The sequence below is a fragment of the Acanthopagrus latus genome, chromosome 14 (assembly GCF_904848185.1).
Source record: "Acanthopagrus latus isolate v.2019 chromosome 14, fAcaLat1.1, whole genome shotgun sequence".
In the NCBI taxonomy this organism is placed as follows: Eukaryota; Metazoa; Chordata; class Actinopteri; order Spariformes; family Sparidae; genus Acanthopagrus; species Acanthopagrus latus.
In genome coordinates, this window is record NC_051052.1 from 2,756,807 (window position 1) to 2,900,985 (window position 144,179).

Here is a 144,179-nt window from a genome sequence, read left to right on the forward strand (position 1 = left end):
CAGGTGCTGGCTGTACAGGGTGGTACTGACACATACCATCCTGGCTTATAAGGTCATGGTTTGTTTGTTGTTGTCTTATTTTCTTTTTCATCACTTAAGTCGCGTTTCAGATCTACTTTCTGTCAAGTCATTGCCTGCCCCATTCTAATGTGTGGCATTTGTTTTCTCATTGTCCTCTCCCAGTGTATTTATGTTGTGTATAGTCTGTGTCTTCCCTTTCTTCTGAGCCCAATCTTCTTTGCCTTTGTGTGAGAGCACCATCATTCATTCTTTAGTGTTCTTAGTGTGTTTTTACCTTTTGCTCTTCAGCCTTCTCACTTCCAATTTGGCTGATTTTGCTTATCTTGACTGATTTTCGGTGTACTGACCTAAGTCCGATTAAAACCCCTGAACCCCTGAACCAGTGGACTTGGCGTGGGACTCGGCCGGGCCTCCGACCGAGGTGCAGGCACTGGGCTTGGCGTGGGACTCGGCCGGGCCTCCGACCGAGGTGCAGGCACAGGGCTTGGCGTGGGACTTGGCGTGGGACTCGGCCGGGCCTCCAACCGAGGTGCAGGAACTAGACTTGGGGTGGGCCTCGGCTGGGCCTCCGACCGGGGAGCAGGTACAGGCCTCGGGCCGGGCCTCCGACCGAGGTGCAGGAACAAGACTTGGCGTGGGCCTTGGCCGGTCCTCCGACCGAGGTGCAGGAACTAGACTTGGCGTGAGCCTCGGCCGAACCTCCGACTGAGGAGAAGAATCAGGCCTCGGCCAGACCACTGACCGAGGTGCAGGAACTGGCGCCATCTGGACCGCCGACTGAAGACCACTGGCAGATGTCGACCGGACCGCCAACTGAGGGCCACAGGCAGGTTTCAACAGGGTTGACACTGAGGCCTGGGCTGGGAGCTCGGCTGTGGCTGAAGCCTGGGCTGGGAGCTCAGCTGTGGCTGAGGCCTGGGCTGGGAGCTCGGCTGTGGCTGCGGCCTGGGCTGGGAGCTCGGCTATGGCTGCGGCCTGGGCTGGGAGCTCGGCTGAGGCTGGAGCTGAGGCACGGGCTGAGGCAAGGGCTGGGTCATGAGCTTGAAAGAAAAGTTAGCTTGCAGCGATTTGACGAGCCCTACTGGTGGGGTTTGTGACAAAGTCCTGGTACCACCAGATTATCTCCAAGCCATTAACTGCAGGGTCCATTTTATATGGTCTGGTCATTCTGTCAGGTTGGGGTTTTAAAGGGGAAAGACTATGGAAAGGGGAGGTGGACCCAAACGCAGTTACACACGGGAGGCAAGGATAAAGGGAACAAACAAAAGGCGAGCTTTTATTAAAAAGCTGATTACAAAAACAAAAGCAGACAAAACAGGGCAAAAGGGCAAAGTAGCAAAACAAAACCAGTAAGACAAAGTAGCAACAAAAGAAAACAGGTAGACAAAGTACAAATCAAAATTCAAAGTTCAACTCAAACAAGGAAAACTCAAAACCAAATCATACCAGACAGGAGCATAGACAGGAACATGGACAGACAGAAAACAATGACCGGACAAGGAGTGAGGGGAACACAGAGACTAAATACACAGACACTAATGACATGACGAGGAACAGGTGAGGAGAGAGAGGAGGACGGAAGCCAGGTGTGATAATGAGGGGGAGGAGCACAGAGGAACAGACCAGGAGGGAACAAGACAACAGACAGAGGGAGCCAGAGGGGAGAACATAGGAGAAACTTAAAGGACACATGAGGGCATGGAAAATCAAAACATGAGACACAAGACATGGAAAAACAAAACATAGGACACAACAAGACATAGAAAAAAAGACATGAATCAAAACCCAAAACCAAAAACAAGATACAATGACAAACACAAACAGGAGTCATGACACTAGGTAGCTGTGAGTGTTATTCAGGTCCAAGGATGTACGCACACCAACTTTTTTCAGGCCTTCATAACACAATATGTAGAGTGCTTCAAGATGGCGTCGCGGACGGCTGCCTCGGTGTGTTGGTGCGCATTGTTTTGTTTTGTTTTGTGCATAAACTCTGTTTTTTGCGATAGTACCCGGAGCTCTTTCACCAGAGAAGATCTCATGAACATCAGGGCAACAACTCCAGAGGATCTTTTTCCCAGTTTTCTCCTCCCAACTTTGGAAATTTTGGACATTCTGGTCAAAGGTGCGCTCACCTTTGCTCACGCAGCGAAACGCCGGAGGAGAGGGAAACGGGCCGGTGCACTCGTGTGTCTTCGCCAGCGCGGACTACGCACAGCGTTACCGGAAATATTTCTCTCTAACGTGCGCTCACTGTCCAACAAAACAGAGGAACTGCAACTGCTGTTGGGCAAAAACAGGGATTTTCATTCATCTGCGGTTTTGTGCTTCACGGAGACGTGGCTGTGCGGACTAATTCCGGACTCTGCGCTGCAGCTGGCAGGCTTCAATCTCTACCGCGCGGACAGAGACACGGAACTTTCCGGCAAAACTAAAGGCGGAGGAATCTGTTTTTACATCAACGGTGGCTGGTGCAACAACATAACAGTGATCCAGCAGCACTGTTCTCCTGACCTTGAATCTTTTATCATTAACTGCAAGCCATTTTATTCACCCCGTGAGTTCGCTTCATTCATTCTGGTCGGTGTTTACATCCCGCTGCAGGCCAACGTGCAGGACGCACAGCGCATGCTCGCCGACCAGATACTGTGTGTGGAGCAGACCAAGCCAGACTCTTTGGTTATTGTCTCTGGAGACTTTAACAAAGGTAACCTCACTCACGATCTCCCTAAATACAGACAGTTTGTTAAATGCCCGACCAGAGAGGGGAAAATTCTGGATCACTGTTACACCACAGTCAGGGATGCTTATCACGCCGTCCCCCGTGCTCCACCTGGTTCCTGCCTACAGGCAGAAACTAAAGCTCTTCAAACCTGTAGTGAGGACTTCAAAGATGTGGACCAGTGAAGCTGTGGAGGATCTCCAGGCGTGTTTGGACTCTACTGACTGGGATGTGTTCAGGACTGCTACCAACAGTCTGGATGAGTACACAGAGGCTGTGACGTCATACATCAGCTTCTGTGAAGACTGCTGTGTTCCAACACGCACCAGGGTGAGTTACAACAATGACAAACCCTGGTTCACAGCCAAACTCAGACATCTAAGGCTTGCAAAGGAAGAGGCCTTCAGGAGTGGGGACAAAGACACATTCAAAGAGGCGAAGTACAAGTTTAGCAAGGCGGTGAAAGAGGCTAAATGACAGTACTCTGAGAAGCTCCAACATCAGTTCTCAGCTAACGACTCTGCATCTGTCTGGAAAGGGCTCAGGCAGATCACCAACTACAAGCCTAAAGCCCCCCACTCCATTAACGACCGACGCCTAGCCAACGACCTGAACGAGTTCTACTGCCGCTTTGAAAGACAAAGGGACAGTCCTGAAACCATCCCCCATGACACCTCCCAACAGCTCCAGCTCCAACTCCAGTCACCTCCACCAATGCCCACCTAAATGGGCCCCCCCTCCCCACCCTCCTCAGTGACGACTCTTTCCATCCATGAGAGGGACGTCAACAAACTCTTCAAGAGACAGAACCCCCGGAAAGCTGCTGGACCGGATTCAGTCTCCCCATCCTCCCTGAAGCACTGTGCTGATCAGCTGTCCCCAGTGTTCACAGACATTTTTAACACCTCACTGGAGACCTGTCACGTGCCAGCCTGCTTCAAGACCTCAACCATCATCCCTGTCCCCAAGAAGCCAAGGACTTAACGACTTCAGACCTGTCACCCTGACCTCTGAGGTCATGAAGTCCTTCAAGCGCCTTGTGCTCTCACACCTAAAGAACATCACCGACCCTCTCCTGGACCCCCTGCAGTTTGCCTACAGAGCCAACAGGTCTGTAGACGATGCTGTCAACCTGGCCCTCCACTATATCCTCCAGCACCTGGACTCTACAGGAACCTACGCCAGGATCCTGTTTGTGGATTTCAGCTCTGCTTTCAACACCATCATCCCAGCTCTGCTACAGGAGAAGCTCTCCCAGCTGAACGTGCCTGACTCCACCTGCAGGTGGATTACTGACTTCCTGTCTGACAGGAAACAGTGTGTAAAGCTGGGAAAACACATCTCCAATGCACAGACTATCAGTACCGGATCCCCCCAGGGCTGTGTTCTTTCTCCTCTGCTCTTCTCAACTGCCTCAACTGCCCCCATCACCCTCTGTGACTCCACTATTGACACTGTGGAGTCTTTCCACTTCCTGGGAACAATCATCTCCCAGGACCTCAGGTGGGAGCTGAACATTAGCTCCCTCATCAAGAAAGCACAGCAGAGGATGTACTTCCTGCGGCAGCTGCAGAAATTCAGTCTGCCAAAGACAATGATGGTGCACTTCTACACAGCCATCATTGAGTCCATCCTCACCTCCTCCATCACCATCTGGTACGCTGCTGCCACCGCCAAGGACAAGGGCAGGCTGCAGCGTGTCATCCGGTCAGCAGAGAAGGTGATTGGCTGCAACGTCCCGTCTCTTCAGGACCTGTACACCTCCAGGACCCTGAGGCGTGCAGGAAAGATTGCTGCTGATCCCTCCCATCCTGGTCACAAACTCTATGAGACACTCCCCTCTGGCAGGAGGCTGCGGTCCATCAGGACCAAAACCTCATGCCACAAGAACAGTTTCTTCCCGTCTGCTGTCAGCCTTATCAACAAGGCCTGAATCCCCCCTGACACTCCTCACACTCCACCTCTACCACTGACTCTACTGTCACACTGACAGCACCATAACTCTATGCGTTACATTAACGCTCAGCTTGAACTTCCTATTCATTTGCACATTTCCATTTGCACATCATTTCTTGTAATTGTTCACTGCCAGCTGGTCTGCTCCTTTTATCTTTTTACCCAAAAAACAGATTGTGTATATATATTTATATTGTATAGTTATATTTTCTACTTTTTAAAATAGTTTATATTGTTAATTTGTTATATTTTCTATTCTTTAAATAGTTTATATTGTTAATTTGTTATATTTTCACTTAATAGTTATGTGATGCATGCACCAACATCACCACAACAAATTCCTCGTATGTGTAAAATCGTACTTGGCAATAAAGCTTTTCTGATTCTGATTCTGATTCATTAATGTGTATCCTGTGTGGCTGTGAGTGATATGCAACTGCCATTTCTTTTGTGTCAACAAATTATTGTTAACATGAGTTTATTCACATTATCATAATACTGAGGTTTGGAAGACATGCAATTCAGCTGCAGTTCTTAAATTGCAATGAAACACTGGTTTATTATTAGGCTATTTATTGGAGGGCAAGTGCAAACTAGAAATACACGCTACACATCTAAAAATGTGACAAAATCAAGTAATGACCACTGTGACTGCTAGTGTGAACAACAATTTTTACAACAGCAAAGCCACAGTAAACTCAATATCTGGAAGAAGTTTAAGTTTTGTGGCAAGACAAAGAGCCAACACAGACAGCTGACAGATTATTCTTAACTCCCATTAATAAGCAATTAGTTTAACAACCACAAATGGGCGCTTTTCTGAAATATGACTCATATTTAAGCACATTGAACAAGTGGAAAGTGACTATAACTCACAAAGGTTCAAGTCGCTCCACTGTCATGTCTCATCTATGTGTGTGGTGGAGTTCTTGAAAAGGCTGTGCCTTCTCTCTGTCTCTATATTGAGTACATTTTTATGAGACCGATTTAGTAAAATTGTTACCTTTTCCCTTCTTCAGGGGTGATGCCCCGGGGTGATCTAATGCAAATTGGATCATATTATTTATCATAATTAATAATTATCCCAAATAATCATTGATTATTATTGACAGCCAAATTTAACCTAAATCTCCCTTTTATTATTGCATAAACATTACTTAATTGTGCCTTGTGTAATGTAAGGCCCAACATATGGTTATGGCCAACATATGGTTATGGCCAATGTTCCTACTTGTGACATGTAAATGAAGATAGTCTTCATCGTACTTGGTCTCACAGACATGTACTTCTGGACTGACTACAAAGTTTTGTTTAGGGTACATCAGCAATGAGACATGTTGTTTAAAGATGTTTTTGATGGATATACAAGATTTTGGTGCACAGGGTAAGTCAACAGTGGCTAAAATGAGCCCCTCCCTAGATAACCATAAACAAAAGTAATCGTGTGATGTATACGTCACATTTCTGAATTTATGTTGGACTGAAGAACAGTGAGAGAGCAAACAAGAGCAAAAAAGAAAGAAAGATTATTGTCATGCAACTTAAATTCATCATGTCTCTAAAGTCATCAATCCTCTATCTTTAATAAAGTAGATATGAATTGGACATTATTATATGGTAATTTAAGTCAGTGTGAAGACATAAAATTGGAATAGTTGTGGATCTGAGCAGTTGCATGAAACAGTTTTTTCAAAGTGGAGGTTGTGGGGGGAAATGTGCCAGGAATATTGGGGGCAAGATGAGCCAATTGGTCTCTGTCAGTCATGTGATGTTGTTTTCTGTGATGTCATCGCAGTGCCATTGTAGAGCTATTGTTATGGCGGTCAGTGAGAGTTAACAATGTGGCTCAGTAAAAAGATGCAAAGCCAGAATATACCATACCAGGACAAGCTCAGCAAGGATGCTGGGGACCGATATTTACAGAAGTTGGCATCAATTAACCAGAGTGATCCTTAGGACCTCACTGCAAGTAGGTGGAATACTGACCCCTTTTTGCTGCCTCAACCCTTGTACCTGGACATTACAAACTATTTAGCTCATGGTGTAAGTGCGTGTACCTGTAAACAATGAAAAAATACCAATCCCTCGAGGCCCATCTACATTTTAAAAAAGGCTGGGTGCAAGATATGTTCATTTTTCAACTGGAAGACTGCGACAACATAGTCTTCACAACAAAGGTAAGCTCCTTATAAACAAAGGAACAGGTGCTCAGCTTATTAGCCTTTGAATGGCCTCAACAGAGCAAGTTTGGGCTGGCCTCAACCTCGCCTAGTTCACTTTTTTCTTGCCTTTCACCGCAGGTAACACAGCCCTAATAAACAGGTGTTCTAAATGCTTATGCTGACTGTTCTGCATGTGTGGAGATAGGGTGTCTCCATTAGAGAGAAGCATCTGTGAGTTATAGCAGCTTTGCTTCTTTAGAAATAAGGCCACTGCACTGCCGTGGAGTTTTCCCCGCTCAGCCATGGTGAGAGAGAGGGTGCAGGGAGCAGGAAAACAGGTTTGTGGATTACTGGCCCTCTTTCCAGAGTCGCCCCACTGCTAAGAGCAGGCGTCCTTCATCTTACTGGAGTTGGCACTGCTGTTTTGTTTTGCAATATAGGCAGGTGTTTGAAGCAGGTTTGACACTAGGGTTGTAAGCAGTTGGCAGGTCGCAGGTGACTAGAGATTGAAGCAGTTAGTGCTGTTATGGAGTCTACTAGCCTAGTTAATATGGCTAGTCATGGATATTGTACAGAATACCAGACTTACAGCATCGTTTATAACATTGAGACTGTCACCTTCCCTTGCCACACTCTCACTGAATCATCCACTAAATGTGTATATCACAATAATCTCGTCTCACTCTCTACCTCTGACTGCGTGTCTCAGCAAGCACCTTACACAGTCTTATGTTGAAGAAATCATTCAAGTCCCATAGAGCAATTTGCTGTGGTGATGTGTTTATTCAAAGAATACCGGTAAACTGTTGAACCAGGAATAAAAAAAAAAAAAAAAAAAAAAAAAAAAACAGTATCAGGAATACACAGACATAATTTGAAAAACAGTTGTTTTTATTATAGCCTGATCAAGCTATATACACACACGTGAATAATGGCCAGCAAAATGGGTTAGGGTTAGGGTTAACCCTGGCACTGAAAAAGAACCCTAACAGTATCCCTCAGTCAAAAAGTTCAGTCTGCTGTTCATGCTCAGTCACATTTTAACTCTGTGGCAGTTAGAGACACACCAGTCAATCAGACAGCATACATTGGATGTTGTTTTACAATCAGCGGTACATATCCAATAGTAGAGGTGGGTAAAAATATCGATCAGTGCATTGCAACATATTTTTTCCCAATTCAATATTGATTCAGAAAATCCTATGAATCTATTCAAGCAGGCAGCGGCCCCGACCACCCGCTATGCCTCGCCGGATGTCCCCGCCTCCAGCTTCTGGAAGCGCCTCGCCCACGACCTCACTCGAGGGTCGAAGGATGACGCGCCGCAGAAACACCGGCGGAGCTGCGGAGGCAGGTAGCCGATGTCTGACGCACCACTCTTTCAGAGGCTGTAAACTCCCGGAGCAGCCAGCTAACCCTGGCCGCTGCACCGTGCACCCGCGGGTAGCTCTCATCCGGGGAGAGAGGGGGGTTCTGACAGGATGTGCACGCATCTAAAGTGTCCGGTAGTGCTGTCGCAGTGCAGGAAAGTCTCTGCAGGCCAGAAAGTAGTGACAGCTGTGATGCGGTGGTTGCATGGGTGGTTGGGGTCAGGCCAGGGTGGCCAATAGGGTGGCCAGGATTCATCATGAGGTGGCCACGGCCACCCCCTGCCACCCCACCCTTCCGCCATTGCCCAGACCACATACTACAGACCATCCTTTTGGTATGTATTCGCAAGCCTTAGTACAATTTCCATCAACACATCATTCCAGTGTCTTTGGAACTGGAAAGGTCCAGTTTGTGGTGTCTCTTGCTTTCTGCGCTCTGTGGATGTGCTGGTGGGTCTTCCACAGCTTCTTCTGGGCCTCCAGTGTCAGTGTTGCTTCTCTACTTCTCTGGAAGCCAGCATACATCTTATTCTGGGTCTCTGGTGTTGTTCTTTGGGGGGGAGATCCTTCCCAGGGGCCAACATTTTATGGCTCTGTAGGTGATAAGGAAGATGGTTCACTGGATGTAGAGGGACCCTGCTGATTTCTTATGCATGGACGGAGTGTCTTCTTACAGTGTGATGCTTGGATCCAAGAGGAACGACCCTCACATTTGATTGCTATGTTGGTGGTCAGCAGGACATGTTGTGTTTTTGACCAGCGGGGCGTTTTTTCTCCGGAACTCTCTGATGCAGACCCAATCTCCTGCTGGCTGCCAGGAGGTGACTGGACAGTTTTTACTTGTCTGTGGAGTAGCTGAATAGCAGAGGTTAAGGCAGAGCGCAGTGTTCACATAGACTCATCCATAGCATGGAGGTTCATCTTCTTCATCCTTGTTGCTTGGCAAGCATTTCGCTTAAAGAAACAAAATCAGCCTTCTTACAGGCCCAGGCTTCAGCCCGGTTGGACAACGTGTCTATACAAGCAACAATATTATCATATCCATTACATTTCTATGTACAAGGAAGCTGGTGCCACAACGTGGCCGTCATTGAGGACCCACATATTATTTACATTTTTACAAACATGGGAAAGCCACAATTTATGCTCCTTCACATGACAGGATCACATCATTTTGAGAAGCAAGATTGTTAGCGGGTAGGGAAGGACAGGGATGTCAAGTTTTGCATCTACTTCGGCTGCATGATCAGCAAGAGCATTGCCTCTTGAACTAGCGTTCTTGGATTTGGCTTAAGCTTCCCAATTAACAACAGCAAATAGATGAAAGAAATCATGTAAACATCCAAAAGCATGCCTGGAGTCTGTGTTAATGGCAACCATTTTACCTTTTGCTAGATGACAGGCTCTCTCTATCAGCGGAAAAACTCAGCTACTCGGGCGGAACTTGAGGGTGGCAGGGCGGCACTATCAATTATTGAAAAATTATCACAAATTGCATACACTGTGCATGGCACTCCATATTCTCTATAAGCAAAACCATCAGTGTAGAAAACTAGATCAGAGTTGGAAAAAAAAATGTTTCTGAAAGGTCGGGACGAGGTTTAGAAGAAGATAAATTTGATGTGGTGCAGCAAGTTAGGCATAGTCAATTATCCATTGTCTACAATAACCTGTCTTTCCTAAAGATGTCTTCATCTGTGACACATCTGTGGGTTTTGGCATTTCCACTATAGCTTTTATCCTGGACTGAGGAAGGACTCTTGTAGAACCGAATCATGTGTCTCCCAAGTATTTCTGACACAACTGAGCCTTCTTTAGTGAGGCTTATGTGGCCCTTCACCACTAAAGCTTTGAGAAAGACAACTGTGTCAGTCTCACATGCAGCAGCAGAGGGAGAGGTTGAATGTAAACAGACTCTGGATATCTTTATGTAGAGGAACAGAGGAAAATGCACTGCAAAGGTTGAGATTGTATAATGAGTCAAATTGGCTGATATTGAAGATAATACAGTTGTAGGATTTGGAACTAAAGGAAAACAGGGGAGTACCACTTCATTAATAGCTCACATATCTTGTACAAATCTATATTTTTATCTTCTTCTCTTTTTCTTTTTCTTTCTTTTTTTTATTTTTACAGGAAGTATAGGAGTATTACATGGACTGTTCCATGACACTATTATCCCTTGGTTTAACAGAGATAGAATTATGGGATGAATGCCTTCACTCTTTTCTTGAGAGAGGGGATACTGCGAGATCATTAACGGGGCATTCCGTTTTTGCAAAACGTATGCTGGCTCAGTGGTTTTAATCAAACCAATGTCATTAGAGGAAGAGGCCCATACTGACTGGGGCACAGTAGACACAACTCTATTATTGACTTTCCCTTTCTTTTTCACCTATTGGTTGATTTTGATTCATCAGATCAGCTAAAACAGTTGTTTTGTTATGTTCATTAGTCTCTAAAAAAGATGCGGTTTGCAGTAGATGGTGCCATTTATTCATGGATGTTGGATCTGATAGAGGAAAGGAGTGGAAAGTAGTGAAACTGGACATGCTTTCGGTGAAAGGATCTATGGATACTAGAGTAGTCTTAAATACAGGTAGACAAAAAGGAATACTTCCAACCCCCACAGCTCTAACTGTTTTCTTTAGAAACTTTAAAACGTGAAGATTTTGTTGGTTTTACTGGAGAAAAAGAGAATCTCCTGTGTCTATCAAGAATTATGTTAATTCACATTTATTGTTTAATTAGGTTATTTTTTGTTTTTGCTAATTTAATTAGTGGAGCTTGAGTTACAATTTCTCCTGTTTCAATGTTGTCACTGTCCTGACAGCGCTACTGATTAAACTGTTGCTTTGGTGGGTCTTCTATTTTGGTTACTTGATGGAGGTGCCTTGGCAGGGTATGTAGAGCTACGTTGTTTGGGCAGTTTCTTACCCAATGACCTGACTCACCACATAAGAAGCAATTCTCATGGTTAGAGAAAGGTGGCCTGTGGCTTTGCTCATGGTGCGAGGGCCAGCATCTTTGGCACCCTCTCTCTTTTTGGAAGCTTCCTTTGCCACTGCATTCTCCTCTGTTTGTTCCGCCTGTGTTGTGAGACACTTGAGAAACCACTTGACCACCCAACTGTCAATTGTACCTTTGTACCCTGATTTTTGTTTGAAGACTATTCACAAACAAATGTTGCATGTAATTAGAAGGAATTCCAACAATTTGACTTGGTGACAGGCCACAATTTTCCTTTTCAGTTGTCATCATGCACACCAAACATTTCTCGTGCACACCAGAAAGTATCTCGTGCACACAAGATATTTTCTCATGCTCACGAGATACTTTCTCATGCTCACGAGAAAAGTTTCTCGTGCGCACAAGATATTTTCTCATGCACAACAGAAAATATCCAGAAAATACTGCATGCGGGCATGATGTCTGAGAGACCATCCACTGCATTTCGGTTTGTGTTTCTGTATGAAAATGACAGTCCAGGAGTAAGTTCGGCTACATTTTAACCTTGGACTTCATTATAAGGACATTGCTGCTCTACTTGCTAGTTATCATGTTGTGTCTGAAAGACATTTAAAACAAATTTTGAAGTCTTGTAGTCTGTTTCAGCGCAAGGGATACATCACTTTGGATCGTGTAGTTAATTTCATTCATGAACAGTTACAAACATCTGGCCAACTCTGTGGGTATAGGTGGATGTACACAAAATGCAAGGAGAACAGATTACATGTCAAGAAAGAAGAGGTACACTGTACACTTAATTCTAAAAGAATTTGACCCGAGGGAAGAAGATGGCACCATCGCGGAAGCTATTTTGCGAATGGGCCCAATTATATTTGGAACCTAGACGCTTATGACAAACTGAAGCCATTTGGTATCTGTATCAGTGGCTGCATTGACGGGTTTTCCTGGAAAATTATCTGGATGAATGCATTTACAACCAGCAGTGACCCAAAAATCATCGGAGGCTATAACATGGAGGCAGTCCAGAGATTAGGTTGTTGTCCAAGGATTGTCAGAGGCGCCCGGGGCACAGAGAATGTTAAAGTTAGAGACTTTCAGCGTTTTCTCCGTCGCAACATTCATGACGGCTCGGCATTGCCAGCTACATCGAAGGGGCAAGCACAGCAAATCAGTGAATAGGGGGTTGGTGGGGCTTCCTCAGAAGGGAATCAATAGAATTCTACATCTTGCTGTTTAATGATCTGAAGGACCGTGGTTTGTTTGATGGTGCATATTTGGACAGAAGTCTAATTCAGTTCTGCTTCATGGGAATCATTCAGGTAAGCTACAAATGTATCATATTGTTATATAAAACCTGCTTTCATCTTAAATTCTGGCCCACAAATGTTTTTGTTGTTGTTGTTGTTACATTCTCCAATGAGCAGCTGTCCACCTGTCTTAATCACTGTCATCCGTATGGTGTCCTACAATACTAATTTATAATGAAATACGAAAATGGCTTTAATAGGGTTTTTTGAGCATGGAGGCGCCAAGTACCAGTCCGCCAGACCATCACATCATTTCAATGTTTGTGTTCACAAGCACAACAATAGGCCTACCGTGTTTTTTAGATGAAGTTACAAGAAATGCACGTAAATAAATATTGCATAACAGAGAGCAGGATCAACAACCTTCTCAGTGTTAAATGTGATGTTTTTCGTGCTCTGAATGAGCACAGACATGCCATGGCTTCTTCATTATGAATTGTTGTTGTTTACTCTAAACTCTCTGCTCTTCGATATTTTGCTCATTTCCTATCATTTCTCCTAACTTCACCAGAAAATTCAGCATTTAACACGAATTATTTCAAAACTTATCTAAGGCCCACATGAGAATAACAAATTGCATATCAATTAACTTGTTTTCTTACTTTCTAATTTAACGTTTTTCCAGGACGAATTAGATGAGACCATCCAAGTGTGGGATTCACATGTCATCAGACCATCAAAGAATGACAGGGTACCCCGTGGTCGACCTTGAATCATTTACATGTTCCCAGAACTCTACACAAGTGATGACTGCATTTCCCCAGTGGACAGAGCTGATGTACAGTTGTGCCAGAGTAACTGCACATTTTGACCAGCAGTGTCAAGTGGCATAGACATCTACAACATCTGCAACATTCTGATAGTGGAGTCACAGCTGCATCTTCCAGCTGATGCTTATCAAGCATTGGATTTGTACCAGCATTTGAGGAATGAGATAAGATCCGCTCTCTAATTTGAGACGGAACAACATTTGTATCTTTTGTATCTAAAATGAACATGCGATCAGACAATTCTTCTGCAGTCCACCAAGCTTTATTCACCAAACATTCTCAGTTGTAAATGTTTCCCAGGAACTCTATAGAAGCTATATTTGGAATTTTGGATTCTTACTCCTTGGAAAAAGGATTGATCTGTCACTATGTGCACACTGACTGTTCCAGACATTAAGAACTTTTGCAGCAATATTGTGCGCAGTTTTTCAAAGTACTTGGCAGGTTTTGCCTGTCGTGTATAACATTTAGCAGTTCTTGTGTGGATTTAAGCTGTGTCCGTTGCTTCTGTCTCTTTGGGTAATCCCAGACTTATTCAATGAAGAACAGAACTGTACATTTTTCAAATAACAGAGTATTAGCTCTTCTCATTGATTTGTGCTGGAAATAGATACTTAAATTTGTTGTACAGCTTATAGGAGTATTGTCGTAGATGTTTTACTTTGCCTTTACATCAGCCATGAATGGGAAACTGACAAAATCACAACAAAGGCAGGACAACAAGGCAGGACATGAAAGAGGAATTACATTTTTATTCCACAATACAATACAATGTCGGACACTGTCTGTATGTTTACCATGTCAGGCTCCAACAGAAACAACCATGGGTAGCCATTTGAAATGGTACTGTATGCGTATCAAACAGGTATTATTAAGAAAGAACTTCTTTCTTGATAACAATTTCATAAAACATGCACATGATAATGTGAAAATGATACATGCCTGAAAAAAGGGATGTTCACCTATGAGAGCAGACCTTGATGACTTATCAAAATGATCAAACTTAAACTGTCGTCTGGACTTAAGCAAAATGTAAATCTGACAAATATTACAGCAAAATCATTAACAATAAGAAAATAAAAAAAACAAAGCAAAAAATGTCTAAACTCTTTGTTTCAGTTTTAAGTGTAATAAAGGAATGTCATCACATTACGCATCTCATTTCATCTCCTCTCCTTGTAGTATACTTTTTCTTAGTTGTAACACATGAATGAACAAATAATGATTTTTAAATATAACTAAATGTAAATCTGTAGGAACAGTTTGTTTCAGTTTCACCATAATGGTGTCAGTAGAACAGGAACATGTGTAAGATCCCTTACATTCACTACACACTATCCATTGTAAAGCAATCGCCACACAGGACATGAGCAAACAAACATGACAAACTCAGGGTATGAGCTGTAGGTGCATGGTAACTCAAGAACTGCTCCGCATGTGTGTGCTACAGGCCTGCGACTTAAACCAAACAGTCTATTAAAAGTTACTTCAATTGTGTCTGTGCACAGCACAGTGGACACTGTGCAGAAGCGTAAGAAGATCTCTAGTTTTCTTTGGTCGATGCTTCTCACATACCATAGCAGGTGGTTAAGAGCTGTCTGCTCTTGTGGGTTTAGGCTTTCAGTTGATGGCTTTATCATCTGGGCCACTTTCTTGTTAGTTAGCCGCTTAGATTAGTAAAGCTTCATTATGCTTTCTTTAGTTATGAGTGTTGGCACAGCACTGTGAATACTGGAGTGGAAGCAGTCAATTATGAACTTTGGCTCTTGAAGAAGAGCTTTGTGTGCCATTGTTAAAATGGCAGCGCGTATTTTGTCTTTAGAAGGCAGGCAGTGTGAGCCCATTCTTGAGAAGACGTCGAGTAAGTCCTCTTCAACAGTTTCATCAATGTTGCCCTGTAGTGCTTTTTCAAGTGATGCACACTCATTCTCTGAAAGAAATCTGGCAAATGACATCATCAAGAGTTCTTAATCCACTGAACAACAGGCATCCCTGACAACAGGCAAGAACAAAAGCTGGTGATAGTCTGATTGGTTGATTTTGTGGTCCAGGTATCCTTTCAACCACACTCTTCCAAGAGCTTGCCATGCCTTCTCAGAATAGTCTGGTCGTAGTCTGGGTACCCACTCATCTTCCCCCTCAAACTGTTGCAAGAAATCTTCCCAGAACGCAGAGTATACCTCTCTTGACACACCATCACTGTCCAAAGCTTTCTCAGTTGTAAACTCTATTTTTAGATCAGCATTCAGTAGTTTTGGTTCCATGAAGATAAAAGGACATCATCAACTGTTTACTTGTCTTACTTTCACAAGAAGGAGGTCTTTTTCAAATGGGTCTGGTGATGCTGGAAGACTGCTTGATGATACAGGTCCGTCATTCGGTGTGGAGTGCTGCAAGATTTTTTAAAAAGCTAATTAAGTGTGATTATTGATCGATTAAACAATTGGTGAACAGAAAATGAATCAACAACTTTGACAATAAATATATCAATTAGCATGCAGAAATTAGTTATGCTGTGGTTCTAGATTTGCTGCTTTTATGTTTTATGTCACCATACATGGAATATCTTTTGGTTTTGTAATGTTTGGATGTTTTATAGACAACATAATGAATAGGGAAAACTCTTTAAAAGAATCAATATTGGCAGTAATATTTTTTTGCAGCACTGTTAGAAAAAACTAGGTTCTACACTATACCTGCATACTGTTGAAGTCATATGGATTCCAGGGAAGGGTGGAGTCTTGATTATCAACATCATCACCACAAACGGGTCCAAAGTTTACTTCAGAGTCCTCAAGAGATGCTTGGATGGCACGGGCAAGAGGGGAATCTGACTCTTCACTTCACAACAGGTCTGCATCTTGATTTGACACAGGCATTAAACAGTCATCTTCAGATCTATGCCTGCTTGTCGATTGCAGACTATGACTGCCAACATCATCGGAAGATGGTGGATGCAGGACCTCTGTGTTGCTCATCTCAGGAGTTGTTGGTCCTGATTGACTGATTGGTTCTCCCCTCTGTTGATAATTAAATGAAAAACAAACAAACAAACAAAAAAACCCATAATTATTATCTTATCTTTATTTTCTTATATGATCAAAGCCGTCAGGTGTACTATCACATTCATGTGATTGACACACCTTGCACCTGAGCAGATTTTTTTGGTATATGCATATTGAGTTAATGTTGCATTTGCATATTGAGTTAATGTGGCACTGAACTCAAAACCCTTTGCCTTCTTCCATCATCTTAGCTGCAATTAGAATTTGAGATGGATTTACATTTGTTGTTTACAACACAATCATGGTCTCTTAAACCCCATCTCTGTGGCCTCATAGACTTCACGAGTTTGTAAGATTTATATTTTATCTTTGACTTTTTTTGTTTCAATTTTTTATTTGATATTTTGATTGATCATTTTTTGTTTCAATTTGAAAAAGTATTGTTTTAACATTTTGGCACAAATTAATCTCCATACAACACAAGTTCCATACTGTATATCACAGACTGGGTCTATAAAAGTGCAATACTGGGGCTTACGATTTCATGGTTTTCCTGCATTGAGCCACTGGGTTCTGGATCTAAATCAGTAGAGCTCTCTGGATGACCCACTCGATGATCAGTTCCAGTCCTCCAGTGATGACGTCTCCTGATTTTGTTCCTCAAGGATCGTCTCTGCATTGTCCTAGTTTATAAAGAAATCAGAATATCAGCAAATAATAGGCTTATACAGCCAGGATTGTCCAACTGTTCAAAACAAGTCTTTCTGAATGTCACATCGCAGTGAGGGACGTCCTGTCTTGGGTTTTTGTCTTGTGAATTTCATGTTTTATTTTGGAAAGTAACTCTCCTCTCGTTTCAGGTCACTTGCCCTTCCTCTTATGACCTCATCCCTAATCCTTGATTGTTTTCACCTGTGTTCCAATCCCCCATGTGTATAAAGTCTTTGTCTTCCCCTGTCTGCATCGCCAAAGTATTTCGTCCTCTGTCCTGTACTGAAGCCCTGTATCACAGTTTTGCCTTTGCCTCAAAGTTAAGTATTATTAAGTTTTATTTTCTGTATTGTTCCTCTTTTGCAGAGTGATTTTGATTTTGTAATTTTCTGGTTAGAGTTTTGATTTCATAGTATTAATGTTTGACTTTTGTTTTCCTCCTTGTGGAGCGCTTTTTATTGTACCTTTTGCAGTGTTTAGAGTAGTAAGTTTCATAGCCTGTGTGCTGACCTCTTCAGAGCGATTTTGTTTTCTGATTAAGTTTCATAGCTAAAAGATTTCAGCTCGGAGTAGGATTCCTCTTTCGGGAGTGCTTTTCGTTATTTGTGTTTTATGTTGTGTGTTCCGTTTGTCTCATAGCAGTTCATAGCCTTTTGCTTTGTCATTCTTGCTGAAGAGTTGCAATCAGTCAACAAAACCTGACATTACTTTTGCCATTCTGCATCTGAGTCCTCTCTCCTTGTCCGAGCCTGACACTGAACTTATTGTGATTGAACATGCACATAAGTGGAAATAGAAGTGGAGCAATTGTGTTTAGAAAATGGTATTTACATCTCTTACAACTCAACTATTACCCCTGATTCAGCAGATAGTGCTAATAGTTTTTTTTTTTTTGAAGGCGTTGTGTTCATGTGTCAATACATTCAACACTGAGTTAAGTCAATAGATTTATCCTCAAAAATCACTGAGGATGGCAGTGAATATACAGTACACATACTGAATAAGACCACAGGTAAGAAAGCTATGTGGACCTTATTAAACGGACTACTTTTTTGAAAACAATAAAAATGTGTCAAATGCATGCCTTTTTACAGCCTATGTCATCCACTCATTGCATATGAGACAGGTGTGATATACAATGTTAATCACATCAACCATAAAGGAAGTGATTCATTCTAGATAAACAACATGGCTGTAAAATTAATTGGCCAGATCCACAAAGAATGAATTGTGCCTGCTAACTGCACCAGAATTGTGCAGCATTTGCACCCACAGTCTGCCCTGTGTAATGTTGTCTAAGTGAATAAGCCATATTTAAGAACATTGCAAAGAGTACACATGCCCTACACTGCATATCTTTAATTAGCAGAAGTGTGCACAAACAAAGCTCTCCACAATCTTTGTTTGTTGCCCACAACTGGCTGCAACATCACACGACAGCTGAAACTATACGTGCGTCTCCAAACTGCGAAAGAGGCTGATGTGGGCATTTACGCACCATGGTGAGGTAGCTTTATTAACGTGATCGGCCAGGAGTTGATGATAGTTAATGTTCTGTGTTCCTCTATACATCTATACAGTGCAGCTGTTACACACTGTTTCCAGGTTTATACAGTCTTTATACAGACCCCCCTTCCCCAGATTTCACCCTTAATATCAATCAATATAAATTCAGTATCTACAGTAGTTGATAACAGAAATGTGGCAGAAGATAAATTATCTTCATTGGCCTCTCATCTGAGGGCTTGAAGTCCGATGATTGACTGATGATTGGAGGTTGTGTAGATGCGCATTCGTAGCTCAGTCTGCTCGTACAGCTGGGTCACTGTGACTTCAGGGGATACTTTATTGTGACTGTAATCACGAATATCAAACTCGAAGTCTTCCACTAGTCCTTTGGATGAATATCCATTTGGAAAAACACAAGCCCTTGCCCGTCTCCAGCAGTTCACCCATACAGTAGTTACTGATTTCTGGATTGACAGGTGCCGTGTTCCACCTCCATTTCTTGTTTTGATCTGGTGATAGGTGCCCCTATCAAAGTGGAGCCATCCCATTTCAAACTGCCGGGTGGTTTTGACTGCATGTTTATTGCCAAAAATACCGAAGCCTTCTGTGTCTGTGTTGGCAGGAGTTCTCCGTTGTTGTCTCTTACTCGCTGCATGAGAGCAGACTTCACTGTCTCCGCTCCTTCGTTTGCCACAGTTCTTTGACGACAAAATGCTCTGAGTGCAAGTCGGTCCCCATATCGTACAACATACTGTCCTAACTCCTCATCTGTCATAACACTTATGATGTTGATGTCGATCTGTAATAAGCAAGGCAAACGTCAAACACGTTTGAAACATTACATTAACATAGCAGGTACAGAAAGCTAGCAACATGAGGCTATACATGTATTGCTTACATTATGTGACTAAAGTTAACATTTACCTTATCATCTTTTAGTTGGTTGATGACACTTTTTTGGTACATTTCGCGTTTTCACGAACGAGAATAAGTCCACTTCTGCGGCCATTCTTTGAGGTTATGTGAGCACAAGAAAAGTTTATTTTTTATTTCTTCCCCATGTCCCTTTTAGGGGCTCCGTACAGCAGCTACTTTCATCCGTCCAAAGTTTGAAGGAAGAGAAATGCTTATTTTTATCTAATCTGGGAGAGTACTCAACTCCTCTCTCATATTTTCCAATCTTAGAATTTTACTTAACCCAATTTAAACAAATGTTGCAACAAATGACAAACAACAAACAAAAGCTAGCATCACCATGATTATCAGGCATGTACTTCACAGGACCAGTTAATCTCTCTCAAACCTTCTACTGAAACAACTTCCCATTTTCCTCTTGAAAGATCTCTCTATAAAACAAAAACAAAAAGTTTCTTCATACTCTCTTAGTTTAACCAACAATTCCCATACAAATCTTTTCAATTAATGTTCTACTCAGAAGATACAAATCATCCTTTTTTTTTGTGTAACGAGAATAAATCAGATCGTTACAGAATGAAAAATATACATCCAAGTTTTGGGATCTCTTATCCGTGGAATAACAAATTATTCCTACTGCTTCCTACTGGCCCTACATAGGCCTATCTTCTCAGTGGGCAAACCTCTTGTTCCCCAAATCAGAGCTCTATATCACCAAGTTGATGTTAAATAGGATGTTAACCCCTATATGCTTGGCCTTTATGAGAGCGAATCGTCATAAGACTAGGAAAACACAAGCAATTCCATAACCAAATCAAAATCTATGAAAACAATCATTCCTATACATCTAAAAACTAACTTCCCAATAACATTGGTTTCGAAACCATACAACCTCAAAAAGAATTTCCACAAAACACACAGCAAACTACTTAAAACTTAAAATGTCGGATGGCATCACCCTTCTTTAGGACTCCCTCCTCGACAGACCTCCAACAATGCACAGCAACAGTAATTTGGTTTTCAAAAGGACCTTTTACCTCTGCAATTTGGTTCTCAGGTCACTGGCATGTCATTGGTCTGGAAAAGAGGAGTCTCCATAGAAGGTTTGCTGCCATCTGTGTCACGGCACAAAATTGTTGAAGAAATCATTCCAGTCCTTTGGAGCAGTTTGCTGTGGTGATGTGTTTATTCAAAGAATACCTGTAAACTGGTGAACCGACGGGCACAGAGTGGGTCTGAGCTGGTGAGCTGACCCAGAGCAAATGAAGCAACAGCATTTTATACAGTAAGAACAAAGGAGACAAAATGTCAGGTTCAGTCAGTGGGAATACAAAAGAGAGGGGGGGCACTGTGGAAAGTGTGATTAGCTCATCACAGCTGATCACATTAGTTTGATCACATTTAACATAGTGATGAAATCGGCCGTAGATGTCTTTTGATTAAGGGACAGGAGACAGACAGGAGTCACCATTTAAGGTCTGGAGGTCAAAGGGCTTCACCACTCCAAATGTGTATTTTCTTCCTCACTTACATAAGAAAATACCAATGCTAATCAGTACTGCACCCTGTCATCACTGCCTGCATAGGCAGAGAAAACATTATATTACTAAAAGGTACCATGTTCCATTTCCTAAAATATCTACCATGAGCTCCACAGAACAGCCTTTCACTGGAAACTGCTGCTCTAATGAGTTCAAAAATCCTCAAATGTGGCGTCCTTAATAAAAGATCTCTGTCCACCAAAGCCTTACTGTTTAATGATTTGATTACTGAGCATATGCTGGACATGACTGTCATGTGAAACACGGCTGAAACCTAATACTTTTCTGCCATTAAATGAAGCCTCCCCTCTTGACTATAACTATGCCCATGTTGCTCGGCATCTTAAAAGGGGGAGGTGTTGTTCTAATCTACAAAGACATTTTCAGTTTAACCTCCAACCAGGATATTGCATTTACTTCATTTGGCTCTAGTTGCAAAACCATCTTCATCAAGTAGAAACGGCCTTGTCAAGGGACCAGGACTTCACCTGGTGGTAACCTACATACCTCCAAGGTCCTCCTCCAAATTTCTAGAAGAATTTGGTGAATTTTTTGCAGATCTTGTGATTTGTTCAGATAAAATCCTACTTACTGGGGATTTGTCTATTCAAATTTTCTTAAACATGTACTGAAAAAAAATAGTTGAAGAATTTCAGTCCTCACTAATCCAGGCTAATATTGGATATGTGAAACTAATCCCATATCAAACCTGAAAATCTCATCCTATTGACTTTTGTTTTACCATTTCTTTTAACCCGAACTCGCCAAAAAAATCTATTTTGCAATACATTTTCGCAAAGTTATTGAAATGTTTCATAATCAAAAAATTAGTTCTATTTCTCTCAATGTGTGAATCACCCCTTGAATACAGGTTTCTCTTGGTTGTGCCATATCACTAAAATATTTCATTTTATGCACTTTGTTGCCAGCTTAACTTATTACACAGCATTTAAAGGAATCAAGACGTCTGATTATGACACAGATGACATTCACAAACAAAGCCTAGATTGCATTTTGGCGAGAGTTTCACTTAAAGGAAAAATGGAGACAAAAAAACAAACAACTAAATCAAACAACTAAATCATTGCCTTGTATGGGACCTATCTATCTTTCAGCCTCAGCAAGTGCCATCTCTAGCTTATCTATTGTCAGCCACTTTGCAAAACTACCTCCAACTCCTTCTATGTTGCCATGTGGGTATTGTGCAAGCGGCTATCCTTATGAACCTTCAGCAAGTGGCTTGCATTTTTCCAGTCTTTTAGTCCTTCCTTATTAAGTCTGTATTCTTTTGGAGAAAACATTTAACAGCAGAAACAGTGCAAGCTATTATGTTATGTGTAAACCATACATACGTCTTGTAAACGTATGTGTTTTTTAAGCTTTTCTTTTGGTTTTAGCTCAGCGGCTTAGCTAACTAACTTCCACTTTTCTCATCAAACAGAATATCAATTCTACAGTTTTTCTCTAAAAAAGAAGCTGAAAGTTTGAGATCCAAATTCTTTAAGTTTCCCATTGCTCCAAAAGCAAAGGAGGTGCACTTTAAAATTCTTAATAGAGTATACCCTCCTCTGAATTTGTAAGGAATCGTTTTCATTTTGACCACAATAACTGCTCATTTTGTGATGAAGACATTGAAACAACTGAACATTTGTTTTATGACTGTAAATTTGTTAATACCTTCTGGGAAGGTTTGTATGACTGGTTATTCCCTAAAATGCCCAATTTCACTATTCTAACAAAAGAAAATGTTTTATATGGTGTATCTATGAGAGAGGCATCCCATGACCTGGCTATTAACACTTTCATCATTCTTGGTAAATTATTCATTTGTAAAAATAGATGCATGAAATCCAAACCTAATTTCTATGTTTTTCATAAAGAACTATGTCATTATTTTTCATCCTTGAAATGTATGGAGAAGAAAAATGCATTGAAACTTTGTAGGTTAGTAGAGGAGTTTAATCTTACTGAAAACCCCTAGCTCTCCCCTCTTCATTTATTTTACTTTTACTTTGACTTCTCCCAAATATTATTTATTCAGTTATTTATTTTTCTGAGATTTCTTAATTTCTTTCATCTTACACTGTCGATGATATTCTGAGGCTTGTCCATGTGCCTTGTTTATTCTGTATTGCAATGTACTATGCCAATATGTTATGTAAATATGTTATCATTCAATAAAATAATAAAAAAGAAAAAAACAAACCTAACTTCCGGTTGACACTTCCGGTATGGATTGGATATATGGCGGCGCCCTTGTCGGCCGTCTGGACTGCGGATGGGCACTGATGTGGCTCAACAAGGGATCAGCCAGCCCTGTACATAACTGATCAGCAGCGATCGTCGCACGCTACACCGGAAATAAACCACTCGCGCTCGCTCCCAAGGACCGCCCTAGGGACGTCATAGGCTCCCGCCTCCCTTACGTACAGTCGTGGCAATAAACCACTTGTAGTCAGGCCACAACAGTGAAGGGGAGATATGGCGGCGGGCACTGAAGCGGAGCTTCAAGTTAGCAAACTGACAGATCATTTTTCACACTCCGTCTACACAACCAGCCTAGATAGCGAGTCTTTCTCAACAGATGCGGAGGGCCTACACGACTATGTAGTGAAATTCCTTGAGAAAAAGGTAGGCAGTGACCTGAAATCCTTGAAGAATGTTGGCGAACTCCTGGAAAAACTGAGAGAGGAAAACAACGTACTGGAAAGACAGGTGAATCAGCAGCTTTGTTTTTTCGTATACAGCTAAAAAACAAAACAAAAGACTCCACAACTCATCATTTTTGAAAGAGCCTGTTCATCGCCTGATGTAATATACTATGTTGCACATGTCAGTGGGTTTTTACGCGAGAGCGATATGCGAATACATTAACGTTATAGATTAAACCCACCATGTTGACAAAAGAGCACAGCCAGTTTATGCGGCCATAGAGAAAAAAAGGTCGTAGTTAGCAGCTCTTGGGTCACGTTAGGGACCTAACCCTACACTATCAAAAGGTTGTCATCTGTGTGCTGTGAGGGACACAACAGCTCTCTCAGCCTAGGTAACAGCGGCATATCTTAGAAATGAACAGTAGCGTTCAAACTGTATTTCACATTCTGATTGCCTTTACCAATTGGTTGGGACCATGTCACTCATCTTGGTAACCCAGAAGATGCAGGAAAGGCTACTGCAGTCAAGCCACCCTCCACTCCGAAATCCCCGGTCAACCTAGCCGCCACTTAATTTGCAGTGCCTGTATATAGACGATATTACGGTAATGCAGTGCCAGAACAGAATTCAAAATAAAAGCAGACACTTATGAAGGCAGTCTGCAATTTCACACAAATACAATCAGCCAGTCTGTTAATTGATTGATGAATTATTTAAACAATTAATTACTTAATTGAGCATTTAAGGAATTAATTCATTGATTATTTATTTATTTATTTATTTATTTATTTATTTATTTATTTATTATTTAATTCATATTACCATCCTTATTCTGATCACACTGAAGTCTTAGAAGATGGGGGCCATGACATTTCATCTGTTTGTACAATTAGTCCAACATAAAAATAAACACAATAGCTGGCGTTTCTGATGAGGAATTTCAAAATAAAAGCCCACTAATTGATAGTCAATTATTTTCAATATTTCCCTCAAATTCAGATCCACATTAAGAGGAAAGTACCAGTTTCCACATTTATTTCACTTGAGACTGATAGAACTCAACTTCAGAGACTCACTCAGATAATTCCAGGAAGATCTGATTTGGATTTTCAAAATAGAAGCCCTCTAAAATGTGACATCGTTGCTGATATATTCCTTTTGATTTCAGATTTACTTTAAAAGAAAACTACCTGCTTCCACAGACAAATTTCACATCGGACTGATAGTACTCCAACTCAGAGTGTCACTCATGTATTTCCAGGATGTTCTGATGTGGATTTTCAAAATCAAAGCCCTCCAAAATGTGACATTTTTGCTAATATTTCCCTTTGATTTCAGATTTACTTTAAAAGAAAACTACCTGTTTCCACAGACTCATTTGTGTTCAGATTGATAGTACTTCAAGTCAGAGTGTCACTCATGTAGTTCCAGGACGCTCTGATGTGGATTTTCAAAATTAAAGCCCTCTAAAATGTGACATTTTTGCTAATATTTCCCTTTGATTTCAGATTTACTATAAAAGAAAAGGACCTGTTTCCACAGACTCATTTCACTTCAGATTGATAGTGCTCAATGTCAGAGTTGCACTCAGATAATACCAGGAAGTTCTGATGTGGATTTTCAAAATTAAAGCCCTCTGAAAATTGAGATTGTTGATAATATTTCCTTTAGATTTCAGATTTAGTTTAAAGGAAAACTACCTGAAACTACCTGAAAACTACCAGGAAGATCTGGTGTGGATTTTCAAAATTAAAGCACATTGAAAATTGAGATTGTTGATATTTCCTTTTGATTTCAGATTTACTTTAAAAGAAAACTACCTGTTTCCACAGACTCATTTCACTTCAGACTGATAGAACCCAACCTCGGAGTTGCACTGGATAATTCCAGGAAGATCTGATGTGGATTATCAAAATTTAAGCCCTGTGAAATGCAAAATATGTAATATTTCCCTCAAATACAGATTGATATTGGAGGGAATCTGCCTTTGTCCACAGACTAATTTCACTTCAGACTGAGGGTACTCAACTTCAGAGTTGACCGCAAATTATTCAAGCATTATTTTCCCTCCAAATTCAGAGTGACATGAACACCTCTTTCAGCAGGGCCAATTTCACCAACCCAAACACCCCGCAAGACTACCATGTCCTGTTGTTTCAGTTGCAAAGTGTTTCTTCCTTGTCCTTCTGCCACATATGCTCCCTCACTTGGCCCATGTTGGCCAGATTTTTATCTTCTTCGTGTGCTTATAGTTTTACAGTGCTAGTCCCTCTCCCTTTAAAGAGTTTGCTTCGTAGCCTAAGTTCTTTAGTTTGCCTAATATATATGTGGATTTGCTCATTTGAATTAAAATGATAGTGTCTGTATACAGTTCCTTCTAAAAGTATTCATCCCCCTTGACCTTTTCCACACCTTGTCACATTTTCACCACAAATGTAAATGTATTTTATTGGGATTTTGAAAATTTTGAAAATCCACATCAGATCTTCCTAGAATTATCTGCTTGCAACTCTGACGTTGAGTACTATCAATCTGAAGTGAAATAAGTCAGTGGAAACAGGTACTTTTCTTTTTAAAGTAAATCTGAAATCAAAGGGAAATGTTAGCAAAAATGTCACATTTTAGAGGGCTTTCATTTTGAAAATCCACATCAGAACGTCCTGGAACTACATGAGTGACACTCTGACTTGAAGTACTATCAATCTGAACACAAATGAGTTTGTGGAAACAGGTAGTTTTCTTTTAAAGTAAATCTGAAATCAAAAGGAAATATTATCAACAATCTCATTTTTCAAAGTGCTTTAATTTTGAAAATCCACATCAGATCTTCCTGGAATTAATTGAGTACAACTTTGACATTGAGTACTATCAATCTGAACAGAAATGAGTCTGTGGAAACAGGTGGTTTTCTTTTTAAAGTAAATCTGAAATCAAAGGAAAATATCATCAAAAATCACATTTTAGAGGGCTTTAATTTTGAAAATCCACATCAGATCCTCCTGGAATTATCTGGGTGCAACTCTGACACTTAGTACTATCAGTCTGACGTGAAATGAGTCTGTGGAAACAGGTAGTGTTCTTTTAAAGTAAATCTGAAATTAAAAGGAAATATTATCAAAAATCTGAGTTTCCAAAGGGCTATGATTTTGAAAATCCACATCAGACCATTCTGGAATTACATTAATGACTCTCTAAGGTGGAGAACTATCAATCTAAACAGAAATGAGTCTGTGGAAACGGGTAGTTTTCTTTTAATGTAAATCTGAAATCAAAGGGAAATATTAGCAAAAGTGACAGATTTGACAGGGCTTTTATTTCGAAAATCCACATCAGATCCTCCTGGAAATATCTGAGTGCAACTTTGACATTGACTACTATCAGTCTGAAGTGAAATGAGTCTGTGGAAACGGGTAGTTTTCTTTTAATGTAAATCTGAAATCAAAGGGAAATATTAGCAAAAGTGACAGATTTGACAGGGCTTTTATTTCGAAAATCCACATCAGATCCTCCTGGAATTATCTGAGTGCAACTTTGACATTGACTACTATCAGTCTGAAGTGAAATGAGTTTGTGGAAACGGGTAGTTTTCTTTTAATGTAAATCTGAAGTCAAAGGGAAATATTAGCAAAAGTGACAGATTTGACAGGGCTTTTATTTTGAAAACCCACGTCAGAACTTCCTGGAATTATCTGAGTGAGTCTCTGAGGTTGAGTTCTATCAGTCTGAAGTGAAATGAATCTATGAAAATTGGTAGTTTCCTCTTAATGTGGATCTGAATTTGAGAGAAATATTGAAAATATTTGACTATTAAGTGGGCTTTTATTTTGAAATTCTCATCAGAAATTCCAGCTATTGTGTTTATTTTTATGTTGGACTAATTGTACAAACAGATGAAATGTCATGGCCTACATCTTCTAAGGCTTCAGTGTGCTCAGAATAAGGATGGTAATATGAATTAACAAATAATCAATGAATTAATTCCTTAAATGCTCAATTAAGTAATTAATTAATCGTTTAATTTATCAATCAATTAACAGACTGGCTGATTGATTGTTTTGGGTGAAATTGCAGGCTGCCTTCATAAATGTCTGCTTTTATTTTGAATTCTGTTCTGGCACTGCATTACTGTAATATCGATATACAGGCACTGCAAATTAAGTGGCGGCTAGGTTTACTGGGGATTTCGGAGTGGAGGGTGGCTTGACTGCTGTGAAAGGCTGCCCTGGCTGTTACTTTCTATTATGAGTGTCATCAGATGGTATATAACAGAGAGAAAATTCAATCTGTGGTAGCAGATTGTCTGTATGCTGACTGTTGCTGGTGAGTTTTGTGCTATTATCAACCTTACGTGTTGTAAGCTTGTCATAAACTCTGTACTCAGCCCCCTGTCACCAAGTTTCTTCTTTGGAAGAAAATCCACTTAAAACGGTTCAATAGCTTCAGCTGCAGACGGAGGAGATAGAGCAGCCTGTGAGAGGAACAGGGAGCAGGAAGGTGGGGGCTAGAGGAGGACGGAGGGCGTCTGTCCTCTGTGGGAGGGATCTCCTTCCATTCACTCAATGCTTTTAGGGTTTTTTCATGCTGATCTATGATTGGCTAAGACACGTGAAATTATGTGCTAAGGGAGGACATCCTCTTGTACCAATCAGCAACCAGAATACAAGATTGACAGCAGGTTGGTCCAGTAACAGTTCCCTAATTTCATTCTCACATTTATACAACATAAACAAAAAATATGTCTATGTATTTTACAGCTTTCACTGCCAGCGATGCTCAGACAAGAAATATGGAGTTTTCAGCGATATTGGAATCGATTTCAAAGGAAATACAAGCAAATTTCTGAAAGAAAAAAAAAACTGTTCGGAGAAATCAGAGAGAAGCAGTCAGAAAGATAATTCATAGTTTTTGTTTTGTTCGTCCAGCTGGAGGGCATAACGTTAGCGGCACGACCAGGACACAATACAGAGCAGCAGCACAGTTGTTTTGGGAGATTGTGATGACTGTGATGTCCTGTGCTGTCGTCAAGTATGTACTTTGACTGCTTCAGTAGCACAGTGGGTAGCGCAGTTGCATGCCACACAGGTTACTGGGGACCGAATCCCGGTAGGGTTACACATTTTTTTTGTTTTTTTTTGTTTTGTATATTAGCCCACTGTACATCTCATGGTTCTGATGTCCTGATGTCAACAGCCTCTCTGCTCTCTGCTCCTCTCTCATGGTCCTAATGTCAACAGCCGTTTGCCATTTAATATAATGTTTTTTTTAAAGAGGTCTTGTAAGTCATTGTTTATTGCTTAATTTTCATTGAGTATAAGAAAGTAGGGATAAGTAGTTGACTTGAATAAAATAACATGAAACCGTGGACTGGTTTTCCTCCTGTCCTCCCCAATTTTTTCAGTCACCAGCCACCGCTGGTGCATGAGCACTTCATGCCAGTGCTCCTGAGAGCCCTAGTCTAAGTTGTTGCACATTGTAAAGATCTGAAACATACTACTTCTGTAAACTGTAAAACTGTTCACTGTAAATTTACAGTAATTTATTAGCAGCAGCTTCACCAGCAAAGTACAGCATTTCTTTTCACAGTAATATACTGTAATTTAGTTAATTACAGTATATTACCTGAAATAAATGTACAGTTCATTGCTGTATTCTTGTAAATATACAGCACAATACTGTTTCCAGCCTTGTCAGTAAATGCTGTCTATTTACAGTACTTAAGCTGTATTTGAATCTACAGTACATATCCTGTATTTAGAATGTTACTAAGACTCTTACTACTGCTGACAATAGTAGCAGTAATGATAATGACAAAGCCCAGCAGCACAACAACAACTATTATTATTATTATTATTATATTAAACAGTAATAATATAAATGATTATAATAATAATATTGATTATGTAGTTAATTTTCAGGTATTTATTATCAAAAGTAATGATAATAAAATAAAAACATGTCACAGCATAAAAAAAGCAAAAACGTAGACCATAACTCTCTGCCTGTTTTTGTTTCTTTGTGTTATTCTTTCAAAATACTGACAAAAAATGTGTATAGTTTTTGTTAACTCACTGAGTCAATTTGGCTTTGTAAGAAAGGAACATCAGGCCTATTGTTTTTAATTAGTATGATGCAGAACAGCAGCAGTATAGTTTGCATGAACACAAAACAATAATGCAATTGTTTTTCTGAGCAATGTAAAAATTTTAACAGTTTTAACAGTTTGAATAAGAAAAGTCGCTGGGGGAATAAGATGGTAAACAAGTGAATGCATGAGAGTTTGTGTATGGGTGTGTGTGTGTGTGTGTGCATGCATGTTTGTGTGTGTGATGTCAGCTGTGTTCAGCTGTCATGTCCAGCTGCTCAACCTAATGGCGGCGCCTGGATGAACAACGAAGGAGACTGCTCCTCTTGCTAGCAAACAAATGATGCACCCTTGCGTGTCGCCATTGTTGTTTGTGTTTTGGTATTTGCCACGCTTCCCCTTTCCGGTTTAAACTATTTTGATTGGTTAAAACAGCCTTCCCGTTTTACCTTACATCCCCACCTCTTGCTGTGGCATATGTATTACATGTATATTGCATCACTGGGTGGCGAATTTTAGGTTTTTGGTTGCATGTGTACTGAGTTATTCTCGATTATTTTTATTACACCACTCATGTGGAAGTGGAATTTTGTTTAACAAAACCTTGGTTGCAAAATAACCTGGTCTGGTGTGGACAGGGCCAAAGTCACACCTGAAGACATGCAGATGAATTGATGGTGCCCTCTTTTTAACCACCTTCCTGCTCTACTTGCTGTGCACCCTCTCATGGCCTGCTTTTGTGCCCCTCTCAGGATTAATGTCAATGCAGGCTCTGAAAAACAATGCAGAATTACATAAATATTTTTCCTTTTAAGTGACCTTATCATATGAAAGAGACTTATCAACAGCCTCTTCAGCATAATTCACACCAATAATCAAGTTTAAAAGAAGAACATGATGGAAAGGAAATACTATCAGCCTAAACAATATTAGTAGAGGCAGCAGTGATGGTGGTAGTTGCTCAACTTGTGTCAGAGGCACCAATAAAGTACATATCTATAATCTATCTGTTCCCTTCTCTGGACCCTGTTCACTGCAGTCTGGGATGGAGCGGCTCTCTACTTTGCCAAACTGAGGCTGTGCTGATCTGTGATTATGGTAGGGAACAGACCGTCTATAGATATATATTTAATATGACCCCACTTCAAAGAACACAAACTATCCCTTTTAACAGTGTACTGACCTGAAAATACACTTTTATTTGAGGCCCTTCTTTCTTTAGCTGGATGATCTCTGTACACATGTTTTGAAAACATTTATTTTCAAAATATGCGGTTGCAATCAGGTCGAGCGCATGTGAAGGTCAAGTTTCGGACATTATGTATTTTCATATGCCTCGCTAATGCAGATATTTTTTCACAGTTAAGACCACATAGTTCACAATGTAACATTTCGAAAGATTAATTGAAATTCAAGCATTTAGGTGAGAGACAGCTTGTCAAAAATAAAAAATGCAAAATAAATTGTAATTTGTTATTCTTTGTTTGCAGGTAAGATATTGTTTGTTTAAGAAACCTGACTTAGTGACAACTGTAACTTGATTAATTGCAAAATTTACATTAGCTAACTTTACAACAGTTTGGCACAATCAACAGAAAAAACTGAATTCAGAACAACATTCTAGAAGTTTCAAGTGTCAGGGGGAAAAAAACGTATGTGCCTCTGTTTTCCAGTGTGGAAAACACAAAGCACTAGTTTTTTTGTACTACCTCACTATATTTGTCAGTAAACCTTGTCAGTATGAGACAATGATTTTATATGACAAAGTGCAATCGAACACTGTTTTAAATGGCAGAAGATTCAACTGGAGTAATTTAATTTAATTATTATGTAATTTTTAATTTAATTGACATGGATCATGTTTTCTGTTTCTGTTTTGTTTTACAGTAAGGCAGAATAAAAATGGTGACTTACTTGAAGGAGGTGCCTTATGAATGCAGGTTGAAGTGTGGCTGTGTCTTTGTGGTGACAGAGACCTGCAAGCAGATGCCCTTCAAAATTGAAAAATGAAATGCAAGCTGCAAAATTTTTTGCCAGAAAATGAAATGCTCCTTTCATGTCAGTTAATTTTTAAATGAGTTGCTGCAGTATTTTCACCAGCATGTTGAGCTGCTCTCAGCAAATTTACTGTAAATTACTGTAAATAATGGTAATCTCTTAAAGTAGAGATCGAGTGGGAGGTTGAGTGGGACCGGCTAGAGATAGTCGGGCTCGCCCCCACACACAGTCTGGGCTCTGGAACCCAACTCCTTGAGAGAGGCTGGACACTCTTCTACTCTGGAGTTGCCCACGGTGAAAGGCGGCGACCTGGTGTGGGCTTGCTTATAGCTCCTCAGCTCAGCCACCATGACCATGTGTTAGAGTTTATCACAGTGAACGAGAGGGTGGTTTCCCTTCGCCCCCGGGTCGTGGATAGGTCTCTCACTGTTGTCTTGGCTTATGGGCCGAACAGCAGTGCAGAGTACCCGGCCTTCTTGGAGTCCCTGGGAGGGGTACTGGAGAGTGCTATCTTGGTGTCTTGTTCACGAGTGAAGGAAGGATGAGGCGTGAGGTTGACAGGCGGATCGGTGCAGTGGCCGCAGTAATGCGGTCGTTGTATTAGTCTGTTGTGGTGAAGAGAGAGCTGAGTTGAAAGGCGAAGCTTTACCGGTCAATCTACGTTCCTACCCTCACCTATGGCCATGAACTAAGGGGCATGACTGAAAGAATAAGATCCCGGATACAAGCGGTTGAAATGAGTTTCCTCCGCAGGGTGGCGGGGTGCTCGCTTAGAGATAGGGTGAGGAGCTCTGTCACCCGGGAGGAGCTCGGAGTAGAGCTGCTGCTCCTCCACATTGAGAGGAGCCAGCTGAGGTGGCTCGGGCATCTGTTTTGGATGCCCCCGGGACGCCTCCCTTGGGAGGTGTTCCTGGCCTCTCGCGCCGGGAGGAGGAGGAAGACCCAGGACACGCTGTAGTGACTGTGTCGCCCAGCTGGCCTGGGAACACCTTGGGATCCTCTCGGAAGAGCTGGAGGAAGTGTCCGGGGAGAGGGAAGTCTGGATGTCCCTGCTCAGGCAGCTGCCCCCGCAACCCGGCCCCGGATGGATGGAATTCATGTGCCTTGATCATCAGCCGCTTTCAGTTGTAGAAGACATTGGGTTCAAATGCCTTGTTAACTGCTTGGGTCCACTTTACATGCTGCCTAGTCGTAAATATTTCACTGATGAATGCCTGCCGGAGCTACACCAAACTATATACAGTCACATCCAAAGCCTTATGAAGGACGACAAGATCGTGTTAGTCGGCTTCACGAGTGACATTTGGAGTTCTAGCATGAGTCCCATGTCGATGCTGAGTCTAACTGCACAGTTTATTGATGAAAAGTTCGAGCTGAAGAGAGTTGTGCTTCACTCACAGCACAGTTTCCAGGGTCACACATGGCGGATTGTCTGTTATCTCCTACATGCAGAAAAATTGTCTTGACACTATATTATTTTATTATATTATTTTGGCTATTGCCTGTTTATGTTGCAGTTTGAGTTTTTTTTCCAGGAAAGCTACAGTATATGTTCCAAGTTGTATATCCAAGACAGTGCATCTAGAAATAATGTTGCAGTTGCACATATGTCAGTGTACATAGTTCTTATTCCCATTTGTATGACATTTATTTTATTTTTCCACAAAAAGCTTGTAGCTAAACTCCAAATTGTGTCTTTAAGAAAGAGCCTCTAGAGAGAGTGAAATGTTTATTGTTGGTGCACATGTTGTGTGTTGTGCACATAATCCATTTTTTTTTAAATATTTAATTCCTTTTTCCACCAGAAAACTAAGGTTTATAGTTTACAACTTATATTGACTCTAAGAGAGTGAAATGTTTACTGTTGTCTGTGTTGGTGCACTGCACATGTTGTGTATTGTTTTTGTACACATATTGCCACAAGAAAGCTTAAACTAGTAAGCTACAGTTTCTCTATGTAAGCTGAGTCCAAGTTGTCTCTAAGAGAGTCTCCAGACTGTGAAATGTTGCACATTCTCATCTCATCCTCAGCCTGCAATAAAATGGTGGTCAATTCATGATACTTTCTCATCTCCTAATTTTTATACTTAATAATACAATGTCAATGTTGTGTAAGAAGAACCATTAATTAAATATATGAAAGTTACACAAGACAACAATATAGAAGAATTAATGGATTTGATCCTGCTTTCGGTGATCGGTGGAGGACTAGGAGTGGAGGACTAGGAGTGGAGGACGCCATCATCTTCCTGCTCCACCGCGCCAGCACCCATCTGGACAGATCAGGAAGCACTGTGAGAATCATGTTTTTTGACTTCTCCAGTGCGTTCAACACCATCCGGCCTGCCCTGCTCGGGAGCAAACTGACGGCGATGTGGGTGGACCCTCACCTGGTTTCTTGGATCACGGACTATTTGACAGGTCGACCACAGTATGTCAGACTGCAGGACAGTGTGTCTGACACTGTGGTCGGCAGCACCGGGGCACCACAGGGAACTGTTCTCTCACCATTTCTGTTCACCCTGTACACCTCAGACTTTCAGTTCCGCTCTGAGACATGCCACCTGCAGAAGTTCTCGGACGACTCTGCAATTGTTGGCTGTATCAGTGAGGAGAAGGAGGAGGAGTACAGGGGCGTTGTGGACTCCTTCGTCGATTGGTGTGAGAATAACCATCTGCATCTTAACACCACTAAGACAAAGGAGCTGGTGGTGGACTTCCGCAGGAGGAAAGCCGCACACACACCTGTCTCCATCAAAGGTGTGACGGTTGAGGTGGTCCAGGATTACAAATACCTTGGAGTCCACCTGGATAACAAACTGGACTGGGCCAAGAACACAGAGGCTGTGTACAAGAAGGGCCAGAGCCGACTCTATTTCCTGAGGAGACTCAGGTCCTTCAATGTCTGCAACATCATGCTGAGGATGTTCTACCAGTCGGTGGTAGCCAGTGCCATCTTTTTTGGGGTTGTGTGCTGGGGCAGCAGGCTGAGGGCAGCAGACGGCAACAAGATCAGTAGGATCATCAGGAAGGCTGGCTCCGTCCTGGGGGTCCAACTGGACTCTTTGGTGGTGGTGTCTGAGAGGAGGATGCTGTGCAAACTGCATAGTATCCTGGACAACAACATTCACCCTCTCCACCAGGTGCTAAACTCACACAGCAGCACCTTCAGCAGCAGACTCATCCCACCCCGATGTAACACGGAGCGCCTGAGGAAGTCTTTTCTCCCTCAGGCCATCAGACTGTTTAATGCATCCACCTCTTGTCGCGGGAGGGACAGTGGAGACACTGTCACCTGAGCCAAATCAAATCAATATCATTCCCTGTCACTTCCATCACTTATTGAGTGTGCACTGGACCTTGTAAATCTCCTGCACTGGACTTAGTAAATTGCTGCTATTTCATGCTGCTGCTAAATTTACTATTTTTTTCACTTTATACCACTTGTCACTTTATTCAATCTTATTGTGTACTTTTTATTTCAGTTTTATGCTGCTCACTGTTGGATTGCATTCTGTGTACTTAGTAACTTGTTTATTTATTACTTTACCATTATCTATTACTTTTGTATTCCTTTCTCACTTTGTTTTACTACTGTTGCACGACAATTTCCCTCGGGATAAATAAAGTTTTCTTGAATCTTGAATCTTGAATCTTGATCGGTGTTCGGCCCCATAAAAATCCTGATTGGTACATCTCTTTCTTAAAATGCTGTAATCGGTTTTTTTTTTTTTCCCAGATTGCTATTTAGTTTACATTATGATATTGTAAGGCATTAATAAAGTATAATGCTGTTGAAATTTTACTGTAAATTTACATCAAATTCTTACGGCCATATCAAGTATGAACTCCCTTAGATGTTTTCCCCTTCTATTGCTTTCATAAATGGAATCATGGTCAATATGATTAGGTATTTTTGACAAAATTGATAAAGAAAAACTTTTAATTTGAAAGTGAAAACATTTTTCTACAAAGTAATGTCAATTAATTAAAAATCTGTAATGTAGAATAAGTGCTTGCATAAATAGTCACCCCTTTTTAACTCCTCCAGAGTAACCGCCTGCTCTAGGTAGATTTACACGTGCCATATGCCTATAATTTCTTAATTAACTGAACTCTGGATGGAAACTGTTGTATCCATCACATAACTTATACTTTTCCAGAACCTTTTGTCTTCATGGTGTAACTGTAGACAAGAATGCTGATTAGCCAGTAGCCCCTTTCAGATAGAAATGGTGGCACATTTGCAGCAAGGTAAAGGCTGCAGTGTGCCGCCTTGTCTGTCTAAAAGGGAGGTGTAATATTCCCTCTTTTCCAAAAAGCCGCCAATTGGCCACCACAGTGAAGCAGGTCGCATTGTCTTCAAAATAAGAGCTTTACATTGCATCCTATTGGAGTTTAGAACTGGGTTCTTAGCGGGGGGCTTTTAATTTGAAAGTAGCAATACAAAAATGGCTATTGACTAGACCTTCCAGACACAGGAGTATTTATACACCAGTCAGTTTGGTGGACCTCTGTTGAATTGCCCGTACTTAACCGCACTAAGATATGATTAGTAGGAATTTTCATTTCGTTTTGCCCACGGGACCCAGCTGGGTACAGCCCGAAAGAGCAACGTGGGCCCGCCCTCCAGTAGGTTCACCACCCAAGGGAGGGTTCAGAAAGGGCCGGTGCTATGTGATTTGTGTGGCAGTTGTGGGCCGGGGCCCCGACGACCCAATCCCAGGACAGTGACTCTGGCCATGGGGACATGGAATGTCACCTCAGTGGGGGGAAACAGCCTGAGCTTGTGCAGAAGGTTTAGCGGTACCAGCTAGAGATAGTTGGGCTCACCTCCACACACGCTCTGGGCTCTGGAACCCAACTTCTTGAGAGAGGCTGGGTTCTCTTCCACTCTGGAGTTGCCTGTGGTGAGAGGCGGCAAGCTGGTGTGGGCTTGCTTATAGCTCCCCAGCTCAGCCACCATGTATTGGAGTTTTTTGCGGTGAATGAGAGGGTCGTCTCTCTGTGCCTTTGGGTCTGGGATAGGTCTCTCACTGTTGTTTCAGCTTATGGGTCGAACAGCAGTGTAGAGTACCCGGCCTCCTTGGAGACCCTGGGCGGGGTACTGGAGAGTGCTCTGACCGGGGACTCTGTTGTTCTACTGGGGGACTTGAACGCTCATGCGGGCAGCGACAGTGTTACTTGGAGGGGTGTGACTGGAAGGAACGGCCTCCTTGATCTGAACCCGAGTGGTGTTCTGTTGCTAATCACAGTTTGTCCATAACAAACACCATGTTCAAGCATAAGGATGTCCATCAGTGCACGTGGCACCAGGACACCCTAGGCCGGAGGTCATTGATCGACTTTGTGGTCGTGTCATCTGACCTCCGGCCATATGTCTTGGACATTCGTGATTAGAGGGGCTGAGCTGTCAACTGGTGAGTTGGATCTACTGGCAGGGGAGGAAGCTGAATAGACTTGGCAGACCCAAATGTATTATGAGGGTCTGCTGGGGACATCTGTTGGAATCCTCTGTCAGGGAGGTCTTCAACTCCCACCTCCAGGAGAGCTTTGACCAGATCCCGAGGAAGGCTGGGGACATTGGCAACCCGGATGCGAGAGGACACTGGCGTGAATATCGCCGCTTCTGATTCAAACTGTTTTTTTTCCTTTTTAAAGAAGAAAGCCAAGTTGTCTTTACAAGCTCTGAGGCTGTGCTACTACATTTGAAGCCTGCACACCTGAAGAATTGGCTCCATGGACTCACCTTTCTCCACTTTGTCCGATGGAGCTGTTAGCCTCACGCTAACTTATAAGCAGACGTGCTTGATGTTCTGTGGGCTGTCCATCGCTGCTCCGCTGGTCCTCCGTCCACCTCTGTTGTTCACCGTCTGGCAAGTTGCTCTCCTCTGCTGCTGTGGTCTCCCCCGGCTCGTGGCGATGTTGGATGGTTGCTGCTCCACCGTTGCTGCTGGGGTCTTCGGGTGTTCAGTGCGGGAGCTCCTGGAATTCTGTCGCTTCGCTCCGGGCTCCGTCGCTGGAGCTGGATCTCTGGGTCTCATGCGTTGCCCCTGCTATGTCCATGGGCATCCAGATGCAAGTTTTGCTTCTGGATGGAGGGTGCTGTTCCCTGCGGTGCCGGCGGCGGTGTGGCTATTCCCTCTATGCTGTCTGACAGGCGCTCCACCTATTTATTCTTTGTTTTGTTTGTTTTCATGCATGTTTGTTCCACTTTGTTAAGTGTCCTTGGGTACCCTGAAAGGCACGATATAAATTGAATCTATTATTATTATCATTATTATTATTATTATTATTATTATTGAGTCCGAATGGACCATCTTCTCCACTTCCATTGTTGACACGGCTGTTTGAAGCTGTGGCCGTCAGGACTCCAGTGCCTGTCGTGGCGGCAATCCCTGAAGATGGTGGTGGAAGTAAGGGATGCTGTCAAGCTGAAGAAGGAGTCCTATCGAGCCTGGTTGGCTTGGGGTACTTCTGAGGCAGCTCACGGATACTGGCAGGCCAAGTGTATGGCAGCACGGGCGGTCGTGGAAGCAAAGGCTCGGGTCACGGAAAAGTTCAGGGAGGCCATGGAGGAGGACTACCAGTCGGCCTCAAGGAAATTCTGGCAAACCAATCCGGTGCCTCAGGAAGGGGAAGCAGCCCTCCGCTAGAGCTGGGCGATATATTGATATAAAACATATATTGATATATTTGTTAATGTGATATGGAATTAGACCCCATTGTATATATCGATATAGTTCAAATTTGCGCTGTGATCCTTGCTCCAGGCAAGCTGCTGACCCAGAGCTCTCTGCACTGCTCCCCGCGCCCCTCCTCTGTCATGCACAGAGAGTGACAGTAGTCACTCACAGTAACTTCAGTGAGTCCACGGTTCACGCAAGTGGAGCCTCATCATCACGATGAACTCGCGTGAAAGCCTCTCAAACAGCAGCAGCATCTCAAAACAGAAGAACGAAACTTACAGCACAGGTGCGCAAGCAAGCTCAGCCGGTTTTGACATGATACATAACTGACTTATGTGGTAGGATTTAGTCCGGAAAAGTTGGAAATATATTCACAGATTCAAATTTCCTGGATCAATAACTCATAAGTGAAACCTTGTTAAAACACAGACGACGGCTCTTTCTTATCGTAGTAAGGAAGGGATGTCTACAAAATGCAACACCGTAAAGAGATACTAAATTATTCAATAACTTCACTATTATTCAGGATGTAGTATCACCAGAATTATTCCACACATCAGTGGTCTCCTGCTGGTTATTCTACAATGTTTTTGTTTGGGAAATAATGTGCTTTGCCATAATTTGGGGGAATTTCTATTGGGAGAATTATTCAGTAACACTAATATTCAGTGTAGTGTCACAAAACTCACCTCACCCTAAACCTACATTAAAAAAAACTGTTTTCTAATGTAACATTAACTTGATATTGGTATTTAAAAAATGTTTTAATATATAATCCATGTCTTATTATAAATTAGGATGTTATGGTATCAGTCTGAAAGGTAAATCAACAAATTTTACTTAGTGGTCTTTGTGCCCTGTCATGTGGCCTTGGTGCCCCTGAAAAAAAAAAAGTGAAGGCCAAATGGCCTTCCACTAAAATGACAAAATTCCCACCCACATGTCATATTTGGCTTTGACTTTGACTGAATATTTGTTCTCACTTTGCAATACACATATCTGGATATTTATCGTATATCGATATTCAGCCTAAATATATCGGTATCCCCTTAACGCCTATTGTCGTGAATTCACCTCAAACCGCTTCTAGTCAGAATGCAGCTGAGATAGTGCATGTGTTCCCCCAAGGTCGGCTCATTCCTCTTTGATACTGACCTAGAAACGTTTTGCAATCACTGGTTTCTCATAGGACCAGTCAAAGTGGGAGCCACATCCAGTTGACGATCGTGGTCCCTTCCGATTTTTGGCGCTAGCAAGTTGAAGCTGCAAACGCGGATGGATTGTTTTATTTGGGGTAAGGTATAGTAAAATAAAAATACATGTCTGCTTATTGTTTGTCTATGGAGCTAGCAAAAGCAAAATGGAGTACTTTTGACTGATATTTTTGAAGATATTTGAAGTTTTCCGTTCGTCGAGAATTCGCGACATTCGGCCATATTTGCTAAATTAACCATAGCGGCTACATGTAAACAATACTATATTTAGATGGCTTTCAGCAGTCACACACAATTTCTATAGCAAATACAATTCTTGTAACTCTTTGTAATTATTATAGAGCATTAGCATGATGTTATATGAATGCAATTTTTGCCATTTATTTTTAGAGAGAGTATGCATGAATCCATGTTCTATGAAAAGTGAACTCCTGGAGTACAAACCAGGGTTCCACCAGCAGATAGTGATGACAGCTGTCTTAGTGAGAGTGGAGACAGTGATGACTAATACATACCTGCACAAGGTGATGAGAATAGCAGTAATAATGCTATAATATTGTACAGACTTTCAACTTTTGTGTTGTTAGCTACATATTTGTGGATGTCACCGTGAGGGCATGTTATGTATATGTAAATAAAATGTCTGCACTTTTCAATAGTGTTTTTTTTAAAAAACACCAGGTGACCACAGCAGCAGCAGCAGCAGCAGCAGTGATGACAGCAGAAGTGATGACAGCAGCACCAAAGAAGAGGATGATGCACTTCCTAGTGCAGCTACTACTGCAAGAGCAGCTGCTATCAGAGTGAAAAGACAGAGGGTATTGTGGAAGTCAGTGAAACCAAACTCTGCAAAAGAAGTCTCAGTGTGGAAAGCTGCTCTTCCTGAGGCAGATGCAATAAAACTGCCCATACAGTACTTAAGAGATTTCTTCGACATCGAGCTTCTAAACAGTATTGTGGAACAGAGCAATCTATACTGCACACAAAAAAAAATCCAAACTGTGTGCTAAAATTGGATCGTAATGAACTGGAACAGGTCCAAAAAGTACTACTACAAGTTCTTTTTTCACTTTGTGGATATGGTCATTGCAAACTGCTGGCTGTTGTATCGCCTTGATTGTCACTGTCACTGAATATCCTGAAGAAGAAGCAGAGGGATTTGCTATCCTTCAGAACATCTGTTGCACAAGCCCTCTGCATGCAGGGCAAGGACTTGTCCAAGAAGAAGAGGGGACGTCATTCAGCAGATATGGAAAGAGTACCAGAAGAAAAAGCACAGAGGCCCAGCCAAGGCCATACCACCACAGGAAGTCTGTGGAGATGCTGTGGGTCACTGGCCAGTGGTTGAAGGTACGCGGCAGCTCCCAAACTGTAGGGGACAGACTGTGTTCAAGTGTTCAAAGTGCACTGTTCACTTGTGCCTGAACAAAAATAACAACTGCTTCAGGGAGTTCCATGAGTAAGACACCCCATGAGTGAGACAGCTCAGCTTTTTTGTTGTTGTTATTGTTGTAATGATGTCATTGAGTTTTGAATGTCTGTTTGACATGTCATGCCATCTCCATGAGGACAACAGATCAGCACATCCTCTGTTCTATCAGTGTTTCTCATGCTGTCTCACTCACACTCTCATACACAGACCCACACTCACTCACTCTATTAGACACAGTCCTACACACTTTCCTCAGACAAGGTTCATGTGGTTTTGAGGTGATTTCGTAGTTGCTGTTTTGTTGATGGTTTCCGTCAAACATGAAATGTTTCTTTTTGCATCTAGCCACACACATGTACTGTATGCTGCATCTGGACTGTCATTGAGGACATACACAGACTGTCAGAAACAAGTGGTTGACATTCTTGATTTCATTGTCTGAACACAAGAAAAAAAAAACTAACATATGCTAGAAGACAAAATGAACATCTGGTTTCACACACATATTTTTTTTCATTGTTGTGTTGTTATCAGTCATGATGAATTTTTGAATGTCTGTAATGAAACCAGATTACAATTTCAATTTAAATAGTATGTTGGCATTAATAAAATCAGTTTCATGCCTCAGATGGGAAATGTGTTTTAATTACTACTTTTATCCATTAACACCTGTTGTTATTGTTGCATCATACCCAAATTTATAACTATTCTATGTGCTACAGTCAAATTAATTATCTCCACTTAATTTAGTCTCTGCTTGAAAACAAAAACACAAATAATTAATTTTTCAACATAATTGCATATCAATTCAGGGGTCAAGGAGATATGACTATTGGTCCATATCGCCCAGCCCTACCCTCCACCAACACTGTTTACAGTAGAGGTGGGGAGCTGTTGGTCTCAACTGGGGATATCGTCGGGCAGTGGTAGGAATACTTCGAGGGTCTCCTCAATCCCACTGACAAGCCTTCTATAGAGGAAGCAGAGGCTGGGGACTCAGAGGTTGATTCATTCATCACCCAAGCCGAATTCACTGAGGTAGTTCGGAAGCTCCTCAGTGGCAAAGTACCTGGGTGGATGAGATCCGGCCTGAGTACCTCAAGTCTCTGGATGTTGTGGGGCTGTCTTGGCTGACACGTCTCTGCAGCATCGTGTGGCAGTCGGGGATAGTGACTCTGGACTGGTAGAGTGCGATGGTGGTGCCTCTATTCAGAAAGGGGGACTGGAGGGTGTATTCCAACTATCGGGGGATCACACTCCTCAGTCTCCCTGGGAAAGGGAGGAGCTAGGGGAAGTGTCCAGGGGGAAGGAAGTCTGGGTGTCCCCGCTCAGACAAGCTGCCCCTGTGACCCGATAAGCAGAAGAAAATGGATGGATGGGTGAAAATTTAAATATTACAGACATGATTTATTCATTATTTCACGTGGAGGATGTCATTACTCCTAATACATGACATTGTCATCTGCCCTCTTTCAGGAAGAAAGGCAGGATCATGCGTACCTAACTAATGATTTTACATTAATACAAAGTGGAATCATAGACATCATAGAATCATAAAAACGTGTACATCAGACAGCCACAAGGTTTTCACAGGGCACACGCTTTGCAAAGTACAAAAAGTGAGATTTTAGCCACTTTGGACTAACCTGTCACTGTTACTTGGTCCAGTACTTGATACAAGGGGATCTTCCAGCTATGCAGGCCTGGTTGTTTATTCATGGGGGTAGAAGCTGAAGCTGCTCCTTGTTCATTCCTTCTGTAAGAATTCATGATTTAATAACTGTTACAATATGAAAAATTGAGCGATAATGTTGTGTAAAATCACAATATATAGTCATCTGATTTACATAAAGGCAACTAATAATTGACAGTAGAGCAAGAGAATGCAAAACTGGACCAAGCTGCAGAACCTCTGATAGTGGATAACGATTAAGAATTCCCAGTAGTGCTACAATAATACATGAATAGTTTACAAGGAGGAAGATTAAGGCAAACAGTGCAGCACATTCCATTAAAATGAAGAGACCATTTTAATTAATTGGCTCTCTAATTGCAGGAAAGCTAAGAATACACATGTGTAGTGATTATATTGAATATTTGTGTTATCTAGGTTCTGAATGTATCCAGTTCTGTGCCTCCTAAAGTTTCTGCAGCTCTGTCTACTGCAGCAGATGCTAGATGTTCCATGGAGGATTTGCTGCAGAGAGAGCGATTTATCTCCAACATGTTGAACCAGGTAGGTTTGTTAGGTTACTCGCTGCTAATGAGTAGTATAGTCAAGTTCCAATCAGGTTTCAGATCCTATTTTTATTTTCTATCTATGTGCTTCCCTTTGGCAATATCGTCCAACAACACAATATATCTTTTCATTGCTATGCAGTGGACACACAGATACACATTATGTTGAGACCTGGTGACCCAAAAAGCCTAGCTGCTATTTTTAACCCTCTCAGTGATGTTAGAACTTGGATGGCACAACATTTTCCTCAACTCACCTCAAAATCAGAAATCATGCTTTAGCTCTCCAAACCCAAATATTGGTCTCATTGACAATGCCCTTGTTCCCCTATCTGCTAACAGTAAATGCTGTTGCTGGAAATGCAGGAGTTATATTGGATTCACTTAACCTTAACTTCAAGACAAAGAAATCCTGTTTCATCTAGTTAAGAACCATATTAAAAAATCAAAAGAATACTATAACACCCTGACATGGAAAAGTTATTCATGCACTGATCTTTTCTTGGCTAAACTATTGCAACACCGTCCTTCCTGGTATCACCAATAATTCTCCCTCCCACCTCCAACTTGTCCAGATTACAGCAGCTAGGCTTCTCACTCCTCTCCTGTCTTCCCTTCCCTGTCCATTTAAGAACTGATTTTAAGATCTTGCAAATTACCTTTAAAGCTTGTTGGGTCTTGCCCCAAATTACATAGCAGAAATGTTGATCCCATCTCAGCCTAGTTGCCATCTTCAGTCCTAAGTTGTTTACTGGGGCTCAAATCTATTCGATTTTGATTAAATTTTAGTTCTACTACAAAAGTAGAGCTTCTTATGGGATTTATTTCAGCTGTGTGGGTAAGAAACCAGACCATAAAAACAAAGGTTTTATCAGCTATACCTGATCGCCCATTCCCTGTGTATGTTTTAAAATCTGACTAAGACAGCAGACAGGGGAGCGGCATTCCTGTAAATCAAAAGTGACTGAGCCTGTCAGCATAGTTTTTTACAACATCACAATTTTGGTGCAAACATTGACCTGTGTGTCTTGCAGAATGGCTTCAATGGTTGGTTAAATCTGTTTCTCTCTCTTTTTTTTTTTTTTTTTAAATCTGGTAACATAATCCTAACTGCCGCTGTATTGTCACTGCCTGAGGAGAAAATATTGTACTTATACTTTGGATAATTATTCTGTCCTTAAATACCTACAGGGGGCCCAGCCTTGGATGGATAATCTTGGCCAGATGCTTAACGAAGTCGACACTATAGGAAGACATATGAAATACCTACGGTGCCTTCAGCGTATAGAGGAACTGAGGTAATAAAATGAGGGCAAGGAGATGCAGACATGAATGAATTATGACATGCACATGGAGAGTGACATTACAGTGATGTATGACAGAAGAGAAAATAGAATTAAATAGACAATATAATTATTTATTATTTAGAAGCTGTTGTTACACATGACTGCCAGATAGACAACAAGTAGGGCCGACAGATGTCTAACCGCTTTTTCCTATGCTCTGCTTGCATTAACTGTCCTTTTTCATTTACGTATTATACACCTAGATATGACAGCTCCTCTGAACCTTGCTTCCAGTTTGCTTCCAGTGAAAAAATCCTAAAATTCATTTTTCCCATTGATCACTATGTTAGTAACTTCTTTTAAATAACTTCTTAAAAAAACTCGGCCTCAAGTAGCGATGGAAGCTACAGTCATCCAGATGGTGAAATTCACCTAGCTGGGTGCTGCATGAGTAATGCAGTCAAAATGTAAAATCCAGTAACACGCAGTGAATATTTTTTTCCAACATAGATTAGTTATTTTTAATCTGTTTGTTGCCCTTTATTTTTTTACTGCCCATAGTCTTTTGTATCTGTTATGATCTGTATATGATGTGGTGTCCTCTTCTTAATGTACTTGATTGTTTTTATTATTTTATGTACTCATATTTTTGCCTAACTTTTTGGGTTATCTTTCATCTCTCTAGCTTTTGCTGTGATTTTAGCTGTTTTCTTACATTTATTTCTTGTAGTAAGTCATTTTGACTTTTTGTGCTCTTACAATTTCTGTTCTGCCTTCTTGTTTTAACTTGCCTAAAAACTTCCTTGTGTTGGGCTTGATTGTTGAGTGTTTATTCTTTAATATTGTCTTTCTGAGATTCCTGCTTTTGCATGTTTGTCAAAGCTCTCTCTGAACTTGGGCTCTGGAACTGAACTCCTTGAGAGAGGCTGGACTCTCTTCTATTCTGGAGTTGCCCGCGGTGAGAGGCGGCGAGCTGGTGTGGGCTTGCTTATAGCTCCTCGGCTCAGCTGCCATGTGTTGGGGTTTATCCCAGTGAACAAGAGGGTCGTTTCCCTGCGCCTTCGGGTCGGGGATAGGTCTCTCACTGTTGTTTCGGCTTATGGGCCGAACAGCAGTGCAGAGTACCCGGCCTTCTTGGAGTCCCTGGGAGGGGTACTGGAGAGTGCTCCAACCGGGGACTCCGTCGTTCTTCTGGGGGACTTCAACGCTCACGTGGGCAACGACAGTGTTACCTTGAGGGGTGTGATTGGAAGGAACGGCCTCCCCGATCTGAACCAGAGTGGTGTTTTGTTACTGGACTTCTGTGCCAGTCACGGTTTTTCCATAACGAACACCATGGTCAAGCATAAGGGTGTCCATATGTGCACATGGCACCAGGACACCGTAGGCCGGAGGTCAATGATCGACTTTGTGGTCGTGTCATCTGGCCTCCGGCCGTATGTCTTGGACACTCGGGTGAAGAGAGGGGCTGAGATGTCAACTGATCACCACCTGGTGGTGAGTTGGATCCGTTGGCGGGGAGGAAGCTGGACAGACCTGGCAGGCCCAAACGTATTGTGAGGGTCTGCTGGGAACGTCTGGCAGAACCCTCTGTCAAAGGGGTCTTTAACTCCCACCTCCGGGAGAGCTTGGACCTGATCCCGAGGGAGGCTGGGGACATTGAGTCCGAATGGACCATGTTCTCCACCTCTATTGTTGACGCGGCTGTTCGGAGCTGTGGCCATAGGGTCTCCGGTGCCTGTCGTGGCGGCAATCCCTGAACCCGGTGGTGGACTCTGGAAGTAAGGGATGCTGTCAAGCTGAAGAAGGAGTCCTACCGAGCCTGGTTGGCCCGGGGGACTCCTGAAGCAGCTGACGGGTACTGGCAGGCCAGGCGAGCAGCAGCACGGGCAGTCGTGGAAGCAAAAACTCGGGTCTGGGAAAAGTTCGGAGAGGCCATGGAGGAGGACTATCGGTCAACCTCGAGGAAATTCTGGCAAACCATCCGGCGCCTCAGGAGGGGGAAGCAGTTCTCCACCAACACTGTTTACAGTGGAGGTGGGGAGCTGTTGACCTCGACTGGGGATATCATCGGGCGGTGGAAGGAATACTTCGAGGATCTCCTCAATCCCACTGACATGTCTTCCATAGAGGAAGCAGAGGCTGGGGACTCAGAGGTTGACTCCTTCATCACCCAAGCCGAAGTCACTGAGGTAGTCGGGAAGCTCCTCGGTGGCAAAGCACCGGGGGTGGATGAGATCCGCCCTGAGTACCTCAAGTCTCTGGATGTTGTAGGGCTGTCTTGGTTGACATGTCTCTGCAACATTGCATGGCAGTCGGGGACAGTGCCTTTGGACTGGCAGACCGGGGTGGTGGTCCCCCTATTTAAAAAGGGGGACCGGAGGGTGTGCTCCAACTATCGGGGGATCACACTCCTCAGCCTCCCTGGGAAAGTCTATTCCAGGGTCCGGAGAGGAGAATTCGGCCGATAGTCGAACCTCGGATCCAGGAGGAACAATGCGGTTTTCGTCCGGGCCGTGGAACACTGGACCAGCTCCATACCCTACGCAGGGTGCTCGAGGGTTCATGGGAGTTTGCCCAACCAGTCCACATGTGTTTTGTGGATTCGACCGTGTCCCTCGTGGCATTCTGTGGGAGGTGCTCTGGGAGTACGGGGTCAGAGGCCCTCTGTTAAGGGCCGTACGGTCCCTGTACGAGCGGAGCAGGAGCTTGGTTCGCATTGCCGGCAGTAAGTCAGACCTGTTCCCGGTGCATGTTGGACTCTGGCAGGGCTGCCCTTTGTCACCGGTTCTGTTCATTATTTTCATGGACAGAATTTCTAGGCGCAGCCACGGGCTGGAGGGGATCTGGTTTGGGAGCCACAGGATTTCATCTCTGCTTTTCGCGGATGATGTGGTCTCGTTGGCTCCTTCGAGCCGGGACCTCTAGCATGTCCTGGGGTGGTTTGCAGCCGAGTGTGAAGCGGCTGGGATGACAATCAGCACCTCCAAATCCGAGGCCATGGTTCTCGACCGGAAAAAGGTGGCTTGTCCCCTCCGGGTTGGGGGAGAGCTACTGCCTCAGGTGGAGGAGTTTAAGTATCTTGGGGTCTTGTTCACAAGTGAGGGAAGGCTGGAGCGTGAGATTGACAGGCGGATCGGTGCGGCGGCCGCAGTAATGCGGTCGTTATACCGGTCTGTCGTGGTGAAGAGAGAGCTGAGTCGAAAGGCGAAGCTCTCAATTTACCGGTCAATCTACGTTCCTACCCTCACCATGGTCATGAACTTTGGGTCATGACCGAAAGAATAAGATCCCGGATACAAGCGGCTGAAATGAGTTTCCTCCGCAGGGTGGCAGGGTGCTCCCTTAGAGATGGGTGAGGTGAGGAGCTCTGTCACCCGGGAGGAGCTCGGAGTAGAGCCGCTGCTCCTCCACATCGAGAGGAGCCAGTTGAGGTGGCTCGGGCATCTGTTTCGGATGCCCCCGGGACGCCCCCCTCGGAAGGTGTTACTGGCATGTCCCGCTGGGAGGAGACCCCGGGGAAGACCCAGGACACGCTGGAGCGACTATGTCGCCCAGCTGGCCTGGGAACGCCTTGGGATCCTCCCAGAAGAGCTGGAGGAAGTGTCCGGGGTGAGGGACGTCTGGGTGTCCCTGCTCAGACAGCTACCCCCACGACCCGGTAATGGATAAGCGGAAGAAGATGGATGGATGGATGGATGGATGGATAGTTTTAGTATGACCTTTTTCTGTGTCTATTATGGGCTAAAGCACTAATGTTGGATGTCTTGTATGCCTGCAGTGCTGCAGTCCAGCAGTGTCTGATGACCAGTAGTGTATGGGAGGCCATAAGGACAGTAGACACCATGGCTGTACTGGACACTGGATTAAACCAGTCTGGGTGTTTTCACCTTCAGGATTTCCTCCAAGAAACACTTCACTTCTGGCACAAGATCATCAAAGACCGTCTGGCCAGGTATTTCTCTACGCAGTCTCCCTACACAATGTTCCCTTTCGTCACTTTGTATTTAAATGTTGCGTGGATCAGGAATACAAAGATGCGTACTTTACTGCTATATATTGTCCATTGCATTGTCCTATGTTTGCCATATGAGCTAAAGCCTTCTCTTCAATTCTTTCATAGCGATTTTGAGAAAGTATTGACTCAACTTCAATGGCCAATCGTCTCCCCTCCTACTCAGTCACTAACACCTACAGCCAATCATCAGGAGATCAACAGCCAGCTGGAGCTGCTTGTCACACAGCTGCTTGCCTTGCAGACCTCGTATCCTTCAGTTTGAGCTTCTGGTGAATGTCTTGACAAATAATGGATGGATTTTCCATCCATTTTATACATTCAAGGTTCTGAAAATATGAATTTTACTGACTTGGTGATCCCCTGACTTTTTACCCAGTGCCACCAGCAGGTCACAGTTATCAGTTATCCTACGAAATATCTTCATATCCACCAGATGAATTGGTAACACTTGGTGAACATTCATGCTGTCTAACCAGTAATGATGTGCATGTCAGGGTTTTTAATACCTGCACCCATCCAGCCCATCATGAGAGACTCCCCATCCCTTTACTGTAGGGTTTGTGTTACAGCGATCTCCCCAAAGGATGTCCTCCTGGTACTCAATAGTGAAATCATTGCAGTTAACGTTGATTTGTCAGTCATTGCCTCCCCATCCAAACCCATTATTATGAATATTTTCTTGTCAGCTGACCCAAACCCTCCCAACCCAGGGTCAGTTGGTAGGTCCAGCGGCTTATGGGTCGACCTGCACATCACTACAAGACAATGTTACTGTGATTAAGTGTCAAGGGGACTATTTACTGAGTTCTACCAACAGGCTTACATTTATGGTTCAAAGTGAAATATTTTTCATGGACTTCCATGTACCCCAAGATGTATACAGTTAGTCTGAACAAAGTGTGCTTAGTTATGGTTGGTCAAAACATCAGAACATTATCATAACAGTAGACAAACATAGTCTAACTCACTGTCCTTTTAACTTTAAAAGCATTTGTTCATTGTAAATAAATTATAACACTAGCTAGAGAGGGTGAAGAGAAATGAAACAGGTCCCCAGCACGTTTCCAAATGAGGATGTTATGGCTTCAGAAGACTGCAAGTGTTCCAGTGTTTGGTTTCTTTAACATTCTCTGGCAGTGATGACCACTTATCACAGAGGGCTTTGGCCTCTTGTGTTACCTCTACCCAGCCTGTTTCCTCAGCCGCACCTCAGCACAAAGTTCCTCCTCTCTGTCTTCCCATCCAGATCATGCTGCTGCCACTCAGCAGAAGGTTCAGATACCACTTCTATGGGAATCGACAAACCAACTCTCTCGGCAAGGTATTTGAGAAACAAGGCATGTGTCAGATATGCAACGGCAGGGCCGTTTTGTTTACAAAATGGCCCTGCCGTTGTAAACAGTGCTCCTTCAAATTCACTTGAAGAAATAAATTAAAGTACCTCCTCCTCAAAAAAGTATGTGTCCCTTTTTGATAAAACACTTTGGCAAACATACATTTAACATGTCAGACTTCATGCTATTACAAAAATTGATCAATTTCCCGATTGGGATGTATGAACATAACTTTCATTAAACACATTTTTTTGCAGATAAGTAAAAGATGCCTTTTGTATACAAAATGTATTTTGTATTCCTGAAGATATGTTAACAAAACTAAACATGCTTACATTGCATAGTAAATGCTTGCTGTCTTTCACATGCTCGCTTGAGTTTCACCAATTTTTTTTCCATGTTTTATTTTTTATTTAGTTTGATTTTTACACATTTATGTCACTGAATTCTACTACTTCCGGCTTGAGACATGCCCTGTTGCAGCTGTCTAGCACATACATGGTATTGAAAGTTTTCAGCATGTGGATGAACACTGGCTTTTCCACTGTATATATGGGCACTATATCTTCCGCGATATATCCGTAAAATCTTTCCACCGGGTCCCTTTCTTGTCATACTAGATACAATGATGATGATTCTGCCAATGTTGGCTGCTTTTAAACGGGTGTTTGTGGGCTGCAGCAGTTTATCAGCAGCATTTACTCAGTTACTTATATCATGTCCAGTAATTATACTAGCTCATTTGCTTGGCAACACTCAACTCTCAAAAACTCACAAGGTGAGAGAAATAATCTTGGACCAAACAGTGGTTACTTAGGATGTCACAGCACTTTTTGCATGTATTCCCAGTCAAGAAGTAGTAAATATAGTAAAGAAACGCCTGCTACAGGACAACATTCTGTCCAGTGGAAGACAAGCTCACTGGTGTCCCCAGTATTGGCGAACCTCTACGTCGAAGTAGTTTAGAGCAGGGCTTTGTGTACCTTCTGAGGGACTGCTCCTAGCCACTGATTCAGGCATGTGGGCAACACCTGGGTCAAAATCAGAACAAGGGAATGGAAGCCCTCACAGAATATACACTCACCGGCCACTTTATTAGGCACACCTTGCTAGTACCGGGTTGGACCCCCTTTTGCCTTCAGAACTGCCTTAATCTTTCGTGGCATAGATTAAACAAGGTACTGGAAACATTCCTCAGAGAGTTTGGTCCATATTGACATGATAGCATCACGCAGTTGCTGCAGATTTGTCGGCTGCACATCCATGATGCAAATCTCCCGTTCCACCACATCCCAAAGGTGCTCTATTGGATTGAGATCTGGTGACTGTGGAGGCCATTTGAGTACAGTGAACTCATTGTCATGTTCAAGAAACCAGTCTGAGATGATTCGAGCTTTATGACATGGTGCGTTATCCTGCTGGAAGTGGCCATCAGAAGATGGGTACACTGTGGTCATAAAGGGATGGACATGGTCAGCAACAATACTCAGGTAGGCTGTAGCGTTGCAACGATGCTCAATTGGTACTAAGGGGCCCAAAGAGTGCCAAGAAAATATCCCCCACACCATTACACCACCACCACCAGCCTGAACCGTTGATACAAGGCAGGATGGATCCATGCTTTCATGTTGTTGATGCCAAATTCTGACCCTACCATCCGAATGTCGCAGCAGAAATCGAGACTCAGCAGACCAGGCAACGTTTTTCCAATCTTCTATTGTCCAATTTCGGTGAGCCTGTGTGAATTGTAGCCTCAGTTTCCTGTTCTTAGCTGACATGAGTGGCACCCGGTGTGGTCTTCTGCTGCTGTAGCCCATCTGCCTCAAGGTTCGATGTGTTGTGTGTTCAGAGATGCTCTTCTGCATACCTTGGTTGTAACGAGTGGTTATTTGAGTTACTGTTGCCTTTCTATCAGCTCAAACCAGTCTGGCCATTCTCCTCTGACCTCTGGCATCAACAAGGCATTTTCGCCCACAGAACTGCCGCTCACTGGATATTTTCTCTTTTTGGGACCATTCTCTGTAAACCCTAGAGATGGTTGTGCGTGAAAATCCCAGGAGATCAGCAGTTCCTGAAATACTCAGACCAGCCCGTTTGGCACCAACAACCATGCCACGTTCAAAGTCACTTAAATCACCTTTCTCCCCCATTCTGATACTCGCTTTGAACTGCAGCAGATCGTCTTGACCATGTCTACATGCCTAAATGCATTGAGTTGCTGCCATGTGATTGGCTGATTAGGAATTTGCGTTTAATGTGCAGTTGGACAGGTGTGCCTAATAAAGTGGCCGGTGAGTGTATACTTGCAGTGGACAATAACATCAAGTTCACACGGGAAGATGTCAGAGGAGACAGTCTGCCCTCTTGGACTGTGCTGCACACATTGAAGAAGACAGAAGCTGTCATTTCTTATGTTGTGGGAATATCTGAGAACCTAAGGAGGATCTTCAGTTAACATCTTATCTGGGTACTCTTCATACCTACCAACATGCTGAAGCAGAGACTTAATTGCACCCAACCTAATACACCCAGGCATAAGCAGAATAAAGTATTTTATACTGTTACACGCAGATTTGTACATTGGGGAGACAAAACAATCTCCCTTCACAAACGATTGGCACAACACAGGAAGTCCAACTACTCAGACATCACTTATCACTCACCTACAATACAGAACTGAGTTCCCTCCCCAGACAGCTTAACAACCATTCACTTACCACGGTCTATATATAGATGTACATTTCTTATATTTTCATTCTTTTTTTTTTTATTATTCTTGCTCGCTCAGTGTTTTTTTTTTCATCTTATTTCTCAGACTGTTGAATGGCAGTAGCTGTAACACAAGTGATTTCCCCTCAGGGATCAATAAAGTATTTCTGATTCTGATTCACACCTGTGCTCACCAAGTTCTATCAACCCACACGAAGGCTGTTTGGTTCAATGGCCCACAAGTGGCCCTAATGACTTTGAAACTCAGAGCTCACATGCGTCCTTAATGACTCTATAAGGACACTCCTACACAGATTTTACAGCCTGCAACTCCCCTACAGTAAGTTGGAACTGAAGAAGTGTCTTGGATGAGAGGTGAAACGTCTTCAAGAAACAGAAACACGTCCTGTTGTACATTGCCACATCATCACATACCCTGCAAACAAATGTGTTCAAAGAACATCAATGGCATTAAACATGTGCCACTTCTGTCTTTCTCTTGCTAGCCAGATCTAGATTTTTAGACACAGCAGAGTAAGAACCACTGCTTTTTTCCACAGGGGAATACATGCACATAAGTAACCAAGTGCAACACAGTAAATACCCTCTAGGTGAGACTCTATGATTGAAAATGCAGTATGAGCCACAACCCCCGAATTTAAACTACCTCCTTGCTTTCTCCCTGTATAGCTATGAACACTTCAAATGAGTTATTTTTGGGCATAACTTGACCCTTTTTTATGATAGTTCTTACACATTCACTTCTTGCTTTACAGCAAATTCTGCAGCATCCTTAAATATTTTGACCTTGCTCAGATACTGACTAGTGACCAAGCTTTATAGAAACTCAGTCTTCTCCTCTAACTTTTGTGTGTCATAGCCGGAGTGGTACCTAACTCAGGTTCTCATGTGGATGAGTAACAGCTCAACCTTCATGGAAGAAAAGATCCAACCTATCTTGGAACGAGCTGGGACAACCATCAGTGCGAGGGTATGCTGGTCTGTAATGAACTTTATTCAGTGTGATTTGGTCTAGAATGTGACATAAGTGACTTTGCAAAAGTTTTATGGATACATGCTTTCTTTTCTTATTAGTGACCAGGTACGTTACAGGAAAATTTCCTTTTCAAAGACAGTCTGCTTTTCAGTTATTTGTGTGTGCGTGCGTGTGCGCGTGTGTGTGCGCACGTGCCATAATTGTTCTATATTCATGTGCATGTAGGTGGAGCTGTGCAGAGGCCTGTTGTCTCTAGTCCAGGAGAAGGTGGCCAGTGATGCCTCAAGGCTTCTGTATGATGATATGCTCTTCTGTCACTTGGTGGAGGAGGTACTGCAATTTGAGAAGGAGCTGCGGAGCAACCTGTCATACCCAGCAGTGTTGCCTGGTCTCCTTCACCTTCTGCTTGAGGACGCAATCCTTCAGAAGTGGCTCACTGTGGAAAAGAAGAGTAAGTTGTCAAGTATGAGGGTACATAGCTCCAGGAGTCCACCTTCCTCCTCAACTTCCACACATAAAGAGAGAATCAAAGCATCCAAAGTGGAAAGCAGGAGCAATTGTCAGAACTTTTTTAATTTAATTAATTTAAACTTGCTTACCTTTGGAAACCATAGATTTTATTCAGCCAAACATCTACATAGGATGGGTGCTGGATATTAAACAGACATGTTTTCAGTATTGTTAATATGCTAATGTCATAATGATAATGAAGGATTGTATTAATTAATAAAATATTTAATTTAGTAATTTAGTAATTTTGCCAAAACACAATTGCAGTCTTGCCTCTAGGCCTCATTCGAATTCGGTAACTACAGTGCCTATAAAAAGTATTTACCCCCTTGGATGTTTTCTACTTTTATTGCAGTTATAGGTGGAATCTTGGTCAATATAATCTGGCTTTGTTGACAAGAATTTACACACAAAAAAAATGGAAAGAGATTTCTATCAAGTAATGCCTAGTGGAATCACATTGATTTTGCACTCATTTCAGGGGCTTCACCTCCGAGGAGAAAAATGTAAATCAAATTGATGATTTAAGTTAAATCAAATATCTAAAAGTGACTTAAGAGACTAAAAATGTTTCTTTACTGAGTGATTATTGACACAAATGAATATTTACTGGATAGAAGACAATTGGAGGTTGGATTACGGTCAAAAAGATGATAATGAGTGATAATAATACTGACACCAACTCAGTCATGACCAGTTTTAGAAAATGGTTCATGCCTCCTTGAGCTGTAAAGGCTGGGCAAGGATGGGGCTCGGTTGAAACCACAGCACTTGTTTGCAGAAAACCTCTTCAGGTTGAATTCTGGGGTGGTTGTCCCAGAGGTGATAAGTAGTTTACTGGTTCGATGGCTCTGTCGGGCTCTCTTCTGGGATGGTTCAGCAAAGGAATTTACTGTCAATTTGAAAGTAGAAACTTGCAGAGGAAGACATGGATGTTTCTACAGTCAGTCAACCAATTGGGATTCTACAACATTCCTTCTACTTATCGCTCTATAAAAATAATGAATCTGTGTGTGTGTGTGTGTGTGTGTGTGTGTGTGTTCCTCAAATATCTCTGTGGATCAGGATCAGACTGATCTGAGAGTTTCAACATGGCTGCTGCTTGGTTCAAGGGTGTGCAATGTTGCATTTGTTTGGACTGCAATGATACGTTAATAAATTATTTCATAAATGCTTTACAAATTCCGCGAGCATTGTCCACCGGAGCCACCACAGTCATGTGCGCACCAGAGCCACCCACACGGGCCACTTCCTGAGTTGGCGGACACACCAGCAGGTCCAAAACCAAACTTAGGGTAAATAATGTCCGCCACGCTTTTTTGCGAACATTGCCGTCACTGCACTAGTTGTAATGAAATATGTCCTGGTTACTCAGTCTATATACCTATCACTGTAGAAACAATTACCCATACATGGTCAGTAGATGACAGTATTATCACGCTTTAGTAATGCAATGAAAACATTAAATGAGTACATTACCACCAGCATTGAAGAAGCTAGCAATCGCTGTCAAGGGCTAATTAAAGACTAAGTCAAACAAGTAAGTTTTGAGTTTGGATTTCAAAGCATCAGTAGTTGAGGAAGGTCATCTGATGTCAGTGTTTCCCCTATTTGCAATCTGCTGCTGGATTTTCAGCGCCGCCCCCCCACCAAAAAAAAAAAAAAGATTTAGATTTTTGTAGGTTTAATATCATGGGCTAATGGCAAATTTAAGTTGCACATAGTGAAAGCACTACACCCTAAGTTATCTTGAAATTGATTGTTATTGTCATTAATGCTATTTGTAGAATTTCTACAAGTCACCGTTTAAGTTGAGTGACTGAAATCCTCATCATTCTATTCGAAGGCTGCAACAGGCGACTAATGGAACCGGGGGTTAGGTTAGTTTCAGGTTGTATATATTGGGTGGATATTCAGTGGGGTCCAGTCGCGACTTTACCGAGGTTTGCCCAGTGTTAGCAGCAGGAGGACAGTTAGCTCCCCTCCCAGAGCCACGCTGAAATTCTGGAAACAGATTTAGGGACCGTCATTAAATTACTTGCAGTTTTTTCGATATCTGCTATGTCATATGGCCCAGTGACTCCAAACCAGCAGCAGATTGTATTAATAAACTGGACAAATGAGACACACCTATTGCTATTGTATGTTAGTGCTTCCTCTATAATATATGAATATGAATATGCATAAATTACAATTTGTTTCTCAATAGCTTCCATGTCTGGCTCACTGACTTCTGAAACATATTCTGTTTCCATGAGAAATATATATTAATAAAGAAATATATAGCCGCAAGCGGCAATCCGCAGGTTCTAACTTCTTTCGCCCCAAATCGGCCACCCAGACCCTCATCCCCCGCAGTTGATGACATCAGCCTCCCTGTTCCTCAAAGATCTGTGCAACACGTAACCATGACAAGCCCCAGATTTCTCCAAATTGGTTTTTCAGCTACATGCTAGTGGAATTTATAGCGCCCCCTATAGGTAGAGCTCAACATGCTTTGGTAGGCAGATTCCCAGTCCCGTTGTTAGCCTACCCACCAGGTTTTGTGATGATAGGACAAAGGGTGTGGGAGTTATGGCCAATCATTCCTAAGCCCTGCCCATTGCAAAAAATATATGGGTCCCTAGCGGCCATGTTTTTTGACCAATCTGGCTCATTTATGGTAGAATTTTTTCTTTTCATCCCCCCGAAGCTGTATAGCATATTTGGTGTTGATAGAGTCAATCTGTCAAAAGTTCTATTCATTTTACTGTTTTTAACATTATGCAAATTAGCAAAAAGTCTGTAATAGCAGCTTTCATGGTGCAAGAGGCTTTTTTGTAGAGGACTATTAGGAGGACGTGTATGAAAAATTTCAAGTCAGTAGCGCTTGGTGGGGAGAGCCTTTCGCAGTTCACACCCTATGTTATAGTGCCCCCATCTGATGGATTGGGATCAAATTTTTGGAGCAGCATTTGGACGTCATTTATACTCAATGTATGAAGTTTCGTGTCTCTGGGTCCTTCCAGCTCACCATAAATTGATTAAATGCAAAGAATGATGGTTAATGACGAATAGGCCACGCCCACTTTCACCTATGAACATGGCACTCAAGATATTAGTTAATACTCGCCCTTAGAGCATGCATACCAAATTTGGTGAAATTCTGTCCGATGGTCTTTGAGATACGCATGTGCAGCATTTATAGCGGCCCCTATAGGTTGAGCTCAACATGCTTTGGTAGGCAGATTCCCAGTACAGTTGTTAACCTACCCACCAAGTTTTGTGATGATCGAGCAAAGGGTGTCAGAATTATGGCCAATCATTTCTAAGCCCTGCCCATTGCAAAAATACATTGGTCCGTGGCGGCCATGTTTTTTGAACAATCTGGCTCATCTATACTACAAATGTGTCTTTTCATCCCCCGAAGCAGTATACCAAATTTAGTGTTGATAGAGTCAGTCTTTCAAAAGTTCTGTTCATTTTACTGTTTTTCACATTATGCTAATTGGCAAAAAATCTAAGTAGGCGAGCTTTATGGTCCAAGAGGCTTTATTGTAGAGCACATGGAGCTGGACTTGTGTGTCAAATTCCAAGTCAAACTTACCTGTGAGGGGTGTGGCCTTCCCAAAAATGCATTTTCAAGCCTTAGTTACAGCGCCATCATGTGGCTGACTGGGCTCATATTTTAATAAGAGTTGATGCACATCATTTCCAATCATTGGGCCAAGTTTCAAGTTTCTGGCCTATTCCAGCTCACAGGAATTAGAGCTCAAGCGGCAGACAACAACTAATAATGATAATGATAATGTTAATAAAATGATAGGGTTAGAACCCTAATAATAATACTACTAATAATAGTAATGTTCCTAGACCCACCTACTGTTGCAAGATTACCAACTCACAGCACAGCTGCTACAAAAAAATCGAGGGGAAACACTGTGTTCTAAGAATTTTGGATGTGTGGCGAACCACTTCTTTCTTAGCTAAAGCCAACAACGGGACAAATATAAATGTAAAGAGAGATACCACATATTTTCCTGCTTTTTTGTCCTTTTCCACTCACACCTACGGAAATGTATGCCATAGCTCTGAATTACTTGGCCAAGAAGTGAAATATATATAGACATATAGACAAGACCAGACTTCACCTCAGTAAATATTTATTAAGTATTATTGTAAGAAACACATTGTATTAGGTAAGACGAGGGAAGCCAGGCCAGAGATGCAAAATTGACTTTCAAGTCGGTCTGACAATAATGCCATGATACATGTTATCAAATGCAGCGCTGAGATCCAGTAACAGAAGCACTGAGGTAGAATTTGAGCAAGTAAGTAGAATGTCATTTATCACTTTAGTAAGGGCAGTTTTGATGGAATGAGTGGCTCTGAAAGCTGAAAGCTGAAAAGGTTCCAGAAGATTATCAGTAAGAATGTAGCCTGAAAGTTGCTGGGAAGGGAAGGTTGGATACTGGTATATAATTATTTAGAGATCCTGGGTATTGACCCAGTATTGACGAGACTGAGCTAATGTGGTTTCTCTCAGAGGCTTAACCACAGCAGACTTAAAAGTAGCAGGAACAACACCGGTAATGAGTGATGAATTAACAGTATTTAACATTGTTAGGCCCAAGTGCTAGCCATAGATCCTTAAACAGTTTTGCCGAAAGGGGGTCCAGGACATAGGTAGATGGTTTTGAGAATGTGACAAGTTTAAATAGTATCTCAAGAAAGGTAGTGAGAGACACAAAAGTGTTAACAGCTGAGACTGAGAATCAGCAGAAGGGTGTTTTTATAAAATCAGTAAACCAGCAGCCAGCCAGAGTTGAAGAGTTAGAGCATTAAGAGCATGCTTATAATTAAGTACACTATCACGCAATGCAAGATAAAAAATGTCCAATTAAGATTTTCTTCATGCACGTTTCATTTTCTTGTAGGCCAGCTTGAGATCTCGCGTAAACATGGGAGCAGATGTTTTTGGCTGATTGCCTTGGTAGAGACAGGTGCCACAGACTCAAGGAGAGAAACAAGTAATGAGTTAACGTCATTAGTGAAGTTTTCCGCAGGTTTTGTTACAATCGGAATGCATGAATTACAATTTTGTTGTCGCTTGTGGTGCTGTGTGCCTGAGTTTCCTGTTGTCCCTACACGATGCCAGCACACTAAGATTTGCCTTCATGTCGAAAGCTCTGGCCCCAGATTAACAGTAAACAGTGTCTGATGACACTTTCATAACTTTTGAGGCAATGGGATCATATATCAATAGCGTGTGGAGTTTAGCCCTGTCAGCGGGAGCTGGGGAGGCACACAAGCCAGCGGGACTAACAACTGGGCTGGTGAGGACAGAAAACTGGTAAGCAGTCAGGAGGGTTGACTGCTGACCAGGCCACACAACTGGTGATTTGCTCCTGTGCCTTCTCCCTCGCCATGGCTGAGCGGGGAAAAACTCCATAGCTGTTGCTGTTGCCTGCTATCAGGCTGGGGCTAACACTATCTGCAGTGGCTGTGTTTCTAACTGAGAGAAGTTGCTCTAATTCACAGACACATCTCTCTAGTATTGACACCCTGCAACTGCAGAACAGTCAGCTCAAGCAATCTTAACACTTGTTTATCGGGGCTGTGTTAACTGCGGTGAATGGCAAAAACAGTGAGCTAGTATAGGTTGAGAATATCAACAGAGGAACAGTGTACCCAGTAACAAATTCAGTCCGACAAAATACGTACAAGTTACAAAAGTCTAACATCAGCTATGGTTCAAAAACAGAGGGACTATGAAAGACTTAAAAATCAAAAATATCAACTAAGACAGATAGACAAGGAGAAAGACACAGTAAACCTAAGCTTTCAATCTCACAGAAGTCCCCAGGTGGGAGTCACAGGGAAGCAGCGTCACTTAAGATCACTGACGTGCAGTGAATCAGTGAGGTTAATCAATAGTCCTGGCTCCAATTACATCAAGAAGACAAAAGAATACTTATACAAAAGTAGAAGTCAGGGGCTGGGTACAAAACATTTCTAAGTCAGTGAACACCCCCAGAGTTTAGTTAAATCTGTCATTATTAAATGGAAGGAATATGGCATATGTGTAATACTGCCTAGAGCAGGCACTCAAACTGAGCGATTGTGCAAGCAAGGAGACTAGTGAGGGGGGCTGCCAAGACACCGAAGACTACTCTGAAGGAGTTAAAAGCTTCATCATCACAAACATTGACAGAAATTAAATCGCTATTAGAGTTTAGCCAGAGGTATGTGGGAGACTCCATGGTCAGCTGAAAGAAGGTTCTTTTTTTTTTTTTTTTTTTTTTTTAATACTTTATTTATAGTTTACATGTTTTTAAGACAATGACAGGACATACAAGAGAGGAAACAAACAACACAGACACCAAAAAAAAAAAGAGAGGGGGGCTGCCAGACCATTCACAAATCAAAAATCGCAATATCCATATATCCCTGTCTCAAGAGCAAGGTAAAGTGCCTGAATAAGTTACTCCAGACCAACACTGTACTACATAGTTATATAGCCAGATAAGTCCCTGTGGTTGTCAGGTGATGTGACAGTGTGCCAAAAAAGGTCCCCATGTTTTCTGAAATCGATTTTGTGCGTTGGGTTTATGCATACAAAGTTTTTCCATCTGTATAACAGACAGCATTTCTCTCAACCAGTGGGCAAAACAAGGTGGAGTGGTGGACTTCCAGGTCAGGAGAATAAGCTTCCTAGCCACCACCATTCCTGTCCGCCAAGCCATCTGCACATTGCGTGGTAGATGAGTAGTTGTTACAGAGCATCCAAAGATGGCCAGGTCGTGGTTAGTCTGAATGTCCGTGGAATACGCTAGTGACAGCCACTCAAAGATTGCAGTCCAAAAACTATGCAGAGTTGGGCAGAACCAGAATAAATGCGCTAGTGATCCCTCAGCTGAAGAACACTTGTCACATACAGGAGACACCGATGGGAAGATGCGGTTTAGCTTTGTTTTTGAATAGTGTAATCTATGAATCACCTTATATTGAATTAGCCTGTAGCGGGAATTGATAGAGCAAGAATGGACCTGAGACATTTCCTCCTCCCAGAACTCTTGTGATATCTCTGAGTTCAGGTCGCTGGCCCAAGCATCCCTAATATGATCTGAGGGAATTGCAGTGGTAAAGCATGTCACAAACTTCGACACCAGCTGCTTTGAGTCCGGAGGGAGCAAGAGATTTTCAAGAAAGGGATGAGTGGTAGGAGTGGATTCAAACTGTGGGCAATTTTCCGTAACATAGTGTCTGACTTGGAGGTATCGAAAGAAATGGGAATTTGGAAGATTGAACTTAGTCCGTAAATCAGTAAAAGATGCAAATTTGCCGTCAATGTACAGATCTAAAAATGTTTTAATACCCCTCTCCCTCCAGACCCCAAACACCCCGTCCAGCAGTCCAGGCTTGAATGAATGATTCTGACATATTGGAGCATGAATGGAAACATTGGGAATCTGGCAGGCCACCTTTATCTGATCTAATATTCGCAGAGAATGCTTTAGGGTAAAATTTTGTCTAATTGACTTGTCTACCGGGGCAGAACCAGAAAAGAGAAGGGCAGGAAGTGAGAAGTCTCTGGCCGCAGAGGCTTCCAGTTGTAACCACAAGGGGCTCCCATCAATCAGTCCCCCCCCACTTTTCCAATAGGTAAGAGCCCTGGAGTTAGCCGCCCAATAGTAGTGTTTAAAAATAGGGAGACCAAGGCCACCCTTGTCAAGAGGTTTGTGTAGGTGAGCCTTGGCTATCCTGTGTGATTTGTAGCCCCACACAAAGGGCAGTATAATAGACTCAAGCTTCTTAAAAAAAGACGCGTTTAGGTACACCGGCAGATTCTGAAAAAGATAAAGAAACCTAGGTAGGCTCACCATTTTAACAGCATTAACCCGTCCAATCATGGATAAGGGCAGTGTCCTCCAGGACTCAATATTCGCACTGAGTTTCTCTAATGCTTCGGTGAAGTTCAATCTGAAAAGGTGCTCTGAGTTCCTGGTCAGTTTCAGTCCTAGATAAGAAAAACGATCCTTCACTACTCTGAAAGGCAACCTACCCAGGAAGTCCTCGGTAAAATGATCCACTAGGGGCATAAATTCACTCTTTTGCCAATTAATGGTGTAACCAGAAATCTTCCCAAAGGAATTTATGTAATCCAGTAGGGTGGGGATAGAAACGGCCGGGTCGGTCAAACAAATAAGGAGGTCGTCCGCATAAAGGGTCACTCGAGTCTCAATGTCGCCTAACCTGATGCCCTTTATGCCTGGATGACCTCTAATACCAAGTGCCAGCGGCTCCAGTGCGATATCAAACAGCAAGGGAGACAGTGGGTCCCCCTGGCGCACACCACATTGCAAGGAGAACGGACTAGATTTATCTCCATTTGTAAGAATGAAGGATTTTGGATCAGAGTATAATATTTTAACCCATTCTATGAATGTTTCGCCAAATCCAAATCTCCTTAATGTCGCGATTAGATAGGGCCACTCTATCATATCAAACGCTTTATGAGCATCTAAGGATAACATGGCAGCTCTGTCGTTTTTGCCATAGGTGGCATATAAAATATTGAGGATTTTGCGGACATTACAGAAGGAGTACCTGCCTGGGATAAAACCAGTTTGGTCTGGGTGGATAATACTAGCTATATGCTTGCCCAAGCGGTTTGCTAGCACTTTTGTGATTATTTTTAAGTCATAGTTTAAGAGAGCAATGGGCCTGTAACTGCCAGGATCTGTTTCATCTTTATCTTTTTTTAATAGAACACAGATGTTTGCTTCACTAAGAGTGGATGGGAGCCTCTTGTTTTTAAATGTGTCCTGGATCATTCGCAGCAAGATAGGAGCAAGGAGATCATAGAAAGCTTTGTAAAACTCTGGCCCAAACCCGTCTGGTCCAGCCGCCCTACCAGTAGGAAATGCTTTGATGGCATCCTGTAACTCAGACAATGTAAAATCCAAGTCTAGATTTTCCTTGAAAGCATCATCCAGCTGTGGGAACTGAAGCGAATCAAAAAACTGGTCAAAATCTGCCTGAGTAGCTGTTGATTTTGAAGTGTAAATTTCAGAGTAAAACTCTCTAAATCGTCTGTTGATATCCTTTAAGTCAGTTAGCATCAGACCAGATTTAGATTTAATTTTATAGATGGCTCGTTTTGCCTGCTCTCCCTTTAGCTGCCTAGCCAATAACCTCTGTGGTTTGTCACCAAGCTCAAAGTGTCTGTGTTTAAGTTTTAGCAACGTCTTGCCAACTTGTTCCCCTAGAATGGAATTGTATTCGTATTTTAACTTGAGGATGTTGTTATAATCTGTTTGAAGCAAAGAGGTTTTATAAGCCTGTTCTGCAGCCAGCAACTCCTTCTCAATCATATCCAACCTGCCCCGCCTAGACCTTTTCAGTGTTGCTTCATAAGCAATAATTTGACCCCTAATATATACTTTGAGTGTCTCCCATAGTATTGAATCATTCACCTCCCCATTGTCATTAATTTCAAGGAACTGAGAAATATGCAATGTGATGTATTCCTTAAACGCCTGATCTGTGAGCAAAAAAGGGTTAAAACGCCAACTGTAGGCCTGCCTAGGAAGAGACAGTTGAAGTTTAAGGGTGATCGGGCTGTGATCCGCTATTATTATGCTGTGATACTTGGTGTGGTCAATATTTGAGATTAATCTAGAATCCACTAAAAAGTAATCAATTCGTGTATATGATCTGTGTACGTGAGAATAGAAAGAATAATCACGATCGGATGGATGTTGTAATCTCCAAACATCCACCACCTTCTTTGACTTCATCAAATTGTTAAGAGTTTGTACAGCAAGAATTTTAGGTGGGGGAGCGGAGGAGAACCTATCCAGATACGGATCTAAATAACAATTAAAGTCACCTCCAATCAGTATATGACTCGAATCATCATCCGGGATAAGGTCAAACACCTTGCGAAAAAAAGCTGGGTCATCCGTGTTCGGTCCGTAGATGTTTACGAGTATGATGGGAAATGAATTGATATCGCCAGATAAAATTATGAACCTGCCATTCGGATCAGTTATACAAGAGTGAAAATGGAAGGGCACAGATTTACGGAAAAGGATAGCCACACCTCTAGCTTTGGATGTGAAAGGTGACTGGTAGACCTGTGAAATCCAGTTAGCTCTAAGCATTCTATGCTGAGTGGCTTGAACATGTGTTTCTTGCAGGAATATTATGTCAGACTTCAGTGACCTCAAATGAGCAAAAACTTTACCTCGCTTTATCGGGTGGCCTAAACCACGGACGTTCCAAGAAACCAAGGATAACGAATCAAGCGTGTTATTCATTCATGGTGCCTAAGGAACGACAGGATTAAACAGTAGGCAATAAAAGACATTGTAATAAAACATAAAATCAACATTGAGTCTGGCAGCCCACCGCAAACAAAACAAAACAAAAAAAGTCAGGTAAACAGTTAACACATAAATGAACAAACCCCCTAACCAGTGCTTCCCCAAACGAAGCAAAGTTACCCTCATCCACTTCAGGGACCACCGGGCGACGAAAGAAAAAATTGGAGAAAAAAAACCCCCTCCAGCTCACAGCCCCTCTATGGCACACACGTTGCAGAACATAAGTGGGGAAAAAAAAAAACGGCACAATAAAAGTTCACTCAGTACTTGTTTAGACTCTCAGAATGTAGCGTTTCAAAGTTTCTGGTTGACAAAGTTCTTAGCTTCTACCGGGTTGCTGAATACCTTCACTTGATCCTGGTAATGAACATGGAGCCTGGCCGGGAAGCGCAGCGAGTGGCGAATCTCCTTTTCCCTCAGCAGCTGAAGCACCTCACGAAAGCTCCGCCGTTGCTCCATCACCTCCGCCGTGTAGTCGGGAAAGATGAGAATACGATGACCGCCGTAATCCAATGACTGCTGTCTCCCGAGCCGCAGAATCTTTTCTTTATCCTGTGCGAGGTGCACCCGTGCAATTATCGTGCGGGGTCTGGAGCCTTCCGGTGGTTTGGGCTGTTGCGTGCGGTGCGCCCGGTCGATGACTACCGGCTTAGGAAAGATGTCATCCCCCAACAGCTTGGGAATTAAACTGGAGACGAACTCGGTCGGCCTCCCTTTCTCCTCGCCTTCGGGAATGCCGGCAATCTTTATGTTGTTCCGCCTGGATCTCCCTTCCAGGTCCGAAATCTTGGCCCGGAGCTTTTTGTTTTCCTGCTGCAGCTCGGCGACTGAAGTTTCCACAGCATTGATGCGCTGTTCGTGGTCCGCGGTCTGGTTCTCGTTGACGGACAACCTCTCCGTGAGTGCCTTCTGGGCGGACAAAAGATTCTGGAAACTCAGCTCAAACTTATCGAACCTCTCGTTAAATGACTGCAGCAACTTGTTAGAAATTTTCTGCCACATAAGTGGAAGCTCGTCATCCTCCTCGGCTGACGACATGCCCGCATGTTTCGTGCTAGCTTGGTCGCGGCTAGTAGCAGCTTCTGCTAGCGAGCGAGTAGCTCCCTTTCCGCCTCGTAAGGTTTTGGTCGACATATTCGTGTTACCCTTCTCGATAGACTCAAAGATGAACGCAGGGCAAATACTTTAAAACCAAAATGGAGAGTCTGGCATGCAAAATTGCGCCTTAAATTAGTATAATTTGATGTGCCACGAGGAGCTCGAAAAAAGCGCGTCTACTCTGTCCGCATCTCACAGCGCCCCCCCCAAGAAGGTTCTTTGATCTGATGAGACCAAAATTTAGCTTTTTTGCCATCAGACTATATGCTGTGTTTGGTGACACCAAGCACTGCACATCACTCCAAACACACCATCCCCACTGTGAAACATAGTGGTGGCATTATCATGCAGCAGACCCTGGAAGCATGTAAAGGGAGATTTGGGAGAATATTTATTTTCCAGCAAGACAATGACCCTAAGCATACAGCGAAAGCTAGACAAATGGTTGAAAGACAACAAGGTGAATGTTCTAGAGTAGCCAAGTCAAATCTCAGACCTCAGTCCAATAGAGACTCTGTGGCTAGACTGTTCACACCTGTTCACAGTGCAACCTGAATTTTTTAAAGGATAGTAGAATATAATTGATGTGTCTAGTTGTGCAAACCTGATAATCCACACAGACTTCCTGCTGTGTGTAGCCAAAGGTGAATTTACTAAATACTGACATGAAAGAGGTGAATAGTTATGCTGTCACTTATTTTACATATATTTGTTATTAATTGATATTACTTGGTAGAAATCTGTTTTCACTTGGACATTAAAGACATTAAACTTTTTTTGTAAATTATTGTCCAATTATATTGACCATGATTCCATTTTTAAAAGCAATAAAAGGGTTACATACATACATTCAAGGGGGTGTTTACTTTTATATAGGCACTATATACAGTCCTCGTCAAAAGTTTACATACACTTGTAAAGAACATGTACATGAGATGTGCATCTCAAAAAGTTTCAGCTCATCTGTATTGTTGGGTCTTTTGTCTCCCATCTTCGTCTTGACAATACCCAATAGATTCTCTGAGTTTCAGGTCAGGTGAGTTAGCTTGACAATCATCGCACAGTAATACCATAGTCCGTGGAACAATTGTTGGCAGTCTAAGAAAAGGAAATCTGCATCTCCATACAATAGGGGGATGCTGATTTCCTTTTCCAGGAGGACTTGGCACCTGCCCACAGTGCTAAAACTACAAGTCACTGGTTTGCCGACCATGGTATTACTGTTCAACCAGACCCCACAAAATACAAACGAGCTAAAGGCCACTATCAAAGCAACATGGGCTTCACCTCAGCTGTTCCACAGATTGATCGCCTCCATGCCATGCCACATGCATGATGCAATAATTTGTGCACAATGCTGATGGATTTCACAAGTCATTTATTAAATAATTTATTAACGATAATCTTTGTAGTCCAAATAAATTCGAGGTGGCACACCCTTCAACCACGCAGCAGCCAAGTTGAAAATCTCAGGTCAGTCTGATTCTGATCTGCAGCGATATTTGAGGCACACACACACAGAGACGGACAGACAGAGGTTTCTTGTTTTTTTATAGAGATGTTTAAAGTTTCACTTTGTGAGAAAAATGAACTTTTACTTGATATTCTAACTTCTTGAGATGTCAAAAAAACAAAAACGCATGACTGCAGGTCATGGTAGTCTTGAGCACGAATGACTTCTACAGCTCTTATTTTTCTATGATGGAATGGAACCCATTCTACTTTGTTAGCAAAAACATTCATGAAGTTTGGTTCAATAATGAATTTATAATAGGCCCCCTAAAAATGAAAGATCAATTTTTGTGATTTGTGACATTTTTTTTGTTGTGTAAATCAAATTGAAATGTAGCATGACCTCTTAACTGTGACTGATTAGTGAGTGTTTATGATTGATAACAGCTAGTGACTCTTCTGCACCCTTTTTATAGGGTTTGTGTAACACACCCATTAGACCTGGCCACAAACACTACAAATGGAACATCTTAAGAGCTTAGCATTGATTGATTGAGTGCATTTTTGATATGAACAAGTCAGGAAAGACAATTGGAGCAATTTCAGAGCAGTTACGGGTCCCAAGAGCAAAAAAGTTGTTAGTATAAAGAGCATGGCATAGTTGTGTCCCTGCCACATTTGTGGAGAAAAGGCAAACTATCTGCCGCTCTTGATAGCAAATTCACCAGAATGGTCAAGAGTCAACCAAAACCACCAAAAGGCAGGTCTGTAATGAATTTGAAGTCGCTGGAAGACAGCGGACAGTATCAGAACTCAAGAGTGTTTTGCATCAACGTAAGCTGAAAGGCTGCAGTGTGAGAAAGAAGCCATTGATCAGAGGTGGCAAAAGTACTCACATTTTGTACTTATGTAGAAGTATAGATACTTGTGTAAAAAATTACTATAGTAAAAGTGGAGGTACTGATTCAGCTCTTTTACTCAGATAAGAGTAAGAAAGTACAGGCTCTGAAAAGTACTACCACTAATGTCATGTCATGTCATGTCATTATCCGTAACCGCTTATCCCTTTCCATGGGGTCACGGGGTGTTGCTGCTGGAGCCAATCCCAGCCTTGTCTCAGGGCGAGGGCAGGGTACTCCCTTGACAAGTACCACTAATGTACAAAAGTAAAAAGTAAAAATGTATTTTTGCCATCAATGATAGACAATACCTCTTTTGATAACTTAACAAAACGAAAAGTTCTTGGCACACAAAATAGGATAGTTTTTTCTTTATTAACAACCTGCACAGTTCTGGTACAGAGAAAAAATAAATCACTGGACACAGTCTGTTTGCTGCAAGTTAAATTTCAGATAGAATAATCAAGACTGAATTGACCAGAGGTCCTGCATGAACACCTAGATAATTCAGCTTTATAACAGCTTTGGTACTCTCAATACTATACTTAACATATTACTTTTAACAGAATTTGTATCTTTTAACACTTTATATAGAAAAACTAGCCAAGTTTTGACAGGCTTACTTTGCGCCAATGTGTTTTTCCATTTCAGCAACAGAACTTAAAACATTATGATCAATGTGGAAACTAGTTCAAATCAAGTTGTTTTTCTTTATGAGCTATTCGCTCATCTCTACAGGAATCCCCAAATCTTTTATTTAACCTCAGCAGAAGCTGGTTCTCAAAGTTCTTTGAATCAAGGCATGCCCTTTTGGGCCTGAAAATCAGTCCTGCAGTGATAAAAAGCCTCTCACTGGCAGCTGAGGCAGGTAGAGGTGTGTTGAGCTTAAGTGCTTCAAGTTGCAGACTGCTGGGAAATATTTCAGGACATCCATGCATCAATTGGGCAAGCCAGGTAGGACTCTAGCTTGGTTTCCTACAATTTATGCTGCCTGGATGGGCCTTCATCTGAGGTCGACTTCCTCCTCAAAGTAGGTGCAGTGAGGTTTTTGTATCTCTCCAAGTGACTCACATGTTTTCTTACGGCGTGACAATACACACATATAAGACACAGACATATACAAAGATAAGAAAAAAGTGGTTCACCTGAGAGAATTGTTATATAAATGTTTAACATTGTCTTTGTGCAGAGTTGACGTAGATGATTAACTACTACTGGCACACAGGGGACGTTAGCCTTCAGACCTTTCGGCTTAAAACCCTTTTCTGACATAAAATTTATTTTAACGCAAATCACCATTCAACCCCTAAACCTACCCAAGAGGGGCTTTCTGGCACAGTGCCCTGAAGCGTAACGTTAACATCTCATAACAGTAGTAAAATGTCAATTAATTGGGGATGTCTTTTTTGATCCAAGCGCTAGCTAGTGTTAGTGCTAAACTATCAAAACAATGTGCTCCCATAGCATTACTAACATTGTAAACTGGCCTACAAGAAATTCTAAATGAGCTAATGATAACAACTGAAAATACACCTTACCTGTATGTGTTCATTAAGATTTGACGGAGAGTTCTTGAACGCCAGAAGCTCGTGGTATTTAGGTTGACACACAATGCATTCGCCATGAAGCATTCTTGGTCATGGGTGGGGAATGTCTTGCTTCTCCTAATATGATGCATCTTCGTTCCCCGGTTCACTTTCTTCCCTCATGTCGCTGCTGCAAGTTTTCTTTCCAACATAACCTGTAACTGACAGCGCTTTTCTCAGCGGTTGACTTTCCCTCTCTAGGTAGTTACTTCTTATCGTGTCATCATCCGCGGAGGCTGAAAAAGTAACAAGCCTGTTTTGACAGTGAAGGGAGTAGAAAGTACAAAAAAAGGTTTTTAAACGAAAGTACAGATACCTGAAAAATATACTTAAGTACAATAACAAAGTATTTTTACTTTGTTACTTGCCACATGTGCCCTTGATCCAGACCCTGTGCTGTAAAGCTCAACCTGAAGTGACGCATATCACATGAACAAAGAAAAATCCACCTGGAGGAAAACTGTGTCATGTTGAAACAAATATTTAGTTGTTTGGCCACAGTGAACAACAGTGTGTTTAAAGTGGTGAGGCTTTTAACTAAAAAACACTGTACATACTGTCAAGCAGGCTGGTGGTAGTATTTTGTTGTGGGTCTGTTTTGCTGCCAGCAGATTTGGTGCTCTAAAGAAAATAAATGGAAAAATTAAGAAGGAGGATTATCTTCAAAATGTTCTGGAAATCCTAAAGTCATCAGTCTGAAGATAGGGTCTTGGGCACAGTTCGGTGTTCTAAGCAATGATCACAAACATGCATCAAAAATGGCAAAGGGATAGCTAAATCAGTCTAGAGTCTAGGTTTTGGAATGGCCTTCCCAAGGCCTGACTTGAACCCCATTGAGAAAATGTGGACTGTGTTGAAGAAAGAAGCTTGTGCCGGAAAACCAACAAATTTAGTTGAACTCCACCAATTCTGTCAAGAGGAGTGATTAAAAATTTAATCCAGAAGTGTGTGGATGGCTATCACATAGGCCTCATTGAGGTGAAAATGGCCAAGGAACATTTAACCAAATATTAGTATTGCTGTCTGTATATTTTTGACATAGCAGATTTGGTCATATTTTCAGAAGACCCATAATAATTTATATGTATATACAAGTCTATTCCATTTCTTACCTTTTTAATTATATTATCTATTTTTTACAATTGTTTTTTTTTAATAATGTGTCATATGGCTTCCGTGGCAAACAAATGTCCCTGTTTTGTGGGACAATAAAGGAATACTTATTCTGACTGATTAATTCATTATTGAACCAAACTTCCTGAATTTTTTTTTGCAACAAAGTGTTCCACTCATTCATCACAGAAAATGACAGTTGTAGAAATCATTAGAACTGAAGACTGCAATGACACACATTTTCTTTGCAATTCTATGTAAACTTTTTACCATTACTGTATTTTCAGGAAGCATTCTGCATCTTCTCAGTAATTTTACACATGCACAGTGAAAAATCATCACAACCCTTTATTCCTCTGCACATACAGTGGCAGTGGAGAAGATGGATTCCATGCTTTCGGCTGAAGGAGCTTGGAGCTCTCAGTACAAAGATATCAGTGATATGGATGAGCTTAAGGCTCCAGATTGTGCTGAGACTTTTATGACTCTGCTACAGGTCATCACTGGTAAGACTATTCATTAAAAATATTTTGATCAATCATTATTCTTCTTTTAATTTGATTTTTTTGTTAACATTCAATACTTCATTACCATGTCAACATAATTGAATGAAATTCATCTCAATGAGCTCATCCTAACACAGACAAGGGAACCACTCACTCAAAATACATAAAATACATTAAAAGAGTGTGAATAGATTAGATACAACTGGATTAAAAAAACAAATACATGAATACTGTCAAATGGTATAACTGAAATTTAAATTAAGATCCAAACCATAAAAAAAACACAAACACCCATTTTGGGGATTAGCCACCCACCAACAACCCACTAAATTAAGTCCATCGAGTGCATAAAGTGCATAGTAAAGCAACAACATTTGCCATCTGCACAATAATTAAAGGCTACCTAGTAGCCTCAGGGTTTAGTTAAGAGTGTTAAGGAAGCAGACAGCTTCAAGAGATGTGCTTTTCTGCCATCTGCTTGTTCTTGTCTGAATACATACTGTATGTCTTGGCTGCTCGATAAAATGGCACCCATCCATTGCTGGAAACACATTTTTTAAAATACATACACGTATAACAACACTGTTAACAGCAGCAGCTTAGGGGATGTGAGTATGTTGCCAGAGACTATGAAATATAAACATTTGTGTTCAGTAACCAAAATGCACCAAAACAAGTTATCACCTCTTGCGTGAGATATGTATCTAACCTTCTTATAAAGCATCACATTTGTCCTGTTGAAGTCCTAGTCATACATACCTTTGTCATATATTGAATATTTTTGATTATGACTACCTTATGCTCGATACGGTGAGGTTCCTTACGAGGGGTGTGACAAAAAATTGATATGCCAGCATATTGTCAACATTCCTTGTGCAATACGAGTATCGAAACGCTGGTGCCAAATATATATATATTTATTTAACAATATATGGCATTGAATTTAAGAAATGCTGCAAAAACTGGATCCAATGTATGAAATACAGATCAGAAAATGGTTAGAGAAAAAGCTATTCCAGCTCTATATGATACTGCGAGAGAAAAGGTGGAGGATGCACTCCAGTCTACAGAAAGCATTGTGCTCACTTGTGATGGATGGACTTCACTGGCCCCGCAGTCCTATGTTGCAGTCACTGCAATTTTATTGATAACCAGTGGGAAATTCACTTCTAATTAAAGCTGTGAGCAGCGTTGGTCGGGCCCTCGCAGTCCACGCACCTCGGGGCATGCTGCCGTCAGGGCTTCCGCACGCAACGCCTCGAAGAAGCTGTTTCTGTATAATTTGGTGGCCTGCTCCCGCTGGCATTAAGTAATGCACGCGGAAGACAGAAAAAAGAGCATGTACTGCTGCACGATTCCCCAGACAAAGACTGAGTTGGTGGTCCGCTTCTGGAGCTGGCTGACGAAAATGTCCACATGAGGCATAATGCAATGAAATAGTTTTGGGAAGAAGCTGAAAGCATCATCGTCCAGTAGCTGAAGAGAATTTTTTTCTCCAGTTCTTCCAGCTGCTCTACACTGTAGCTATGATGTCACGCACTCTAGCTCACGCAATACACACCCATTACAAAATCAGAAGAAGGCCTAAAAATCCGTAAAACTAAAACTGTGATGGTTTCGAAACCGTAAGAGATTTTGAAAAACTGAATACATGCCCAACAGTTCAAGGTCTTCTGACTCTTTAAAAGGTGGAATGGTATCTGTAGCATAAAGCATGAAGCACAACAAGAGGTTGAAAGGCGATGAGTTTTGAAGAGGATTTTAAGATTTTCCCATCTACTTTCCATTCAAACTAATCAGACTGCGACCAGATCGCCATCTATTGCCCGATTTGCACCAAATTTTACACAGAGCCTCATCAGGCCATGGAACACAATTATGAACATTTACGTGATAATCAGACTGTATTTTGTTTAGATGTGCAAGATTGTCTGCTTTCAACACAACATGCAGGAATTTGTTGTCTTAAATTTCGGCCGTTTTAAGGACTATCAAAATTCTTTTGATAACTTTTTGTCAGGGGGGTCCATAGATGCTTCACGCAAAATTTAGTGCAAATTGGTCAAATTGCCTAGGAGGAGTTCGAAAAAGTAGGTTTTGCATTTCTCCCAATTTTGCGAACAAAAAGTTAGCTCAAAAGTGGGCGTGGCCTACAACAAATAATTCAGCTGAATGCAGGGAATAAGTAGATATAAGGTTTAACAATGTGTGACACATTATGTGTGAGTTATGGGCCAAAAATGCTTTCACATAAAAAATAGCGCCACCTGCTGGTCATTTTTGGTGTGTAAGTTGCAGGGGCTAGTCTATACCAAGCCTATGAATTTCATTTCCACAAGTGTTATGGTGTGGGCACAGGGCCAAATATAAAATTAAACTGGCACCAGAGCGCCACCTAGTGGCTGATTGATAAGCATTTTGTGAAATATGCTCAAGAGGCCAGTGGCAATAAGTATACCAAGTTTGGTGTCAATCTGCCAAACCGATGTGGAGATATAAACTATTTGAATTTAAAGAGCGCCACCTTGTGGTCATTGCCTACACTTTTGCAAACATCCTCAGGAACTCATGTCAAAGTATTATCTTAGGTCTCATGTCATTTGGACACACCATTGTGGAGATATTTAACACTTCCTGTTTGGGAGGAAATCTGCAGGAAGTTGTTGTTTAATATCTTGAGTATTGTTTTGCCTATCAAAATTCTTTTAATAACTTTTTGTCAGGAGGGTCCACAGATGCTCTATGCCAAGTTTCGTGCAAATCGGTTAAATTGCCTGGGACGAGTTCGAAAAAGTAGGTTTTGCATTTGTTGCAATTTTGCGAACTGAAAGTTAGCTCGAAAGTGGGCGTGGCCTACACCAAATAATTCAGCTGGATGCAGGGAACATGGAGATATAAGGTTTATCAATGTGTGACACATTATGTGTGAGTTATGGGCCAAAAACTCTTCAAGTGAAAAATAGCGCCACCTGCTGGTCATTTTTGGTGTGTAAGTTGCAGGGGCCAGTCTATACCACCTCTATGAATTTCATTCCCATAAGTGTTATGGTGTGGTCACAAGGCCAAAAATAAAATTAAACTGGCACCAGAGCGCCACCTAGTGGCCGATTGATAAGTCCTTTGTCAGATATTTTCAAGGGGGCATTGGCAATGACTATACCAAGTTTGGTGTCAATACGCCCAAGCGATGTGGAGATATAAACTATATGATTTTAAAGAGCGCCACCTTGTGGTCATCGCCTAAACTTTTGGACACATCCTCAGGGACTCGTGTCAAAGTACTGTCTCAAGTTTCATGTCATTTGGACACACCATTGTGGAGATATCCAACACTTCCTGTTTGGCAGGAAATCTGCAGGAAGTTGTTATTTAATAACGTGAGTATTGTTTGGCCTATCAAAATTCTTTTAATAACTTTTTGTCAGAAGGGTCCACAGATGCTGTGTGCCAAGTTTCGTGCAAATCGGTGAAATCGCCTGGGAGGAGTTCGTAAAAGTAGGTTTTCGAAATTTTGCGACGTAGCGAAAAAAAACGGTAGGCGGAAATGGGCGTGGCCTATACCACGAGACTCAGCCCACTTCACTGAATGCGTGGATATAAGGTTTTTGAATGTGCCACAAAGTATATGGGAGTTATTAGCCAAAACGCGCTGTGCATAATAACAGCGCCACCTAGTGGTGGGAATTCACGACGACAATAGATTATAAAATTTTTCGCCCAGCGGGACTTATATTCCAAGTTTGGTGAGTTTTGGGGTATGTTCAGGCAGTCAAAAATGCAATCATTTCGTCCGAAGAAAAAAAATAATTAAAAAAAATAAATTAATTAAAAAAAATAAAGAATTCCTTCAGATACAATAGGGTCCTCGCAGGGGTTCCCTGCTCGGGCCCTAATAAAGAATCCCTTGAAATACAATAGGGTCCTCGCAGGGGTTCCCTGCTCGGGCCCTAATAAAGAATCCCTTGAAATACAATAGGGTCCTCGCAGGGGTTCCCTGCTCGGGCCCTAAAAATAAAGAATCCTTTCAAATACAATAGGGTCCTCGCAGGGGTTCCCTGCTCGGGCCCTAATAATCGCTTCAAAAACAATAGGGTCCTCGCAGGTTCCCTGCTCGGGCCCTAAAAATAAAGAATCCCTTCAGATACAATAGGGTCCTCGCAGGGATTCCCTGCTCGGGCCCTAATTATTGCAAACAAGGGGGATGCACAAGACTCATGCCAGTGCTAATCACCACTCAGAGAAGCACACTCACCTCTGAGCATGCTGTGATTAGTTGCTGTTCCTAAAAAAGAACATGAAATTGAAATGTGCTCAGGTTTACTTAATACAAGCTACTTCGAAGCACTGAAATGTGCTTCGAAGTAGATATATACACACATATGTATGTGTGTGTGTGTGTATATATATGTAATGTATGTATGTATGTATGTATATATGTATATATTAGGGCTGAACGATATATCGTTATCGTATCTATATTTAGATATGAACATTCAAGATATTAATATCAAAAAAGAAACAATATGAACGATATAGATTTCCCCGCTCGCCCTGCATATACAGCTCTGGCAGTCACAACAAACATCATTTTTACAATTGCCCTTGAATGCACCGCTCATTCCATGCTTGCTGTGGATCGACAGCTGAAGCCAACCCATGACAAACATACGAGGGTGGAAGCGAGGGAGACGGAGACGCGCGCGCGCTCGCAGACACAGTGTTGCCTTTCTTGCTAGATTTAGAGACTTTTCAGACCCTCTTAGCTACTTTTTTTCTACAAATTTGACAAATTTAGCGACTTATTCAGATCATCAGGGGAAAGACGAGAAATATATTATATTGTAATTCTCCTGCTGCTCAGAGTCATTGCAGTCCACGGCTCCTCTGCAGCAGCACCGGGGTCTCTCCCCTCCCAAGCGGTTGTGCAGGCGGCAGGCCGGAGTGTCTGGGGCAACAGGAGTGGACACTGTAGCCGCTCGCTCTGTGGATTTGAGCCCGGATAGCTGCTGTTTACTCTGTTGATCCTTTAATTCTCTGACTTCTTTCTAGATTCCACTGGTACTTTACCTATAACCTGAAGCTGCTGAGTCTCGATCTTCACTTTCACGCTTTCTCTCCAGATTAGGATGTCATCGTTCCACATAGTTCGTTTGATCTTCTCCCTCCCTTTACTGTTAATGTTACTGTTACTTAAAATGTATTTGTCTCTGTAGTGAGTTTGTGATAATTTGGTAATGATTTCTCTATCAAACATTTGTGTATGGCTTAAATCTCTATATTTTTCTGAAAAATGCTTGGTTTTCACCGAACCCGTAGTCATATTGTATCATATCAATATCAAGATATCTGGCATGAATATCAAGATATGAAATTTTTCCATATCGTTCAGACCTAGTATATATGTATATATTTATATATGTGTGTATATTGTATATATGTGTGTATATGTATGTATATAAAATATATATGTTTTTTATGAATGTATATATGTATGTATGTGTGTATAGAGAGAGAGAAATAGGCCAATAGGTGGTGCTACAGTTGCAGTCTAATTAGTGTGAATGGAATTAAATAGGAAAATCTTCAAATCCTCTTCAAAACTCATCCACTTTCAACCACTTCTTGTCCCTCATACTTTTAGCTAGAGACACTTTTCCAACGTTTAAAGAGCGAGAAGACCTTGAAATATTGATCATGTATTCAGTTTTTAAAAATATTTTTTATGGTTTTGAAATCATCACAGTTTACTTTCAAGGATTTTCAGCTTGTCTTGTGATTTCATAATGGGTGTGTATTGCGTGAGCTAGAGTTTGTGACATCATTGCTAGAGTGTAGAGCAGCTGGAAAAACTAGACAAAAAATTATCTTCAGCTTGATTTGTATCCCACATCTTTTTCTTCACATAGACAATATATACATAGAAATGTAGGACATCTTGTTGCCATTCAGCTGATGGTCTTATTTCCGATGTAGGACTTACACTTTTGGTTGTTGAAGCCCCAGAGTGACAAGCACCCCATAAGCTGCAATGTTAATTTTGGGCCTAAATTTCTGGAGGACAGCAGATGGCACCTGTTTTGTCTCTCGCTCTGCCACCCTCATTTTTCACTCCACAGAAATGGAAAAGATTTTATCACAGAGTTCAGCAATGTCTCCTGTTGCTCAATGTATAGATATTATGGGAATAACCATTACATTTTTCCCCAAATCACAGGAGTTTGGGAGGCGTTTTCCCATTCATTCTCCTGGGTACATTTTCAACTGTGGCTGTGCTACTGCTCCAGCATATGTGCAGCCAGAGGAACTGTTCACCTTATTAAGCTCTTTCAGCCCTCTTTTAAGCCTTTCTGTCTTGTTAGCTTTGAAAAATTCAGCTTTTTCTGCAAATTCTTGACCATTCAGCCTTGCTAATGGGTACAAACCTCTGTTTCACAGAGTGTACTCCTCTCATTGTTTGTTATTTATGTAGATTGCAGGAAGTCATTCTGACTTCAGTGTGCATTATTTAAGCAGGAGCAGCCAACCAAATTATAAAGGAACAACTTTCTCAGCGGAAAGTGTTGCATGAAGAAGCCCCAAGACACTTGAATCGCACTGCGCATCTCAATAATCAAGTACTTCATTTTGAAAGAACAGCTTGACTGTCGACTCCTTTGAGTGGACAGGCTTTCTCCACCAGAGGGCAGTGCTGCCTTGCTAATTGATACAAACCTCTGTTCACAGAGTGTACTCCTCTCATTGTTTGTTATTTATGTAGATTGCAAGGAGTTCCTTTGACTTCAGCATACATTCTTTAATACTGGCAGGAGGATCAGCCCACCAAATTATAAAGGAAAAACTTCCTCAACGGAAGGCATGGACAAGCCCGACGGCAGCATGCATCAACAGCAGCAGCATGCACCGACGCGCGCAGACTGCGAGGGCCCATTTGTCGCTGCTTGCAGCTTTAGTTAGCTATTAGTTATTTGTTTTTCTTAGGCCAAAATGATCACATTTTTCACTGCCTGAACATACCCCAGAACTCTCCAACCTTGGAATATAAATCACACTTGGCGAAAAATGTTATAATCTGTTGTCATCCTGAAGTTCCACCACTAGGTGGCACTATAATCAAGGAAAGGGCGTTTTGGCTTATATCTCCAGTATACCTTGTGACACATTAAAAAAACCTCATATCCACACGTTCAGTAAATTCTGCTGTGTCTCGTGGCATAGGCCACACCCATTTCTGCCTTCTGCAAATTTGCGAAATGTCGCAAACCTACTTTTTCGAACTCCTCCTAGCCAATTTCACCGATTTGTGTGAAACTTTGCACACAGCATCTGTGGACCCTCATGACATAAGATTATTAAAAGAATTATGATATACCAAAGATAACTGAGGAAGAAAATCCACATTTGAAGTGATGTCTGGAAAGAGCCCTTTGACCACCAGACCTAAATGGTGGTGATTTCTGTCTGTCTCCTATACTCCACAGATACATATTTGCGTAACACCATTTGATCAACAGACGTCTGGACCTGGTTTGATCACTATGTTAAATGTGGATATACCTCCCCAACGTACCTCCCCCCACCCCCCACTGTTAACTCTCTCCAAAGAGCAGACCCCCTCCTTTTGCATCCCCTTTTGTTTACCTTTTGTTTGAACCTGCCCTTCCTTGTTCTTTGTTCTTAATGTATAAAATTGTACTGTTTCATTTGCTCTGGGTCCACTCACTGGCTCAGACCCACTCTGTTCCTGTGTTAGGATGATTCGCTCTCCTAAAGGCCAAGCATCTAGGGGTTAGCATCCTACTTAACATCAACATGGTGACATAGAGGGCTGACTTGGGGAACGAAATGGGTTTGCCTGCTGATAAAATAGGCCCATGTAGGAAGGGCCTGTGATTCTGTTGGTGTTAAAGATCCTGTTATTCTGTCATTTTAGATAGAAAAGACCAGGTCTGAACTTTGTTTTGTTTTGTCTGTCATGTTGCAAGCAATCACGTCTGAATTCCTGCGATTATATTTGCTCTGATAGAAAATCAGTGTCGAAAACCAGTGATTCTATTCTAACAGAAAAGATCAGTATCGAAAATTCCTGTGATTCTGTTGGTCTCATAGAAAAGCCCAGTGTCGAATTTCTGTGATTCTCTTGGTCTGATAGAAAAGATCAATGTGGAAATTCCTGTGATGTTGTTTTGTTTTGTTTTATGCTAGCTTTTGTTTGTTGTTTGTTTTTTCTGTCATTTGTTGCAACATGGGTTTAAATTGGGTTAAGTTATATTATAAGATTTTAGAATAAATTTAAGGTAGAAATTGAGAGAAATTGTGCCTATGCAGAATCTTACATAGTTTCTCTGACAGAACAAAATAAATAGCTAATAGCTCAATTAGTAGAATAAGAAGAAGAAGAAAAAAACACAACACAGACTAAGATTAAGCCGGACAATCAAATGTCCTGTAGAAACACTAAAATAAAAATACTATCAAAATAAAAAGCCTTTATCCTGTAAAAGAGATAAAAGAATCCAGTGTTTGTAACACTGGTGGTGACTGGGTTGTTGAATACCCAATACCTGAGATAGATAATCAAGTAGAAGAACAAGGGTAAGTTCCAACATGAAAAAGTTGAAAACCAAAGAAAACAAACCCAACAAAATTAGCTTGACATCTTGCATGTATAGAGACATTCTCAAGCCTGCAAGGCTGATGATTCTAGATGTGACAATATTCTTGCATGTATAGACACGTTGTTTCTTTAGCTAAAATGCTTGCCAAGCAACTCAAGATAGACCTTCATGCTTTGGATGAGTCTGTGCGAACTTTGTGCTCTGCACTAACCTCTGCTGTTCAGCTAATCCACGGACAATTAAAAGCTGTCCAGCCCCTTCCTAGCAAGCAATAACCACAAGACTGGGTCTGCATCAGAGTTCCAGCAAAAAACGCCTGGAAACCCAGCTGATCAAAAACACGTCCTGCTTACCACCAAAACAGCAGTAAAGCATGAGGGTTGTTCCACTTGGATCCACACATCCCACTGTAAGAAGACGACTCCACCATGCGGAAGACTCCCCCAGGCTCTCTCTACATCCAGTGGGCCATCACCACTTTCACTGTAGCTTTCCATTTGCAAAATCACGAAACTTGAAAAACTCCTGACAAAAAGTTCTTAAAAGAATTTTGATAGTCCAAAAAACGCCCAAAATAAAAAACGGCAAATTCCAGCACATTGTGTTTAAAACAGTCTCTCATATCTTGACCAAATACAGTTTAATTACCACTTTTGCTGATTGTGTTCCATTGCCCGATGAGGGTTTGTGCAAAATGTGTTTCAATAGATGGCAATAGATCAATAGAAAAAAAAAACACAAAAAAAACAGCTGAAATATCTTAACTTTTGAGTAGACAGCCTTTCTCCACCAGAGGGCAGTGCTGTCTTGCTAATGGATACAACATCTGTTCAAGAGTCTGTAGGATGACACAGTGGTAGTCCTCTCATTATTTGTTCATCATGTAGATTTTAGGGAGTCCTTCTGACTTCAGCGTACATTATTTAATACCAGTGGGAGCAGGCCACCAAATTATAAAGGAATGGCCTCCTCAACAGAAGGTGTTGTGTGAAAAGGCCCAATGGCATACCCTAACAGCAGCATTCCCTGACATGTGCAGACTGCGAGGGCCCGTTCATCACTGCTTGCAGCTTTAATTTCGTTTTTATGCTTTTACTGAGAGCTGAAAAAAGCTCCAGAATTAACTCTGAACTGATAAGAAGGACTGCAAAGTTTTATGCAGATTTATGCATTTAGGCAGCCAAAAGCAATCCCACTGTTTACTATATGAATAGTCTATGAGGAGTGCCATCACACCCATATGTTGTCTGGACTATTTGGTTTACAGAGAGGTTACTACAAATTATGAGCACCTGTGAGTGCCATCTTAACTATATATTGTATGTTCTGTATAGTTGAGGCTGTTCTTCACACAGAAGCTGATTAGGGGAGGAAAATGAATCAGATCAAATGAATCAGTCTTGTATCAGAACGCTGTCAATTCTGATTACATTGACCTCCATCTCTGTCATTAAGGACAATGGACAACTTATTTCAAGATATTTATTGAACTACTTGGAGACACAGCTAGTATTCTCTGGTCTTGACGCGTTTATTAACGGGTGCAGAATTGGTATGCTTGAGGACAAAAAAAGTCAAAAGTCAAAAAGTTAATTACATAAGAAAAGGAGGATTACTCCAATGAGGTTAAGTTACAACTCAGGCCTAATGCAAGATGGAAAGCAATGATTTGATTCTGACTACTCCATGCACATAAACAAACAAAAAAATCAGTCCATTTTATAAAATTATGATGAGTTTAGGAGTCTCTCAGCCTGGGGAATAAAGCTTCTCTGTAGTCTGGTCTATGGCAGGTGTTTTTTTTTTTTTTTTTTTAACTCTTTATTTAGTTATTTTTGTATACATATATATATATATATACACATACATACATATATACACACATATGCATACATACACAGACGCCAACAACAGGAACAAGGACCATACATAACATCAAATAAAATAAAGTAAAATAATACATGAGGGGGCATACAAATTCTCATTGAGTTGAGTGAGCATTGTCTTTGTCTTTGAATAATGTCCATTTTCTCCAGTTTTGTGTAAAGTCACCTGCTTTGATTCGCAGATGAAAGGTCATTTTCTCCATCGCGTAGATCTCCTCCATAATGTCAATCCAATGTCCTGTTCGTGGAGCGTCACTTTTCAACCAGTTTCTTGTAATGGCCTTCTTATAGGCAACAATCATTATTTTGAAGAGGTACCTATCTTCTTTCATTACAACTCCTTCTGGGATCAATCCCAGATAAAAAACCCTTGGGTCCCTGGGAACCTTATAATTTAAAATGACCTCCAGAAGTCTAATGCTATCATCCCAGAAAGATTGCAATTTGGCACATGACCAGAAAATATGACTGTGATTGGCATTATAGCTTCCACATTGTCTCCAACATTTTTGTTGTAATCCAGTCTGTTTGCTTTTAATTTGAGGTGTGACAAAGAAACGTGTCAGATTTTTCCATCCAAACTCTCTCCAGCGTTTGGAGCTTGTAGAGCTATGTTGTGTTTTGCATATTAGGCTCCAATCACCCTCTGAAATTCTGGTCTGTAATTCACCTTCCCATTTAGATTTTATATACCATGAAGTATTACCATTACATTTCTGTAGACATGTGTATAGTTTAGAGACAGCTTTGGAGGGCATTTCCTTGTAGGCATCCGTCATCATTTTAATCAGCACATTACTCTCTGATGATATAACAGTTTTTACCTGTTTATCAAAAAAGTGTCTTAGTTGTAAGAAACGAAACAAGTCTTTGTTTTCTAGTTCAAATTTTTTTTAACCCTTTCAAATGATTTAAAAGTGTTACCTTCTGTCAGTGTGCATATGGCTGTAATACCTCTATCTGTCCATGTTGTAAAGGTTTTGTCAGTTTGTCCTGGTCTGAAAAAAGTTGTCTGTGAAGGCCACAGCAATAACCTACAGTCTCCTTCAAGTTTATAATTCCTGACTATATCCGTCCATGTTTTTAGTGTTTCAGAAACTGTGAAGTTGTCGTCTTCCTGGTGTCTGTAGTGTTTTTCTCCTAACCTGGTCTGAGGTAGACTTTTGCTCTGGGTGAGCTCTATATTTTTCCATTTAGCATAGTATTCTGGAAAACACCAACATACCATGTATTTCAACTGAGCAGCATAAAAGTATTCTCTTAAATTGGGTAGCGCAAGGCCTCCGTTTAGTTTCTCCAGTTGAAGTGTTTTGAATTTGACTCTGGGTCTTTTGCCTTCCCAAATGAATCGTGACAACTGCCTATCCCATGCTGTAAATTGAGAGTCTGGGATCCGAACCGGTAGGGAGAGGAACAGGTACAACAGCCTAGGCAGTACATTCAGCTTTATTGCCTCAATTCTTGAACTAAAATCTAGGGTTATTGATAACCATTTTGACAGGTCTTTCTGTATGTTGTTGTTGATTTTATGGTAATTTATCTCATAGAGCTTATTCAGGTCTCGTGTAATAAAGACTCCAAGATATTTCATATTTCCCAAATCCCATTTTAATTTATATTTTTGTCTGATGGAGCTGCTCGGTGTGTAGTTCACGCACAGGACCTGTGTTTTATTTATATTAAGTTTGTACCCCGATTTCTGGCCAAAATTATCCAGGATTGACAGAAGTTTGGGAAATGTTGAGTCTGGGTTCTTTAAGTATATGACAATATCGTTGGCAAATAATCCTATTTTATGTTCTTCTTGTGCTATTGTAATTCCTTTAAGTTCATCATTTTGTCTAATTTACTGGGCCAGCGGTTCCATGAAAAGAGCAAATAAAGTGGGGCTCAGACAACATCCCTGCCGGGTGCCTCTATAAAGTGTAAAATTATCTGTTAAGGTGCCGTTGATCTTAATTCTAGCGGTTGGCTCATTATAGAGGGCTTGGATACATTTAATGAATTGACAGCTGAAACCCATCCTCTCCAACACAGAGAAAAGAAAGGGCCAGCTGACGCGATCAAAGGCCTTCTCTGCGTCAAGGCCGATTAAGACTGCACCTGTTTTTTGTTTATTAATTGTATCTATTAATTGTATTGTCCTTCTAATTTTATCTTGGGTTTGTCGGCCTTTTATGAAACCTGTCTGGTCTCCATCCACCAGCTCTGGCAGTAGATGTTCCAACCTTTTGGAAATTATCGAAGTAAATAATTTGTAATCGACATTGAGGACAGAGATTGGTCGGGACGACTCACAGTACTCTCCATTTCTACCTTCCTTAGGGATTACGGATATGACCGCTTCATTCCAGGAAGGGGGGATTTCGGCGTGTTTGAGTGTCCAGTTAAAAGACTCCAGCAGTAAAGGGGAGATCTCCTGCCTAAAGATTTTATACCACTCGTTTGGGTATCCATCGCTCCCGGGGCTTTTATTAGTCTTCAGTTTACTGATGGCCTTGTCTAGTTCTTCTTTTGTTATAGGAGAGGTTAGAGCTCCGTTTTGGTTAGTACCTATGGAGGGAAGGTCCAGTTTTAACAAATAGTTTTTAATCTCCATCTCATTTATATTCTCAGGTGACGAGTACAGCATTTTATAGTAATCTTTGAAGGTTTTTTGAATTATGTCTGGTTCATGTATTATTTCATTGCTGGTTGGTTCCCTGATTTTGTGTATTGAGTGTTTAATTTTTTGTGTTCTGAGGCGCTTTGCCAGAATCTTTGTGGCTTTGGGTCCAGATTCATAGAATATTTGTTTTGTAAATCGTAATTTCTTCTCCATTTCTTCAGATGCCATATTGTTTATGTCTTTTTTAACTATTTTTATTTGTTCTGCCAGTTCGTCGCTATGGTCGATTTGTTGCTGTTTTTCTAGTTTCCTTAACTGTTGTTGTAATTTGTCATATTTAAGCCTTTTCATTTTGTTTATATAGGATGTCCTTGAGATCAAGCGACCTCTTATTACTGCTTTGACAGTATCCCAGACTATTGTTGGGACAACTTCATTGTCTCTATTTATGTTAATACATTCTTTTATTTCTCTCTTTATATCTTCCACATTTGTCGTATTGTTTAGAATTCCTAAATTCAATCTCCGTAGAGTTTTTTTTATTTATGTTGTCCAGGTTTATGGTTAAATAGATTGTGTTATGGTCCGATACGTCTGCAGTCCCTCTCTAGTGGATGCAGGTCCCTCCACACATCAAACAGACTGGATTCCTTAATTAGCTTGTTCAAGCTTTTAGACAGGTTGTGTTTGTGTCTTCTACTACTTGTTGTATCCATATTATAGTTTAAAATAATGTTCCAGTCTCCTGCACAGACTACGATTCCCTCACCCACTGATTCAATTTTATCAAAAATAGATTTTAGAAATGTTCTGTCGCTCTCTGGAGGAGTGTATATATTAATTAGAGAGACTAACACACTGTCTATCCTACCCTTGACCATCACATATCTGCCCTCTCCATTGGTTTCTTCTTTGATTAATTCAAAATTAACTGAGTTAGGTAGCAATGTTATTACCCCTCTTCTTCTGCTATTCTTACATGAGCTGTAAAAGGAGTTCACATATCCCAGCTTTTTAAACTTTTCATGTTCTTTTTTTGATAAATGTGTTTCTTGCAGAAACACTACACTTGGTTTGGCCTTTCTCAGTTTTGCTATAACCTTACTTCGCTTTATTGGGTTACCAAGGCCATTCACGTTTAAAGATATTATTTTATGTGCCACACTCATTTAAAGTAAGAAGAAATCAGTCGCCCCGTAAACATAGGAAAAACAGCAACATCATCAGTAGAACAACTGACTCTAACATAACATAGATACCTGGAACTCCAAAGGAGGAGCAGATTTCTCTCCTCCTCCATGACCCCGTTGGTGGGTCTAGGGTAAAACCTATCGTAGGGGAAGGGCCCTATGAGGGGGTTCAGTAGTGAAACTACTGCCATCCTATGTGTCCAACGGTCTCAATCCTGTCCTCGGAGCCGCTCCCAGCTCAAAAGTGTTAATTCAGAAAGTGAATTACGTGTCCGACATATTACTGCTCTCAAAGCCGACTTTCCTGTCACTCCGTGGGGCTCCTCTGGAACCCCCGGAGTCTCTCCTTAGCTCTATCAGCCGCGGTAGGTGTCCCTCCCTGCGGGTTCTTGCCTTGTCGCTGCCAGCCCAGCAGCTCTTTCAGCCGGGTCACACCGGGGTCCTCCTCATCCCTCGCGGCTGGCACCTCCACACTGTAGCCCCGTCTCTGCAGCTCCCGTCCCGCGTTGTGCGCGCTGGTGTAGGTCCGGACTCCGCTGTCCCAGTGGATTCTCATGCCGGTGTAGGGGGTCTGAAAACGTATACCCTTCGCCTTCAGGCATTTCTTAATCTCGTTGTATTCCCTACGCTTCTGCACGATCTCTGCAGCGTAGTCATGATCGAAGAAAAGCGGGCGGTTACCGAGCTGAATCTTACCCCTTTTCCAGGCTTCTCTTAACACGGTTTCTTTAGTTGTGAATTCCTGGAAGTTAATGATGAGGGGTCTTGGGGGGGCCTCTGGTCTTGGTTTCGGGGGGAGGGAGCGGTGAGCCCGCTGTATCTTTAGGTCCATGTCTGTGGGTAGTGGCAGCTCATGTTTGAGAAGGTCTGAGACGAAGTGCATCACGGAGCTTCCCTCTTCACCCTCTGCAACTCCAAAGATGCGGATGTTGTTTCTTCTTGACCTAGACTCTAAATCTGTGAGTTTTTGTTGCAGAGCTTTTTGGCGTTTTATAGTTGCTGTGAGCGCTTCGGTCATTTCCACAGCCAAGTCCTCCGCTTGCCCCACTTGTGTCTCCATCTCACCCATTCGCTCCCTCAGCCCCTGCATCTCTTCGGCTAAACCATCGAGTTTACTGCTCACTTCTGTGTGGAACGAGTTAATGTCTTTTCTCAAGTTGTCGTTGTCCCCCTTCATCTTGGATTTTAAATCTTTTATCGCTTCAAGTAGGTCTCCCGGCGTTACGCTCGTTCCGGGGTGTCCTGTAGCTCCACATGGGTTGCCGCTAGCTTGCGATGCTATTTTGCTATCTTTGGTAGCGGAGCTGTTTTTGTCTTGAGTTTTCGGCATTGTGGCTTTTGTCTGTTGAGTCTTTTTGTTTCGGCTTTTCTTTGTCCATCTAGATTTTCACTTTCTGCTAGGATAACGAGTCCTTAATTAAAGTTATTGAATCTGCGCTGGGGAGCCTCTCTGCGCACGTCCTTCTACTCCATCTAACCTCTCGGAGTCCGGCAGGTGTTTTTTAGTGTGTCTTTAAGTATCCTTTGGGTGCAGGTATTGCACTCCACCTATGTCATCGATGCTTGATAGATGGCTACCAATTAGGGCTTAATGATACATCGTTATCGTATCTATATCTAGATATGAACATTCAAGATATTAATATCGAAAAAGCAACGATATAAACGATGTATGTACAGCTCTGGCAGTCACAAGAAACATAACTTTTACGATTGCCCTTGAATGCACTGCTAAGGCCAGCCAACCACAAACCTTATTTCATGCTTGCTGTGGATCGACAGCTGAAGCCGACCAAAGACAAACATACAAGCGCGGGAGTGAGGGAGACAGGGACTGAGACGCACACACATACTACATACACCACGGGGAAATTAAAAAGAAAGAAAGAAAAGTGACATGAGACATGAGAAGATAATGCGGCCGGTGGCAGTGCAGAATCTGATTTGGTGCCAAAACATAAATCATCTTCCATTATTTGGAGGTATTTTGGATTTAAAAAGGATGATGTATACCAGAGCGAGGTGTTGTGCAGGTCGTGCTTGGTGAAAATTAGCGCAACAAACATGTTTCACCACCTGAAACAACACCATCGCGTGCTTCATGAAGAGTGTATTGCAATCAGAGAAACACCAGGGACTTCTCAGTCATCCCAAAAGAAGCCCAATCGAAGTTTGATTGCTGATGCGTTCAGTAGTGTTACCTTACCGTTACGTTATGGTTATTTAGCTATTATAATATATTCATGAATTATTTTGTACATCTATTTTCTCTAGAAAACGTAGTGAAAGGTGACAACTGGATCAGCCGTGCAACAGGTGTCTGCAAAAAGTTGATGTGCCACTTCTCACACAGCTGAAAAAAGAGAGTTGCACTTGAGCAAGCACAGTAGCACCTCAATCCTCCAGTCCATGGACTCACAACTGAGTGTCAAACTAGATGGGGGTCTAGGCTGCTCATGATTGACTGGATTCTGGAGCAGCAGAAAGAACTCAATGAGGTCCTCTCAGAGGACAGAACCACCCGGCACCTAATTCTTCGACATCAAGATCTAGATGTGCTGGAGTCAGTCAGCAAGGCACTGGGACTACTGCTTGAATTCACGGATGCTCTGTCAAGGGAGGATTATGTTAGTGTTTCACACATCAAGCCAGTACTCAACTTGTTTAACACAACCATCTTGGCACCAGAAGAGGATGACACTGACATGACCAAGTCTTTAAAAAAGAAAATGCTGGAGTACATGAATAGCAAATATGAAGAGAGAGTCACACGAGCTCCTGGATTGGCATCCTTCTTAGATCCAAGATGCAAGACACAGTACATCAGTGTTAACGAGGTCCCCATCATCAAAGCCAGACTGGTGTCAGAGATGAAGACGATGGAACACAAGGTAAATATAATGGTTAGAATGGATTAAATGAGAACAGTTCCTTCCATTTAAATGCATTATCTTACATTTGGAAGAATGGAAGAAGTTTGACCCCCACCCACCATAAGTCTAAAAAGTCGTTGGCAAGCTTCCTCAAAAGATCCACTGCAAGGGCCACAGTACTAATCGATCCCACTGCTGCCATAGAAGCTGAGCTGAGTGCCTACATGCAGTCTTCCACAACTGACAACAAAGAGGACCCCCTTCTGTGATGGAGAACACTCAAAGTCAACTTTCCCAGGCTCAGCAACATGGCAAGAAAATACTTGTGCATGCAGGCCACCAGCTCTCCCTCAGATAGAATTTTTAGTGCATCAGTCAACATTGTGAGTTGTGACAGGTCCTGTCTGAAGTCACACATGGTTAACAAGCTATTGTTCCTGGCAAAGAATCTGTTGTGCTGTAATGCTAATGCATGAAGCCACACATGCATGCACACATTGATACAACACAGGTACAGGCATGCGCACACACCAACACACGCACAACCCCCCCACCACACACACACACGCACACAACTACCTCTGTTCTGTAAGTAATGCATTTTCTGTATACAGTTATGTTGTCTTTTAAAGACTATAAGATGTTGCACTATTTCAGTGTTTCACCTTCCACCAGCTGCAGCATATATTTATTATTTATTGTTAAAGCAGAGCTGCAGTAAAATGTTTGATTTTTAATTAATTTAGTGGTGACTTTATGTTAATGTTGATGACTGGCAATGAGTTCTATCAATAAAACTGCAATTTGCACATTCTTTTGTATTATGATGTTTTTATTTTTCTGAAAAAATGCTTGGTTTTCACTGAACCCATAGTCATATTGTATCGTATCGATATCGAGATATCTGGCATGAGCATCGAGATATGAAATTTTGTCCATATCGTTCAGCCCAATCACCTGCTGTAGGGTATTTTTGCACATTTTTAATCCTGCTTTGTTTGTAACCTGCCATACTTAGAGCGGTACCGAGCATTACCCTGTCCTTCTGCACAGCTGAAGTTTTTGGGGCTACAGAGAGAACTGGTTGATGACTTCCGCATCCGACTCACCCAGGTAAAAATGACTAATGACTATAGCTATGTAAGTTGGTGAGTGTATGTGTGTGTGTATGTATATGTATATATGTATATGTATATATATATACACTATATTACCAAAAGTATTCGCTCACCCATTCAAATGATCAGAATCAGGTGTTCTAATCACTTGGCCTGGCCCCAGGTGTATAAATTCAAGCACTCAGGCATGCAGACTGTGAAACAAGACATTTGTGAAAGAATGGGCCGCTCTCAGGAGCTCAGTGAATTCCAGCGTGGAACTGTCATAGGATGCCACTTGTGCAACAAATCCAGTCGTGAAATTTCCTCGCTCCTAAATATTCCACAGTCAACTGTCAGCTCTATTATAACAAAATGGAAGCGTTTGGGAACAACAGCAACTCAGCCACGAAGTGGTAGGCCACGTAAAGTGACGGAGAGGGGTCAGCGGATGCTGAAGCGCATAGTGCAAAGAGGTCGCCGACTTTCTGCACAGTCAATTGCTAGAGAGCTACAAACTTCATGTGACCTTCAGATTAGCCCAAGTACAGTACGCAGAGAGCTTCATGGAATGGGTTTCCATGGCCGAGCAGCTGCAGCCAAGCCACACATCACCAAGTGCAATGCAAGGCGTCGGATGCAATGGTGTAAAGCACGCCGTCACTGGCCTCTAGAGCAGTGGAGACGCGTTCTCTGGAGTGATGAATCACGCTTTTCCATCTGGCAATCTGATGGACGAGTCTGGGTTTGGAGGTTGCCAGGAGAACGGTACATTTCAGATTGCATTGTGCCAACTGTGAAATTTGGTGGAGGAGGAATTATGGTATGGGGTTGTTTTTCAGGAGCTGGGCTTGGCCCCTTAGTTCCAGTGAAAGGAACATTGAATGCTTCAGGATACCAAAACATTTTGGACAATTCCATGCTCCCAACCTTGTGGGAACAGTTTGGAGCGGGCCCCTTCCTCTTCCAACATGACTGTGCACCAGTGCACAAAGCAAGGTCCATAAAGACGTGGATGACAGAGTCTGGTGTGGATGAACTTGACTGGCCTGCACAGAGTCCTGACCTGAACCCGATAGAACACCTTTGGGATGAATTAGAGCGGAGACTGAGAGCCAGGCCTTCTCGACCAACATCAGTGTGTGACCTCACCAATGCGCTTTTGGAAGAATGGTCAAAAATTCCTATAAACACTCTCCTCAACCTTGTGGACAGTCTTCCCAGAAGAGTTGAAGCTGTAATAGCTGCAAAAGGTGGACCGACATCATATTGAATTCTATGAGTTAGGAATGGGATGGCACTTCAGTTCATAGAATGAGTAAAGGCAGGTGAGCGAATACTTTTGGTAATATAGTGTATGTATATGTATATATGTGTATATATATGTATATATGTGTGTATATATATATATGTATATATATTTGTATATATGTATGTATATATATGTACGTATATGTATGTATGTATATGTATGTATATATATATATGTATATATATATATGTATGTATATATGTATATATATATATATGTATATGTATATATGTATGTATATATATGTATATATGTATATATATGTATATATATGTGTATATGTATATGTATATATGTATGTATATGTGTATATGTATATGTATATGTATATATGTATATGTATATGTATATATGTATGTATGTATATGTGTATATGTATATATGTATATGTATATATATGTGTATATGTATATGTGTGTATATGTATATGTGTGTGTATATATATGTATGTATATTTATGTGTATATATGTATATATATGTATATGTATGTATATATATGTATATGTATATATATGTATGTGTATATATATGTATGTGTATATATATATGTATATATGTATGTATATATGTATATATGTATATATGTATATATACATGTATATGTATATATATATGTATATGTATGTATATATGTATGTATGTATGTATGTATGTATATATATGTGTATATGTATATATATGTATGTATATGTGTATATATATGTATGTGTATATATATATGTGTATATATATGTATGTGTATATATATATATATGTATATATATGTGTATATATATATGTATATATATATGTATATATATGTATATATGTATATATGTATACATATATATGTTCATATATATATATATGCATATATGTATATGTTTATATATACATGTATATGTGTATGTATATCTATGTGTGTGTGTGTAGAGAGAGAGAGAGAGAGAGAGATTGCTGATATTGACTTTTTCATTCTAGGTGATGAAGGAGGAGTCACGCTGCCCATTAGGTGCTCGTTATTGCGCCATCCTTAATGCTGTCAACTACATATACACCATTCTGGGAGACTGGGGAGACAATGTGGTATGTGAATTTTATTGTATGTATTTATTTTATTAATGCCTTTTTTCCAGAGCATTGCAGGGTATTACCAATGCCCTCAAAGTCCATTGCAGCCCCATTGTCCGAATATGTATGCATCTCTTAACTGTCCATGTTTGGGACAGTGCAGGAAGGGGTTAAATGTCATTTCCTGTGTCCAACGTGTGCTGTGACTATGACTGTATATTGGCCTATGTTTTCATGGCTGGACTCTTCTCAGACAGGTGAAGTTTGGTCCAGATTGGAATGAGGAAGTTGTTCTTTCAATATAATAGTGCCATCTGTTGGTCATTTTTGGTGTGTGAGTTACAGGAGCCAGTCTATTCCACCCATTTGAATTTCATTGACATAAGTGTTATGGTTTGGGCAGAGTGTCTAATAATTAATTAGACTGCCACCAGCGTGCCATGTAGTGGCGGATTGGTAACCCCTTTGTCAGCTATCCTCAGGAGGGCATTGGCAATAGTACCAAGTTTTGTGTTATTCTGACCTACCGATGTCCATTTATAAAATAATTCAATTTAAAGAGTGCCACCTAGTGGTCATCACCCAAAATTTTGCGCAGAACCTTAGGGGCTCATGGGGAAGTAGTAACATGAGTTTTATGTCATTCGGACACAGCAATGTGGAGATATGCAACATTTCCTGTTTTGTACGAAATGTATAGGAAGTTGGTATTTAATAACTTCAGTAATTTTTGTTTGGAATATCAAAATACTTTTGATAAATTTTTGTCAGGAGGGTCCACAGATGTTGTGTGCAAAGTTTGGTGCAAATCAGTCAAACTGCCTGTGAGAAGTCCGAAAAAGTAGTTTTGCGACATTTCGCGAGCTGGTGCCAAAAAACTTTCCTCCTTATAGTGCCATTCACGACAACCATTGATTATAAATTTTTCAGCAAGTGTAATGTGTTTGTCAAAAAAAAAATCGCATTTTCATCCATGTTCTGGCTGTGAAAAATGCGATAATTTGGGACAAACAAACTCATCATTCAAAAAACATTAGGGACCCTGCAGGTTTCTCTGCTCAGGCCCTAATAACAGGGGCAGTAGGTGATCAATGTAATTGGTGCAAGCCTGGCCACAGTGTAACACTGGGAACACGGACTACTGCAGCAAGCGTAGGTTGAGATGTAAGTGTGTTATTTCTTTGCATTATTTTTGGATAAGTCCTGCCAAGAAATCAAATACAATTGTATTTTGATTTGTTAGTTAACTGCAACGTTTCAATAAGTCACTAAGGGGAAAAAGATTTGCATTTTTGTATTATTATGTCAGTAATTAAAATACAAAACTACATTTTAAGAAATATTGCACTTTATTGTAGTACTTGAATGTTATAGTGGCCCTCATACGAGAATACAAAACCAACAGTGGCCCCAAGATGATTTGATTGTGATTCCCATGTAATAAAGGATCAGGCATTCACAAGCAAGAATAGTCAAGGTTCAACCCTTTCTGACACTGTAAGGGAAATTGTCCTTCAGTTGTTAATTCTCTGATGAGCTGAGAGAAGCATGGAGAAAAAAAGACCCCCAGTGTTCAGTGTTCTCCCCAGTGTTCCACATTAACCCCATTCACAATGCCGTTTGCATGTTGGGATCCTGCACCAATTCTCCGCATCCTCCTCTGTGTTAAAGTTTCAGATACGGCGAGGGGTGAAATTTTGCACCGGCTCTGATCCGCCTCTGGAGGTAGTATCAGGGCTGATTATTGGTGAAACGGGGGGGGTGTGTCGGCCTGACAATCTGATAACTGCACAGGTCCTTCACTCAACTCAATAAAGAGAAATGTCCCACAAAGCAACATTACATGACCAATCAAAAGTAACATAGTAACTGCAACTGTCTTTGGCAACTTATATGAGGAAAAAAATAGGACAGATAGATGTGGAGAAGTGTCCGTCCTCCTGTCTGTCCTTCCGCCTGTCCTACCAACTCTTCGTCACATTTCTGCCCGAAAAACAGCGTCTGTCACCGGCAAAAAACTTTATCTCACTGAGTGTTTGTGATGGTAATAAATCAGAAGGACTGTCAGCCCTCTGGACCGAGACTTCGGTGAAGTTTCCCCTAGAAAATAGCCTCCGTCCCCGCGAGTGAGTCAGACAGTGTCCTGTTTACTGATGGCGATTATTTAATTATGTAATTTAGCGCAAAAAACGTAACTTCATGACTTTCCAGGATGCTTGGTGGATCAGATACTTAATCACTACACATCATAACAGCATCCATATGATTATAATCTGTCAGCGGGTTTAGATTGACAGGGGGGACACCGGGAAATCACACCAACGTCATCATCATGAGGTGTACTATCATGCCTCTTTAGGAGCCGCAGCGCCGGATTTCTGTGTGAATTACACAGCGGTTCATCTTTAAGGTGGAGATGCTTCACTCTGTCTGAATCACCATTGTCGGAGAATTGGCGAACCACTGCTCTGGAGTTAATGCAGAGACGCTGTGTAAAAAAGGCTAGAGTCTTAATTTCTATACTGTCAGGTTACAACAGAACAGTGGTTCCATACAGTGCCTCGTGACAGTTGTTAATCACGCTTTCCCAAAGCCAAATAACCATTTGAGGTTTTGCAGGACTATAACTGTCAGCTTATTTAAATTTCTGATAACAACTTAGGCAAAGAGAAATGACCCTCATATGAAGTCATTATACCACCAATTTATGAATCCATGTGTAAAAAATGTAAACAAATGTGAATCCCCCTCAACAGACTCCCTCTGAAAGAGTCTGGGACTGGTCTGAGCTGGGATGTTACAGTAACCTTTCAATAAGCACAAAGATGAATTTAGAGAAAGAGCAGGGAATGGGGGATGCTGCCTGTGTTGCTGGGGGGTGTTCTCTTGTACCCTTTCTCACTGACAGCTGTGTTTACCAGATTTGTTCTTCCTTCTTCAGTTTTTCCTACAGCTGCAGCAGTCAGCTGTTTCACTTGGTGAAGAAATGGTACTTGGAGGCCTGGGGGTTATGGATGTGGGTCGCCTGGCTTCTCTAGAGGGCTCTTTATTTGAGGGTCTATTGGCGTTGCTAGATCGACTTAAAGGGGACATGATGGGCAGACTGCTGGAATGGACCATGAGAGAAATCTCAGAGAAAGCCAAACCATACTGCCAAGACAGGTGAGACATCAGCCTGTTGAAGAAGACAGACATCAATTCTATGCTAGCGATTAAAAAAGAAAATAAAAAGACACCATGTAGGTACTTGAAGTTTTAGTTGATTTGGTTAGGATGGTACAGACTAAAATTTTGACTGACTGTAACAATTTACATTTGCATTTTTATTGTGATATTATTCAAATGGGAATATCTTTGGGATTACACAGTGAAATTGTTGACCATCATTGTAGAAACAGGAGGTTTGATTCCAGTAGCAGTCCAACCAAATATTAGACTGTGTGACTAATTCATTGGCCGGGCAGTGTATGAACTCATTATTGATTTTCCACAGTTGCAAGAACTGCTTTGCCCCTATCCCACCATTCTTAAGAGGTGAAGTCTATACCAAGTAGCACATTTATTATGTTTGATGTAGTATATATTTTAAGTGACAAAGCAAAATCATTCAATACATTGGCAAACATCTATTCATCCAGATGTGTTTATCAAGAGCAGTAACATACAGTAGTTGTTTATACAGTATTTAACATGTTCATGTATGATGCTGCCATTTAAGCAGACATGATTTATATAATCAACCAGTAGCTTTTGAGCAGTGCTGGGGTAAGATGGGGTTGGATTATTTTCTCTTTCCTTTTTTCGTTTTACTAATTTTAGTTGGAAAACTAAATGTGTCAGCACTTAAATTTTCTGTCAACATTTTACTCTTTAATCTCTGTTTCTTTAGGTGGTTGTCCTTACCATCCCAGTATGACCAGTCCACTATGTCCCTGTCCAGTTCAGCATGTCCCATGATGCTATGTGTGAGGGACAGATTGTTGAACCTTTGTCAGGTCCTGAGTCTTTCTCTATTCCAACTGGCCTGGCAAGGTCTGGCTGAGAGACTTGACAACTTTCTGTATCAGGATGTAAGAGATTAACATTCATTATCATACTATTTGTGTTTCTCTACTTTTTGTGTTAGAACATATTTGAAGCAGTTTTGTGATGGGTTACTAGCTGTTTAGCTAGTAGAGGTAAGATCTTTAGCCCGAGCCCGAGCCCGAGCCGGCCCGAAATTCGGGTCGGGTCGGGCCTAAAATGTCAATCATTACGTTCGGGTCGGGTCGGGCTCGGGCTTCTCTCTCGCTGACTTTTTTTTAAATAAATATATGTTTATAAAAATGTATACTAAAACGATGTGTGGATACTAAACTAAGGAATACTTGTTGTAAATAAATAATTTGGATAAAACAGAGAAGGCGGCGCTGTAAGGTAATTGCTATATAACTACTACTAAACAGGAGGCGCAGAGCAAGAGCATGCTTTGCGCACGGCTTTGCGGACATTTCGTGAACGTAAAATACTATGGGATAAATTGAAATTTCGGGTTTGCTTCGGGCTCGGGCCTGCAAATCAAGTTAATTGGTCGGGCTCGGGCTGGGTCGGGCTTTAATGCCTGCGGGCCTGGGTGGGGTCGGGCTGGATTTTTTAGGCCCGATCTTACCTCTATTAGCTAGGTCTTAGCTCTGTTCCTTCCAGCACATTTTCTATATATGTTTGTCAGGGCTGAGCAGGTAACTAAACAATCAGTAAGTGACACTTCGTATTTGCTTGTGTCCGGTATGTAGGTTCAGACCATTCCTGCTAACATCATTAACTTTGATAGAGAAAATAGAAAGTTTGAGAGTTATTTCTTTATGTGTCTAATGAGAGGTGTCACATTTGTGCTGCCAATCTCATGTGTTGCTGTTACAATATTGGCTACTGCTTTTATTGACATTTTTGACCAACCTGCAAAGGCTTTTTTCAAAACACCAAAACCTTTGGGTATTTTATCAGCAACTACTTTGACTGGCTAAGTGCAAGCACACTGTGCAGTACTGGAGTATGGACCGAACATGGAATGATGCAGTTTCTACACGATCAGCTGCAATGGCTTCATGAATTGCAATTACTCGTGGGGCAAATGGATGTTTGTGATGAAAGCCAGGTTAGGTGAAGTGACAAAAGCAAATAGCACTGTAAACCGTGGTAGCCTGCTTCTGCTCATTGTAATAAATACAATGAATGTTAATCTGCATACACATTTTGTTGTTTTAAAGTATCCACATATAATATTGGCAAGTGAAAAATGTGTTTGTTCTCTCAAATTTCTATGTAGTATTACGTTTTTGTCCCAAAAGAAAATCAGTTATGCATCCTAGTTTCAACTATTAATATAAATGTGGAAGAAACACTGAAAGTTAATTTCTGCTTCCTTGGTGTCAAAGCTTGACAGCTCTGTTGCACTTGCTGCCTAAAACTAAACTTAAATATAATAAATTTTAACTTTTAACTGAGGCTTGCCAGCAAAAGCTTAATCCATGGCTAAGGTACAGACATCCATCATAGGTTTGCCACCTGGATGAAGCCTTAAAGAGAAATGCCAGCTTCCGTGATAACGTCCCTCTGTAGTTTCATCACTTCATCTAATATATTGCATTCTGATTTTCCAGTATATTAATTCCCATCACATTATTACCTAATGAACAATAACAGGTTTTTCTACGCACCAGACTTCATATTGCAACCTACACACTGCAATGTGGAAGAGCCTGCTGCATAACCTAGTTGCCCTGGTACTGTCTTTGAAGAGCCATATTATATTGTGTTGAAAATCTTGAGATATTTTGCATGCACCTGTTCATCCTTATATGTATTGACACAAACTCTTATTGACTGAAAGACATGCAAAATGTCTTTGACACTACAGGAAAGCCCTTGCTGTCATAGACAGCTTTTAGAGCTTGCTGCCAATAACCCCGGATAGGGGACAGATTGGAGCACGTTACTATTAGTGATCTCATTAGGTGCGAACATTTCAAAGATGTGATTTCAGGTCAGCTGGATATCTAGCAAGCTAAATATCTGGCTGAGTTGCAGATGGGTCAGGGAGCCAAATACGAGCTACAGCCAATGAGAGCGCACCCTCTTCTTTTTCCCTGTCTCCTCCGCTGTCATCTGCAACACCTCCTTGAAGCCTATCATCAGTTTGTATGGAGTGAGCACCATAATATCCTATAGGTTCTATAAGAATACATACAGTACATACACATGTTTTAGTTCATGTAAACATGAATCCTTGCTGGACCACCATACAAGAAGGCAGTCATGTGTTTTTAGTTCAAAAACAATCCTTGCTGGAATCTTACAATCACAGCTAGAATTTGCCCCCCCACCCCAAATGGTACAACTACTTAAACATTTGGATATCAACACATGGAGTAAATACTTAGATGCTGACTTGCCTTTATGAGTGAAAACTATGATAAAAACATATTCTCATAAACTCTCAGATATAGGAGCACCTCAAGGAACTCTCTGGTTATAGTAAGGAACCTTAGTCACTTGGGGGCTTCCTTGTGCTTCTGTGCCAAATTGAATTTCTTTAACAGGGGATCAATAAAGGTATATCTTATCTTATCTTATCTTATCTTATCTTTATCTGGTCTTGCGTCTCTTCTTTAGAGAGCATTATTTCATTGTGTTATGTATTATGATTTAATCTCAAGACCTGGGAAAGCTCCATATATGAGACATTATCAATATCAAGTCCCTGTTAGTGGCATCTTAGACACAAAACTGGAGAGAAGTAGTTCCTGTCAACCCCTAATAAACTGGACTAGGCGATAGTATAGTTACTTTCACTTGTTTCCCTGATGATAATAAAAGCACACATTTACACCAAATTACTGAACTTTCCTTAAAACTTTTAATATGAAAATCAATCCTACAGCAGAAACATATATATCAGCATTTCTGTATCAACCTCAGGGTTTCTCCCAGAAAACTTGCTAAGCCCGGTGGTAGGTTGGAGGGGTGGCCCACCAGCGGCGAGGCATGTTTTTTTTGTTTCAGGGGCCTGACACAGGCCAGCAACTGACTGATGGCAGTGCCCTATAGGTAACAGACTCATGATGTAGTAGAGCTTAGAGTGGTTCCATACTGCCTTGTATTGAATCAGTGTTAAAGTTAATTGGTGGGCAATTACATGCTTTAGGAGCCAGTGAAGGTATTTAAAACCACCAATTATGGCCTCATGCTCCATATTAATCACTGGCTCGAATGCTGCAGCAACTGACAAGCCTACAACATGAAAACAGTGCAAGCTAACTATTGGATTTTTCATAATAGATATTTTATTATAATCAATGACATATATTTACATTTGAAACGATGTGGCATTGTTTACATTTGCTTCTGCTTGCTGCCATATTGATGCTAGTGTGATGGTGGACCCAACATGAGCGTTTAGTACATCTTGCCTTTAAGTAGTGCAAGGAGCTTCAATGAAAGCTCTGTGGCTTGTGTTCATGTCAACAACCTGAGACAGCGCAACATGCTTTGATTTCTTGTAGAAACTATGACTGCCAAAGACAAGATCTACTCAGAGAATTGCAAGAAATTGGCTTGGAAGAAGTATCTCTGAGAGGTATTTTAGAATTAGGGTCAAGCAGCAATTTTTAAAGACACTGGTCTACATAACAGGATATAGTGCACTAAGGTGCTAGTCCCATAGATGGCAGCAATGCAATGTTTGGATGCCGGCTGCTGTAAAACCCCGAAGAAGAGGAAGAACCACTACACCACTGTGAAATTAGTGCACTTATTATCGTTAATATTTTCACATATTGCGTAACCAATTATTGGTCAGGTACAGTTTTCAACCACAAGTAGCCTAGTTAGCGCGTAGTGACAGTAGTAGTGGTTTGTGGGGCGTTAGGTGATGAAAAGACACCTGACCTCAGACCCGCCATTTGTTCATGCGTTGACCATAAAATGTCACCATTTAAATAAATAAACAATGTTTAGTCTGGTGGTGGGAAATTTAAGACTGGTGGGCTGCCAGGCTTATAATACACTGGGGGAAACCCTGAATCTACTATGTTCAAGTCTACTTGTTAACTATTGTTAATTAATATGCATGTGTCCCTCTGTCAGGTGATCCTGTCTAATCATTTCAGTGACGGTGGGGCAGCACAGCTTCAGTTCGACATGACCAGAAACTTGTTTCCTCTGTTCGGTCATTACTGCAAAAGACCTGAGAACTTCTTTAAACAGTAAGTGTGTGTTTATATTCAAGTCTTTTTTTCTCTGTGTTACTTCCACAGGGTGTGTGCAAGTGGTCTTGGATTTTTTTTTACAGTGATATGGTTTAATATTATTTTTACATTTTACATTACAAGCGGTGCTGCAGTTAGCAGTGTTGCCTCACAGCAAGAAGATCATGGGCTTTGTTTCTGGTGGGGGTGGGGTCTTTCCATGTGGGGTTTGCCTGTGTTTGTGTGCTTTCCCTCTATGAACAGATCAGTGGCCTCACATCCTGGACTGCCACATCCCTGAGATCTTCATTTTAGGCAATGATCAGGATTACAGCTACTCAACACCATAGTATTCTCCTTATGGCCCTTAATATCACAAAGTAAACCTTCCTTTTAAATTGGAAGTCACCTGGAACCTGGTCTAAGACTTAAAATGTCTTAAATACATCCATATTTAGGCAGGGGCTCTACGTCAGAAAAAGGCAGTATGTGTGAGCACACCAATTTTTTTTCAGACCTTAATAACACAATATGTAGATTCATTAATGTGTATCCTGTGTGGCTGTGAGTGATATGCAACTGCCATTTCTTTTGTGTCAACAAATTATTGTCAACATGAGTCTATTCACATTATCGTAATACTGAGCTTTGGAAGACATGCAATTCAGCTGCATTTCTTAAAATGCAATGAAACACTGGTTTATTATTAGGCTATTTATTGGAGGGCAAGTACAAACTACACATCTAAAAATGTGATAAAACCAAGAAATGACTACTGTGACCACTAGTAGGAACAGCAATGTTTACAACAGCAAAGTCACAGTAAACTCAATATCTGGAAGAAGTTGAAGATTTGTGGCAAGATAAACAGCCGACACAGACAGCTGTCACATTATTCTTAACTCTCATTAACAGTTTGCTTGCACAAATGGGCACTCTTCTGAAAAAAAAAAAAAAAAAAAAAAAAAATATATATATATATATATATATATATAATATATATATTTTTAAGAAAGTTGAATAAGTGAAAGGCCATTTGTTAGCCCCCTCAAGGAAGTTATGTTAATGGATTTATAACTCACAAAGTTTCAAGTCGCTCTACTGTCACGTCTCATATATGCGCATGGTGCAGCGGCTCTTCTCTCTCTCTCTCTCTCTCTCTCTCTCTCTCCCCCTCTCTTTCCTCTGTGAGGAGACAGAGACAGAGCGGAGCCGCAGCAGACAGGGATGCGGCACGCTAGATAACTGTGGCGTTTTTATACCGCCATTATACAGGAATTTATTTATTCATTAAAAAACACACAAAAAGGGCACTTATTTAAAACGAGGCAAAAAGGGCAGGGGCTCAAGCACCCCTTGGGCCCTATGTGTGCGCGTGACTGTTCAGGTCTTAAATATATACGTTCATTTACCACTTTCATCGTCGCCTTTTTTGTTTTTTATTTCAGGGAAATGTGTTCTTGAGATTCACAGTTAGCTCCGTGTGTTGTACTTCAGTCTGAAGTATCAGGGACGTAATTGGCATTTTGTCAACAGCGTGGTCAGAATTTCTCGCCGCACACTTCACCAGTTCCAGAAAGACTTTGACAGCGGAATCTGCTTCAAGTATGGGAAAGTGTATATTTAACAAGTGTTGGCTTTAACATCCAGAATTCAGTTGGTTAAAAGCCGTAAATTAATGAATCCAAGAGGACCCTGGTGACCCCGCTGGTGTCACACACAGAATCGGAAAACCACCAGTTAGCCTCTATATATACATATATTCTATATAAACTTCTAAACTAAAGCTGCTTAATCACTTGTTAAACTAATTGAAATTAAACTGAAATAAAAGCCAAACTAAAAAAACAAATTAAAATGAAAACTAATGAAATTTAAAAACTATAATAACCCTGATATACTCACTCACTCCATTCTGAATTGTTTGAGTTGCTCTGTGAATGGCAATAAGTTTAGTTATTTTTTAAAGTAATTCGGGGACTTTATTTTCCCCTACTTTTTCGTAAATCGCATAGGTCTTAAATTTTGTTCAAAGTGGTCTTAAAAAGGTCTCAAATAGTCTTAAATTTGACTTGTTCAAACCTGCAGAGACCCTGTTTAATCAGTCAGTTAATTTGATAATTACTTTCTGTAGTTGCCTGATTTCCATGCTGGAGAAGTCAGGGTGCAGCTCTAACAAGCCGAAACCAAGATGGGATTGTGTGTGTTCAACAGTTCCCAAATATCCCGATCTTTACATTGCCTGAGAAACCCTCCAAATCCACAGATGTGTCCAGAATCACCATGCATATACTAGGGGTGCCATGAATCTTGATATAATATTTAACCTTACAATGCGCCATCCACGGTTCAGTATGCACTGAAACAATCAGATGTTTTTATTTTGAGGTTAAATTTTGCATTACTACTTTCCCATCGTACAACGATAAGGCAACAAAAACAGTGGACATAAAAGTTACTGTCTGTAAGCACTAGGGCTGTAATCTCCTAGTCAACTGGTTGATTTATTGGTCGATAAGTTCTGGCTCAATCAAAATTCTGGTTGATTTTTGCCGTGTTGATTACATGCTGCTATGGCAGTGCGTAAATACGCAGCGGGTCCTTTCCATCCCAATGCTGGGTGTCCTGTATATGGCATATTTGACTTCATCAGGAGGAAAGTGCTAATGGTGGTGATTTCAGAGCACCCGCACCGGACGGCTGCCCCCAGGCCAGGTATGGACCAGCTGCCCAGACCAGATTTCTGCTTTTCGGCTAGGGAGAAAGTGCTTGCCTTGGCGAGAGAAAAGTGTGGTATACTGTGGAAGTATACTGTTGTCAGTGTTCCCAGACGTGTCAAGAGAGCTGGCCCTAAAGAGGAAAACGTTCACCGTGGCAAGGAACGCTCTGCAGCACCATAACGTCAGGTACAAGTTGGCATATTCAGCCACCCTGCGCTTTACATGGAAGGGATGGAGCTGCAGCTTCACCAACACAAAGGAGGCAGAACAATTTGTTGAGGAAAACTCTACCACAAATGAGTGAATCTACGTGGCATTACTTATATAAGATAAGATAAGATAAGGACTTTATTAATCCCGAAGGAAATTGCTGTGCCAGGGTTGCAGTACAAGGAAACAGTATAAATCAAATCAAATAGAAATAAAAAATATAATATAAAAAATACAATGAAATAAAAGTAAATTGCAACTATAAAAAATATAGATACATGAGCTATTGACATGTAATAGCAGATAAGGTGCGAATCAGCAGCTTAAAGTGTTTGTGGACGTGCAGGGATATTATCATTGTCCTATATGGAGAAGGGGGAAGAGTTAAAAAGTTTGATGGCCACAGGGAGAAAGGATCTCCTGTGGCGTTCTGTGGAGCACCTCGGTGCTCTCAGTCTGCGACTGAAGGTGCTGCAGTAGGAGTCCAGTGTTGCATGCAGGGGGTGCGATGTATTGTCCAGGATGTTGAGCAGTTTCCTCAGCATCCTCTGCTCAGACACCTCTGCCAGAGACTGCAGTTCAACTCCAAGGACAGAGCCAGCTCTCCTGATGAGCTTATCCAGCCTGCTGGCATCGGCTGTCTTAGCCCTGCTGCCCCAGCACACCACAGCGTAGAAGATGACGCTGGAGACAACTGAGTGGTAGAACATCTGCAACATGATCCTGCATACGTTAAAAGACCTGAGTCTCCTCAGGAGAAAGAGGCGACTCTGACCTTTCTTGTGGAGGGCATTGATGTTGGCTGTCCAGTCTAGTTTATTGTCAATATGGACCCCCAGATATTTGTAACAGTCCACTATATCCACATCAGTACCCTTGATGTTGATAGGGTTTGGAGAGTTACTCTTCTTCCTAAAGTCCACCCGCAGCTCTTTGGTTTTCCCCGTGTTGAGCTGCAGGTGGTTCAGTCCACGAATGGAAAATATATCTATGCAGGTAATAGACTTAATGTTTTGACACTGAACAGGTGGGGGCGGGGACAGCCTCTGTGCAGCCTCTGTGCAGCCTTAGCCAAAGCCAGGGGAATCTCCAATGGCTGGGTGTACGATACTTTACGTACCAGGATGTCTGTTTTGGTTTTGTTTCTGTTTTTGATTTTTGAGTCGTTTCTAGGGAACATAAACCAAGTGCCCCTCTTAATATTGTCTGGGGGATATTTAAGTTTGTGTTACTTTTTGTTACTGCTTCAGATGTTCAGAAGTATTAAGTTCAGAAGCGTTGAGCTTCACCTTGACATATATTTCTATAAGGGTGTGGTACTGACTGAAATTAACAGGGAGACAATTCTGGAGACAAAGCTGGTAATGTGTAACATATATGCACCCAATAAAGAAGACCCAGACTTTTTTAATGAGCTGAACAGAGTTTTAGGGGAAATGGAGGGCCAAATTATTTTAGCTGGAGACTTTAATCAAGTAATGGATGTGTTTCTGGATAAGATCAAATTCAGCGGGCTAATAACTACAAGAGACAGGGCTGCTTTAAAAAGGCTTTGTGAAGATTTAGGCTTGGTAGACATCTGGCGGCTGGCAAATCCCAAAGAAAGGGACTACACTTTCTTCTCCCACTGTCAGAAATCATATTCTAGGATACACTTCTTTTTAATTTCAAGTGATATTGTAGAATCTGTAACAGAATAAATGCGATGGCCCTGTCGGATCATGCAGCTATAGAGCTGGGTGTCCAGAAAACAGAAAAAAGAATATAGGAGCAAAATCAAAGATTTGGAATGTCAAATTAGAAAACTGGAAACTGAACTATCAAGACACTTTTCAGATGAATTATACCAGGATATATGCAAACTTAAATTCCAACTACAAGAAATTTACAATAGAAATGTTGAATAAGCATTATTTAGGCTCAGAACAGCTTTTTAAGAAGAGGGTGAGAAAACAAGCAAGTTACATAGCAGGCAACTTAAAAAGCAGAACTCCCTCAATGTGATACCAGTGATTAAGAAGGGAAATAACTTGGTTTCTTCTAGTAAAGAAATGAATGAAGTCCTAAAACAATTTTATAGGGAATTATACACATCCCAAATCAGCCCAAATCAAAGGGAAATTAGTTATTTTTTTCTGATATTACCTGGGGAGGCTGTAGCTCTGCAGGTTGGCTAGTGATCGGAAGGTCGCTGGTTCAAATCCTGGCTCTGGGCTGGGCTGAGCTGCATGTCGAAGTGTCCATGAGCAAGATACTGAACCCCCCATTGCTCATCAGTGAGGGCCCTGCAATGAGCAGGCGACTTGTCCAGGGAGTACCCTCGCCCGGAGACAGCTGGGATTGGCTCCAGCAGCAACACCCTGCAACCACATGAAAAGGGATAAAGCAGTTACAGACAATGGATGGATGGATTACTTTACCTAAAATATCTGCATGTGGAATTGTTTGATAGTCCAATAACTGAGGCGGAGATCAAGGTTGCAGTGTCTCATGAAAACAGGGAAATCACCTGGTATTGATGGATTCCCTGCAGAATACTATAAACATCATATAGACATATTAGCGCCCAAGTTATTGGAAGTGTATAATGAGTCACTGATGTCGGGTTCTCTCCCCCCATCATTTTATGAGGCTCTAATATCAGTGATTCCTAAAAAAGATAGGGATACTACAGAACACTCTAATTATAGACCTATAAGCTTATTAAATGTGGATTGCAAAATCCTTACAAAGATCCTAGCTTTATGTCTAGAGAGAGCACTGCCTAACATTATACACTAAGATCAGGTTGGATTTATGAAAAAACAGTCTTCTGCTGATCATATGAGAAGATTATTACATCTAAATTGGCTTAACCATTCAAACTAGGACCCAATCTTGGCCATCTCATTGGACGCCGAGAAGGCCTTCGACCGGGTTGAATGGGAATTCCTATTTAGCACTTGTAACACAATTCGGATTTGGATCAACCTTGGTTAATTCGATTAAGATATTATATAAAAACCCAAGGGCAGCGCTAATGACCAACGGGACCATCTCATCTCTTTTTGACCTCACCAGAGGCACGAGACAGGGTTGTTCACTCTTCCCTTTACTGTTCAATATTGTTCTTGAGCCACTGGCCATTGCTATCAGATCAAATGCAAGCATTAGAGGTGTGGAGGGAGAGAAAAAAGAGCGCAAATTATTATTATATGCAGACGATATTTTAATGCTGATTAGAAACCCTTTAGAATCTTTACCACATTTAATGACGACAATCCAGTCTTACTCTAAACTGTCAGGCTATAAAGTTAATTGGAAAAAATCAGAGGCCATGCCTATCTCTGGTACATGTCATTCAAGTTCAGTGTCATTTTTCAACTTCAAATTGGTGTCGAACGGTATGTCATATTTGGGTATAAAGCTATGCCGCACCATTGAGACTATGCCTGTTTTGAACTCTGAGCCTGCATTACAAAAAGTAAAAGATAATCTAGATAAGTGGGGAAAATTGAAACTCTCATTATGGGGCAAGATAAGTGTTATTAAAATGGTTGTTGCACCCCAGCTGAACTATATAGCTAGGATGTTGCCAGTGGCCATACCACCTCAGATTTTCAAACAATATGACTCAGCACTTAAAGAATTTTTATGGGAAGGGAAAAAACTGAGAATTGGAATGAGCAAAATGTGTTCCCCAAAAGACAGAGGAGGTCTGGGTCTACCAAGCCTGAGGCTATATCATGTTTCATTTGACATTGCCAAACTAGCTAAACACTGGGTCAAGGACAATAATTTGGACTGGGTTAGCATTGAAAGTGAGATGTGTTCTCCATTTACCACTATAGATAGATTATCTCAGTCTCAACATGGACCCATGAATCCTATCTTATCTCACTCAAAAGGGGTTTGGAACAGAATACACAAGATGTTAAAGATACCTCATCTTAGACAACCTTACTCATCTATATGGCATAACCCAACAATTGTTATTGGAAAAACACTGATATACTGGAAAAAAAAAATGGCAACTCAGTGGTATATGTCGGGTAGATGACCTGTATCAGAATTGTGTTTTTATGTCATATACAGATCTAACTAAGAGATACGCACTCACAGGGAAAGGTCACTTTTGGAAGTATCTACAAATTAGGAGCTGTCTCGCACAAGGGACTCAGTATGAAGACAAAAATCCCATCACAGACATTCTCAGATTGCCAGCACAACACCTTAAGGTCTCCCTTTTATAAATTGACTAATGAACCACTCAGTAATAGCTGTGACAGCTTAAGAAGAGTATGGCAGAAGGACTTGGGATGTATGTTGAATGAAGAGGAGTGGCTGAACATTCTGTCATATACTGGTAAATTTGTCAGGGAGTCTAGAAGTAAATTTACTCAATACGAAATAATCCACAGGTATTACTGGATACCAGCGAGACTGCATAGGACGGGACTATCAAACAATAACTTGTGTTGGAAATGCCAGGAAGAAAAAGGACATTTTTCACATTGTATTTGGGACTGTTCACTTGTTCAACCCTTCTGGAAAAAAATTCTCAGATGTATGAGTGAGTGGCTTGGCAGGACGTTACCAATATCCCCAAGGCTGTGTTTACTCGGAGACAAATCACAAGTACACAATATATCCAAACTTTCAGTGGTTATGATTGGGCTAACCACAGCTGCCAGAACAGTACTCACTTATTGGAAATCAGCCAAACCCCAAGAAATGAAGGAATGGGTTAACTATATGATAAAAAAAACTGCCTCATACAAATCCACGTTGATCAGGAGGAATGACGGAAATCACACTAAGGGACCAACATGGGGGCTTTTTGGAATCATGTATCTCTGGCTGAAAACCTGGACTCATAATTGTGGCCCTGTCTATCTCTCCCTAAATGTTACCGTCTTTATATATTCACTTGTTTTTTGTTTTTCTTTTTACTATCTGCATATACTTCAGGTTATTATTTTCACTACCATTGTGGTTGTAGCCCTTGTTTTTGTCTGTCTGTTTTTGTTTTTGTTTTGTTTTTCTCCTCGTACTATTATTAATATTCTAGCTTATTTAATAATCTCTTTATTGAATAATTTTTGGTCTGTCAGTTATTATAACATGACAAAAACAATTGTCTAACTATCCCTCAACAGTTCTTGTGCTGATATCACTAGTTGACATAGTATATAGGAATAGGAATTATGCGCTATGATATTGCGCTGATGCACGTGATGGAAAACGCTGTCAGAGTCAACAGACTATCCCTCAACAGTTCTTGTGCTGATATCACTAGTTGACATAGTATATAGGAATAGGAATTATGCGCTATGATATTGCGCTGATGCACGTGATGGAAAACGCTGTCAGAGTCGACAGACTCGAGTGTGTTTATTAATTCATTCATTTTAATGAATTAGTTTCAAGGCAGGGCTGCACAGTGGCCCAGTGGCTAGCACTGCTGCCTCACAGCTAGAAGATCCCCGGTTCGGATCTTTCTGTGTGGAGTTTGTATGTTCTCCCTGTGCAAGCGTGGGTTTTCACCGGGTACTCCGGCTTCCTCCCACAGTCCAAAAACATACTGAGGTTAATTGATTATTCTAAATTGTCCGTAGGTGTGAATGAGAGTGTGCCTGGTTGTTTCTATGTGTGTAGCCCTGCGATAGACTGGCGACCTGTCCAGGGTGTCCCCTGCCTTCGCCCTAAGTCAGCTGGGATAGGCTCCAGCCCCCCCGTGACCCTGCAGAGGATTAAGCGGCGTACATATAATGTACAGATAATGGATGGATGAATAGTTTCAAGGCAAAAGAATTGGTTCAAAAACAATTTAATCTAAAGCAAATAGACTACTAGTCTTTATTTTTAATTAATTAAGTGGAAGGCTACCAAGGCTATGAAGAGTGTTCACATTAGAAGGTGTTTTTGTCTTTAAGTTTATTTATTTGACATTATACAATAAAACAAATAATGTAAAACGCCTTTTGTTGTTGCTTACCGGGGATCTTCTAGCTGTGAGGCAGCAGTGCTAACCACTGGCAACAACAAAATAAAGAGAATTTTGGATAGTCCTATTGAAGCTTTTATTTCTTCACTCACACACACACACACACACAAAAAAACGCCTTTAGAGCCAAAACCGTGATCCATAAACCAAGGTACGTATTGAACCATGGGCTAACTGTATCATTGCACCTCTACTATTTTTTTTACCTGCATACCTTATTCCCCCCCCTTCTGCTACATATTAAATTGTTTCCCTCCTACTCCAGCACTTCTTATTTTTATTTGTTCTCTTGTTTTTAAACATTGTCATTGCTCAGTCTACCATACATCCAATTAAATATCTTCCCTTAAAAAAAACACCTGTACTCTCATAAAAGCTGCAACGACTAGTCGTAAGTTGATTGAAATAACATTATTTGCCAAGAAAAAAGACAAGCATTGCAGATAATAGATGGACATTGTTAGTTTCTGGCCCATCACTTTCCTGTTGTTCCTGGTTGGTTTTTACCATTTCATCAGGTTGCACCTCACCTAAGCCCTGAGTAACAACCAACAAACAGACAAATGACCATTGCAGTCAAGTTAACGTGATAACATGAAATCTGTGGGAAAACCTCACCACCTATTCACACATACACCAAACGTATAACTTTGTGTTTTTTCTCCATAGCTAAATGTAAATGTATCAGGTTTTTTTTAATTATTATTGTTCATTGTTTTTTGTTTTTTTTAAATTGTTTTTACAGTCATCGCAAAGCATCCTCCATGGAATATATGGAAGAGACAATTAATGAAGAGTACAAATTTTGCAATATAGTAAAGTGACACTTTTGCCCTTGCAGCTTTGACGTTCTCCAGGTATAAAGTTGTAAAGTATGCCTATAATGTTTAGATACTGTTTCAAGACCATAACCAGATTAACTAATTCACTGATTTAGAAGAGATCTTCTGAGGTGTAACTTTGATTCTATCAGCAATTCAATAGTTTTGTTTTTATCTGCTTTTGTCTGTCTCTCCATAGTGTTAAGGAGGCGTGTATCATCTTGTCCCTTAACGTGGGCTCAGCGATTCTGCTCAGGAATCTCCTTAAAGAGTCCGAGGAGGAGATGAGATATTGGGCAGGTGCTAGAGATCCTCCACCACAGTCTGCATTGCATGAGTTGGGGGTGTACTGCTTGGCATCCTGTGATGTGTTGATTCTCCTCAACCTTAGAGCCTGCATGCCTGGACAGTAACAAATATCCTTGAAATATATGAAGGTGGGCCTTTTGCACCACTTGCTTGGAAGATTTCTCTAAATACATTTTTGTCGTAGTCTTCTTTGTTAACAAGACCATCTGTAATAGTGTTTAGTGAATTGATATTTTTCTTGTCATTGAGTGAACTATTTTTTGTTGACCTACCACAAGTATACCACAATAAAGTATGAATAACAATTGTCCTTGGTCTGGAAAATTCACTTCACTTGTCTCATAAATGATGGTTAATGTTATTTTCATTTTTTTTTAGTACATTGTTGTTGTGTCTTAACATTTTTCTTGTTTTAATTTTTGTGTGACATGCAATGCCCCGTATACACTAAACCTACAACTTGTCAGTGAGATGATAAAACTTAAAACTGATAAGATTCAGTACGTTTACATGCACAGCTTAGTCAGATTAGAGCCATAGTTCAACTATGCTACTCAGTCAGACAACTGCAATTGTCCGAGTATACGTGCCGGTGAGAAAATATTGGTCAAAGTATGTCATACCCCGCTACGATGGGTGGCGCTGTACCCATTTCAACTAGTGGTAATACAGCCACCTCCGGCTGACCTCTTTACATCACCAGCAACAACAAACTCTGCTTCGGCATTCGAGAAAGATGGCATACGAAGAGGGAGACGAAGCTACATCTTTGTACATTTTGTATTTGATGTACAGGATAATAACACAAACTAGATGCACAATGGCGCTCTTGCTTGCAGTAATGTTGGAGGAAAGATGCCGCCGCCGCCATCCTTCTACTTCCAGCTCACGACCACGGGAAAAAAGATCTCGAACCTGCCCAGAATGCAAAATCCAAATCCAATCTTATGGAACATATACATGCACGAGTAATGCGACTATCAATCGAATAATCTAAGTGTTTTAATCCAACTATGTGAAATCCGATCCGGTCCGACTTTAGTCAGACTAAGGTGTATGCCAGTGGTGGCTGGTGACTGAAAAAATTGGGGAGGACAGGAAGAAGATTTTTTTTTTAATGATATACATCACTAAAAGTGGGATTTTCGTCAGTATGTGGCACTGTAGATTGACGTGGAATTTCAGGTTTGCGACTGCACGCAGCAATCTGCAGGCAACACCGAAAACTGCCGTGAATTGTTGGAAATTGACATGGGCCCTGCTTGGCAGTTGTCCCCCCATGACCCCCCTCTCCCTGATTCTAGGGGAGGCTTTAACATGTAAATGTAAATGCTGTGAGCTATACAAATGCAAATCAGGGTAGGGGAGTTTGACCCCAGGTGACCTTTTTCTAAAAGGTGTTAACTTCATTTTAAGAAAATCTCTGGTGTTAATAGATCAGGCTCAGTATAGACTAATTATAGACCCTTAAATTTTAGCTTGAACTGAATTATTTAATGAAAGTATGCTGGATTAATTACTGTGTATGTCATAAGCAATGGCCAATGTTATGTAAAAAAGATTATTTATTTTTCTCTCTCTCTCTCCTGGGAACAAGTTAACGATAAAACGCCAGTTGTTAAGAGGTTAAAACTTGCATGAAATGTTTTGAGATTACGAAAATATTAAAATGTATATATATTTCTATAATTTCATGGGTTCTGAATGTTTTAAAAGAAGTTGAAAAGTAATTCTTACTACGTGTGAGAGCTCATGACCTCTAAGAGTCTTACACTTCCGGGTAGACCGGGGCATGCATAGACATAATATATATACACATAATAACTCCTCACTGTAGGCTAGCACCAGAGTCAACTATTACCGTATTTTGTGCAGTTTATGGTTGCAATAACTGATATTGTTACCAGATCAGGGGGGATTACCTTTCACTAGTAAGATTGTGTATATATATATATATATATATATATATATATATACAGTCGTCCTCAAAATTATTCATACCCTTGCTGATTCTTGTGATTTTTTCATTTAGTGATGAAATAAATGCTTGTTTTCAAATTTGTGTTTTAGCTTCATGTGACCAACAATTGAAAGAATGACAACAATATAAAATAATTTCAAAAAATCATTTCTGGGGTATTTTATTAACGGAGTCCAAAAAAAATGCCATGTTCAAAATTATTCATACCCTAGTCCATCGTCTTTATTTAATAGTCAATGGCATAGCCTTTATTCTTTATGACTGCTTCCAGACGATTCTTGTACGTGTCCACAAGCTTCTTGCACGTCTCCTGTGGGATGTTGGCCCACTCTTCCTTGGCGAATGCCTCAAGCTGGGTCAGGTTGGTTGGTTTCCTCGCCATCACTCTGGTCTTCAAGTGATGCCACAAATTCTCAATTGGATTGAGGTCAGGACTTTGACTTGGCCATTCCAGGACACTGATGTCATTGTCCTTGAACCATTTCTTGACTACCTTGGCGGTGTGTTTAGGATCATTGTCTTGCTGGTACATCCAGTTTTGGCCAAGCTTGAGTTTTTCAGCAGATTCCTTGACATTTTCATCAAGTATCCTGATATAATCCTCCTTTTTCATGATACCTTGGACCTTGACGAGATTGCCTGTGCCACTGGAAGAGAAACATCCCCACAGCATTATGCTTCCACCACCATACTTGACAGTGGGCACAGTGTTCTTTGGTCTATAGGCTTCTCCTTTCTTCCTCCAGACATACTGGGTATCCATATGGCCAAATAACTCCAGTTTTGTCTCATCAGACCACAGGATGGTTGACCAAAAGCTGGGATCTTGCTTCAGATGACCTCTACAAAAGGCCAGGCGAGCTACCAGATGTTTTTTCCTGAGCAGCGGCGTCTTCCGAGGTTTACGTCCATGGAGACCTCCTCTGTGCAAAACTCGCTCAATGGTGGACCGTGACACCTTTGTCCCTGTCTGCTCAAGGGTTTGAATTAGGGCCTTGGTTGTGGTCCGTGGGTTGGTGTTGACCTCTCGGCAGATTCTCCTGGCAAGTTTGGGGGACACCTTACACTTTCGGCCACGCCCACTGAGGTTTTTGACAGTGTTGAACCTCTTGTGCCTGTTGATGATGCTCTGGACGGTTGAGACAGGGACACCATACTGCTTGGAAATGGCCTTGTAACCCTTTCCTTCACTGTGGGCCTGCACAAGATGCTGACGCAGGTCCTCACTGAGCTCCTTCTTCTTTACCATGATGACCAGAGATTAACAATGACCTGAACACTTTCCCACTATTTATACTCTTCTGGAAAGATGCTATTTTTTTAACCTTGTTTAACATTTGGTCAACAAAAAAGGTATTCATTCCAATGAGACATCATGAAATAACTTTGGGACAAAGATGAACACATTTGGGACATTTTTGTTGAGATATTGCCAGGGGTATGAATAATTTTGAACATGGCATTTTTTGGTAATCCGACAATAAAATACCCATGAATTTAAGAGTTTCTTGAATTGTGTATTGTTGTCGTTCTTTCACTTGTTGGTCACATATAATTCATAAACAAACGTGACAAAAATGCATTAGTTTCATCGCAAAAATAAAAAAATCACAAAATTAACAAGGGTATGAATAATTTTGAGGACGACTGTATATATAGACACACACATTCTAGAGTATATATATACTATATACTATGCAGGGGGGTCGCATCCAAGATGGCGGCCGCGCTGATACCGTAGCTCCAATAGGCAGCGTCAGTCTACGAAGCGTATGTATATTATGTCTATGGTCTGTGCTAGTGATGGGAACGGCAGTTCTTTTTACTGTACTGAATCTCTAGAATCCGTTCATTAAAATGATTCGTTCAAAAGATTCATTCACCGAATCGTTCAGTGCTCTCCAACTCCCTGAACTGATAAGCACCTTTACTGTGCAGTAAAATCACTTAAGATGATGCTACACGGATGTAAGCAACACGGCGCTAATTTTAGCAGTGCAGTTACTGAATGTGAATCATCTCCTCTGCCCTGGGTGACACAGCGCCATTACAGTACAGTACGTGAACGAGAATCACGTCCTCAGCGTGAGTTCTCTGTGTGCAGTAGGTTCGCGAATCATGAACGAATCACAGCGCGAACGAGAATCACGTCCTGACAGTTCTTCTGAGTGAGTCGCGGCAGTTCCACTCCCGGCCGACATGCTCGCAGCCGCTGGCATGCTAGCAGGAGCTAGGCTAGCGGTACGGCCATTGTCGAGAGGAGGCCTGCGCTGACGGGAGGAGCTTTGCCGGGTCGCCGACGGAGGGCTCTTCGCTGCCGCAGAAGGACATGGAGGTTTATCGCTGCGAGCATTTTGTTTTCACAGAGTAATCTCGCCTCATAACAAGGCCGCGACCTCCCATTAGCTCGGAGCTAACGTTATGTCTGCGAGTCCTGATTTACATTATGCCAATGATGACGCCATTGTGTGTAAGTAACTGTTACTGTTTTCTCCCTCGTTTAATTTTACTGTGACTCACGTTTCTTCCTTCATGCCACTCTCTTAATTGTTTTCCAGCTGTTTGTAAGACATTACGAGTCAGTACGCAGGACAACAAGCAGATCGCAGCATCGCAGGCAGAAGCTGTAAGGAGTTAAGCTCGGAGTCGATCGAGAAGAAAGAGGGTAAGACTTGTTAGATTAGATCCGTTTTTGGTCAATATGACTTTTTCAGGTGCTTTAATAGATGTGTTGTGTCCATACGCAGTGCATCGTGCAGTACTGATCGTCCTTATTGATTGCTTTTACAGCTGATTGAAGCGAGACAGAGTGCTAGCTTAGGATGAGGTGGACATTTGGAAGTGCGCCGCCATAGACTTGATGTCTGAAGAGGAAGACGGCACAATATGGCGGGGTGTCTGGATGGATTGTGCGACCTCCGTCCTTTCGCAGCCGAGAGCCACGCTGCAGTCACATGAGAGGCGATTCCGAAGTTCAGGGCAGCGCACCACAGACATCTGCAAAAACAGACACTTCGTGGTGCTGTAGGATTTTGGGCTTCTCCTGAGCTTCCCGTTTGTTGTGTGGGAAGATTGTGCCTTGTACATAGTTGTGATGTGATTGTGTTTGTGCTAATAAAGCTCTTTCTTTGAACAAACAACAACTTCCTGGCAAATGTTCCTTTCCTAAATAAATTCATTCATGTCCTTTATTATATCATAAATATAAATGAATATATATATATATATATATATATATATATATATATATATATATATATATATATATATATACACACACACTACTCAGAAAAACTCAGGGATATTCGGTTTTTGTTTCACTATGAACCTAAAATCCACTATATATACAGATGAAATCACCATTGTATTCTACTTAAATGCCCTACTGTCATGATATAATACCACTGTAGTGGGAACTTTTTACATTTTCCATAAATTTCACCCGGAAGCCAGATATCCCTAACTTTTTGTGAGTAGTATATATGTGTGTGTGTGTGTGTGTGTATTGTGTGTACATAGTAAATTGCATGTTTAAGTTATAAGTGAATTGGAAGTCTGTGGTGTTCAATCTGTAGGAGTTGTTCATTAAAGTATGAGGCATGGAAATTGATCAAAATGGGGGTTAAATGGGAACTTTGAATCAAAATGGTTGACTTCCTGTTGGAATGACAGATTAGTACCCTGTTGTTTTTCGTGCGTCTGGTCATGATACATATGTATACCGAAGGTCATTTATGCATATATATGTAGGAGGCAGGGCTTGGATTTTTAATATTCCAGAACAGACCTGGGCATTGTACGGCCTGGGCCAAGTATGGCCCTATTTGCTCTGGCCAGCCTGTGTAAGGCTAATTGGAAATGACAAAATAAACATACTTTCTAACTTTACCTCATGCATGGTCTAAAGCATTGCTTTTATTTTGAAGTTGTTTTTAATTCACGTGCATAATGACGCAATAGAAGTGCACATGATTGGATCCTTGTCACAAGAGGACTTTAGCCCTCAAAATGTCTGCTAAAAAAGAAAGGTAGATGCTGAATGCAGGGTTTTCAAAAAGAATTGGACTGCTAAGTTTATTTACCGAAGTCAGAGGTAAAGCCGTGTGTTTAGTTTGCGGGGAGCAGATCCTTAAGGACTACAATTTGAGTCGGCATTATGAGACGAAACATGCTGAGAAATATAAAAACTTGACTGAGACTGAAAGGGCGCGGACTTCGGAAGCTTTGCTAGCTAAGCTGCAAAAGCAGCAAGGCTGTTTTACCAAACTTCACGCAGCCAGGGATGCAGCAACCCAGAACAGCTTTGTGATATCCCACAAAATCGCTAAATACAGTAAGCCGTTCTCAGAGGGGGAGTTTGTCAAAGAGTGCTTGGTGGACTCTGCAGCACTAATATGCCCTGAAAAAAAGTGGCATTTGAGCAAGTCCCGCTGTCCAGGCGAACAGTGACTAGCAGGATCGATGACATTGCGAATCTGGAGCTTCAGCTGCAATGTGAAGTGGCACGTTTCGACTTTTTCTCCTTGGCTTTGGACGAGAGCTGTGATGTCTGCAACACAGCCCAGTTACTCGTATTCGTCCGCGGGATAACACCGGACTTCAAGATCACGGAGGAGCTGGCAGCAATGAGGTCGATGAGAGGAACGACGACAGGGAGCTGTTCACGGAGGTAAATGAGTGCATGGACACGCTGGGACTGAAATGGGACAGACTGACAGGCGTCACAATGAACGGTTGTCCAAATCTCCACCTCAGACATTCAACCTGACTTCGATGCACTTGTTAAAGCCCAGCAGAGACTAGATTTCTCTCACTGAACAAGAAAAGAGAACTTATAAACACCAAATGAGGTGATTAGACTACAAATGTTGGCATGTAAAGGCACCAACTAGCAGTGAACTGGGACACTTTCTTTGGAAGCCTTTTTCTCACAATCACAGTTCAGTGATGTTTAGTGACAGTTCAATATGATGTATCTTGCTTAATATTTGGAGTACAAAGACAATATTGTGATGTCTTTAGAATGCTAAGGACCTCTTTCCAACAGTAAATGAAACTCAAAATGTGTTTGAGTGAATGAAACTGGAAATTTTCACTAATATGAGTCACAAATAGTGAAAAATGTTCATTTTGTTTACCATTGTTTTGGGAAATTTTATTTAATAAATTACATTTTTTTGTAAGGCAACCTCACTTTTTCATTGTTTAACTATAACATATACTCGTACCAGCTTGTCAAAACAATGGTATTTACTGCTTTTTATAAAGAAATACAATTAATGTTATGCAGAATTGAGTTCAGCCTTTTGGCCCGGCCCTCCACAATATTTTCAGTTTCTCATGTGGCCCCATGGAAAAGATAATTGCCCACCCCTGTTCCAGAGGGTGCTATGGTCAGGAGGGCATTGGCAATAATTGAAACAAGTTTTGTGTTAATTCAACCTACCAATGTGGAGAGATTAAATCCTTCAATGTAAAGAGCGCCACCTAGTTGTGATTGGACAAAATTTTGCACAGAGCCTCAGGGGCTTATGGGGAAGAGTTTCATGTCATTTGGACACACCAATGTGGAGATTCCTGTTTTGAGCAAATCACAACTGTTTTGAGTAGACTCAGCACAATTCGCTGAGCACATGGATATAAGGTTTTTGAATGTGCGCCCAAGTATATGGGAGTTATATGCCAAAATGCACTTTCCTTGATTCTAGCGCCACCTAGTGGTGGAAATTCCAAATGACAATACATCAAAAAATGGTTTTGGGGTTTGTTCAGACAGTGAAAAATGCAATCATTTGGGACAGAAAAGTCATCTCTACAAAAACAATAGGGGCCTCATAGGTCAAGACCTGCTCAGGCCCTATGAAAAACACTTCTCCCGTCAGCCTCCATTCAAAACCACTCCTCCAAAACTATGACCTCACACTGCATGACTGCTAACTGCCCCATCGCTTTTGGCGGCCAGCAGGGAGATGTATTAGCATCTAGTTCGCTAATCTGTTCACTTGTATTGTAGGATCTCAAAGTGTGGCCCGCAGTCCAATGGAGGCCCACAGAAACATTTTTTTCCCACCCAAATGACAAAATTGTGTTTTATTACATTGAAAAAAATATAAACCAACACTTTTATTTTTGCTCCCATTTTTTATGAGCTGAACTTAACGATCTAAAACTTTTCCTAGGTACACAAAAGATCCATTTCTCTCAAATATTGTTCACAAATCCGTCTAAATCTGTGTTAGTGAGCACTTCTCCTTTGCCGAGATAATCTATCCTACCTAGCAGTGTGGCATATCAAGATGGTTAGACAGCATGGATATTGCACAGGTGTGCCTTATGCTGGCTGCAATAAGAGGCCACTCTGAAAAGTTTTGCTTTATTGGGGGAGTCTGGGAGGGTCAGAAAACCAGTCAGTGACCACCATTTGCCTCACATCTCCATCGAATACAGTTGATCAGGTTGTTGATTGTGGCCTGTGGAATGTTGGTCCACTCCTCTTCAATGGCTATGCAAAGTTGCTGGATATTGGCAGGAACTGGAACACGCTGTCGTATATATATCGTATACGTGTCGTATCCAGAGCATGCTCAATGGCAAACATGCTCAATGGGTGACATGTTCGGTGAGTATGCCACACATGACACACAGAGTCCACCTACAACCGGCTATCAGTGACTTGTTTAATTGCAGTCAATAGATGTGGCAGAACTCCAGTGATCACAATGTTGCCAAAATCAAAATCTGGTTTTCAAAAAAGGAAAGTGAGGTAAGAGACAGAGAAAAGACAAAGGAAAGGGTGTCAATCTGTAACCCAGTTTTTCACCAAAGAAGCCCGTAGTCTGTGAGTGGTATTAACCTGAAAGCTCAAAATGATAAGTACTTCTGACTGAAACTAAAGACAGAGCAACTGAAATCATGTTTCACTACCACAGTTATGTGAAGTTCAGACAGTTTGAGTAGAATCTCACTCAAAAAAGCATTGTGAGACAGCTTAGTGTATCTGGAGGGCAAAAACAAGCTTCTATGGCTCTGAAAAGCTCAAGATGGCAACAAAAGACTTCTGACCGAAACGCAAGATAGAACAATTGAAACCTTGTTTCAAGACCATAATTAGGTCTAGAGGTAAGATCGGGCCTAAAAAATCCAGCCCGACCCGACCCAGGCCCGCAGGCATTAAAGCCCGACCCAGCCCGAGCCCAACCAATTAACTTGATTTGCAGGCCCGAGCCCGAAGCAAACCCGAAATTTCAATTTATCCCATAGTATTTTACGTTCACGAAATGTCCACAAAGCCGTGCGCAAAGCGTGCTCTTGCTCTGCGCCTCCTGTTTAGTAGTAGTTATATAGCAATTACCTTACAGCGCCGCCTTCTCTGTTTTATCCAAATTATTTATTTACAACAAGTATTCCTTAGTTTAGTATCCACACATCGTTTTAGTATACATTTATATAAACATATATTTATTTAAAAAAAAGTCAGCGAGAGAGAAGCCCGAGCACCGACCCGACCCGAACGTAATGATTGACATTTTAGGCCCGACCCGACCCGAATTTCGGGCCGGGTCGGGCTCGGGCTCGGGCTAAAGATCTTACCTCTAATTAGGTCGAGTGAAGGTATTTTGAGTAGAATCTTTCTTGATAAAGCATTTTTGAGTGAAAAACAGCTTAGTGTATTATGAGGGCAAAAACAGGCTTCTGTCATTATGAAAAGCTCAAAATGACAAGAAAATACTTCAGACTGAAACGAATGATATAACAACTGAAACTATGTTTCAATACTATAAGTAGGTAAAGTTGAGACTGTTTGAGTAGAATCTCACTTGGGAAAACATTTTTGACTGGAATGCAGCTTATTGTATTACGAGGGCAAAAACAGGCTTCTACAGCTCTGAAAAGCTCAATAAGGCAAGAAAAGTTTTCTGACTGAAACTAATGATAGAAAAACTTAAACCATGTTTCAATACTATAATTAGTTAGTTATTAGTTATTATCGTTGGACTCAAACCTGGACTTCTTGTGTGTGCCTTAGCGAAAGCTGGCTTCATGGCAAGGTGTTAACCTCAATTGTTGACTTGCCCGGGTACAATTGTTATAGAAAAGATAGGAAAATTGGTAGATTGGGTGGAGTGGTTGTATACATTAGGGACTCCTTCAGATGCACTGAAATTGAGTTTGACTGTGATGTTTCTATTGAGTGCCTTGGAGTAGGAGATGCCTTGGAGATGCATTTCTGCATTCTAGTCCTATATAACCTGCCACTCTTGATAGTGGATTTTATGAAAAGTTAGAGAAACTGCTTAAAGTGATCTCTCACAAAGCAGCGGTGATGATATTCAGCGATTTCTACATTAACTGGGCAGATGATAAAGCTAGAAGTAAGCTGAAAAGTATGATTTCAGTCAAGTAATTAAAGGGAACGCATAATAAAAACGTTTAACCCCATAATGGGCTTATCAGATCATGTATATGATCTTGGCAGCTAGGAAATTATAGACGAGGCCTACCGAACACAGATTAACTCTAAATAAATAAATAAACAAACCAACTCATAGTTACCATGGTGGCACGCAGCAGTGCAGCGGCTTCTCTAGCTCCTGGAGCTAATATTGTAAACGTTACTGTTATTGTTGTCACAGTAGGAAAAACCAACCTACAGTAAGGCTAGGCTTCTGGAGCTAAATACCAACCAGCCAGCTACATCGGAACTTAAAGCGCAACTCAGCAGATATTTAGTGCATCGGAGTGGAGGTATAGACTTTGCTGCTTCAGGGAGAAGCGGAGGTGGTGTTTGAGTAAACAGAAGAGGGGCAAGAGAGCCAGGGTACTAGCCAAGCTTAAGGCTAGTGCCAGCAGACCTGCCATCCAGAGGTGTAGGAAGCTTTTCAAAAGTGCGGGGGATGGATGTGGTGATGGTGTTTTTTTTTTTTTTATCTTGATCTGCAGTCTTTGTTAATTTTTTGTCATGATTGTTATTATTAGTACTTAGATTATCATACATATTTAACTGTCATGTATCATCACAGTAACAGTGTTACATACATTAGCAGCTGTAAACACATGAAAAACATTATAGAACATCCTGTGGTTGGTGCTGACCTGTATACTGAACATATGAGGAGTAGTTAACGTCTATAATCATCAGCGAACGTTACAGACGTTGTTTTTGGATCCTCTCTGTTTCCTCAATATATCTGTAGCAGCGACGGGCCAACCCGCACAGTGAGGAGACAAGGTGGCTTGCTCACAGCTGTGATCTACAGAACCGTGTGGAAGCTGTTTTACGTGTGTGTGTACGTACTTGACTCGATTCTCTGCACTTTTGGGTGGGTGTGACAGGTGTGTCAACAGGACAGGTTTGGGTTTTCAAACCGCTGTAGAATCAAGGAAGCTTCAGAAAATTTGTGTGTACGTACTTGAATCGATTCTCGGCACTTTTGGGTGGGCGTGACAGACGTGTCAACAGGGCAGGTTTGGGTTTCGAACCGCTGTAGAATCAAGGAAGCTTCGAAAGGGTTTCAGTCCCTGTGAGTTTTTCTAGAGAACTCCGGTTTGTGATAGAGAGGAACTGAGAGCCAGCGAGCACTGAGTTTTTCCTTCTTGGGAGCAGAGCAAATCACGTGGGAAATTGCCATTGTTTGAATAAACTTTGAAGACCCAATCTCTATTGTCTAAATGACCACTGGTGATCCGGTAGATGCCCGGATTTGTCCCTCTCTCTTGTTAGGGGGAAAGTAATTTCTCAAAGTGGGTCGCAGTGCCAAGGGCCTGCTCGGACACAGACAAAACTAACATTTCATTTCTTTCCTATGCGTCTTTTCTGTGGGTTTGGTCCGGCCGTCTGCGGGTGGGCTCGCCGCACGGCTGGGTTCATGAGCGAGTGAATGAGCCGAGTCATGGGATGCACGCGCGCCAACCGTCCCTAACCCTCACACCATTCTCTCACAAGTTCCACCCGACAAGAAGCCTGTGTAGCAGACACAGTGGCCTTGCTCTCCCATCTGGCTGATAACGGACACAAAGCAAGCCTGTCAAAGCTGCAGTTTGCCTGTGAGAAAGTTGTTTTCCTAGGTCATGTGATCACAAGGGAGGGGAGACTCTCTCTCCCTCCAGAATAGCTGCAATCCAGTCTATTCTGAGGCCTCTCACCAAAAAGCAGGTCAAGGACGCTCTGCCTGCCCCAGCAGCCCACAAACTGCATGATTTGGAGCCAGGGGATTGGGTCGTCATTCGAGATCTCAGGAGAAAGAACTGGAGAGCTCGCAGATGGAACGGTCCATTCCAAGTGCTTCTGACCACGGAGACAGCAGTGAAGATCGCAGAGAGAGCCACCTGGGTTCACGCCAGCCACTGCAAACGGGTTCCAGAGCCAGTGGACGACACCTCACAGAGCGTGCTTCCTCACCGGGGATGACGCCGACGACAAAGCGACACAGCTGGAGGGGAGGTATGTGCTACCTGCCCCTGCAGGCTGTCGTCATCATCCTGCCTTTGCTGCTGCCGCAGTCCAACGCTCACACCGATGGCCGAGGCCGCAACGGCAGAGACAAAAGACACCTGCAGCTTGACACCAGCCACCCGAAACCAGTCAGCAACACTCGCAAAATCGACCATATTGCCTTGGACCTCGAAAATCTGAGAGCCCTCACTGAGACTGGGTTCGCAACACTTTCCCCCACACTACAGGGCCTCAGAAATGTGGCTCTGCAGAACCGGATGGCCCTTGACATGACTCTTGCTTCCCAAGGAGGAGTCTGTCACATTATAGGCACTGACTGCTGCACCTATGTTCCTGACATTTCGGACAACATGACACATGTTGTCTCACATCTGAACAAACTGCTACATGAGGAGAAGAGCAAAGACTCCCAAGGAGGGGGTCTGGAAAGCCGCCATGCTGAAACTGTTGACTCCTGTTCTGACTGTTGCTGTAATCATGTGTTGTGTGCTCCCATGCTTTAAACTCATGTTCACATCTCTGATCAGAACCACAGTAGGTCAATATTCTTGTGTGACTGTTGCCCTGACCATAGCATAAGATGCACCTGAAATGGGTAGAAAACTGCGCTTCTCTGAAATGTGTGTTTCAATATTTACCCCTGCAACTACATAATCCAATGTAATCACCAAAGTGCTTTATTGTAGAATAATCATGACTGATGTTTGAGCAGGTCTTTTGAGCTGTGAAAAGAATCTGTTTTCCAAGCTGACTTGATTTTTTTAATCCTTTTTATCCGAAGGATTTTTTTTTTTTTAATCTAGTCTGTAGTGAGCATAGTATGCTCAAAGGGAGGAATTGTGATGGGAAAATTCCTTTTCATTATGGGTTGATGAATTTTGAACTATTTTGTTGAATATGATTTCTTAAAAACATTTATCTAACTTGCTTCATGTGACTGATATGTGATGCAAACACCTAACCTCTGCCCTATATGATTGTAATAGAGTCACAAACCAGCCGAAACTCAGATAGAAAGTCGCCTTCTTGTCTCATGTTTTATGTCTGATAATTTTATGCTTCGCACAGAGTTTTAGTTTCATGTCTTGTGTCGATGAGAAGCCTGTCTGATTGGGATAGTCGTATATACGTATGTGTGTAACTTAATCACTGCTGGCGCCGAGAGTGCTTGTCTCTTCCCCTGACCTTGTTGTTATCTGTGTATAAATTGTGAACACTCCTTTACTCTGGGCTCGTTCACTCGGCTCATGAATTTGACTGGGTGGTGAGTCCATCTGCAGATGGTTGGATTAAACTTACAGAAAAGACAGATCTGACTTTACTCTTTTATTGACAGAAATTTCCACCACACTCCTTAAGTACAGAATCAGAGAGGAGGTTACCCTCATTTACAACAGTCATAAAACATTTTCTTAACATTATAATGACTCTTTGATGTTTGGGTGTATTCTGTCTTCCCAGGACAGTGACTCTTTGATGTAGCAGATGGGACAGCAAATGTCATCGTATCTAAACTGTATCTGTATCTTCCCATGTGGGGGATTTGCTCCCACCTGTGGCTCTTGTGACACCTCAAACAATGTGACATTCTCCTTTCCTCCTCCTGTCCTTACCACCAACAGGAAGACTATGTAATTTCTCAGATTCCTCCCTTTTGACAGTGTCAACACAACATTTTTGGGAAATTACATTGAAAAAATAAAAGATCCATAAACAATTTTCAAAACAAAAAACAAGAATCAATGAATTTGACTGTGTGTTACAGAAATTAAAATACAATGTTATTTTCAAAAATATTAAAATAGACAAAAACTCATTTTGTTAAAATAGCTTTTATGCTCTGTGGCAAAGTTTAGTCTGTGCCCTTTTAGGATCTTTTGATCCTGCATTTGTTCTTCTGTGTTTTCTTTTGTTTTTGTAGACAGTCCATTTTTTACCTTTTTGTAAGAGATCGGGTGTCTGAGTAGTCAGTATAATTGTCATCAGTGTGATTGATGGGTGCAAGTGAATCAGCTGATGGTGTGAAAGATATGAATATATGCAGACATTTGGAGTCCAAAATTCGCTCCATTGAAAAACAGGATTGGGCAAACGGTCATTGTGGTAACCAACCCAACGATGAAATCCAGCCATAATCGTCCTACGGCGTTCCCTCTCAGCACTTCTGCAGGTTAGGTTGTTGTCCTTCCTTCAGCAGCATGGCTTGGAAAAAGCTTGCATTGGGATGCACGGCTTCAGGTGTCCCTCTCAGCTATTCAAATGGCAGTGGGCGTTGTCAGCAGCACCTGATATGGTCCAATCCACCGCAGTTGATGCCAGTGCTTCCTTTTCAGGTCCTTTACCACTACCCAGTCTCCAGACTGCATGTTGTGGAGTTTGCATCAATGTAGGCTCTGGGAGGGCAGCTTTCACCTGATGGAAGATTAGCTTCAAAAGCATGGTTAAATGCACAATAAAACTTAACATATCAGCATCCAAGGGGTAACCTGTTTTGAAGAAAACAGGGTGTTCATCATCTTTATGGAAAGGCCAGTGATTATCTCACAAGAAGATAGTCCAGTTATCTTATGTGGGCAGCCTCTCATAAATCAATGCAAGCAGTAAAAACTCAACCCATGACAAATCTGTTTTTGCCATATATTCAGTCAGTTTTGTTTTTAGGGTCTGGTTAGCTTGTTTCACTGCACCTTCACTAGCTGGATGGCAAGCACAATGTGATTTAAGGTTTATGTATAGGCTTTTGGAGATGTTTTGAATAAAACTATTTACACAATGTGAACAGTTATTATTCATCTTTTTATTTATGTATTTATTCATTAATTAATTAATTAATTCATTTATTTATGTGTTTAATTATTTGGGGGAGACCCCTACGGGGAATTATTTCCCCAAAAATGATTTTACAATTTTTATCACTGTTGCATATTTACATGGAAAGCATTCAATCCATTTTGAAAAAAATGAAAATTGTTCACAGTAATGAGACAATATGTATACTCCATACATGGGGTGAGTTCAATGAAATTCATTATTAAATGCTCAAAAAGACCTTCAGATTTAGGATGGGCTGACAGAGGCATGGCTACACCTCTGCTAACATTGTAAGCTTCACAAATCATAAAAAGTTGAACAAATCCTCGCGCATACCGCAATCTATTTACAATATTCTACAATCTTTTTGATACATGGTCAAGACCATGCGTCAACTTTGCAAAGACGGGTTATATGGCTTTTGGCAGTACTGGGAGGCCAGAGGTCAGATGGGGTTCAATAAAACTTTTTTTACAGCATCAGTTCCTGTTTGAAGCAGACAGACTTTGTTAAGGGACAGATAAAAGCATTTGTAGAGTGGGGGAGACAGGTGAGAGAGCAGCTGGACCACAGGAAGCCTGTGGTCATTAAACTGTACCACTCCTTCCTTTGTGGATCTAACTATAACTATAATTACTTATTTTCATTTTCATTTATAATGATAACCATTTCACTGTATATTGTATATATTCCCAGACTGTCTACTTAATTATTGTATTATTTTATTGTATATTTTATTTAATTTCATTTTATTGTCTACTTTACTGTTTTATTTATATCTTTATCTTAGCACTTGTTTCCACTCATGTTGTATTTCTATTTTACTTTGCACTGAGTATCTGAAACAAAAAACAATTTCCTCTTTGGGATTAATACAGTATTATTATTTTGATTCTGATGAGCTGTTTTAGCATCTCTGCCTTTCCCAGTGACACTGGGCCATTAGCACTTGTAAGAGCTTTACATTTGCACAGGTAGAAGTAATGCAGACAAAGGGTTAACGATTAGACTTTTAGGAGCAGTAGATTTTCCTGTAGAAGTAAGAAATCTTGATTTCCTATAATGTGTGGAAAATCATGACATACATTGAATGCATACTGAGAGTCAATATGTACTGTGATAATATTCCCGGTCCCTAGAATGAAAAAATAGCTGCTTGGGCAGACAGGTTATTTGGAAGGTTGGCACTTTCAAGTGTAGCGTGATTAGTAGTACATATTTCATATGAGTTAGCACCACAGCATGTGGTTCATGTACAGTATGAGGGCACATAGCAACAATGTCAGCGGTGGCCAGAACTGCTTCAGTAGCAGCCTCTACAGGCCTGAGACATGCAACCATACCTCTCCCTGATGTGGAAATCCTTTTTTGTATAGTATCCCACAGGTCGTTTATCACCATGTGACTGAGTTAGAATTTTCTGTCATAAAAAACTCATTATATTCAGAAAAACAAAAGATTTAAAGATGTGGGAGTGTCGGTAGCCTTAGGCAAAGGGAAATTCGATAAAGCTTGTTTCAAGTCATTTAAAACTTTCTCTGCGTCAGAAGTCCAGGTCAAAAAGTCAGTCATGGCCAAATGTCTACCCCCATATGTGATGTCATATAGGGGTTTGGAGATCTCCACAACTGTATCAAATCCATGGACAACAATAGCCTGCTAAATTCAATAAGACAATCGTTTTTGTTTTTGTTATTTTCATTCGCAGTTTTTTGAAGCATTCAAGATTGTGGATGTAATCGGGACCTAATTCAGTAAAATAACGCATTTCATTTTGAAAAAAAAAAAAAAGAATTTGCAACTTGTCCTTTAAAAGTTTTTGGACTGTTTTCTGCCAGAAAACAAAAAATGGAAACACTGTCTCAGTTTGACAATGCCCCTGCATAGGAAGACATATGCACAAACATTGTCAACATACTGGACAAGTGTATTAACACACAATGACTGCTAACGCTAAACCCTATGGCATCTGCATCCAAGAATTTATTTTTTTTTCACCATTGATAATGTAAGCAACCCAGAACTGTGAGTCAGGATGAACAGGAATGCTATAACATGCATTTGCTAAATTAACAACAGAAAAACCCAGTCTGATAGAATGTTTAACATTAGTGTTAAAACATCTGCTGGATGCTGACCAGCTTCATTTATGACCCTAAGGTGTTTTAATGATGTCCACCCCCCATTTGTTTTTGTTTTTTTTCCTTCAGGCATGATGGAGGAGGTACATGGTGAGATTTAGGAAGTCAACAATGGCAGCTTGATTTATGCCCGACTGAAATGCCACCAACACTGACTTCTACAGTTTTAGGGAATTTTGCATCTTTTATATCCCCAAAGTTCAAACTTGCAAACTTGCTTAAAAGCCCTCAAGCTATTAAATAGTGTTCGAAGCAATTTTCTTAGTCTTTAGCAGTCAATCAGTGTTTCTGTGTGTGTGTGTGTGTGTGTGTGTGTGTGTGTGTGTGTGTGTGTGTGTGTGTGTGTGTGTGTGTGTGTGTGTGTCATCATTAGTTGTGTCATGTCTATGTGCTGCTCAATGCTCTGACCTTCCTCCACTGTCCCCTCTGGTTGTGTCCTGGTGAATGAACAGACACCCTCATGTGGTGCATGTGGTCAGGATTCTTCTGGATCTCATCTTTCTTGCTGATTAAGCTCAGGGTTCCCATCACCTTTCCTCTGTAGCATCAGTCTTCTGGTCAGTGCTTTTGCACTGTCATTGATAGTTTGATGTGGACTCAGTCTTCTTCTCCTCTTGCCTTTGTTTGTAGACTGTGATCTCTGTCCAGGATTCTGTGGCCTACCAAAACTCCAGTCTTTGTGTCAGGTGCCTCCTCTGCAACCTACTTCATTTCGTTCAGTTGACATGGCCTGTGTACAAACACTTCAGGATCACAATTACAGTCTGCTTTCCTGTTTACCTCGACATGGAGTCAGGGAAACATCATCCCCTCTGTGATCTTCACTCCACATCCAGCAGTCAGCAGAATCTGCTATTGGAGAAAAGTCTTTCTTAGAGAAGCCTGTTAATTTGTTGCTGTTTAGGAGATAGGAAGACAGCTGCAAAATTAGGGTGTATTTGTTTCACCCCTTCTTTCTTGAAGTCATCTTGGGGTGCTTGACCACATGTGGAGAAGGTGTCGCTGAAGGTTTTTAGGTGTGGAGACAGCAGGGAGGAGGTCCATTTCATAATTTCTCGCCCTACATTCTTCTCTCCTTCTTTTTCTTACTCAAACCCTCTTTTCACATTTCTTTCAATCCCGTTACTGATTTTTAAGAAACAACTTATCAGTCCATCTTTTTCTTCCCTACTTTCATTTTACCTTTTTTTTCAACATACTCTACACCATCTCAAACATTCTTTGCTTCATGTTTCTTAATTGGAAACACCTCAAGGATGACAAAATGCCAAAGTTGAAATCCTTAACCACATTTTCCCCATTTGTCTGCTCTTAATTCAGCAGAGCCTGATAAAAAGTCACATACATTTTTTAATTTCCCCATTTTGTTCCTCATATTTTTTTAGTGACTCACTGGGACAGATTTGCTTAAACTTTCAATGGGCTTATCATTCACACAAACTTCACAATCACACTGATCTTTCCATACAGTGTATGGTTGGATCTCATCAAAGCACACTCTAACTTTGAGCTACTTATTCAGCCAGGTGGTTTGTATACCAGTCACTGAATGTCACAACAAAGTTTATTTTTTTATACTTATTTCGTATATTTTTATCACTCATATGCCCATTTTAGCATAGCGGGACCTCATAATGCCGTACTGTATCATATCATTATTACAGTATCTCACATAAGATCATATTATTTTTCTATTCTATTCTATTCTATTCTATTCTTATTTTACCTGTTATCAGGTTTGGTCGACCACTATTTAATATCTACTCATCAGTAAATAGCATCTGAAATATATACAGTCTCTTAAAATGTTCTTGATCAGTATAAACAATCAGTTCTTTCGCATGCGTTATTCGTTAAGTGCTGACAGCCTTGTGCTGCGTTGTTCGGTATTTCTAATTTATTGATTTATTTTTTTCTCATTTTTACCCATAACCACACAGGTAAAAAGGCACTCCTCATTGAGCCCTTTAACCCAAAATTCCATAAACACACAGCTTTATATGGAATGGCGTCTCCTCACGCGGACACTTATAACACAAATCACCCACGACCACACAGGTTTTACATGGGGAATATGACTTTCAACCACACAGGCATTATAAAAGTCAACTTAGGCTTTTAGAATTGAGCAAATGATTCAAAGCGCCTATCCCCATCCTTATCCTCTTCGCCAAAATGTAGTGGAAATTCTCCTTTGTGAGGTAGAGAGTTGCTAAGTCTCTGAAGAATTTCAGACTTCAGCGTATAAATAAAATTCTCATTTAATGCACACAGCATGGAGAAGAAGGCAAAAGCGTTCTCTCCAAACTCTAAATTGTTACCCCTTAAGTACAGAATCAGAGAGGAAGTTACCTTCATTTACAACAGTCATAAAGCATTTTGTTTACATTATAATGACTCTTTGATGTTTGGATGTATCCTGTCTTCCCAGGACAGTGACTCTTTGATGTAGCAGATGGGACAGCAAATGTCAGCATTACCCTTTTATTTCTAAGAGTGTATGTTATAAATAAAGTGGTGTAACTTAGCTGGTGTTATGTATAGTCGGCTTAGCCATTTATATTGCAGCAGTTTGGAGTTGTGTTTATGGATTGGGTCTGAGCTAAAGAACATGCTTTGGACCATTCCTACTCTGTTAAATTCCCCTGTAGATCTATTCTCCAAGCTGAAAGTAAGCGTTGTGATGACTCTTTAGACTTGCTTACAAAGAGCTTATACAATAATGAAACCTGTCCCCTAGAATGTAAAAACTTCATATTGTTCTGCCTAGAAAGGATGAAGCTTCTAAGTTGTAGAAATAAAAAAAATGCTTTGCAGGAATCTCATATTTTGATTTGAGCTCTTCAAATGACATGAGAACTAGGTTGTCATTATAAAGGTCAGCTATCCTTGTTATACCCTGGGGTGCCCAGATCTTAAACCCCAAATCTGCTCTACCTGGTTGGAAGTCGTCATTACCGTTAATTGGGGAAAACTTTCTTTATCTCTCCCAGATATGCAAGAGCATTGTGCCAGATCATTACTGTATTTTCCAGGGTTTTTTGTATATTTGAGTAGCTTCTGTTTGTTGGCAGAGTATAGATATAGGTTTAAAGGAATGTTAATTAAATGTGCCTCTATTGAAACCCAGGCTGGAAGGTAATTTCTCTCAAAATAAACATTCCTGCTCTGATTTGAGCTGCCCGGTAATACCACTCAAGATTTGGTAGTTGTAAGCCACCTCTTTGATATGGTAGATACAGTAGCAAGAGATTTACCACATTTATTTGCCCAATCATAGAAATGGGTAAATTATTCCATCTGTTTATAAGTTGGGTGACTTTATCTGTTAAAGTATTGTAGTTATTAGGAATAACTTTGTCTTTTCTTTCTCGCTACCGCTCTTTCCTCTCGCCATGCATTAAACTCATCGCCTACAATGGGGGAAGATGCTATGGAGAAGAGGGATAAAGGGGGAGGGGGATTTCTTTAAGGGGGAAAAAAGGAAGAAAAAAGAGTGAACGGAAGGGCAAAAAAAAGAGGGAGGATTACAATTCTAATAAATGCGCAATGAGAAATATTTCTTTGTTGATCAAGGTCCAGATCCAAAAATGCTATTTTCAACATGACTACATTACAATTTGCTAGTTTCCATACCAATGGGCTAAATATTCCTGTAAAGCGCACTGCATGCCTTGACCTTTTATGTAGGCAGCAAGTAGATGTGGCTTTTATCCAAGAATCGCATCTGAGAAGTAACAATATCAACCATTTTAGCAATAAAAAATATTATGTAGCAGCTTCTAGTTCTTTCTCATCTAACTCTAGAGGATCTTTAGTGGTGCTAAAACGTAATCTGCCACTTACTATCCTGGAAAATGATGGGAGTGATGATGGTTGTACATCTTATATTAAAACAATTCTAGCAGGCATAAAGGTGGCATTTGGATCTATTTATGCCCCAAATGAATAAAATCGAGACTTCTTTACTTATTTAACAGATCTGTTATCTGTGCTGACATGAATGCCTCTTATTTTTCAATTGATCGCTCAAATTACTCAATTCATCACTCCCAAAATGCTTCCTCAAAAAGTCTCACAAAGTTATGGATGACTTTACACTTATGGACACTTTTTGTGTAATTAATCCAACAATGACTCATTTTAGTTTATATTATAATAGGCACAAATATTCTTATTCTTATTCTTGTATAGATTACATTTTTATTTCGGCTTCCTTCATAGCTAAAATTCATAGTGCAACGATCCTACCTACTCCCCTCTCTGATGACAATATTGTGCTTCTTAAGATCACCCTTAAGAACACACCCAAAAAAGGTGGAGGCTAAATTATCTGATCTCGAATGTATCCATCAAGCTTCTCCCTCTGATAATCTTAAAGTGACCCTTGATGTCACACGCTCTGAGCTACACGCATTACTGAGGCAAAGGGCAGAATTCTTAATGTTAAGAACTAGGAGAAATTATAATTTATATGGGTCCAGACCCAGCCACCTGAAGATTAAACAAAATGAAACATTCTAATCTATAACATCTATTAGTTCGTCAAATTGAATACTAACAGACCCGCAAGAAATAAACACGGAACTTCGCAACTTTTATTCTAATCTCTGCAAATCAGAGATAACACCAGACACCTCAAAATGCAAGGATTTAATGAAAAATCTTAATCGCCCTTCTTTAACTCAGGAGGAGACAACCCAGTTGGAAGTCCCCATTACTCTAAACGAGCTTAAAAATGCTATTTTTATCATGAAAAAATGAAAATCTCCTAGATGGGATGGTATTCCTCCAGAATTTTATGCTACATTTTGGGAAGAACTTGGGCAATATATGTTAGACATGATGCTGGCTGTGGTTGGTTTTCTTTTTTAGCGATGTCAATATGGCTCTTCTGCCCTTTATTTTGCAACAACTGTAGGCCCTTGAGTATTTTGTGTGCAGAATTGAAGGTATACGCTAAAGTCCTAATGTCAAGAGTCGAGACCTATTCAAATAAATTAGTACATCATGACCAGACCGGTTTTGTGAAATCCCACCTAACAGGAGCTAACATATGTAGGTGTAGTGGGTTGGAAATGCCACATTTTAAGTTTTGATGTAAACAGACACCCCCCCCCTATTTTTTTGTAATTATTTGTGTGACCCAACCCCGGTTATACCCAAACTAATCAGTAGATGGAGCTCTGGTGCTACTGTGAATCCACTAGGGAGATTTCAGCTACGCGCTCTGCTCATGCGCAGCTCAGAAATAAACGAGCACTAGCCTGGGCAGACGATAACTTTTGTCCTATCTCTATATCATCCACAGGCATGATAAAACTCGTTTTTCTATGTTTAGCTCAGTTGTGTATCTAATATCACTACTGTACTAATCGTTCTGGAAGGTTTTTGTATGTTTTTGAGATGTTTGCACTGTGTTGAAAGCCGAAGTGTAAAGCTTCGTCTGTTGGCTGTATGGCTGTTGCCATGTTGGATATGTACTGTGTGAATTTTGGATGTCTATAATAGTTTTGTATGTTACAGACATAAGTATGAGGTAACATGATGTTTTCAAGAGTGTTAAGAGTTTGAGTCAGTCAGTTGTAAGTACAGGGTGGAGAAAGATGATATTTTCAGACGATTTCAATTTCGAGTTGCTAGCCAAAATGTCACGCCACACATGCTAAACGCGGAAGTTAAGTGCAAGTGTAAGATCAGTAGTGTATATGGTAGAAAGGTCTTGAGTATATGAATCAAGTGTAAATGATTTTGAATGAAATGTATGTGTTAAATGTGAAGGAATGTGAGTGTCAAGAGTATAATGAATGAGCACTGGTCTGAGCAAGATGATAACTTTTGTCCTCTCACAGTATATAATTGGCTACACAGCACTCTCTACTCTGTGTATCCCTTGCTACTGGTCCAGATTACCCCTAGGTCTGGAGCCGGTAACATAGGTTACTACATGTGATACATTTCTCCAAAGATATTGATGACCCTTGTGCAGTGCTGTCCCTCGATGCCGAGAAAGCTTTTGATCGGCTCGAGTGGCAATACTTGTGGTGCCTTGCTGGATTTGGTTTTGGGCGGGGCTTTACTGGAATGGTAAAGGTTCTACACTCCAACCCTGGTACTGCAACATTTTGTCAACCCCTTTCTCTATTTGCAGAGGTTCACGTCAAGGTTGCCCTCTCTCGCCACTCCTTTTTGTCCTCTCACTTGAACCTCTGGCTCAGACAACATCCATATATTGAACCTATTACTTTTTGTAACACACCATCACATACACTATATTACCAAAAGTATTCGCTCACCCATTCAAATGATCAGAATCAGGTGTTCTAATCACTTGGCCTGGCCCCAGGTGTATAAATTCAAGCACTCAGGCATGCAGACTGTGAAACAAGACATTTGTGAAAGAATGGGCCGCTCTCAGGAGCTCAGTGAATTCCAGCGTGGAACTGTCATAGGATGCCACTTGTGCAACAAATCCAGTCGTGAAATTTCCTCGCTCCTAAATATTCCACAGTCAACTGTCAGCTCTATTATAACAAAATGGAAGCGTTTGGGAACAACAGCAACTCAGCCACGAAGTGGTAGGCCACGTAAAGTGACGGAGAGGGGTCAGCGGATGCTGAAGCGCATAGTGCAAAGAGGTCGCCGACTTTCTGCACAGTCAATTGCTAGAGAGCTACAAACTTCATGTGACCTTCAGATTAGCCCAAGTACAGTACGCAGAGAGCTTCATGGAATGGGTTTCCATGGCCGAGCAGCTGCAGCCAAGCCACACATCACCAAGTGCAATGCAAGGCGTCGGATGCAATGGTGTAAAGCACGCCGTCACTGGCCTCTAGAGCAGTGGAGACGCGTTCTCTGGAGTGATGAATCACGCTTTTCCATCTGGCAATCTGATGGACGAGTCTGGGTTTGGAGGTTGCCAGGAGAACGGTACATTTCAGATTGCATTGTGCCAACTGTGAAATTTGGTGGAGGAGGAATTATGGTATGGGGTTGTTTTTCAGGAGCTGGGCTTGGCCCCTTAGTTCCAGTGAAAGGAACATTGAATGCTTCAGGATACCAAAACATTTTGGACAATTCCATGCTCCCAACCTTGTGGGAACAGTTTGGAGCGGGCCCCTTCCTCTTCCAACATGACTGTGCACCAGTGCACAAAGCAAGGTCCATAAAGACGTGGATGACAGAGTCTGGTGTGGATGAACTTGACTGGCCTGCACAGAGTCCTGACCTGAACCCGATAGAACACCTTTGGGATGAATTAGAGCGGAGACTGAGAGCCAGGCCTTCTCGACCAACATCAGTGTGTGACCTCACCAATGCGCTTTTGGAAGAATGGTCAAAAATTCCTATAAACACTCTCCTCAACCTTGTGGACAGTCTTCCCAGAAGAGTTGAAGCTGTAATAGCTGCAAAAGGTGGACCGACATCATATTGAATTCTATGAGTTAGGAATGGGATGGCACTTCAGTTCATAGAATGAGTAAAGGCAGGTGAGCGAATACTTTTGGTAATATAGTGTATCTTTATTTGCAAATGACATTTTGTTGTATGTTAACAACACTTTACTTTCAATACCCCACATTCTAGAAACCTTTACTCAGTTTAGTGCTGTAGTGGCAAATGTAAACAGAGTCATGATCATGCATATAAATTGATCTGAGAATACACCTTGCAGTTCTGTGTTAACAGGGAATTTGAGCCTAATGTAAGACCAAGGTTTGATGCTCCCTTTATGATAACAAGGCTGGAGTGGGGGAGCAGCAGGTGCAGCCACAGATAGGGGCCTGGGTGAGACACTTTGTAGGCTTCAAGGAAGACAGACAAAAATGAGAATAGTAAGATGACAGTCTTGCGTGGTCATGACGAGGGGGGTGGTCCTGGAGGGCATTGGTGATCTTGACCCCAGGTATAAAAGAGGGTGATCGGGGGAGATTTCTCAGTTGCCCCCCGGTACCTCATGGATTTGTAACTTTTTCTCTTGGAATAAACACCTTTTCAGACTGAAGACTTGCTGCCTCGCCTCTGATTTGGACTTATTCTCTGAGCTGTCTTGTCTCTGATTTGGACTTAGTCTCTGAGCTGTTTTGCCTCTGGTTTGGACTTTAACTTTTGAGCGGAGTCACAGGGTCTGATAGTGTAATAATTGGACGGATAAGAAAGGTGGTCTCCCACTACATTTTGGCAAGCCTAGCCGCGGAGGAGCAGGAGGGACGGGACGGAGAATCTCAGGCGCTCCCCACATTTTTAATTTACTTTTTAATTTGCATGTGGATTTGTATGTGTTTGAGTCTTGGAAGTGGAATGGTATGGTATATTGTAAAAAATGTGGCAGTACTGAGAATAATGGCACAAGAAATTTGCACTAAGCTGTTATCTGTTGAAACAAATATCTCGAGCGGTGAAGAGTACGGCGATGGGATCAGTTGAGGATAGAATGCGTGTTGATTTCGGAACAAGTTGTTATCGTTGTCTAAGTGTGTGATAAAGAAGTCGGTGATAAAGTGTTGTTGTGGAAATCTGAAGAGGTCGCTAATAAATTGTTATTGTGGATTGAGACTACAGTAAGAGGTTGTAGCTACCCGTCAAGAGGGTTGAAATAACTACAAGTCTAATCTGTTGTTGTTGTAAGTTGTTAAATAAGGAGTTATTGTGTTGTGAGATTTGAACAAAGAGCTTATGCGAGCTGGGTGAAGAGTCAAGAGAACTGGCGGTCTTACAAATACGTAAAATACCAAATAATAGCCGGGGCGTTTATTTGTTTCAATCATTTAACAAACCAGGCGTTTATTTGGGACCAGGCAGCAATTTGGGACAGGTGTTTAATTCCTTCCTCTCAAAAATCTGAGATGAAAATGTCACAAACTTCACCATCTTCTCGGTTAATTCTCTGGCATCCTTCTGGGCAATAGTTGTACGTCTTCTGCAAGTGAAGTTGTTGCGACGGAGGAAACTATTCAGCCGACCAGCACTCACGGCAATCTCCTCATCTCTGCTGTCACTCACTGTGGCGCACATTTGTTTCTCCATCGCCCTGATCATTTAACGGGACACTCTCTCGTAGTGTGCCCGTTTGCTGATAACCCAACCCTGTTTATCTCAAGCTCCTCGCTAGACTTCTTCCTCCCTCCACCAGGCAGCCTGTTTTTTTTTTTTTGTTGCTACACTGGAGCCATGGTTATCATCAATGTGATATTGTCTGACAGAAAGCAAGCACAATACGTGAAAAAGGTAGAGAAGAAAAACGTCACATCACGTCTTCTTCCTTGATTTTTAGAAAAAATTAATTTTATATATATATATATATTATAAATACATTTATTTGTAACCGGCGGTTATTTACAAGTGATAGTAATAAGCTAAAGCGGATCCAAAAACTGCGCCTATGAAAGAGGGCTGTTGTAGTGAAACAGCTGTAGAGTAGAAGAGAAGAAAATAATATAAGGCCTTTGAAAATATATGTATATAAAGTGTGAAAATTTAAATATGCATGGCCATATATGTCTTAAAATAAAAAAGGATTAAGAGTACTGTGTAAATAATAAAGAGAAAAACTGAGGCAGGACAAATTAAAAGAAATAGATTGTAGTAGAAGAAATAGTTTTTTGTTTTTTGAGAAAAATACGTAAGTAAACAGTGAAATTGTTTAAGGGGGAAAAAAAAGAGAATAATAATCGGAAGGCCAGAGCAGGAGCAATCTAATCCAAAAAGATAACGGCAGCAAGGAAGAAAGAATAGAAGATAAAATTAGTGCAGTGCCAGCTGTGCCAGTCAGCGTCTAACAGAATGGGCAAAACGCACAGTAAGCGGCCGATGGGATTGGCACCTGCTGAATTAGTACTGTTAAAACACCCAACGCAAAAGAGAAAAATCCAGGAGTGCATGAAAAGATGGCACAGAGTATCCTCTGGAGCCACTAAGTGACCGTTAACAGGGACCTTTGACCTAAATTATTGTGACCGAATAGAGGCTGAATTACGTAGAAAAGACTTAAAAAATGATAAAAAGCATCAAAATAAAAAGATGAATCACGCAGAACAGAGAGATGTACTGCAGTACTTCAAAATAGAGGGAACACAGAAGCTAATGGCACTACAACAAAAAACGGAGCAGAATGAAACAAAGCTCACCGCTCCAGTTTTAGAAGCACAGTCACTGCCACTGCCATACACGTCTGGGGAGGAAGCGAGACAGTTTCCATTAAGAGAAATAGACAGGAGAATAGTGGGGAAAATTACAGTAGAAGTGAGAGAGACAGAGGGCCAGAAGCAGGACACACCCACACAATCCAAAAACAGACCAGGGGAGACCTTGACAGCCAGCCAGAGCTCTGTGCAGAAAACTGTGAGACACTGTCAAGGCAGCTGTAGTTTAGAAGATTTAAACCATAGCCAAAACTCTGAGCATTTAGCAGAAAACTTAGATAGAGAAGGGAGCGAACATGACAGCAAAGTGACTGATCTTGACCATGACATGACACCGGCACTGTCAAAAACACGTTTATTACGAGAAAAAGAAGAAAACCAAGGGCAACAACAACATAGTGCATTACGTCACTCCACTCCAGCACGACGTACACTAGACCCTAAAGTGTTCGTGGAATTCAGCATGCTGATGGAGAAGCTGGAGGAGAACCAAAAACCCTGTGCACACACACTCCCCTGCAAAGACAGAAGGGGAGTTAACAGACAGAATGGCTCAATTGCTTCCTTCCAGGTGACAAACAGCTGCACAGAGGCCGAAATGGACCATGGGAAATGGAGTCCCGAGTACAAAAATGCAGAGAAATAGAAGAAAAAATGGAAAGCGGAAAGGCCAAGTGTGAGGAAAAGCAGTTGTACCACGAATATAAAGCGTAGCTCGTGGGAAATGCAGAGAGACCATCAGGCTACACACCCAATTGGAATGGCCTGATGAAAAGTTTTTATCAACAGTACGAAGCTGACATGATAAAAGAGGAGGAGCAGAAAATATTAAAAGAACAGGCACAGGAGAGGAGCAGGGCCAAGACACGACAACCTCGGACATATGAGGTAGACTTGGCTGTAGCTGGAAGTATGGACACAGGGTTGAATCACCTGCAACTACGTAGGTGACGCATCCCTGATTATTATACAAAGCTCAACCCTCTCACTGGTGAGAGAGAGGAGGAAGAGGAACTCTCTGAAGAAAAGGAAGGAGAGGGTAAATGGTTAAAGGAAGCAATGCTGCCCCTCCTGGCCAAAGGACCAGGCGAGGCTAAAAGATATGTGCCCTGGAGCTTCATGGACATGACAGGGTTGATAAACCGACTACCTGCACTAATACAAGGGGCTGATAAATGGATCAGAGCATTCAAGGAAAACACAGGAGGAGTGAAGCTGGCACTGGGAGATATTAAGGCCATACTTATGAAGATAGTTGGCCAGCAGATGGCGGCTGAAATCTTTGAAGATGGAAGTGCTAAAGCATTAAATGATAATCACTATCATGATACTAAACTCTTTGGACACTATCGAACAAAAGTATGGGAGGCATTACGAAACAAATATCCATCTAAAAAGTATTCATCCAAGCTGCAGCGACAGACTTTGAAGGATGGAGAAAATCCAGCACAATTCTTACATGAGTTTCAAAGAAAGTGGAAAGAAGAAACGGGAAGCAACTGGAACACAAACGAAGCATCTAAAGCTCTGTTCAAGCTGTATGTGAAGAAAGCAATGCCAAAAGAAGTGCGAAATAAACTAAACCAAGTGGTTGGCCTGATGGAAATGGACTGGCCTGTGTTTTCAGAATACATTATGTGGACACACACAGAGCTGAAAAGTCGAGCCAAGAAGAACAGAGCAAAATGTTACCTGGAAAGCTAACACAACTTCAGATTGGAGAATTGACCAAAAACCTTAAAAAGGACAGAGATAAGGCCAAATACCAAGCATCAGTGACAACTACTGCATCAGAAATCAAGTCTGTGCAGTACGAGCTTGACATGCAAACGCATGATCAAAGCAGCATTATCGACAATGTGGTCTAAAACAAGTCACCATCCACTTCTCCTCCAGGTATGTAAGCATTTATGTTTAATTAAATAAATATATGAGCGTTGGATATACGTGTAAATAATCTATACATAAATATCTTTATGCCAATATACATGTAGTAACTGTATTGTCAATCACAGACTGGACACAATGGTTGAGGCATACTTGGACCAGCAGTTGCAGCCCACAGAGATGCACACCAGGCACAGTAGCAAGAATTATGGTCCAACACATACAACCACATCTACAGTTGCGCAATACACCGATATGCAGCCAACACAAATGGACATGCCTGGCAATACAGCAGAAAATACTCCCCGGGTAGGTCTACACTCTTTGCCACAGCTGCCCCCGGAGCGCCCACTGATAGCCATCGCCCAACCTCGGAGGACAGGCTTCAACTCATCTCAGGACCCGGTAGCAGGTACATCTACACCATCCGAGGCAAGAGCGACACCGCAACGTCCAGGAGTCTCCCCAGCAAGAAACATGTTCAGCCCAGTGAGTCCAGATGCTGAGGAGGACAGAAGACTTCATTGCATAGAACCCATCAGACCCGCACCACTAGGCGGGCGGGTCCAACAGCTAGCCCAACCATTACAAGATGACTTTACCACAGACGATATGGGAATACTGAATGAAATGCAGCACATACCCATCACACCGAGAGGCTGAGACTGCAGTAGGCAACCTGCCTAAATACGTGAACCACACCCTGCTTACACGCCTGTCACCCCAAGCACAGGACATGATAACCAAAATCAGGAGAAACATACTTGTGCGCAAATGTGCAAATGTGTACACACCCTGGAAGCAAGCATCAGATTCCATTACCCCTCACTTACAATGGAATGCCCCAGGAGACCTACGATATAATTGGATGCTTTTTAACAGAAATCACAGAAGATCCCTCCCCAGACAAATTGAGGAAAATGAATCCTATCACTATTGGGACGAGGGGTTTGCATTGCTACAAGCTCAAACTCTGACTGACAATACCATGCCCTTGAACCACAGCTTACATGTCCAAACTCTGAACTATATGGTGACAGCAACATATGTTTTATTCCTCTGGACATATCCTTTTTCCAGCCAGAGCCGCAATCCTTTCACCATATATCCTGGGCTAAAAACTGCCTCCTATTACCTGGTTTTTCACTGCAGCCAGGAAGTCATGAACATTATGGATGGTGGACAAAATGTGATCTGGTCAAATGTGCCAGGAAGGCTGCAAGCCTGGCTAAAGTTGCTGTCCGTACCCAGGGTGAAGTACCCCAGCTGGTGACAGCAGGGCAGAGGTAGACATCGGTACCTGTTCCCCAGGGGGAATGGTGAGGTATCAAAATATGAACTACTGTGCAAGAGAGAGAGAGAGTTTGGCTGGTTCATAAATGGAGCTCCAGCAACTGTGCGAGGGGCTGTTAGATTCAGCACAGCTATATGGGGATTGCATGTTATAAATGTGTTGTGATGATGAAATGAGTGTTTGGAAAAAAGGTAAGCGGGCATTTGAGAAGGTCATGTCAGAAAGCTGAGTGCCGTAACAAGCACGAGAAAGGTTATAGACCAGTGTGGTTTACAGGAAACCAGTAAGTTCGTAAGGGCTCTGCTGGAATGGTGGCCACACTAATCAAGGGAACACCACGGGTAACATGTCACCAAGGCTAACAAATCACCCAAGTGTGTCATATAAGTCCAGCTGCTCAGATTGGATAGAGCACTTACCTGTCTTTACCTAATTGGATCAACAAAAATATACATATATAACAGAAAAATAACTTTTCACAAAAGCAAACGGTGGAATGAGTGTTTCATGTCAATGATCTGATAATTACTGATCTAATGTTTGCTGAACTGACCAAAGAGGGATTATCTTTACAAGGTGTGTCTAGATAAAATTCTAATTCTGAAGGTTTAAGAATTTGTCTATGTAATCTTATGCATTTCTGGAAAAAAAAGAAAGAAAGAAAAAATTCTATGCAATATTCACGTGAGCACAAGTTACCTAATTATGCATGCTTAAAAAACAAATCTAGAGGTGTTGAGTGGTGTCATTTACCAAGAGTTTGATTCACGTGTGTTACAGTCACAAAAGTGCCTTACAATGTGTGATTCATTGCTGTATGTACTCATAATCTGTTTGCACCCACAGAACAGGTCAGATGGTGGGCCACTGTAGTGGAAATTCTCCCTTGTGAGGTAGAGAGTTGCTAAGTCTCCGAAGAATCTCAGACTTCAGCGTATGAATCAAATCTCGTTTAATGCACGCAGCGTGGAGAGAAGGCAAAAGCATTCTCTGCCAAACTCTAAGTTGTTACCCCTTAAGTACAGAAACAGGAGGGGGTTACCTTCATTTACAAACAGTCATGAAAACATTTTCTTTACATTACAATGATTCTTTGATGTTTGGGTGTATCCTGTCTTCCCAGGACAGTGACTCCTTGATCTAGCAGATGGGACAGTAAGTGTCGTCTTATCTATAGGGATGCATATTATCATGTGGGGGATGTGTCCCCACCTGTGGCTTTTTTTTTACACCTTAAGTAATGTGACATTCTCCTTTCCTCCTCCTGTCCTTACCATTAACAGGAAGTCTATGTAATTTCTCACACCACGTAACAGGGAAGTTACCTATCCGGAACAGTTAAGGAGAGGAAGTTCCCCCCATCATGTTGCCAGATCAGAATACAAATCTGTCAATGAATATCACTGGGTCATCTGTTTGAGGGCTGGGTGAGACACTTGGTAGGCTTCAAGGAAGACAGACAAAAATGAGAATAGTGAGATGACAGTTTTGCGTGATCATGACGAGGGCGGTGGTCCAGGAGGGCATTGGTGACCTTGACCCAAGATATAAAAGAGGGTGATTGGGGGAGATTTCTCAGTTGCCCCGGGGTACTTCATGGATTTATAACTTTTTCTCTTGGAATAAACACCTTTTTGGACTGAAGACTTGCTGCCTTGCCTCTGATTTGGACTTAGTCTCTGAACTGTCTTGTATCTGATTTGGACTTAGTCTCTGAGCTGTTTTGCCTCTGGTTTGGACTTTAACTTTTGAGCGGAGTCACAGGGTCTGATAGTGGAATAATTGGACGGATAAGGAAGGTAGTCTCCTACTACAGTGCATTCTCTGGTTACAAAATCAACTGGACCTAGCAACAGCAGCCTTACTTGAGACATGGTGGAGCTTTATTTGAGCCCTCCTTTGGAGACAAAAAAATAGCAATACTGGAGCTATTTAAACAACAATAAAAATCCCACCCAGAGGAAGTTTTTACTGCTCAAAGCTTTCTCCTTTCCAGCACGGGGTAGAAAAAACTGAGATTTATCATTCATTTCTCCTAAAATTTAGTAGGTGCAGTAGGTGAGACATGACAGCTAGCAACATGAACCTTACTTGAGACATGACACAGCTTTATTTGAGACCTCCTTTGAAAACAAAAATGAGCAACACTGGAGCCATAATCTTACAGGCACAGGGGAGACAAAACTGAGATTTCTCATTTGTCTCTCCTAAAATTCCTTAGGCGCAATAGGTGAGACTTAACAACTAATAACAGGAGCCTTACTTGAGACATGACAGAGCTTTATTTGAGCCTTTCATTGAAGACAAAAATGAGCAATACTGGAGCCATAATTTTAATCCAGCACCAGGGAGACAAAACTGAGATTTCTCATTTGTTTCTCCTAAAATTCCTTAGGAGCAACAGGTGAGACTTGATAGCTAGCAACAGGAGCCTTACTTGAGACATGACAGAGTTTCATTTGAGCCCTCCTTTGGAGACAAAAATGAGCAATACTGGAGCTATTCTGGAGCATATTTCTCGACACTTTTGGAAACACTGAAAAAAAGGCCTTTATTCAGATCACCATCTTTAGTATACAACACAGCAGCACTTTATAAAGCACAGTTTACACAGAATCATGATAACATTTAACAATTCCGACAATAGTGATCTCTTCATAAACAAATGCAGAGTGCCTTAACCAACCTGTAACAACTGACTATTTCAGTTGGTAGTGAAAAGACAGTTTATTAATGTCTCGTCTCAGTGAAACTTCTTATGCCTTCTCAACCGATGTCCATCCATGTGCCATAGTGCATGATGTACCTGAAAGAATGACAGAAAGCCAGATAACAAATTAATTCTCTGAACGTACCATAATAGTAAACTATCAAATATAAACTAATTACTGCATTATGGGGAGCACACTCCATGACCATTCAATGCATTGCACTTATTTAACCCTCATGTGGTATTTTATAAGGTTTATATTCAGACATTTTTTTAAGGTACTTTGTTTTCTTTTGATGTAAGTGTGTTGGATTCAGAAGAGAATAACCAAATTACATTTCTATTTCCATCCATCCATCCATCCATCATCTGTACATATTCTATGTACGCCGCTTAATCCTCTGCAGGGTCGCGGGGGGGCTGGAGCCTATCCCAGCTGACTTAGGGCGAAGGCAGGGGACACCCTGGACAGGTCGCCAGTCCATCGCAGGGCACATTTCTATTTGTAATTTTCAAATTTTGGACTCCTTACTGAATGTGAAAGTTCTGGCAGAACATGGCAGATCTGCCACCTGCTGACCCAGATCTAAATAGTTGTGTGTATGGGGGAGTAATTAATTATACAGCATTTTAAAACAAAACATGATAAAGTCCTGTGGGGTGAATAAACACATAAAAAAATAAACATACAACACTATAAGCAATGTATTTA

General features: G+C 41.4%; 1 protein-coding gene and 2 long non-coding RNA genes across 5 annotated transcripts; 2 read left to right on the top strand and 1 right to left on the bottom strand.

Moving 5' to 3' along the window:
- Positions 1-14,010: 14,010 nt before the first annotated feature.
- On the bottom strand, positions 14,011-24,177 carry LOC119032281. 3 transcript variants are annotated; one of them, XR_005078838.1, is made up of 4 exons: positions 24,075-24,177; positions 16,822-16,966; positions 15,975-16,298; positions 14,011-15,668 (listed from the first exon to the last, which is right to left on the bottom strand). It is a non-coding gene; the product is annotated as an uncharacterized LOC119032281 (long non-coding RNA). The 3 variants fall into 3 exon arrangements; XR_005078840.1 differs by lacking the exon at positions 24,075-24,177 and adding an exon at positions 23,853-24,066; XR_005078839.1 differs by lacking the exon at positions 24,075-24,177 and adding an exon at positions 23,166-23,298.
- rint1 (RAD50 interactor 1) lies at positions 23,239-110,358 on the top strand. Its single transcript, XM_037121264.1, has 15 exons — positions 23,239-23,674; positions 43,140-43,265; positions 44,459-44,565; positions 48,335-48,508; positions 48,677-48,817; positions 49,709-49,892; positions 53,495-53,605; positions 53,837-54,062; positions 71,008-71,145; positions 89,336-89,430; positions 91,688-91,792; positions 94,719-94,939; positions 95,667-95,847; positions 99,902-100,020; positions 109,939-110,358. The coding sequence occupies exons 1-15, from the start codon at positions 23,441-23,443 to the stop codon at positions 110,150-110,152; spliced, it is 2,376 nt and encodes a 791-aa protein (XP_036977159.1). The 5' UTR covers positions 23,239-23,440; the 3' UTR covers positions 110,153-110,358.
- Positions 110,359-114,103: 3,745 nt separating this feature from the next.
- Positions 114,104-115,166, top strand: LOC119032618. Its single transcript, XR_005078985.1, has 3 exons — positions 114,104-114,499; positions 114,588-114,694; positions 114,820-115,166. It is a non-coding gene; the product is annotated as an uncharacterized LOC119032618 (long non-coding RNA).
- The last annotated feature ends 29,013 nt before the right edge of the window (positions 115,167-144,179 follow it).

Bases quoted from the DNA above. Each gene is read 5' to 3' on its own strand.
- rint1 (XM_037121264.1), top strand. From the start codon at position 23,441: ATGGCGGCGGGCACTGAAGCGGAGCTTCAAGTTAGCAAACTGACAGAT. The intron at 48,818-49,708 runs GTATCCTTCAGT...ATTCTCTGGCAG, and splicing joins CTGCTTGCCTTGCAGACCTC to TGATGACCACTTATCACAGA. The intron at 91,793-94,718 runs GTATGTGAATTT...TTCCTTCTTCAG, and splicing joins GAGACTGGGGAGACAATGTG to TTTTTCCTACAGCTGCAGCA.